This window comes from Oncorhynchus mykiss, chromosome 1 (assembly GCF_013265735.2).
Source record: "Oncorhynchus mykiss isolate Arlee chromosome 1, USDA_OmykA_1.1, whole genome shotgun sequence".
Taxonomy (NCBI): Eukaryota; Metazoa; Chordata; class Actinopteri; order Salmoniformes; family Salmonidae; genus Oncorhynchus; species Oncorhynchus mykiss.
Window position 1 is genome coordinate 86186914 of NC_048565.1, and position 102616 is coordinate 86289529.

At 46.2% G+C, this 102616-nt stretch overlaps 3 protein-coding genes and 1 long non-coding RNA gene across 7 annotated transcripts in view; 2 read left to right on the top strand and 2 right to left on the bottom strand.

Annotated features, from left to right (window-relative positions):
• Positions 1–26727, top strand: part of LOC110531757 (UTP--glucose-1-phosphate uridylyltransferase) — a 59385-nt gene extending 32658 nt beyond the window's left edge. For 3 of the 4 annotated variants that reach the window (XM_036987739.1, XM_036987722.1, XM_036987733.1), the window contains exons 4-11: positions 293–478; positions 5765–5898; positions 11112–11268; positions 13837–13977; positions 14518–14715; positions 20879–21121; positions 22766–22870; positions 26283–26719. In XM_036987739.1, the coding sequence (XP_036843634.1) occupies positions 293–478; positions 5765–5898; positions 11112–11268; positions 13837–13977; positions 14518–14715; positions 20879–21121; positions 22766–22870; positions 26283–26390 (1272 nt within the window). In that variant the 3' untranslated portion in view covers positions 26391–26719. Of the gene's footprint in view, positions 1–292; positions 479–5764; positions 5899–11111; positions 11269–13836; positions 13978–14517; positions 14716–20878; positions 21122–22765; positions 22871–26282 lie in introns of all 4 variants that reach the window. The other variant, XM_036987726.1, reaches the window with a different exon arrangement.
• Positions 26728–28664: 1937 nt separating this feature from the next.
• LOC118966021 lies at positions 28665–29989 on the top strand. Its single transcript, XR_005053220.1, has 2 exons — positions 28665–29108; positions 29183–29989. It is a non-coding gene; the product is annotated as an uncharacterized LOC118966021 (long non-coding RNA).
• A 5293-nt stretch (positions 29990–35282) lies between these two features.
• On the bottom strand, positions 35283–37039 carry LOC110513354 (E3 ubiquitin-protein ligase TRIM47). The gene has a single exon (XM_036987761.1). It carries the CDS (start codon positions 36910–36912, stop codon positions 35617–35619), a length of 1296 nt encoding a protein of 431 aa, XP_036843656.1. The 5' UTR covers positions 36913–37039; the 3' UTR covers positions 35283–35616.
• An 11286-nt stretch (positions 37040–48325) lies between these two features.
• LOC110531234 (E3 ubiquitin-protein ligase pellino homolog 1) lies at positions 48326–100604 on the bottom strand. Its single transcript, XM_036987774.1, has 8 exons — positions 100012–100604; positions 72136–72345; positions 68470–68599; positions 65980–66081; positions 63228–63425; positions 62518–62706; positions 54053–54253; positions 48326–50559 (listed from the first exon to the last, which is right to left on the bottom strand). The coding sequence occupies exons 2-8, from the start codon at positions 72222–72224 to the stop codon at positions 50119–50121; spliced, it is 1350 nt and encodes a 449-aa protein (XP_036843669.1). The 5' UTR covers positions 72225–72345; positions 100012–100604; the 3' UTR covers positions 48326–50118.
• Between the last annotated feature and the right edge of the window lie 2012 nt (positions 100605–102616).

Consider the following 102616-nt stretch of genomic DNA (forward strand, 5'->3'; position numbering starts at 1 on the left):
TCCAGCTATCTGTTTGAGATGCCAGACCTTATTGAGTCAAGCTGAATGCAGGGCCCGGGGTGTGTTACAGTCCTGTCAAAGATTACACTCTTTCCTTTGTCTTCAGAAATGAACACAAAAAAGGTTATGTGGTTTCATTTCTTCCCTAGTCCTTTTTCAGTCCTATTCAGTCCCTGAGTCTCCATAGATTAAATATCAAGATAAGATCCCCCCCCTCCGCCCACATCAGAAGTGTTACCACATACAATACCAAAGGGAACAGATTAAATGTCTCTCCTCTCTCTCTCCACAGATCCAGCCCTATGATAAGATAGCAGCGCTGCCCCTGCCGGACAGCCTGGCAGACAGTCTCAACAAGCTGGTGGTCGTCAAGTTGAATGGAGGCCTGGGGACCAGCATGGGCTGTAAAGGCCCCAAGAGCCTCATCAGCGTCCGCAACGAGAACACTTTCCTGGACCTCACCGTGCAGCAGATAGAGGTACCTGTCGTCAATATGTTGTTAGAATGTCATCAGCAGTCATATACATGTCATCAGCAGTCATAGACATGTCATAAGCAGTCATAAACATGTCATCAGCAGTCATATACATGTCATCAGCAGTCATAGACATGTCATAAGCAGTCATATACATGTCATCAGCAGTCATATACATGTCATAAGCAGTCATATACATGTCATGAGCAGTCATATACATGTCATAAGCAGTCATAGACATGTCATAAGCAGTCATATACATGTCATCAGCAGTCATATACATGTCATAAGCAGTCATAGACATGTCATAAGCAGTCATAGACATGTCATCAGCAGTCATAGACATGTCATAAGCAGTCATAGACATGTCATCAGCAGTCATATACATGTCATCAGCAGTCATATACATGTCATGAGCAGTCATATACATGTCATCAGCAGTCATATACATGTCATCAGCAGTCATATACATGTCATCAGCAGTCATAGACATGTCATCAGCAGTCATATACATGTCATAAGCAGTCATATACATGTCATCAGCAGTCATATACATGTCATCAGCAGTCATATACATGTCATGAGCAGTCATATACATGTCATGAGCAGTCATATACATGTCATAAGCAGTCATAAACATGTCATCAGCAGTCATAAACATGTCATCAGCAGTCATATACATGTCATGAGCAGTCATATACATGTCATCAGCAGTCATATACATGTCATCAGCAGTCATATACATGTCATCAGCAGTCATATACATGTCATGAGCAGTCATAAACATGTCATCAGCAGTCATATACATGTCATCAGCAGTCATATACATGTCATGAGCAGTCATATACATGTCATGAGCAGTCATAGACATGTCATAAGCAGTCATAAACATGTCATCAGCAGTCATATACATGTCATAAGCAGTCATATACATGTCATCAGCAGTCATATACATGTCATCAGCAGTCATATACATGTCATGAGCAGTCATATACATGTCATGAGCAGTCATATACATGTCATAAGCAGTCATAAACATGTCATCAGCAGTCATAAACATGTCATCAGCAGTCATATACATGTCATGAGCAATCATAAACATGTCATCAGCAGTCATATACATGTCATCAGCAGTCATATACATGTCATGAGCAGTCATATACATGTCATGAGCAGTCATATACATGTCATAAGCAGTCATAAACATGTCATCAGCAGTCATATACATGTCATGAGCAGTCATATACATGTCATAAGCAGTCATAGACATGTCATGAGCAGTCATGGGCATATCTGGCTCCTGAGTGGTGCAGCGGACTGAGGCACTGCATCACTGCGGACTAAGGCACTCCATCTCAGCGGTCTGAGGCACTGTATCTCAGCGCACTGCGTCTCAGCGGACTGAGGGACTCCATCTCAGCGGACTGAGGCACTGCATCACAGCGGACTAAGGCACTCCATCTCAGCGGTCTGAGGCACTGTATCTCAGCGCACTGCGTCTCAGCGGACTGAGGGACTCCATCTCAGCGGACTGAGGGACTCCATCTCAGCGGACTAAGGCACTCCATCTCAGCGGACTGAGGGACTCCATCTCAGCGGACTGAGGGACTCCATCTCAGCGGACTGAGGGACTCCATCTCAGCGGTCTGAGGCACTCCATCTCAGCGGTCTGAGGGACTCCATCTCAGCGGACTGAGGGACTCCATCTCAGCGGACTGAGGCACTCCATCTCAGCGGTCTGAGGCACTCCATCTCAGCGGTCTGAGGCACTGCATCACAGCGGTCTGAGGCACTCCATCTCAGCGGTCTGAGGCACTGCATCACAGCGGACTAAGGCACTCCATCTCAGCGGTCTGAGGCACTGCATCACAGCGGTCTGAGGCACTCCATCTCAGCGGTCTGAGGCACTCCATCTCAGCGGTCTGAGGCACTGCATCACAGCGGACTGAGGCACTGCATCACAGCGGTCTGAGGCACTGCAGCTCAGCGGTCTGAGGCACTGCATCACAGCGGTCTGAGGCACTGCATCACAGCGGACTGAGGCACTGCATCACAGCGGACTTAGGCACTCCATCTCAGCGGTCTTAGGCATTGCATCACAGCAAACTGAGGCACTGCATCACAGCGGACTAAGGCACTCCATCTCAGCGGTCTGAGGCACTGTATCTCAGCGCACTGCGTCTCAACGGACTGAGGGACTCCATCTCAGCGGACTGAGGCACTGCATCTTAGTGCTTGAGGCGTCCCTAATGACTCTGGTTCGATTCCAGGCTGCATCACGACCGGCCTTGATTGGGAGTCCCATAGGTCGGTGCACAATTGGCCCAGCGTCGTCCGGGTTTGGCTGGGGTAGGCCGTCATTGTAAAAATAATTTGTTCTTGACTGACTTACCTAGTTAAATAAAGGTTAAAAATGACATAAGAGTTGTCATAACTGTCATTATATCATTATAACTCATAATAACTTGTTATAACAGATACAGTGGGGCAAAAAAGTATTTAGTCAGCCACCAATTGTGCAAGTTCTCCCATTTAAAAATATGAGAGAGGCCTGTAATTTTCATAATACGTACACTTCAACTATGACAGACAAAATGATTTAAAAAATCCAGAAAATCACATTGTAGGATTTTTTATGAATTTATTTGCAAATTATGGTGGAAAATAAGTATTTGGTCACCTACAAACAAGCAAGATTTGTCCCCCTGCTTAAGCCAGTACATGTCCAGGCCCGTCTGAAGTTTGCTAGAAAGCATTTGGATGATCCAGAAGAAGATTGGGAGAATGTCATATGGTCAGATGAAACTAAAATATAACTTTTTGGTAAAAACTCAACTCGTCGTGTTTGCAACTCGTCGTGTTTGGAGGACAAAGAATGCTGAGTTGCATCCAAAGAACACCATACCTACTGTGAAGCATGGGGGTGGAAACATCATGCTTTGGGGCTGTTTTTCTGCAAAGGGACCAGGACGACTGATCCGTGTAAAGGAAAGAATGAGTGGGGCCATGTATCGTGAGATTTTGAGTGAAAACCTCCTTCCATCAGCAACGGCATTGAAGATGAAACGTGGCTGGGTCTTTCAGCATGACAATGATCACACACACACTCACACACACACACACACACACAGAGAGAGAGATGACTGAGAACCTTTACTCAGGGGACAGGGCAGAGGTGGGAGTTGGTGAACATTAATGTGAGTTGGTATCCATTTTCTCCCTAAATGGCCTGATTCACAGTGGAGGTAATATGCCTATATCTGGAGGGTAAAATGATTGTCCCAGAACCACTGGGATGTGAGACAGACACAGGACACAGTGTGTGGAGGTGGGGAGAGTGTTCATGATGTGGATGTTGATGAAGGCAGCCCCCCCCCACACCTCTCTGATTCAGAGCGGGTTGGGATACATGTGGAAGACACACCTCTCTGATTCAGAGCGGGTTGGGATACATGTGGAAGACACACCTCTCTGATTCAGAGCGGGTTGGGATACATGTGGAAGACATATTTCAGTTGAATACTTTCAGTTGTTCCCTTTTCCTTTCCCTTTGCTTGCAGCCGTTACACAACACACACAGATACACACATATACAGACAACCACACACACGTCCGCAAACAAATACCGCCTCTCTCTGGCTCTGACACACACACACCTCTCAGTTCCAGCACACTGCGCTCTCTGTCCCCCCTCTGCCTGGCCAAACCCACAGACCTGCCCCATAGAATAACAGCTCTCCTTTCAGTCAGACTGCCTGAAGACATTAGAGAGCTTCACACAGACCCTCAGCTGATCTTATAATATACTAAATATAATGATCATGCTGTTTAATCTACTTGAGAGATACATAATACAACATTTGTAATGTCTTTATTCTTTTGGAACTTCTGTGAGCGTAATGTTTACTGTTAATTTTACTTTTGTATATTCTCTACTTCACTATGTTAACATATGTTTCCCATACCAATAAAGCCCCTTGGGGGGGGGGGAGAGAGAGAGAGAGAGAGAGAGAGAGAGAGAAAGAGAGAAAGAGAGAAAGAGAGAAAGAGAGAAAGAGAGAAGAGAGAGAGAGAGAGAGAGAGAGAGAGAGAGCATGTGCTTGTAATTTGGAGAGAGGGTGAGGGTGAGAAGGGCTGTTTTCTTAATCCACAGGACCTCTTTATCCCTCCTCTCTAGCCTGCTGACCTTTCAACTCTGTCCTGGGGTCCTCTGAGGAAATGGGAGTTCATAACTTCCCAAAATTCATAAAACGAAACTTAAAATGGTTGCACTAAATCTAAACCAACATCCTACAGTGGAATAGATCATGTTACGCCAGTCAGACAGTGTGTGATTTCCTGATAGTTAGTTGTGTCATATCCTGGTAGTTACATTGGTTGGTAGTGGAGCTGAACTTCACACGACCCCACCTCTCCTAGGACAGTCCCACCCTTAAAGCCGAGACGAACCTCGACCAGCCTGGTTGCTTCATAAACTCCACCACACACCCACACAGTTTTTTTTTAACAGTTTACCGTAACAACCGCTCCCTCGTTAAAGTCTGGACTCTAGAGTCTTCGGGCTTGTTCAGCATTGCAGCCGACTGGGCAGCCAGACTGCCGACTAACTGAGCTACCAATCACCTTACATCATAAATAACTACTCATTATGATTTGTCAATCAGTCAGTCACAATGCATCTCGGATTTGATGCTCTCCAACACTGCCATTGCATTAGCTCCAACCAGCTTGTCGCTTGGTTTGCTGTGGCCAGTATGCCGGCCAAGCACTCCTTTCACCTGTTCTCAATCCAATATGGCTACCAAGCACTCCTTTCACCTGTTCTCAATCCAATATGGCCGCCAAGCACTCCTTTCACCTGTTCTCAATCAAATATGGCCGCCAAGCACTCCTTTCACCTGTTCTCAATCCAATATGGCCGCCAAGCACTCCTTTCACCTGTTCTCAATCAAATATGGCCGCCAAGCACTCCTTTCACCTGTTCTCAATCCAATATGGCCGCCAAGCACTCCTTTCACCTGTTCTCAATCAAATATGGCCGCCAAGCACTCCTTTCACCTGTTCTCAATCCAATATGGCCGCCAAGCACTCCTTTCATCTGTTCTCAATCCAATATGGCCACCAAGCCCTCCTTTCACCTGTTCTCAATCCAATATGGCTACCAAGCACTCCTTTCACCTGTTCTCAATCCAATATGGCCGCCAAGCTCTCCTTTCACCTGTTCTCAATCCAATATGGCCGCCAAGCACTCCTTTCACCTGTTCTTAATCCAATATCTTTTTCCCTCAGCACTTGAACAAGAAGTACAACACAGACGTTCCTCTGGTCCTGATGAACTCCTTCAACACGGATGAAGACACCAAGAAGATCCTTCAGAAATACACACACCACCGTGTCAAGATACACACCTTCAACCAGAGCAGGTAACACACGCACCGCAGTATGTCTCATATCTTGCTTGATCAGAATATATGAGACATACTGGACATAAAACTGGAAATCCTGTCTGTAGCTGTAATGAATGGACTCTAAAGACTTAAAGGAAAAATCCACCCAAAACCACTAATTCCTTTCATTTACAGTGTTAAATCACACTAACATGTGTGAGAAAAGTATCTAAACTTGTGAGTATTTAAATATGTAATTTTGCCGTTATAATAAGGTTGGTAGCAACATGGAAAATCATTGTGGAAATCTGTTGCAGTTCAAATCAACTACAAAGTCCACAATGCAACGCTCTCTCTATGGGCTGGCTGGCTAGCTAGCAAGGAAACTTAGCTACACACAATAATACCAAAGACAATATCAGCATGTAGAGTAGATAGTTAGCTGTAAAATTGCCTAAATAAAACGGCACTATCAATTGTGACCCATCACCTGGAATCAGTCCTATGTAGCAACATTTGAAATTGTTTTTTATTTACATTGGATAAAAGTAGAGACTGGGCTAGAAAATGGTATATCATACCAATACCAATACAGACATTGTCATTGCTGTAGTATGAATCTGCAGGTAGCTAAAGCTAACCAACTAGGTTCAATGTTAGCTAGCTAACATTAGGCTATAACTAGCAATGCAAATGGATTTCTGATTCAAATAATATTACTGCACAGATTATACATGTAACGTTAGATAGCGAGCCAGCATGCTAACGTTCACTAGCTAGCAAACAGTATGCTTTAATTTGCAATGAAAACAACTTTCTGACAAAATTAGAAACTTTGAATATCTGAAATTGTAGCTAAACTCTTAACGGTATACACTAATGAACGCTTCACGGTAGACCGGAACCATGTATCTCAGTTTTGTTTGTAGCTTGTACATCTTGTTTGTCAGCGTTGTGTCAAGTCACTCCGGTTCACACAGACCGTGGTGTATGCAGAAACTGACCTGTCGATAGCGCCTGCTAAAGTCAGGCCATTAAAGAGAAAAGTAGCTCAACTTTTGTAGTTCTCCATGGCTAACATTATATCTTTCAAAAACGCTACAGAAGAAAGGACGATCAACATATACAGTATTGAGCAGCTCACGTTATAGACAGAAGTCTGCTATATGGCAGACCAATCCAAACTCATCTCCCGGCATGTCCAGCCCATTCATTATGTCAGCCAATCATGGCTACCAGTTAGGTTCCTGTCTTTTTCCGTGGCTAAACCAACTAGGCTCATAATTTAACCATTTTATTCATATTTACAGATGGAATACAAGTTTGTTATTAATGCAAATCAAATCAAATCAAATGTATTTATATAGCCCTTCGTACATCAGCTGATATCTCAAAGTGCTGTACAGAAACCCAGCCTAAAACCCCAAACAGCAAGCAAAGCAGGTGCAGAAGCACGGTGGCTAGGAAAAACTCCCTAGAAAGGCCAAAACCTAGGAAGAAACCTAGAGAGGAACCAGGCTATGAGGGGTGGTCAGTCCTCTTCTGGCTGTGCCGGGTGGAGATTATAACAGAACATGGCCAAGATGTTCAAATGTTCATAAATGACCAGCATGGTCAAATAATAATAATCACAGGCAGAACAGTTGAAACTGGAGCAGCAGCATGGCCAGGTGGACTGGGGACAGCAAGGAGTCATCATGTCAGGTAGTCCTGAGGCATGGTTCTAGAGCTCAGGGCCTCCGAGAGAGAGAAAGAAAGTGAGAAAGAGAGAATTAGAGAGGGCATACTTGAATTCACACAGGACACCGGATAAGACAGGAGAAATACTCCAGATATAACAGACTGAACCTAGCCCCCTGACACATAAACTACTGCAGCATAAATACTGGAGGCTGAGACCGGAGGGGTCAGGAGACACTGTGGCCCCATCCGAGGACACCCCCGGACAGGGCCAAACAGGAAGGATATAACCCCAATCACTTTGCCAAAGCACAGCCACTAGAGGGATATCTTCAACCACCAACTTACCATCCTGAGACAAGGCAGAGTATAGCCCACAAAGATCTCCGCTACGGCACAACCCAAGGGGGGGCGCCAACCCAGACGGGAAGATCACATCAGTGACTCAACCCACTCAAGTGACGCACCCCTCCTAGGGACGGTATGAAAGAGCCCCAGTAAGCCAGTGACTCAGCCCCTGTAATAGGGTTAGAGGCAGAGAATCCCAGTGGAAAGAGGGGAACCGGCCAGGCAGAGACAGCAAGGGCGGTTCGTTGCTCCAGAGCCTTTCCGTTCACCTTCCCACTCCTGGGCCAGACTACACTCAATCATATGACCCACTGAAGAGATGAGTCTTCAGTAAAGACTTAAAGGTTGAGACCGAGTTTGCGTCTCTCACATGGGTAGGCAGACCATTCCATAAAAATGGAGCTCTATAGGAGAAAGCCCTGCCTCCAGCTGTTTGCTTAGAAATTCTAGGGACAATTAGGAGGCCTGCGTCTTGTGACCGTAGCGTACGTGTAGGTATGTACGGCAGGACCAAATCAGAGAGATAGTTAGGAGCAAGCCCATGTAATGCTTTGTAGGTTAGCAGTAAAACCTTGAAATCAGCACTAGCCTTAACAGGAAGCCAGTGTAGGGAGGCTAGCACTGGAGTAATATGATCACATTTTTTGGTTCTAGTCAGGATTCTAGCAGTCGTATTTAGCACTAACTGAAGTTTATTTAGTGCTTTATCCGGGTAGCTGGAAAGTAGAGCATTGCAGTAGTCTAACCTAGAAGTGACAAAAGCATGGATACATTTTTCTGCATCATTTTTGGACAGAAAGTTTCTGATTTTTGCAATGTTACGTAGATGGGAAAAAAGCTGTCCTTGAAACAGTCTTGATATGTTCTTCAAAAGAGAGATCAGGGTCCAGAGTAACGCCGAGGTCCTTCACAGTTTTATTTGAGACGACTGTACAACCATTAAGTGCACATGGAAGTTCACATGTTCCAGAAGGCATTTCTGCCATGCTACATCATTGGGCTCCACGGTGCATTCTGGGAAATTCCTGGGCAAGGAGCGCTCTCCTTCAAGGAGTGAATGGGATTCTATTGGGCGCTAGCTCAAAAACCCAACTTTAGCACCAATTTCATCAACCAGAAGTACAACATTACAATACTTTTCAGATATGTGAGATAATTCACTTGCTATCTGTAATATCATATAGCTTTAGAATCGTGACATTATGTACTTTTGAGGGAAATTGGCAAGTTTCTTGATATATACACTGACTTTGAAGCGATTGCGTTACAATTAGCTTAGAAACAGCGTGACGCAGCATGACGACGAGAATGTGATTTGTCACAGTCTGCTGGGTGGGGCGTTATATTTTCCTTCATTCATCTTCTTTCTATAGTATCTCAGGCAACAGCACCATGCAATGCACCCTGGGATAAAGAGGCAGACAAACAGGAAAAATGTGCTACATAGACCCTCTGTTAAATGACACATTTCTCGAGGTAGGAATATCCCAAAAATATAATCATAAGTCTTATTTGAGAGAAGACATTCTCCGGAGTTATGACATTGGCCAGTATTGAAATTTGACGTGTATGAGAGACGTTTTGGTGATCTAAAAGTCATTTTCCTATTAACTTCCAGTGTAGTCAGAGCGACTCACAGTGCTACACAGTATCACAGTGCTACGTCATAGCGGCCGGAGTTCTGCCTGCTTCAACGCCAATAACTCAGATACACGTGAAAACAGGAATTGACCCGGAGAATCCATAGAACATCCCTCAGAGATGCACAAAAACAATATAACTTTCAACATGGGTGAACCTTTCCTTTTAAGCAGTGGACTGTCTGTTGAATTGGACTGTAGACTAAAAGGCTTGTTGTGTTAATATTTTATCAGCCTCCTCAAGGAGGGCTTTACCTCAGAAGCTCCTACGCCTTTGGAATACAATCAAAGACAAAGTGAGGATCAAGCTGGAGTGTGTCAAAAAGCCTGGTCAGATGACAACTTAATCCTCTTTTAATGAGGCCCCTTCCCTCTCCTCTCCTCCCCCTTCCTTCCTTCCTTCTCCTCTCCTTTCTTCCCCTTCTTTCCTCTGCCTTCCCTCTCCTCTTCTCTTCTCTCATCTGTGCCCTCTTATCCATGCCAGAACTGTCTTCCCCCTTCCCTCTCCTCCCCCTTCCCTCTCCTCCCCTTCCCTCTCCTCCCCTTCCCTCTCCTCCCCCTTCCCTCTCCTCCCCTTCCCTCTCCTCTCCTCTCCTCCCCCTTCCCTCTCCTCCCCCTTCCCTCTCATCCCCTTCCCTCTCCTCTCCTCCCCCTTCCCTCTCCTCCCCCTTCCTTCTCCTCTCCTGCCCACTCCTCTCCTCTGCTCTCCTCTCCTCTTCTCCAATGTTCCCCCTAAGCTGCTCCAGTGTGTACAGCTCCCCTCGGACTGCCATGCAGAAGAAATATGAGCCTTCTAGAGTTTTCCCCTTTAGTTAACACTATCAACGTTTCCCTTTACTGTGGGAGTTTAGGTCGAATCACTGCAATATTAGACACTTTCAATGCAACATACCGAAACTAAACTAACTATGCAAGACTTAGTATGCAAAACAAAATATGCAAGAGATGTTGTTATAGGCAGAACGCATCCGAGTAGGATTCTGTTGCATTGACAGGCTGTACTCAGGCTGTACTCTACACAGACCAGTGAGCCATAACCCCTCACCCCCTAGCAAGACCATCCTCCCCTCTCATGGCCAGACAGACAGATCTCAGGTCATCCTGAGAGTCCCTCCTGCCCTCTGTCCCAGGTACCCCCGTGTTAATAAAGAGTCCCTCCTGCCCTCTGTCCCAGGTACCCCTGTATTAATAAAGAGTCCCTCCTGCCCTCTGTCCCAGGTACCCCCCCCGTGTTAATAAAGAGTCCCTCCTGCCCTCTGTCCCAGGTACCCCTGTATTAATAAAGAGTCCCTCCTGCCCTCTGTCCCAGGTACCCCCGTATTAATAAAGAGTCCCTCCTGCCCTCTGTCCCAGGTACCCCCGTGTTAATAAAGAGTCCCTCCTGCCCTCTGTCCCAGGTACCCCCGTATTAATAAAGAGTCCCTCCTGCCCTCTGTCCCAGGTACCCCTGTATTAATAAAGAGTCCCTCCTGCCCTCCTGCTCTCTGTCCCAGGTACCCCTGTATTAATAAAGAGTCCCTCCTGCCCTCTGTCCCAGGTACCCCCGTATTAATAAAGAGTCCCTCCTGCCCTCTGTCCCAGGTACCCCCGTATTAATAAAGAGTCCCTCCTGCCTGTGGCCACAGACATTGGTATGATGGGTGAGAACGCTGACGTGTGGTACCCTCCTGGCCACGGGGACATCTACGCCAGCTTCTACAACTCTGGTCTGCTGGATCAGCTCATCACAGAGGGCAAGGTACACACACACACACACACACACACACACACACACACACACACACACACACACATACACACATACACACATACACACATACACACATACACACATACACACATACACACACACACACACACACACACACACACACACACACACACACACACACACACACACACACACACACACACACACACACACACACACACACACACGCACACACACACACACACAGGAGGAGGCTGGTGGGAGGAGCTATAGGAGGACGAGCTCATTGTAATGGCTGGAATGAAATGAATTGAGCGGTATCAAACATATGGAAACCACATGTTTGATGTATGCACACACACACACACACACGCACAGAGAGAGGCAAGGTTCTTTAAAAGTGCTTTCCTCACCATATAGCCCTTGATTCACTCCAGAACTGACTGGCCTTTACCAGCACTAAAACATCCTGTGGCGTTCTGCACCGCGATATGCAACTTTTCAGGGAAGTCAGGAACCAATATACACAGTCAGTTAGGAAAGCATAGGCTAGCTTTTTCAAACAGAAATTTGCATCCTGTAGCTCTACCTCCAAAACGTTTTGGGACACTAAAGTCCATGGAGAACAAGAGCACCTCCACCCAGCTGCCCACTGCCCTGAGGCTAGGTAACACGGTCACCACCGATAAATCCATGATAATAGAACATTTCAATAAGCATTTCTCAACGGCTGGCCATGCTTTCCTCCTGGCTACCCCAACCCCGGCCAACAGCTCCGCCCCCCCCGCAGCTACTTGCCCAAGCCTCCCCAGCTTCTCCTTCACCCAAATCCAGATAGCAGATGTTCTGAAAGAGCTGCAAAACCTGGACCCGTACAAATCAGCTGGTCTAGACAATCTGGACCCTCTCTTTCTAAAACTATCTGCCGCCATTGTTGCAACCCCTATTTACCAGCCTGTTCAACCTCTCTTTCGTATCGTCTGAGATCCCTAAAGATTGGAAAGCTGCCATGGTCATCCCCCTCTTCAAAAGGGGTGACACTCTAGACCCAAACTGTTATAGACCTATATCCATCCTGCCCTGCCTCTCTAAAGTCTTCGAAAGCCTAGTTAATAAACAGATCACTGACCATTTCGAATCCCACCGTACCTTCTCCACCGTGCAATCCGGTTTCTGAGCTGGTCACGGGTGCACCTCAGCCACGCTCAAGGTCCTAAACAATATCATAACCTCCATCGATAAAAGACAGTACTGTGCAGCCGTCTTCATCGTCCTGGCCAAGGCCTTCAACTCTGTCAATCACCATATTCTTATCGGCAGACTCAATAGCCTTGGTTTCTCAAATGACTGCCTCGCCTGGTTCACCAACTTCTTCCCAGACAGTGTGTTCAGTTCAGTGTGTTCAGTGTGTCCTGTTGTGTCCTGTTGTCCGGACCTCTGGCAGTCTCTATGGGGGTATCACAAGGTTCAATTCTCGGGCCAACTCTTTTCTCTGTATATATCAACAATGTCGCTCTTGCTGCGGGTGATTCCCTGACCCACTTCTACGCAGACGACACCATTCTGTATACATCTGGCCCTTCTTTGGACACTGTGTTAACTAACCTCCAGACGAGCTTCAATGCCATACAACACTCCTTCCATGGCTTCCAACTGCTCTTAAATGCTAGTAAAACCAAATGCATGCTTTTCAACCGTTCACTGCCCGCACCGACCCGCCCGACTAGCATCACTACTCTGGACGGTTCTGACATAGAATATGTGGACAACTACAAATACCTATGTGTCTGGCTAGACTGTAAACTCTCCCTCCAGACGGCTTTCTATTTCTATTTCACAACAAAGCCTCCTTCACTCGGGTAGCCTAGTGGTTAGAGCGTTGGACTAGTAACCGAAAGGTTGCAAGTTCATATCCCCGAGCTGACAAGGTCGTTCTGCCCCTGAACTGTGGTTCTGCCCCTGAACAGGCAGTTAACCCACTGTTCCTAGGCCGTCATTGAAAATAAGAATTTGTTCTTAACTGACTTGCCTGGTTAAATAAAAAAATGTAATTAAAAAAGTTAACCACCCTATCTGCAGTACTGACCACTTTTTAAAGAAAATTATTATTATTATTATTATTATTATCATTATTAAGAAAAAAGTTATTTTATTTATACAATTTGTAAATTATATTAAATCATTCAGCCGTCGCTGCTATTGATACTGTGTTTCTTCTCTTGTGTAAAATGTTCATTCCATAACGTTGTAAAACCACAGCAAAGTCAAACAATCGAGTTCCAAGGCACCAATATACCACAGGAGGTTGGTGGCACATTAATCGGGGAGGAAGGGCTCATGGTAATGGCTGGAGCAGAATCATTGGGACGGTATCAAATGGTTTCCATGGTTTCCAGGTGTTTGGTGCCATTCCATTTGCGCCGTTCCGGTCGTTATTACGAGCCGTTCTCTCCTCAGCAGCATCCTGTGAAATATACACTGAGTATACCAAACCTTAGGAACACTTTCCTAATATTGAATTGCACCCCAGGAAGACTAGCTGCTTTCGCAACAGCTAATGGGGATCCTGATAAAATACCCCCCCCCCCCCTTCAGGAGTACATCTTTGTGTCTAACATTGATAACCTGGGTGCTACGGTGGACCTGAACATTCTGCATCACCTGGTGAGCCAGCCCAACGGGAAACGCTGTGAGTTCATCATGGAGGTCACCGACAAGACCCGCGCTGACGTCAAGGTGGGTGGCAGGAGGAGGGAGGCGGCGGCCATGTTGTGGTCTCTGTTAGTGGTTTATTCTGTCTTCTTTATTCACCTCTCACTATTAACACTTTCTCATCATTTTATTCACACTTTATAAACAGTTCATTCAATTGTTGTTAATTCATTAATGTGGAATTGGTATATCTTTTTTTTTTTTTTTACTTTTAATTAATTATATATAGCCATTTATTTTTAAAGAATATAACGTATAAATAAATATAAATACCCCATCAGAACCCAAAATAACCTCTTTCTCTCTCTCTCTGTCTCTCTCTGTCTCTCTCTGTCTTTCTCTGTCTCTCTCTGGCTCTCTCTGTCTCTCTCTGTCTCTGTCTCTCTGTCTCTCTGTCTCTGTCTCTCTGTCTCTGTCTCTCTGTGTCTCTGTCTCTGCCTCTCTGTGTCTCTGTCTCTGCCTCTCTGTGTCTCTGTCTCTCTGTGTCTGTCTCTCTGTGTCTCTGTCTCTCTGTGTCTCTGTCTCTCTCTGTCTCTGTCTCTGTCTCTGTCTCTGTCTCTCCAGGGCGGTACTCTTATTCAGTATGATAACAAGCTGCGTCTGCTGGAGATAGCCCAGGTCCCCAAGGCCCATGTAGATGAGTTCAAATCAGTCACCAAGTTTAAGATCTTCAACACCAACAACCTGTGGATCTCTCTGGGCGCCATCAAGAGGCTGCAGGAGCAGAACGCCATGGACATGGAGATCATCGTTAACCCCAAGGTGAGAGACCAGACGGGCAGGCACACACACACACACACACACACACACACACACACAGTGCAGGTTGTGCATAGGTCAACACACACACACAAAAACCACTTAGCTCGGTACAGTTTGATGCTGTTTCGGTCAAGGCAGTCCAGCTCAGGTCAGACCAGCTGAATGTATATATTCTGTCTCAGACTAATAGAATCGACTGAGCTCCTTATCCATATGTTGGATCCACCAAATGGTTAATAGTCAAAATCAAATGTTATTTGTCACATACACATGGTTAGCAGATGTTAATGCGAGTGTTGCGAAATGCTTGTGCTTCTAGTTTTGACAATGCAGTAATAACCAACGAGCAATCTAACTAACAATTCCAAAACTACTACCTTATACACACAAGTGTAAAGGGATGAAGAATATGTACATAAAGATATATGAATGAGTGATGGTACAGAACGGCATAGGCAAGATGCAGTAGATGGTATAGAGTACAGTATATAGATATGAGATGAGTAATGTAGGGTATGTAAACATATAAAAGTGGCATTGTTTAAAGTGGCTAGTGATACATGTATTACATAAAGATGGCAAGATGTAGTAGATGGTATAGGGTACAGTATATACATATGATATGAGAAATGTAGGGTATGTAAACATGATATAAAGTGGCATTGTTTAAAGTGGCTAGTGATACATTTATTACATCATTTTTTCCATTATTAAAGTGGCTAGAGTTGAATCAGTATGTTGAAAGCAGCCCCTCAATGTTAGTGGTGGCTGTTTAACAGTCTGATGGCCTTGAGATAGAAGCTGTTTTTCAGTCTCTCGGTCCCAGCTTTGATGCACCTGTACTGACCTCGCCTTCTGGATGATAACGGGGTGAACAGGCAGTGGCTCGGGTGGTTGTCGTCCTTGATGATCTTTTTGGCCTTCCTATGACATCGGGTGGTGTAGGTGTCCTGGAGGGCAGGTAGTTTGCCCCCGGTGATGCGTTGTGCAGACCTCACTACCCTCTGGAGAGCCTTACAGTTGTGGGCGGAGCAGTTGTCGTACCAGGCGGTGATACAGCCCGACAGGATGCTCTCGATTGTGCATCTGTAAAAGTCTCATTTCAACAGCTGACAATATTGAATAAATCAACTGTAAACTTGTCAATGAGGAGGCAGAGAGACGTGGTGCACAATTCCTCTTCAGTTACACTCCGACTCAAAACACCTGCTCTGTTCCCACACCTCTCATCCCGTAAAGTAGGAACAAGTTAAGTATTTGGTCCCATATTCATAACACGCAATGACTACATCAAGCTTTGTGCCCAATAGAAATGAATGGTAAATAATGTATTGTGTCATTTTGGAGTCACTTTTATTGTAAATAAGAACATAATATGTTTCTAAACACTTCTACATTAATGTGGATGCTACCATGATTACAGATAGTCCTGAATTAATCATGAATAATGATGAGTGAGAAAGTTACAGATGCACAAATATCACACCCTCCCAAAAATGTTAACCTCCCCTGTTATTGTAATGGTGAAATGTTAGCATGTCTTGGGGGTATGCTAACCTCCCCTGTTATTGTAATGGTGAGATGTTAGCATGTCTTGGGGGTATGCTAACCTCCCCTGTTATTGTAAGGCTGAGAGGTTAGCATGTCTTGGGGGTATGCTAACCTCCCCTGTTATTGTAAGGCTGAGATGTTAGCATGTCTTGGGGGTATGCTAACCTCCCCTGATATTGTAAGGCTGAGATGTTAGCATGTCTTGGGGGTATGCTAACCTCCCCTGTTATTGTAATGGTGAGGTGTTAGCATGTCTTAGGGGTATGCTAACCTCACCTGATATTGTAAGGCTGAGAGGTTAGCATGTCTTGGGGGTATGCTAACCTCCCCTGTTATTGTAAGGCTGAGATGTTAGCATGTCTTGGAGGTATGCTAACCTCCCCTGATATTGTAAGGCTGAGATGTTAGCACGTCTTGGGGGTATGCTAACCTCCCCTGTTATTGTAATGGTGAGGTGTTAGCATGTCTTAGGGGTATGCTAACCTCACCTGATATTGTAAGGCTGAGAGGTTAGCATGTCTTGGGGGTATGCTAACCTCCCCTGTTATTGTAAGGCTGAGATGTTAGCATGTCTTGGGGGTATGCTAACCTCCCCTGTTATTGTAAGGCTGAGATGTTAGCATGTCTTGGGGTTGTGATATTTATGCGTCCGTAAACTTTCTCACTCATCATTATTTATCAAATACCCTCAAATGAAAGCTGACAGTCGGCACTTTAACCTCGTAGTCACTGTATCATTTCCAATCCAAAGTGCTGGAGTACAGAGACGAAACAGCAAAATATTTGTCACTGTCCCAGAACTATTGGAGCTCCCTGTATATATAGCAAAGTGCTGCCTATAGAGGGACACCACCACGCCGTTCCAGAGGACATCCCTCCTCAATAAATGATGTCCTGCAGTCTCACTAAAGCCCAGAGGACATCCCTCCTCAATAAATGATGTCCTACAGTCTCACTAAAGCCCAGAGGACATCCCTCCTCAATAAATGATGTCCTACAGTCTCACTAAAGCCCAGAGGACAGCCCTCCTCAATAAATGATGTCCTGCAGTCTCACTAAAGCCCAGAGGACATCCCTCCTCAATAAATGATGTCCTGCAGTCTCACTAAAGCCCAGAGGGCAGCCCTCCTCAATAAATGATGTCCTGCAGTCTCACTAAAGCCCAGAGGACAACCCTTCTCCATAAATGATGTCCTGCAGTCTCACTAAAGGCCAGAGGACAGCCCTCCTCAATAAATGATGTCCTGCAGTCTCACTAAAGCCCAGAGGACAACCCTCCTCAATAAATGATGTCCTACAGTCTCACTAAAGCCCAGAGGACAGCCCTCCTCAATAAATGATGTCCTACAGTCTCACTAAAGGCCAGAGGACAGCCCTCCTCAATAAATGATGTCCTGCAGTCTCACTAAAGCCCAGAGGACAGCCCTCCTCAATAAATGATGTCCTGCAGTCTCACTAAAGCTCACATTCTAAAACCTCTTTACTGCAGATAAAGAGTGTTTGTGTGGATGGGTGTGTGAGTCTGCATGTGGACAGGGGTGGGGGGGGGTGGGGTTGTGAGTCTGCATGTGGGCAGGGGTGGGTGGGGGGTGTGTGAGTCTGCATGTGGGCATGGGGGGGTGGGTGAGTCTGCATGTGGGCAGGGGGGGGGGGGGGGGTTGTGAGTCTGCATATGGGGGGGGGGGGGGGGGGGGGTGCATGGCTGTATTATCTAAGATTACACTTCTCATTCAAAGTGAATCGATTGAGTGCTCTACGATAATGATGGCTGGTCGACGAATCACGATCAAATGATTCGTTGAGAGCCACGAGACAAAAGTACAAAGATCTTTTAAAGCCAAGATACACCCCTTTAAACCTACATGACGAACAACAGATATATAGGACGGGTCACAAGGTTAAGATCTGTATGAAAGATATCTATCATTCATAGCAGACAGTATCTGCTGTGTCAACAGTTTTCATTGTATAGACCAGTGTCTGGCCCTCCTACTCCAAACTGGAACCATCGCTTCCTGGTACGGTATAGAACAGAAACATTAACTCATGCTCTGGAATGTTCTTTACAGAGTTACAGAGTGACTCTGCCCTGAGACATTACAGAGTGACTCTGTCCTGAGACATTACAGAGTGGAGCTGCCCTGAGACATTACAGAGTGGAGCTGCCCTGAGACATTACAGAGTAGAGCTGCCCTGAGACATTACAGAGTGGAGCTGCCCTGAGACATTTCAGAGACTGCTACTTCTATTGGATATACAGTGCCTTGGGAAAGTATTCAGACCCCTTCTCTTTTTCCATATTTTGTTACGTTACAGCCTTATTCTAAAATGGATTCAATTATTGTTTTTTCATCATCAATCTACACACTGTACTCCATAATGACAAAGCAAAAACAGGGTTTTAGAAATTTAAATATCATATTTACATAAGTATTTACTTTACTCAGTACTTTGTTGAAGCAGTGATCACAGCCTCCAGTCTTCTTGGGTATGACTCTACAAGCTTGGCACACCTGTATTTGGGGAGTTTCTCCCATTCTTCTCGGCAAATCCTCTCAAGCTCTGTCAGGTTGGATGGGGAGCGTTGCTGCACAGCTATTTTTAGGTCTCTCCAGAGATGTTCAAGTCCGGGCTCTGGCTGGGCCACACACAAGGACATTTAGGACATTCAAGCCACTTCTGCTTTCTCTTAGCTGTGTGCTTAGGGTCATTGTCCCGTTAGAAGGTGAACCTTCGCCACAGTCTGAAGTCATGGGCACTCTGGAGCAGGATCAAGGATCTCTCTGTACTTTGTTCCATTCATCTTTTCCTTGTTCCTGACTAGTCTCCCAGTCTCTGCCGCTGAAAAACATCCCCACGGCATGATGCTGCCACCACCATGCTTCACCATAGGAATGGTGCCAGGTTTTCTCCAGACGTGACGCTTTGCATTCAGGCCAAAGAGTTAAATCTTGGTTTGATCAGACCAGAGAGTCTTGTTTCTCATGATCTGAAAGTCTTTAGGTGCCTTTTGGCAAACTCCAAGCGGGCTGTCATGTGCCCTTTACTGAGGAGTGGCTTCCATCTGGCCACTCTACCATAAAAGGCCTGATTGGGGGAGTGATGCAGAGATGTTGTTAGATGTAGGTAACAGAACACTACTGTATATTATAGAACTACTGCCCTGATGTTGTTAGATGTAGGTAACAGAACACTACTGTATATTATAGAACTACTGACCTGATGTTGTCAGCTAGTAGATGTAGGTAACAGAACACTACTGAATATTATAGAACTACTGACCTGATGTTGTTAGATGTAGGTAACAGAACACTACTGTATATTATAGAACTACTGACCTGATGTTGTTAGATGTAGGTAACATAACACTACTGTATATTATAGAACTACTGATCTGATGTTGTTAGCTAGTAGATGTAGTGAACAGAACACTACTGTATATTATAGAACTACTGCCCTGATGTTGTTAGATGTAGGTAACAGAACACTACTGTATATTCTAGAACTACTGACCTGATGTTGTTAGCTAGTAGATGTAGGTAACAGAACACTACTGTATATTATAGAACTACTGACCTGATGTTGTTAGCTAGTAGATGTAGGTAACAGAACACTACTGTATATTATAGAACTACTGACCTGATGTTGTTAGCTAGTAGATGTAGGTAACAGAACACTACTGTATATTATAGAACTACTGACCTGATGTTGTTAGCTAGTAGATGTAGGTAACAGAACACTACTGTATATTATAGAACTACTGACCTGATGTTGTTAGATGTAGGTAACAGAACACTACTGTATATTATAGAACTACTGCCCTGATGTTGTTAGCTAGTAGATGTAGGTAACAGAACACTACTGTATATTACAGAACTACTGACCTGATTTTGTTAGATGTAGGTAACAGAACACTACTGTATATTCTAGAACTACTGACCTGATGTTGTTAGATGTAGGTAACAGAACACTACTGTATATTATAGAACTACTGACCTGATGTTGTTAGATGTAGGTAACAGAACACTACTGTATATTATAGAACTACTGACCTGATGTTGTTAGATGTAGGTAACAGAACACTACTGTATATTATAGAACTACTGACCTGATGTTGTTAGATGTAGGTAACAGAACACTACTGTATATTATAGAACTACTGACCTGATGTTGTTAGTTAGTAGATGTAGGTAACAGAACACTACTGTATATTATAGAACTACTGACCTGATGTTGTTAGCTAGTAGATGTAGGTAACAGAACACTACTGTATATTATAGAACTACTGCCCTGATGTTGTTAGCTAGTAGATGTAGGTAACAGGACACTACTGTACGCTGCAGGTGGGGATGTGTTATTTCATTACATAACTCACTGTGATATTCTCCCTCTTTCATATTAAGTGGATCATTCAGATCCTAGTGAAGCAGCCTAAAACTTGTCTCGTGACTAGCTCAGAGGTTCTCCATCTGAACCCACTACCTGAGGCCTACAGTACATTCTTCAGTTTGTTTGTGTATGTGTGCGTGTGTGTCTGTATATGAATCCACTACCTACATCCTTGTGTGCGTGCGTGCGTGCGTGCGTCACTAACCACCTGTTCTCCTGCCAGACACTGGACGGCGGTCAGAACGTGATCCAGCTGGAGACGGCGGTGGGCGCGGCCATCAAGAGCTTCGACAACGCCCTGGGCATCAACGTGCCGCGATCCCGCTTCCTGCCCGTCAAGACCGTCTCCGACCTCCTATTGGTCATGTCCAACCTCTACAGCCTGGAGGCGGGCTCTCTCACCATGAGCCAGAAGAGAGAGTTCCCTACCACGCCCCACGTCAAGCTGGGCAGCTCTTTTACTAAGGTAACTAACGTAACCCTAACCTTACTATAACTACTAACTGACCTTAACCACGCCCCACGTCAAGCTGGGCAGCTCCTTTACTAAGGTAACTAACGTAACCCTAGCCTTACTATAACTACTAACTAACCTTAACCACGCCCCACGTCAATCTGGGCAGCTCCTTTACTAAGGTAACTAACGTAACCCTAACCTTACTGTAACTACTAACTAACCTCCTTTACTAAGGTAACTAACGTAACCCTAACCTTACTACTACTATAACTACTAACTAACCTTAACCACTCCCCACGTCAAGCTGGGCAGCTCCTTTACTAAGGTAACTAACGTAACCATAACCTTACTGTAACTACTAACTAACCTTAACCACGCCCCACGTCAAGCTGGGCAGCTCCTTTACTAAGTTAACTAACGTAACCCTAACCTTACTATAACTACTAACTAACCTTAACCACGCCCCACGTCAAGCTGGGCAGCTCCTTTACTAAGGTAACTAACGTAACCCTAACCTTACTGTAACTACTAACTAACCTTAACCACGCCCCACATCAAGCTGGGCAGCTCCTTTACTAAGGTAAGGCTGGATTTCCACTGCTGAGGGCAAGATTTAATCAAAGGTGCTTTGTTGACAAGCGCATTGCATTTGAGCAACCAATAAATATTGGTTTTAATCTTAAATAGAGCCCCACGGTGGAGGTGTCATAATACCCATAAAACCTAGCAGTCAAACAGGGAAATGGTTCCAGTCGTTTTTCCACCATACAGTTTTCCCATAGGGGATTTTAGAAACAGCTTACCCTGGAATGACGTTTTGATGACCTTCTCTTGGACAAGGTAACTTTTAAATATATTTGTCTCTATTTACTGTAAGAATTTTGCTTGGACTGTCTGGGAGTGATCTCTGAAAACGGAAAACTAGCTGTTATTGGCAGAGAGGTTTGGAACTGTTTTTCTCATTGGTCTATTTAACTAAAATACAGACTGGTGATGTCACCAGGCAAGCCAAAACTCCACCCATGCAAGACCTGCTGATTAGAAGGGCCTGTGTAGATTATTCTCTACCAGCAACTATCAGGAAATAATACTCATAAATTGTTCACACTTTTACAGTGTTTGTTTCTACAGCTGTTGTACAATGTAAGCTACCACGTTGTTTTGCTACCATGTTGTTGTCATGTTGCTACCATGCTGTATTGTCGTGTGTTGCTGCCTTGCTATGTTGTTGTCTTTAGGTCTCTCTTTATGTAGTGTTGTCTCTCTTGTCGTGATGTGTGTTTTGTCCTATATTTCAAATTTATTATTATATTTCTAAGTTATTTATTTATATATATTTTAAAAATTGATCCCCCGTCCCTGCAGGAGTTCTTTTGCCTTTTGGTAGGCTGTCATTGTAAATAATAATTTGTTCTTAATTAACTGACTTGCCTGGTTAAATAAAGGTTAAAAACTCTGCATACATGTTCTGTTGGTGTTGAGCTGATGCTCTATTGTTGTACTACCATACATTCACCCTATGTTTATATAGGTCATCCAGTGGGAAAAAACATACCAAGATAGAGCTCTCTCTTTCCCTCCCTCTCCTCAAAGTATGTGTTACTGCTCTAAACTCAGAATGACATACCCGTCTGTCTGTCTGTCTGTGCTAAGGTCCAGGAATACCAGACGCGGTTCGAGAGCATCCCTGATATGCTGGAGCTGGATCACCTGACTGTGTCCGGTGACGTCACGTTTGGAAAACAAGTTTCTCTCAAGGTGAGTTCACAGGCCCCTGAGGTTTTTCTGGCTAGGTCACATGATCAGGGAGATTCTTAGTCCTCTATTATCTCAGAGAAACATCTGTGATGGGCCCAGATGGAATGAAGGAACTTTACAATAACAATGATACAGTTGAAGTTGGAAGTTTACATACACTTAGGTTGGAGTCATTAAAACTCGTTTTTCAACCACTCCACAAATTTCTTGTTAACAAACTATAGTTTTGGCAAGTCGGTTAGGACCTCTACTTTGTGCATGACACAAGTCATTTATCCAACAATTGTTTACAGACAGATTATTTAACTTATAAATCACTGTATCACAATTCCAGTGGGTCAGAAGTTTACATACACTAAATAGACTGTAGGATTGACTTGTTTCCTCCAGTTCACCGCTCATACTGTAGGATTGACTTGTTTCCTCCAGTTCACCACTCATACTGTAGGATTGACTTGTTTCCTCCAGTTCACCGCTCATACTGTAGGATTGACTTGTTTCCTCCAGTTCACCGCTCATACTGTAGGATTGACTTGTTTCCTCCAGTTCACCGCTCATACTGTAGGATTGACTTGTTTCCTCCAGTTCACCGCTCATACTGTAGGATTGACTTGTTTCCTCCAGTTCACCACTCATACTGTAGGATTGACTTGTTTCCTCCAGTTCACCACTCATACTGTAGGATTGACTTTTTCCTGCTGGAAAAAATTCTTCTTTTTGTAACTAATAGCCAATATCACAATATCCTTGTCTCAGACCATAGACCTGTCCTATCTCAGACCATAGACCTGTCCTATCTCAGACCATAGACCTACCTGTCCTATCTCAGACCATAGACCTGTCCTATCTCAGACTATATACCTGTCCTATCTCAGACCATAGACCTGTCCTATCTCAGACCATAGACCTGTCCTATCTCAGACCATAGACCTGTCCTATCTCAGACCGTAGACCTGTCCTATCTCAGACCATAGACCTGTCCAGCTAGATATCCACTCTCCGGACAGTACTGTGTCACTACTCACGAGACGACTTGACCCACTACTACTATCCGGTAGTGCCTTTAAAAAATACATATAAACTCACATTGATGTCTTTTTACAGATCAACGTCACCCCTGACATGTCTCATTCTACTGTGTGTGAGATGTTAAAACCTTATATAAGGGGCTACATTATTTTATACACAGCATATGACAACGAACAGCAAACGCTTAGCGACGCTATAACAACTCATTCTAGATGTGGACAACAGATATGCCTCGTCTCCAATTCCTGAACTCTACAAAAGAGAGACTGCTACACCAATCAGAATTTGACAATCTTTCCACCAAACAAACGGAGCAGCTTCTGTTTAAGTCGAGGTAAAGATTCTCTGAACAAGTTGTTATCTCACCAGCTTCGACAATCTGCTGCTAGCAGCACCATACCTGATATCTGTGTTAACAGCTGATTTAACTTCCACCAATCCCAAAGAAATCAACAATCAATTTAAGCAATTCTGCTCTTCCTGACACATCTTGTGTGCCTGCATTTCTAGACAATGTGGACATCCCCTGTCTCAATTCAGATGAACAAACCAACATGGATGCCTCAGTAAGTGATGATGAAGCTATTCTGGCAATCCAGTCCATGCAGAGCGGTAAAGCCCCTGGGCCTGATGGCTTCCCTGTTGAATTTTATAAAGCCTTCTCCTCTAAATTATCCCCTATCCTCAGCTCAATGTACATTGAAATCCTTTCTAGTCAGAAACTGCCACAGACACCCAGGCGACTATTTAGGTTTTGCTTAAAAAAGACAAGAATCCCCCTGACTGTGGCTCATACCGCCCTGTAAGCCTTTTGTGCTGCGATTATAACATTCTCACTAAGGTCGTCTCGCGCCGTTTAGGGACTAATGCCTAATATAATTAACTGTGACCAAACCGGATTTATCTCAGGTGGACAATCTTTCTGTAGTATGAACCGGCTATGTAATGTTCTCTATGCTGCCCACTCAACTCTACAGCCAGAGGTCGTCAGCTCTCTTGATGCTGAGAAGGCTTTCGACCAGGTTGGGTGGGAATATCTATTTACAGTACTAGAGACTACAGTACAGACTACAGTACAGTATTATCTCTCTATTTACAGTACTAGAAACTACAGTACAGACTACAGTACTATCTCTCTATTTCCAGTACTAGAGACTACAGTACAGACTACAGTACAGACTACAGTACAGTACTATCTCTCTATTTACAGTACTAGAGACTACAGTACAGACTACAGTACAGTACTATCTCTCTATTTACAGTACTAGAGACTACAGTACAGACTACAGTACAGTACTATCTCTATTTACAGTACTAGAGACTACAGTACAGACTACAGTACAGTACTATCTCTCTATTTACAGTACTAGAGACTACAGTACAGACTACAGTACAGTACTATCTCTCTATTTACAGTACTAGAGACTACAGTACAGACTACATACAGTACAGTACTATCTCTCTATTTACAGTACTAGAGACTACAGTACAGACTACATACAGTACAGTACTATCTCTCTATTTACAGTACTAGAGACTGCAGTACAGACTACAGTACAGTACTATCTCTCTATTTACAGTACTAGAGACTACAGTACAGACTACAGTACAGTACTATCTCTCTATTTACAGTACTAGAGACTACAGTACAGACTACAGTACAGTACTATCTCTATTTACAGTACTAGAGACTACAGTACAGACTACAGTACAGACTACAGTACAGTACTATCTCTCTATTTACAGTACTAGAGACTACAGTACAGACTACAGTACAGTACTATCTCTCTATTTACAGTACTAGAGACTACAGTACAGACTACAGTACAGTATTATCTCTCTATTTACAGTACTAGAGACTACAGTACAGACTACAGTACTATCTCTCTATTTACAGTACTAGAGACTACAGTACAGTACTATCTCTCTATTTACAGTACTAGAGAGATTTGGGTTTGGTCCATCATTCTTTTCCTGAATTAAGATTTTGTACTCGTCCCTAGTGGCTTCTGTTCGCACCAACAATGTTACCTCCAGCTAGGAGGAGGGTGGGTGGAGGGGAGGGAGGGGTGGGTTCAGGGGAGGGAGGGGTGGGTGGAGGGTTGGGAGGGGTGGGTGGAGTAGGGGAGGGGGGTGGAGGGAGGGGTAGGTGGAGGGAGGGAGGGGGAGAGGTGGGTGAAGGGAGGGGAGGGAGGGTGGGGAGGGAGGAAGGAGTGGGTGGAGGAAGGAGTGGGTGGAGGGAGGGAGAATGAGGGGTTGTACTGTTTTTGTTGCTATATCTGAAAATCTAAAATAAAGTTGTTGTTTTTTAATTAAAAAGCAAATAAACTGAACCTGAACCTGCCTTTTTAACCCCTTTACGCCCCTCCTCTCCTCCCTGTAGGGAACGGTCATCATCATAGCCAATCACGGAGATCGTATCGACATCCCGGCTGGAACGATACTGGAGAACAAGATTGTGTCGGGCAACCTTCGCATCTTGGACCACTGAAGCCTTTAACTACTCCTCCAGCACCACAGACACATCCACCACCATCATGTGACGAAGCCAGACACATCCACCACCATCATGTGACCAAGCCAAACACATCAACCCCAACCATGTGACCAGACATCCACCACCATCATGTGACCAGACACATTCACCCCAATCATGTGACCGAGCCAGACTTGATCCAGACTCCTTTAAATAAACTCCTTAGAGAGGGGTGTCATACCCAACAGATTGTGATGTGATATCCATACTATACAGCCCCCTGCCCATTAGATTCCCTTACTGGATGAGAATCGTGATAGAAGTCATATGGATGTGATGTCAATGGGAGATTCAATATCTACTGTACATGTCAGTACAGTCAGTCTGGGATTCAATATCTACTGTACATGTTAGTACAGTCTTAGACTGGGATTCAATATCTACTGTACATGTCAATACAGTCTTAGACTGGGATTCAATATCTACTGTACATGTCAGTACAGTCTTAGACTGGGATTCAATATCTACTGTACATGTCAGTACAGTCTTAGACTGGGATTCAATATCTACTGTACATGTCAGTACAGTCTTAGACTGGGATTCAATATCTACTGTACATGTCAGTACAGTCTTAGACTGGGATTCAATATCTACTGTACATGTCAGTACAGTCTTAGACTGATTCAATATGTACTGTACATGTCAGTACAGTCTTAGACTGGATTCAATATCTACTGTACATGTCAGTACAGTCTTAGACTGGGATTCAATATCTACTGTACATGTCAGTACAGTCTTAGACTGGGATTCAATATCTACTGTACATGTCAATACAGTCTTAGACTGGGATTCAATATCTACTGTTCATGTCAGTACAGTCTTAGACTGGGATTCAGTATCTACTGTACATGTCAGTACAGTCTTAGACTGGGATTCATTATCTATATCTACTGTACATGTCAGTACAGTCTTAGACTGGATTCAATATCTACTGTACATGTCAGTACAGTCTTAGACTGGGATTCAATATCTACTGTACATGTCAGTACAGTCTTAGACTGGGATTCAATATCTACTGTACATGTCAGTACAGTCTTAGACTGGGATTCAATATCTACTGTACATGTCAATACAGTCTTAGACTGGGATTCAATATCTACTGTACATGTCAGTACAGTCTTAGACTGGGATTCAATATCTACTGTACATGTCAGTACAGTCTTAGACTGGGATTCAATATCTATATCTACTGTACATGTCAGTACAGTCTTAGACTGGATTCAATATCTACTGTACATGTCAGTACAGTCTTAGACTGGGATTCAATATCTACTGTACATGTCAGTACAGTCTTAGACTGGGATTCAATATCTACTGTACATGTCAGTACAGTCTTAGACTGGGATTCAATATCTACTGTACATGTCAATACAGTCTTAGACTGGGATTCAATATCTACTGTACATGTCAGTACAGTCTTAGACTGGGATTCAATATCTACTGTACATGTCAGTACAGTCTTAGACTGGGATTCAATATCTACTGTACATGTCAGTACAGTCTTAGACTGGGATTCAATATCTACTGTACATGTCAGTACAGTCTTAGACTGGGATTCAATATCTACTGTACATGTCAATACAGTCTTAGACTGGGATTCAATATCTACTGTACATGTCAGTACAGTCTTAGACTGGGATTCAATATCTACTGTACATGTCAGTACAGTCTTAGACTGGGATTCAATATCTACTGTACATGTCAGTACAGTCTTAGACTGGGATTCAATATCTACTGTACATGTCAGTACAGTCTTAGACTGGGATTCAATATCTACTGTACATGTCAGTACAGTCTTAGACTGGATTCAATATCTACTGTACATGTCAGTACAGTCTTAGACTGGGATTCAATATCTACTGTACATGTCAGTACAGTCTTAGACTGGATTCAATATCTACTGTACATGTCAATACAGTCTTAGACTGGGATTCAATATCTACTGTACATGTTAGTACAGTCTTAGACTGGGATTCAATATCTACTGTACATGTCAGTACAGTCTTAGACTGGGATTCAATATCTACTGTACATGTCAGTACAGTCTTAGACTGGGATTCAATATCTACTGTACATGTCAGTACAGTCAGTCTGGGATTCAATATCTACTGTACATGTCAGTACAGTCTTAGACTGGGATTCAATATCTACTGTACATGTCAGTACAGTCTTAGACTGGGATTCAATATCTACTGTACATGTCAGTACAGTCTTAGACTGGGATTCAATATCTACTGTACATGTCAGTACAGTCTTAGACTGGGATTCAATATCTACTGTACATGTTAGTACAGTCTTAGACTGGGATTCAATATCTACTGTACATGTCAGTACAGTCTTAGACTGGGATTCATTATCTACAATGCACCATTTAAAAGTAACTCCTGATTGAGCCGACAGAGACCCATTTAAAGGTAACTCCTGATTGAGCCGACAGAGACCCATTTAAAGGTAACTCCTGATTGAGCCGACAGAGACCCATTTAAAGGTAACTCCTGATTGAGCCGACAGAGACCCATTTAAAGGTAACTCCTGATTGAGCCGACAGAGACCCATTTAAAGGTAACTCCTGATTGAGCCGACAGAGACCCATTTAAAGGTAACTCCTGATTGAGCCGACAGAGACCCATTTAAAGGTAACTCCTGATTGAGCCGACAGATACCCATTTAAAGGTAACTCCTGATTGAGCCGACAGAGACCCATTTAAAGGTAACTCCTGATTGAGCCGACAGAGACCCATTTAAAGGTAACTCCTGATTGAGCCGACAGATACAGTGTTTACCGTGGATTTAGTGGCCATGAACGTGGGTACATTGCCTTTAAAACATGCATTACAGACAAAGCGGGATCGGATTGCATCCTGGCCCTAATTGACAATTCAATATTATATAATGTCCACAACAATATCGAAGGAATACCAGTCAAAATATTATATAACGTCCACAACAATATCGAAGGAATACCAGTCAAAATATTATATAATGTCCACAACAATATCGAAGGAATACCAGTCAACAATATTATATAACGTCCACAACAATATCGAAGGAATACCAGTCAACATTATTATATAACGTCCACAACAATATCGAAGGAATACCAGTCAACAATATTATATAATGTCCACAACAATATCGAAGGAATACCAGTCAAAATATTATATAATGTCCACAACAATATCGAAGGAATACCAGTCAACAATATTATATAACGTCCACAACAATATCGAAGGAATACCAGTCAACATTATTATATAACGTCCACAACAATATCGAAGGAATACCAGTCAACAATATTATATCATGTCCACAACAATATCGAAGGAATACCAGTCAACAATATTATATAATGTCCACAACAATATCGAAGGAATACCAGTCAACATTATTATATAATGTCCACAACAATATCGAAGGAATACCAGTCAACAATATTATATAATGTCCACAACAATATCGAAGGAATACCAGTCAACATTATTATATAATGTCCACAACAATATCGAAGGAATACCAGTCAACAATATTATGAAATAGTTGTCATTGTTATTTTTATCAGAAAATATTTTGAAGGAGTTTGTCTTTTTAAAAAGCTTTTTTTTTTACATCAAAATTATTATTTCACTGTAATCTTATTCCACTTGTACCTTACTGTCTCTCCATCCCTCTCTCCATCCCTCGCTCCATTCCCTCTCTATATCCCTCTCTCTATCCCTCCCTCCATCCCTCTCTCCATCCCTCTCTATATCCCTCTATCTATCCCTCCCTCCATCCCTCCCTCCATCCCTCTCTCCATCCCTCTATATATCCCTCTCTCTATCCCTCTCTCTATCCCTCCATCCCTCCCTCCATCCCTCTCTCCATCCCTCTCTCCATCCCTCTCTCCATCCCTCTCTATATCCCTCTCTATATCCCTCTCTCTATCCCTCTCTCTATCCCTCTCTCTATCCCTCTCTCCATCCCTCTCTCCATCCTAGGAGAGTTGATGACACACAGAGACCTACTGTAGGAGAGTTGATGACACACAGAGACCTACTGTAGGAGAGTTGATGACACACAGAGACCTACTGTAGGAGAGTTGATGACACACAGAGCCCTACTGTAGGAGAGTTGATGACACACAGAGCCCTACTGTAGGAGAGTTGATGACACACAGAGCCCTACTGTAGGAGAGTTGATGACACACAGAGCCCTACTGTAGGAGAGTTGATGACACACAGAGACCTACTGTAGGAGAGTTGATGACACACAGAGCCCTACTGTAGGAGAGTTGATGACACACAGAGACCTACTGTAGGAGAGTTGATGACACACAGAGACCTACTGTAGGAGAGTTGATGACACACAGAGACCTACTGTAGGAGAGTTGATGACACACAGACCTAGGGCTGGATTCATCTCATATCACAGAAGTTCAGCGTTATAGCGCGATTTAAATGAGGAAACGGTGAATGCGGTCTCCGCTAAACCCGCTAACGTTGCCTTTACATTTCTATTGCGCTGTAGCGCAGATCTTCAGCACAACGGATTGAATCAAGTCCCTGCTATCAGACGGTTGAATGACAACTCAACGTCTGAGGGGCCTACTGTCTGCAGAACGGGAGTCTGAAAGCAGTACGAGTGTTGTCCTGAGACTGAAAGGGAGTCCCAGCTGCAGCTGTTCTCGAGCTGAATAAAGTGCAATATGAAATTAGCTCAAGCCTCTTGTCTGTGTTTAACCGTTTTACAGTTACTATGGGAATTTAGACTTTAAGGTAATTTACCCTTGAGCCAACATCCGTAGTGTTTGTGATCTCTGTGAACGTCAGGGAAATTGCCTTTTAAAAGGCACATTTTCAGCGTGCTTGTCGACAACACACCTTTCATTGAACCCAGAGGTTCACTCTTATTACAATAAAGTACAGCATACAGCATCTGTACTGCTCTTTCATTCTCATTCAACTCTTTCCTTCACATTAGTGGTTTTCTGGGACATCTGTTGCTCTTCCATTCTCCAACTCTTTCCTTCACATTAGTGGTTTTCTGGGACATCTGTTGCTCTTTCATTCTCCAACTCTTTCCTTCACATTAGTGGTTTTCTAGGACATCTGTTGGTCTTTCATTCTCCAACTCTTTCCTTCACATTAGTGGTTTTCTGGGACATCTGTTGGTCTTCCCTGGTGGTTACGTATTTTACATTTTTTCTAAAGTGTTTGCTTCGTTACTTGCCGGTTTGTACTCAACAACACCATTATCCTCTACAGTAGAAACCGTTCAACAGTCTTTGAGATGTTTTTATTTGTTTTTATTTAACCTTTATGTAACCAGGCAAGTCAGTTAAGAACAAATTATTATTTACACTGACGGTCTACCTCAGCCAAACCCGGATGACGCTGGGCCAATTGTGCGACTCCAAATCACGGATTCGAACCGGGGACTGTAGCAACGCCTCTTGCGCTGAGATGCAGTACTTTAGAGAGCTGCACACAATTGAGTCCTTCTGAACACAGTCCATGTCCACAGTCAACATTCTGCAGAAATCTATTTCCACTCTGACGACTCAAGGTCTTTGAGAATCTCCGCAGGCTGAAGGCAGTTATACTGCAGTCACAAGGTAATGCAGAGCCAGTGATCCGGTAAACCTACACTGTTAATGGCCTGAGCCGTGGCAGGAACAGGGCAGTGTGTGTGCAGAGTCCTGGGAACATAAAGATAAGCACTGGTCAGTGGAAATAAGGCCTGCCCAAGCAGTTGGTCAGCAAAAACACAACACTATTGGTGGGAAAAGTACCCAATTGTCATATGTGTCACGTTCTGACCTTTATTTCCTTTGTTTTGTCTTTATTTAGTATGGTCAGGGCGTGAGTTGGGGTGGGCAGTCTATGTTTTGTGTTTCTATTTCTGTGTTTGGCCTAGTATGGTTCTCAATCAGAGGCAGGTGTTGTTAGTTGTCTTTGATTGAGAATCATACTTAGGTAGCCTTGGTTTCACTGTTGTTTTGTGGGTGTTTGTTTCCGTACGGTACGGTTTCGGTTTGTTCACGTTTATCGTTTTGAATTCTTAGTGTTCAGTTTATGTTTTTTTAAATAAACGATATGGTCACTTACCACGCTGCGCATTGGTCCTCCGATCCTTCTTGCTACTCCTCCTCAGAAGAGGAGGAGGAAAACCTTTACAGAAACACCCACCAACCAAGGACCAAGCGGCGTGGTAACAGACAGCAGCAGCAGCAGGAGAGGCAGCGATACCTGGAGAGATGGACTTGGGAGGAGATTCTGGACGGCGAAGGACCCTGGACTATCGCCGTCCCAAAGCGGAGCTGGAGGCAGCGAAAGCAGGGAGGCGCCATTATGAGGAGCTAGCACGGCAGAGCGGCTGGAAGCCCGAGAGACAGCCCCAAAAATGTCTTGGGCGGGGGCACACAGGGAGTGTGGTGAAGCCAGGTAGGAGACCTGCGCCAACTTCCTGTGCTTACCGGAGAGAGAGAGGGACCAGGCAGGCACCGTGTTATGCGGTGGAGCGCACAGTTTCCCCAGTGCGTGTGTATAGCCCGGTGCGGTACATTCCAGCTCCTCGTATCGGCCGGGCTAGAATGGGCATCGAGCCAGGTGCCATGAAGCCTTACGCATGGTGTCCCCGGTTCACCATCACAGCCCAGTGTGTGTTACGCACGCCTCTATGAAGAGGGAACGCAACACCCTGCTATAACTCAACTCTCCGTGAAGTAAAAGAGGTATGGACTGTGGGCGTGAGTAAGGATGACAACAGACAGAATGTGGTACCGTTTACAAGGACTTTATTCCTTTACACGGAAATATGGGGGAAAGGGGCTGGACGGAACCAAAGCAAAGAAGGTAAATCTCAAAGCCCCCTCTCCTATCTTACCTGCCTACCCACTACTTACCTAATTTAGCACCACCTGGTGCCCTAACCAAAATACAGGGGGTGGTCCGACCAGGTCTTACCTAGTGTGCCTAGACAATGAATATACTACGGGTATATGTATGCCCGCGGGCCTCTTGTCTAAACACTCCCTAGGTGCCTTCCCCTTCCCCCCCTGGGAACAAATGAAACAGGAGAACAAATAATTGCTCAAACAAACTAAGAAACAAAGGACATCAAATAAGCTCTACCTGAGCAACAAACTCACAGAACATACCAGCTGCTACCAACAACCAACATAGTAAATTATCCACAGCCATCAGCCTTCTCTCTCAGCAATGACCTCTCTCACATTCAATCTCTCTGCAATGACCTCCCAGCAAAAATCTCTCTGCAATGACCTCCCATCAATGATCCTCAGCAATATCAACCTCCAGCAAAATCTCTCTCCTGAACAGAACATTGGCTTTATATATAGCTTCAGAAGGAATGGGTAATTGGAGACAGCTGTGTCTTGACGAGGGGGCGGGGTCAGCTCTCCACTTAGCCATGGAGTCGACCAATCAGCTGCTTGAGGGATTTCAGGAAGCCATTTCCTGAAATAAACACATGCAAATACACAAACTACAACACATAAACTGGGGAACGTAACAGTGCGGGCTATTCCACCTCGTCGCACTGGCATGGCGACCGGGAGCATTCAACTAGGTGAGGTTGGGCAGGCTCGTTGCTCAAGAGCTCCAGTGCGCCTGCACGTGTCACCTCCACGCACCAGCCCTCCAGTGGCAGCCCCCCGCACCAGGCTGTCTCTCCGTCCTTTGCCTACAGCTCATCAGAAGAGGAGGAGGAAAACCTTTACAATATTTGAGTAAAAGTAAAGATCCTTAATAGGAAATGACTGAAGTAAATGTCATCCAGTAAAAGTCTACAAGTATTTGGTTTTAAATATACTGAAGTATCAAAAAAGTATAAATAATTTCAAATTACTTATTTAAAGCAAACCAGACGGCACCATTTTTTATGTTATTTATTTTTATTTACAGATAGCCAGGGTCACACTCCAACACTCAGACATAATTTACAAATGAAGCATTTGTGTTTATTGAGTCCGCCAGATCAGAGGCAGTAGGGATGACCAGGGATGTTCTCTGTTTAGTGAGTCCGCCAGATCAGAGGCAGTAGGGATGACCAGGGATGTTCTCTGTTTAGTGAGTCCGCCAGATCAGAGGCAGTAGGGAAGACCAGGGATGTTCTCTGTTTATTGAGTCCACCAGATCAGAGGCAGTAGGGGTGACCAGGGATGTTCTCTGTTTAGTGAGTCCGCCAGATCAGAGGCAGTAGGGAAGACCAGGGATGTTCTCTGTTTATTGAGTCCACCAGATCAGAGGCAGTAGGGGTGACCAGGGATGTTCTCTGTTTATTGAGTCCATCAGATCAGAGGCAGTAGGGATGACCAGGGATGTACTCTGTTTAGTGAGTCCACCAGATCAGAGGCAGTAGGGAAGACCAGGGATGTTCTCTGTTTATTGAGTCCACCAGATCAGAGGCAGTAGGGGTGACCAGGGATGTTCTCTGTTTAGTGAGTCCACCAGATCAGAGGCAGTAGGGAAGACCAGGGATGTACTCTGTTTAGTGAGTCCACCAGATCAGAGGCAGTAGGGAAGACCAGGGATGTTCTCTGTTTATTGAGTCCACCAGATCAGAGGCAGTAGGGGTGACCAGGGATGTTCTCTGTTTAGTGAGTCCACCAGATCAGAGGCAGTAGGGAAGACCAGGGATGTTCTCTGTTTAGTGAGTCCGCCAGATCAGAGGCAGTAGGGAAGACCAGGGATGTTCTCTGTTTAGTGAGTCTTCCAGATCAGAGGCAGTAGGGAAGACCAGGGATGTTCTCTGTTTAGTGAGTCCATCAGATCAGAGGCAGCAGAGATGACCAGGGATGTTCTCTGTTTATTGAGTCCATCAGATCAGAGGCAGTAGGGATGACCAGGGATGTTCTCTGTTTAGTGAGTCCATCAGATCAGAGGCAGTAGGGATGACCAGGGATGTTCTCTGTTTATTGAGTCCATCAGATCAGAGGCAGTAGGGATGACCAGGGATGTTCTCTTGATAAGGGCGTGAATTGGATAATGTTCCGGTCCTGCTAAGCATTCTAAAACTAGTATTTTTGGGTGTCAGTGGAGTAAACAGTACGTTAACTTATCTAGGAATGTAGTGAAGTAAAAGTAAAAGTTGAACTGTGACACACAACAAACACACACACTCTCTCCTGGCACATAGTTTATCTACAAGATGAGGATAGTATTATCACTCCTTAATTAAACTATAAACATTTACCCATGGGGCCATGACACATTTTTATCTTGCGACAATGAACACATATATCCTTGAAAGAGTATTTTTGATAATACTTCCTGTGATATTGTGCGACAGATGCTGCTGCTTGGGTGCTTGGCTCTGCTGACTGCAGTATGTGGACAGCTTTCACTGCTGCTGATATCTCCACTACTCCCTCCTTACAGCAGAGCATCAGCTTTTCCTGGAGGTCAGAGGTCATCACCGTCTTAAAATCACGACTTTGGTTAAGGATGACGGCAGGCATCTCTTCAGAAACAGGGGGGGCACTGTGGTCTTTAAACCTCTGGAGGAAGTGGATGTTGTCCTCTGTGTGAGAGAACTTCTCCAGCTCAGAATCTCTCCTCCTCAGCTCAGCCACCTCCTGCTCCAGTCGCTCCAGGAGGCCTTCAGACTGACTCACTTCAGCCTTCTCCTGGTCTCTGATCAGCTCCTTCACCTCAGAGCACCTTGTCTCCATGGTGCGGATAAGCTCAGCAAAGATCCTCTCGCTGTCGTCCACGGCTGCCTGTGCAGAGAGCTTCAGAGAGTCCACAGCCTGTCTCAGCTCCTGCATCTCCTTCTCTCTCTCCTGGATTCTCTGCTGGGATTTCTGTTGTTTCTCCCCCACCTGCTTCTGTTTCTCAGTCCTCTCTGCTGCAGCTGAGACTGTATCATGGCCTTTATGTTCATCCATGGTACATAGATAACAGATACACTGCTGATCGGTACGACAGTAAACCTCCAGCAGTTTGTCATGTTGAGAACAGATCTTCTCCTGTAGTTGTGTGGAGGCTTTGACCAGCATGTGCTTCTTTAAGGCAGGGAAATTATAGTGAGGCTGGAGGTGAGTCTCACAGTAAGAGACCAGACACGCCAGACAGGACATGAGGGCTTTGTGTTTTCTCCCAGTGCAGAAATCACACTCCACATCTCCAGGTCCAGCATAACAGTGAGCAGGAGGAGCAGCAGGAGGAGCAGCATGAGGAGCAGCAGGAGGATCAGCATGAGGAGCAGCAGGAGGAGCAGCATGAAGAGCAGTATGTTTCAGTTTCTCCACCACTTTAGCCAGCAACGTGTTTCTGTTCAGAACAGGCCTTTGGACGAAGGTCTGTCGGCACTCTGGGCAGCTGTAAACACCTTTCAGATCGTCCTGATCCCAGCAGCCCTCAATACAGCCCATACAGTAGTTGTGTCCACAGGAAGTAGTCACCGGATCCTTCAGTATATCCAAGCAGATTGAACAGCTAAATGAATCCCGATCTTCAAAAAATGCCTCTGCCATTTTGACACTCACTAACAAACGGCGCAGAGGAGTATCAGAGATAACTTTCGATTTCCTTGTTTGTGCAGAGGAAGAGGAGTGGCCTCCACAAGAGTAATACGAAACTTCCTGGTTCTGTGTGTGTGCCGTGTGCAAATCGTTGCCTGCAGGGGACACATTGAGATATCCTGCATCCCTGTTTCTCAGTCCTTTCTGCTCTGGCTGAGACTGGATCATCATGGTCTTTACGTTGATCTATCAGACAGATATAACAGATACTCTGCTGAACATTATCAGACAGATATAACAGATACTCTGCTGATCCTCTATCAGACAGATATAACAGATACTCTGCTGATCAGACAGATATAACAGATACTCTGCTGATCAGACAGATATAACAGATACTCTGCTGATCATCTATCAGACAGATATAACAGATACTCTGCTGATCCTCTATCAGACAGATATAACAGATACTCTGCTGAACAGACAGATATAACAGATACTCTGCTGATCATCTATCAGACAGATATAACAGATACTCTGCTGATCCTCTATCAGACAGATATAACAGATCCTCTGCTGATCATCTATCAGACAGATATAACAGATACTCTGCTGATCAGACAGATATAACAGATACTCTGCTGAACAGACAGATATAACAGATACTCTGCTGATCATCTATCAGACAGATATAACAGATACTCTGCTGATCCTCTATCAGACAGATATAACAGATACTCTGCTGATCATCTATCAGACAGATATAACAGATCCTCTGCTGATCATCTATCAGACAGATATAACAGATACTCTGCTGATCAGACAGATATAACAGATACTCTGCTGATCAGACAGATATAACAGATACTCTGCTGATCATCTATCAGACAGATATAACAGATACTCTGCTGATCAGACAGATATAACAGATCCTCTGCTGATCAGACAGATATAACAGATACTCTGCTGAACAGACAGATATAACAGATACTCTGCTGATCATCTATCAGACAGATATAACAGATACTCTGCTGATCCTCTATCAGACAGATATAACAGATCCTCTGCTGATCATCTATCAGACAGATATAACAGATACTCTGCTGATCAGACAGATATAACAGATACTCTGCTGAACAGACAGATATAACAGATACTCTGCTGATCATCTATCAGACAGATATAACAGATACTCTGCTGATCCTCTATCAGACAGATATAACAGATACTCTGCTGATCATCTATCAGACAGATATAACAGATCCTCTGCTGATCATCTATCAGACAGATATAACAGATACTCTGCTGATCAGACAGATATAACAGATACTCTGCTGATCAGACAGATATAACAGATACTCTGCTGATCATCTATCAGACAGATATAACAGATACTCTGCTGATCAGACAGATATAACAGATCCTCTGCTGATCAGACAGATATAACAGATACTCTGCTGAACAGACAGATATAACAGATACTCTGCTGATCATCTATCAGACAGATATAACAGATCCTCTGCTGATCAGACAGATATAACAGATACTCTGCTGATCCTCTATCAGACAGATATAACAGATACTCTGCTGATCCTCTATCAGACAGATATAACAGATACTCTGCTGATCCTCTATCAGACAGATATAACAGATACTCTGCTGATCCTCTATCAGACAGATATAACAGATACTCTGCTGATCCTCTATCAGACAGATATAACAGATACTCTGCTGATCCTCTATCAGACAGATATAACAGATACTCTGCTGATCATCTATCAGACAGATATAACAGATACTCTGCTGATCATCTATCAGACAGATATAACAGATACTCTGCTGATCATCTATCAGACAGATATAACAGATACTCTGCTGATCAGACAGATATAACAGATACTCTGCTGAACATCTATCAGACAGATATAACAGATACTCTGCTGAACATCTATCAGACAGATATAACAGATACTCTGCTGATCCTCTATCAGACAGATATAACAGATACTCTGCTGATCCTCTATCAGACAGATATAACAGATACTCTGCTGAACAGACAGATATAACAGATACTCTGCTGATCCTCTATCAGACAGATATAACAGATACTCTGCTGATCCTCTATCAGACAGATATAACAGATACTCTGCTGATCCTCTATCAGACAGATATAACAGATACTCTGCTGATCCTCTATCAGACAGATATAACAGATACTCTGCTGATCAGACAGATATAACAGATACTCTGCTGAACAGACAGATATAACAGATACTCTGCTGATCATCTATCAGACAGATATAACAGATACTCTGCTGATCATCTATCAGACAGATATAACAGATACTCTGCTGATCATCTATCAGACAGATATAACAGATACTCTGCTGATCATCTATCAGACAGATATAACAGATACTCTGCTGATCATCTATCAGACAGATATAACAGATACTCTGCTGATCATCTATCAGACAGATATAACAGATACTCTGCTGATCATCTATCAGACAGATATAACAGATCCTCTGCTGATCATCTATCAGACAGATATAACAGATACTCTGCTGATCCTCTATCAGACAGATATAACAGATACTCTGCTGATCATCTATCAGACAGATATAACAGATCCTCTGCTGATCATCTATCAGACAGATATAACAGATACTCTGCTGATCCTCTATCAGACAGATATAACAGATACTCTGCTGATCATCTATCAGACAGATATAACAGATACTCTGCTGATCCTCTATCAGACAGATATAACAGATACTCTGCTGATCAGACAGATATAACAGATACTCTGCTGATCATCTATCAGACAGATATAACAGATACTCTGCTGATCAGACAGATATAACAGATACTCTGCTGATCATCTATCAGACAGATATAACAGATACTCTGCTGATCATCTGTCAGACAGATATAACAGATCCTCTGCTGATCATCTGTCAGACAGATATAACAGATCCTCTGCTGATCAGACAGATATAACAGATACTCTGCTGATCATCTATCAGACAGATATAACAGATACTCTGCTGATCCTCTATCAGACAGATATAACAGATACTCTGCTGATCCTCTATCAGACAGATATAACAGATACTCTGCTGATCAGACAGATATAACAGATACTCTGCTGATCATCTATCAGACAGATATAACAGATACTCTGCTGATCAGACAGATATAACAGATACTCTGCTGATCATCTATCAGACAGATATAACAGATACTCTGCTGATCATCTGTCAGACAGATATAACAGATCCTCTGCTGATCATCTGTCAGACAGATATAACAGATCCTCTGCTGATCAGACAGATATAACAGATACTCTGCTGATCATCTATCAGACAGATATAACAGATACTCTGCTGATCCTCTATCAGACAGATATAACAGATACTCTGCTGATCCTCTATCAGACAGATATAACAGATACTCTGCTGATCAGACAGATATAACAGATACTCTGCTGAACAGACAGATATAACAGATCCTCTGCTGATCATCTGTCAGACAGATATAACAGATACTCTGCTGATCATCTATCAGACAGATATAACAGATACTCTGCTGATCAGACAGATATAACAGATACTCTGCTGATCATCTATCAGACAGATATAACAGATACTCTGCTGATCATCTGTCAGACAGATATAACAGATCCTCTGCTGATCATCTGTCAGACAGATATAACAGATCCTCTGCTGATCAGACAGATATAACAGATACTCTGCTGATCATCTATCAGACAGATATAACAGATACTCTGCTGATCCTCTATCAGACAGATATAACAGATACTCTGCTGATCCTCTATCAGACAGATATAACAGATACTCTGCTGATCAGACAGATATAACAGATACTCTGCTGAACAGACAGATATAACAGATCCTCTGCTGATCATCTGTCAGACAGATATAACAGATACTCTGCTGATCATCTATCAGACAGATATAACAGATACTCTGCTGATCAGACAGATATAACAGATACTCTGCTGATCATCTATCAGACAGATATAACAGATACTCTGCTGATCATCTGTCAGACAGATATAACAGATCCTCTGCTGATCATCTATCAGACAGATATAACAGATACTCTGCTGAACAGACAGATATAACAGATACTCTGCTGATCATCTATCAGACAGATATAACAGATACTCTGCTGATCCTCTATCAGACAGATATAACAGATCCTCTGCTGATCATCTATCAGACAGATATAACAGATACTCTGCTGATCATCTATCAGACAGATATAACAGATACTCTGCTGATCCTCTATCAGACAGATATAACAGATCCTCTGCTGATCATCTATCAGACAGATATAACAGATACTCTGCTGATCATCTATCAGACAGATATAACAGATACTCTGCTGATCCTCTATCAGACAGATATAACAGATCCTCTGCTGATCATCTATCAGACAGATATAACAGATACTCTGCTGAACAGACAGATATAACAGATACTCTGCTGATCATCTATCAGACAGATATAACAGATACTCTGCTGATCATCTGTCAGACAGATATAACAGATACTCTGCTGATCATCTGTCAGACAGATATAACAGATCCTCTGCTGATCCTCTATCAGACAGATATAACAGATACTCTGCTGATCCTCTATCAGACAGATATAACAGATACTCTGCTGATCATCTATCAGACAGATATAACAGATACTCTGCTGATCATCTATCAGACAGATATAACAGATACTCTGCTGATCCTCTATCAGACAGATATAACAGATCCTCTGCTGATCATCTATCAGACAGATATAACAGATACTCTGCTGAACAGACAGATATAACAGATACTCTGCTGATCATCTATCAGACAGATATAACAGATACTCTGCTGATCATCTGTCAGACAGATATAACAGATACTCTGCTGATCATCTGTCAGACAGATATAACAGATCCTCTGCTGATCCTCTATCAGACAGATATAACAGATCCTCTGCTGATCAGACAGATATAACAGATCCTCTGCTGATCAGACAGATATAACAGATCCTCTGCTGATCCTCTATCAGACAGATATAACAGATCCTCTGCTGATCCTCTATCAGACAGATATAACAGATACTCTGCTGATCATCTATCAGACAGATATAACAGATACTCTGCTGATCCTCTATCAGACAGATATAACAGATACTCTGCTGATCCTCTATCAGACAGATATAACAGATCCTCTGCTGATCATCTATCAGACAGATATAACAGATACTCTGCTGATCCTCTATCAGACAGATATAACAGATCCTCTGCTGATCAGACAGATATAACAGATCCTCTGCTGATCCTCTATCAGACAGATATAACAGATACTCTGCTGATCAGACAGATATAACAGATCCTCTGCTGATCCTCTATCAGACAGATATAACAGATCCTCTGCTGATCAGACAGATATAACAGATCCTCTGCTGATCAGACAGATCCTCTGCTGATCCTCTATCAGACAGATATAACAGATACCCTGCTGATCGATGTGATATTAAACCTCCAGCATTGTCGTGATGAGAGAAGATCTTCTCCAGTAGACATGGTTGCTTTGAGCTAATCACAAATCCAATCAGAGGTCCCCTTCCTCTTCAGAGCGACTGAATCAAAGCAGAGGTCTCATTCCTCTCCAGAGCGACTGAATCAAAGCAGAGGTTTCATTCCTCTTCAGAGCGACTGAATCAAAGCAGAGGTCCCCTTCCTCTCCAGAGCGACTGAATCAAAGCAGAGGTCTCATTCCTCTCCAGAGAGACTGAATCAAAGCAGAGGTCCCATTCCTCTCCAGAGCGACTGAATCAAAGCAGAGGTCTCATTCCTCTCCAGAGAGACTGAATCAAAGCAGAGGTCCCATTCCTCTCCAGTGAGACAGAATCAAAGCAGAGGTCCCATTCCTCTCCAGTGAGACAGAATCAAAGCAGAGGTCCCATTCCTCTCCAGTTAGACAGAATCAAAGCAGCGGTCCCAATCCTCTCCAGAGAGACTGAACATGTGTTCTCCTAATCGCTGATAGATTCCAGACAGACACTACTGACCTGTTGTGTACTACATACAATCATTTTTAAAAAGAGAGAAAATCCCAGCCCCATATCCCACTTAGACATCCCACACAAAAACAAACACCTGTCTGATCTCTCTCTCACACACACACACGCCACCTAACAATGTCACCCACTCCTGAATGCTTATCTTTCACTCCTGACGTGTGTAGAAGACTACCGTAATTTCCGGACTATTAGCCGCTACTTTTTTTCCACGCTTTGAACCTCGCGGTTTATACAATGACGCGGCTAATTTATGGCATCCACTCTGACATCACAAGACACTGACACACACAACTCTGACATCACAAGACACTGGCATCCACTCTGACATCACAAGACACTGACAACTCTGACATCACAAGACACTGACACACACAACTCTGACATCACAAGACACTGGCATCCACTCTGACATCACAAGACACTGGCATCCACTCTGACATCACAAGACACTGACACACACAACTCTGACATCACAAGACACTGGCATCCACTCTGACATCACAAGACACTGGCATCCACTCTGACATCACAAGACACTGGCATCCACTCTGACATCACAAGACACTGGCATCCACTCTGACATCACAAGACACTGACACACACAACTCTGACATCACAAGACACTGACACACACAACTCTGACATCACAAGACACTGACACACACAACTCTGACATCACAAGACACTGGCATCCACTCTGACATCACAAGACACTGGCATCCACTCTGACATCACAAGACACTGACACACACAACTCTGACATCACAAGACACTGGCATCCACTCTGACATCACAAGACACTGACACACACAACTCTGACATCACAAGATACTGACACAAGCAACTCTGACATCACAAGACACTGACACATACAACTCTGACATCACAAGACACTGGCATCCACTCTGACATCACAAGACACTGACACACACAACTGACATCACAAGACACTGACAAACACAACTCTGACATCACAAGATACTGACACAAGCAACTCTGACATCACAAGACACTGACACACACAACTGACATCACAAGACACTGACAAACACAACTCTGACATCACAAGACACTGGCATCCACTCTGACATCACAAGACACTGACACACACAACTCTGACATCACAAGACACTGACACACACAACTCTGACATCACAAGACACTGGCATCCACTCTGACAGGACGGAGGCTTTAGTAGTATCTTTATCGACTCTGGAGCAGCTTATCTTTATTGACTCTCTGGAGCAGCTTATCTTTATTGACTCTCTGGAGCAGCTTATCTTTATTGACTCTGGAGCAGCTTATCTTTATTGACTCTCTGGAGCAGCTTATCTTTATTGACTCTCTGGAGCAGCTTATCTTTATTGACTCTGGAGCAGCTTATCTTTATTGACTCTGGAGCAGCTTATCTTTATTGACTCTCTGGAGCAGCTTATCTTTATTGACTCTCTGGAGCAGCTTATCTTTATTGACTCTGGAGCAGCTTATCTTTATTGACTCTCTGGAGCAGCTTATCTTTATTGACTCTCTGGAGCAGCTTATCTTTATTGACTCTCTGGAGCAGCTTATCTTTATTGACTCTGGAGCAGCTTATCTTTATTGACTCTGGAGCAGCTTATCTTTATTGACTCTCTGGAGCAGCTTATCTTTATTGACTCTCTGGAGCAGCTTATCTTTATTGACTCTGGAGCAGCTTATCTTTATTGACTCTCTGGAGCAGCTTATCTTTATTGACTCTCTGGAGCAGCTTATCTTTATTGACTCTGGAGCAGCTTATCTTTATTGACTCTGGAGCAGCTTATCTTTATTGACTCTCTGGAGCAGCTTATCTTTATTGACTCTCTGGAGCAGCTTATCTTTATTGACTCTGGAGCAGCTTATCTTTATTGACTCTCTGGAGCAGCTTATCTTTATTGACTCTGGAGCAGCTTATCTTTATTGACTCTCTGGAGCAGCTTATCTTTATTGACTCTCTGGAGCAGCTTATCTTTATTGACTCTCTGGAGCAGCTTATCTTTATTGACTCTCTGGAGCAGCTTATCTTTATTGACTCTGGAGCAGCTTATCTTTATTGACTCTGGAGCAGCTTATCTTTATTGACTCTCTGGAGCAGCTTATCTTTATTGACTCTCTGGAGCAGCTTATCTTTATTGACTCTGGAGCAGCTTATCTTTATTGACTCTCTGGAGCAGCTTATCTTTATTGACTCTGGAGCAGCTTATCTTTATTGACTCTCTGGAGCAGCTTATCTTTATTGACTCTCTGGAGCAGCTTATCTTTATTGACTCTGGAGCAGCTTATCTTTATTGACTCTCTGGAGCAGCTTATCTTTATTGACTCTCTGGAGCAGCTTATCTTTATTGACTCTGGAGCAGCTTATCTTTATTGACTCTCTGGAGCAGCTTATCTTTATTGACTCTCTGGAGCAGCTTATCTTTATTGACTCTGGAGCAGCTTATCTTTATTGACTCTAGAGCAGCTTATCTTTATTGACTCTCTGGAGCAGCTTATCTTTATTGACTCTCTGGAGCAGCTTATCTTTATTGACTCTGGAGCAGCTTATCTTTATTGACTCTCTGGAGCAGCTTATCTTTATTGACTCTGGAGCAGCTTATCTTTATTGACTCTCTGGAGCAGCTTATCTTTATTGACTCTCTGGAGCAGCTTATCTTTATTGACTCTGGAGCAGCTTATCTTTATTGACTCTGGAGCAGCTTATCTTTATTGACTCTGGAGCAGCTGATCTTTATTGACTCTCTGGAGCAGCTTATCTTTATTGACTCTCTGGAGCAGCTTATCTTTATTGACTCTCTGGAGCAGCTTATCTTTATTGACTCTCTGGAGCAGCTTATCTTTATTGACTCTCTGGAGCAGCTTATCTTTATTGACTCTCTGGAGCAGCTTATCTTTATTGACTCTCTGGAGCAGCTTATCTTTATTGACTCTCTGGAGCAGCTCATCTTTATTGACTCTCTGGAGCAGCTCATCTTTGACTCTCTGGAGCAGCTCATCTTTGACTCTCTGGAGCAGCTTATCTTTGACTCTCTGGAGCAGCTTATCTTTATTGACTCTCTGGAGCAGCTCTGACAGGCCCGAGGGAAGAAAGGAAAGAGGTAGAAATGAAGGGAGGAAAAGATGTAGATGTCAGAACTCATCCAGGGGGAAGATGTCGTGGTTTTCTTCTCACAGAGAAGTTGAAAGAACTTGTTAATCTCGGAAACCCGGAACTACAACAATTGAGAATAATTGTGTCAGACGTTACTTGAGTCTCTCCACAAGAGATTATGAATTTATTAATGCTGAGAGGGAGACTCTAGTATCATGTGACTATGAAATAACACCGACCATTTCAACCACACGAGGACAGAGTTGAGCTAACGCTATTCACAATACAATGGCAACATTTGAGTAAACAATACAAAGGAAAATTTAAAACGTGTCATGTTTTAAACTTTATTGTTTAAAGTCGGTAGAAAAACTGTTAAAATCAGAAAACATTCTCAGCTTTTGCCTTAAAGCATCAGAAATCCTCCAGACAGAAGAGATACTCTAGCTCTGGTCCAGGGTGTTACTGCTCAGCCTTCCTTCACTGACGCCCAGGACCAGAGCTAGAGAGAGAGATGGAGAAACAGAGACACCATGCAGACAGTATACAGAGACAGACATGGGCCGAGTCCAAAACGGCACCCTATTCCCTCAATAGTAGAGCTGGGTGACGTGGACCAAAATCCATATGGTGAGAAATTGCCTGAATTGATGCGATACTGATAAATAGAACAATCTGTTTATAACATGAATCTGCACCACAGTTTCTATTATTCTCCTTTAAACTACTAGTTAGATGGTTGTAGCAGTCAATTGTCCCATTAACAAATCACCCATATTGGCAAACTTACTTCATTTCAAACTTCACATTTCTCTAGTATAGGTTACTGCCTACGATAAGTGATCGGTAATGCCGGTGTCGATAATGATCGGTTTAATACGATAAGTGATCGGTAATGCCGGTGTCGATAATGATCGGTTTAATACGATAAGTGATCGGTATTGCCGGTGTCGATAATGATCGGTTTAATACGATAAGTGATCGGTAATGCCGGTGTCGATAATGATCGGTTTAATACGATAAGTGATCGGTATTGCCGGTGTCGATAATGATCGGTTTAATACGATAAGTGATCGGTAATGCCGGTGTCGATAATGATCGGTTTAATACGATAAGTGATCGGTATTGCCGGTGTCGATAATGATCGGTTTAATACGATAAGTGATCGGTATTTCCGGTGTCGATAATGATCGGTTTAATACGATAAGTGATCGGTATTTCCGGTGTCGGTAATGATCGGTTTAATACGATAAGTGATCTGTATTTCCGGTGTCGATAATGATCGGTTTAATACGATAAGTGATCGGTATTTCCGGTGTCGATAATGATCGGTTTAACGTCCTGGCTGTACTATACAGTGCACTACTATTGACCAGAGGCCTATGAAGGGAACAGAGTGCCTTTAGGGACGACCAGAGGCCTATGAAGGGAACAAGGTGCCATGAGGGACGACCAGAGGCCTATGAAGGGAACAAGGTGCCATTAGGGACGACCAGAGGCCTATGAAGGGAACAAGGTGCCATGAGGGACGACCAGAGGCCTATGAAGGGAACAAGGTGCCATGAGGGACGACCAGAGGCCTATGAAGGGAACAAGGTGCCATTAGGGACGACCAGAGAGTAAAGCCCTTACACATGTTCCCCAATAAGAGGAACACAGTGCCTCATGTTCCCCAATAAGAGGAACACAGTGCCTCATGTTCCCCAATAAGAGGAACACAGTGCCTTTGACAAGTCCATAGAACAGCTGCCAGACAAGATGTTAAGAGTATTATACACCCAACGCAACAACACAACATGGTGATCCTGCGTATTTACAAATTGCAGGGCTGAACACGTTTGCATATTTTTGCTACACAATAAACCCTAACAGCCATTTGGCTCGGCTTGTGTTGCGTACTTACGTAGAGTATAAACATGAGGCTGTGGACAGTGGGCTGTAGAAGACAAGACCTTTAACTACCGATGAGGTATCCTCTGAAGTCTGTTGCAAGGAGAGAGTGTCTGTTAGGACATCTATGGGCCAGACAGAGGAGTGTCTGTTAGGACGTCTATGGGCCAGACAGAGGAGTGTCTGTTTGAATGTCTATACGGCAGACAGAGGTGTGTGTGTGTGGTGTGTCTATACAGCAGACAGAGGTGTGTGTGTGTATATCTGTGGGACAGACAGGTGTGTGTGTGTGTCTATAGATCAGACAGAGGTGTGTGTGTGTGTGGTGTGTCTATACGGCAGACAGAGGTGTGTGTGTGTGGTGTGTCTATACGGCAGACAGAGGTGTGTGTGTGTGTGTGGTGTGTCTATACAGCAGACAGAGGTGTGTGTGTGTGTGTGTGTGTGTGGTGTGTCTATACGGCAGACAGAGGTATGTGTGTTCTCCCTGAGGTGAGTATCAGTCAGATTCAGAGAGCAGTGGAGAGACCTCTGTATACAACACAACACACACACAAAATACTGTACAGACAGTACAATAAATACACACTCATACAGTGATAACATGATCAAATACCATCCATAGACAAGTTATACTATGTAATGCCCCCCCTCCACCACTGACTTCTGAAGGTTAAAGTTCAGGACTACTTTTTACACTGAGGTATTTTGTCCCTATAAATACTGTTTCATTCAGAATTATCGTGACGTCTAGATGCTTAAGAAGAGAATGACATTCAACATGACCTGTCTTTACTTTACACAGGCAACAGTGTGTGTTCAACACTCAATCAAAACTACAGACAGCAATCACATAGCTGTCAATCTATCTAACCAATCAGAGCAGAGTATCAGAACATACACAGAGGCTCTAACTCATGAATGCGGAAGCACAACAATTTGCTCACACACACACCTCTCCAATGACTACATCACATCAGTTTGGGCTTGTTGGTTTCTACTCCTGTGCTTTGAAGGGAGAAGACCGTCAGAAAAGGCTGTCTGACAAACTCACTCACGGGACTACAAACCCCAGGTTGCTCGAAAAGTAGGAAGTCTGTATCCAAATCTATTGCTTCAAATGTGAAAGGTCATGGCAATGCCTTGTGGGAAAAAATGAACAGTTATAACACAGTGTTGGGTGGAGTTGCCCCTAGATGCTGATCTTAAGTCAGCTTCACATTTTCCCCACTAATGGTTAAGGTTAGGATTGGGGGAGGAGAAGCAGCTCCTAGTTCTGTACTTAGGGGAAACTTCACCCCCTTACACACAGCCAGAACTCCCCATCAGACAGACAACACAGAGGTTTCAATATGACAGAACGTTGTCATGAATACTCAATAGATCCATGATATGGGGGGGGGGGGGGGGGCACGACGCATACCACTATACACAGAACTGAACCCCCAAAACACACCTTGGGTCGTACTCATTACTGCATACCGTAGCAAAACGTTTTGCAACGGAAAACAAACGGTTCTCATTGGACCAATGGAGGTAGGTCCCTTCCTGTTTGCTCCGTTCAGCTTCGAGTGAATACGACCCTTGAACTTGAGATCTGCGATTATTATAGTCTAATAGCACAATACAAATGTTAAAAAGTATTGAAGTGAAGCACATTGACCAAGAAGAGTAAAGGAGGATAACTAATGTAGCTTTATCTTCATTTTCTGGTTGAGTTACTATGAAGTCTGGGCAGAAATAAAGGACTTGAAGTCTTAAAGATGTACGCGGATGAATATCGCAACACTAAAGGAGAATAAACCCATGTGTGGTCATATGTTAGTATAATAGATAAATACAGTTTACAGTTCTTTCAGAAAACTAAATGATATCACCCAGTAGTGTTGCTTTCTTTCTCTTCTTGTTTCACATGAAAATATAGAAATCTTTGTTTTCATTCCCAATAAAAATCAAAAATAGAAAAGGTCACTTAAAAACACAGAGAGACAAACAGAAACGGAGAGAACATTCCAGAAAATCCCCCCCCCCGCCCCAAAATCCCAGGCAGTTGGAGGTTCTAAGCGTCGTTCCTTTGCGACCAAAAAGGAAAGTAGTTCCGACCAAGGACAAATAGTCCCCCTAGTCGAGAGGGCCCTGGAAGATGAGTCTAACGTATCCCTGCTCGCCACTCAGTTGCTGGGCGCAGAAGGGACAGGAGGCGTGGAAGGTGTGTGTTCCGTGCGGCAGCGGGATCTGACTCCAGAACACAGCCGTCTTCTCGGAACACACGTGACCACACGGTGAGAAGGCGTGGGTGGGCGGAGCCGTGTCCAGATAGAAGCTTGCCTCGCAGCCCAACCAGAGGGGAACGTACGGCCCAGTGGCTCGACACATAGGACACTCCCTGCTCCAGCCCTGCTCCCTCTCCTCCTGGTCCCGGTCCAGCCTGTCTCTGTCCCGGGCCAGCCTGTCTCTGTCCCGGTCCAGCCTGTCTCTGTCCCGGTGGCTTCCCCAGTTGTGGTAACCATGGACGTGGCCACACTGGAGATAGACCCATGGCTGCTTCTCATCTGGGGTGTCCTACAGTAGGTGAGATGCATCGTAAGTAATCCCATAAGGGGAGAATGGAGTAGTCACCAGCAACACATACAGCAACAACAAGAACACCTGGATACATCAGAAAATATATAGAACAGAAACCCCCTGCTGCCTTCTCTACAACTGGTATTTCCCTACAGAAACCCCCTGCTGCCTTCTCTACAACTGGTCTTTCCCTACAGAAACCCCCTGCTGCCTTCTCTACAACTGGTCTTTCCCTACAGAAACCCCCTGCTGCCTTCTCTACAACTGGTATTTCCCTACAGAAACCCCCTGCTGCCTTCTCTACAACTAGTCTTTCTCTACTGAAACCCCCTGCTGCCTTCTCTACAACTGGTCTTTCTCTACAGAAACCCCCTGCTGCCTTCTCTACAACTGGTCTTTCTCTACTGAAACCCCCTGCTGCCTTCTCTACAACTGGTCTTTCTCTACAGAAACCCCCTGCTGCCTTCTCTACAACTGGTCTTTCCCTACAGAAACCCCCTGCTGCCTTCTCTACAACTGGTCTTTCTCTACTGAAACCCCCTGCTGCCTTCTCTACAACTGGTCTTTCTCTACTGAAACCCCCTGCTGCCTTCTCTACAACTGGTCTTTCTCTACTGAAACCCCCTGCTGCCTTCTCTACAACTGGTCTTTCTCTACTGAAACCCCCTGCTGCCTTCTCTACAACTGGTCTTTCTCTACAGAAACCTCCTGCTGCCTTCTCTGCAACTGGTCTTTCTCTACTGAAACCCCCTGCTGCCTTCTCTACAACTGGTCTTTCTCTACAGAAACCCCCTGCTGCCTTCTCTGCTCTACAACTGGTCTTTCTCTACAGAAACCCCCTGCTGCCTTCTCTACAACTGGTATTTCTCTACTGAAACCCCCTGCTGCCTTCTCTACAACTGGTCTTTCTCTACTGAAACCCCCTGCTGCCTTCTCTACAACGGGTCTTTCTCTACTGAAACCCCCTGCTGCCTTCTCTACAACTGGTCTTTCTCTACAGAAACCCCCTGCTGCCTTCTCTGCTCTACAACTGGTCTTTCTCTACAGAAACCCCCTGCTGCCTTCTCTACAACTGGTCTTTCTCTACTGAAACCCCCTGCTGCCTTCTCTACAACGGGTCTTTCTCTACTGAAACCCCCTGCTGCCTTCTCTACAACTGGTCTTTCTCTACAGAAACCCCCTGCTGCCTTCTCTACAACTGGTCTTTCTCTACTGAAACCCCCTGCTGCCTTCTCTGCTCTACAACTGGTCTTTCTCTACTGAAACCCCCTGCTGCCTTCTCTGCTCTACAACTGGTCTTTCTCTACTGAAACCCCCTGCTGCCTTCTCTACAACGGGTCTTTCTCTACTGAAACCCCCTGCTGCCTTCTCTACAACTGGTCTTTCTCTACAGAAACCCCCTGCTGCCTTCTCTGCTCTACAACTGGTCTTTCCCTACAGAAACCCCCTGCTGCCTTCTCTACAACTGGTCTTTCTCTACTGAAACCCCCTGCTGCCTTCTCTACAACTGGTCTTTCTCTACTGAAACCCCCTGCTGCCTTCTCTACAACGGGTCTTTCTCTACTGAAACCCCCTGCTGCCTTCTCTACAACTGGTCTTTCTCTACTGAAACCCCCTGCTGCCTTCTCTACAACTGGTCTTTCCCTACAGAAACCCCCTGCTGCCTTCTCTACAACTGGTCTTTCCCTACAGAAACCCCCTGCTGCCTTCTCTGCTCTACAACTGGTCTTTCTCTACTGAAACCCCCTGCTGCCTTCTCTACAACTGGTCTTTCTCTACAGAAACCCCCTGCTGCCTTCTCTACAACTGGTCTTTCTCTACTGAAACCCCCTGCTGCCTTCTCTACAACGGGTCTTTCTCTACTGAAACCCCCTGCTGCCTTCTCTACAACTGGTCTTTCTCTACTGAAACCCCCTGCTGCCTTCTCTACAACTGGTCTTTCTCTACAGAAACCCCCTGCTGCCTTCTCTACAACTGGTCTTTTCCTACAGAAACCCCCTGCTGCCTTCTCTACAACTGGTCTTTCTCTACAGAAACCCCCTGCTGCCTTCTCTACAACTGGTCTTTCTCTACAGAAACCCCCTGCTGCCTTCTCTACAACTGGTCTTTCCCTACAGAAACCCCCTCCTCCCTTCTCTACAACTGGTCTTTCTCTACAGAAACCCCCTGCTGCCTTCTCTACAACTGGTCTTTCCCTACTGAAACCCCCTGCTGGCTTCTCTACAACTGGTCTTTCCCTACAGAAACCCCCTGCTGCCTTCTCTACAACTGGTCTTTCTCTACTGAAACCCCCTGCTGCCTTCTCTACAACTGGTCTTTCTCTACTGAAACCCCCTGCTGCCTTCTCTACAACTGGTCTTTCTCTACTGAAACCCCCTGCTGCCTTCTCTGCTCTACAACTGGTCTTTCTCTACTGAAACCCCCTGCTGCCTTCTCTACAACTGGTCTTTCCCTACAGAAACCCCCTGCTGCCTTCTCTACAACTGGTCTTTCCCTACAGAAACCCCCTGCTGCCTTCTCTACAACTGGTCTTTCTCTACTGAAACCCCCTGCTGCCTTCTCTACAACGGGTCTTCCTCTACTGAAACCCCCTGCTGCCTTCTCTTCTCTACAACTGGTCTTTCCCTACTAGCTCGGACTTTACTGATTGCTACTTTATTAAGGAGAAATGACTATGACTGAGATGTGGTTGTCCCACCTAGCCACTAACTGTAATGACTCTGGATAAGAGAGTCTGCTAAATGACTCACTACTGTAGTGACTCTGGATAAGAGAGTCTGCTAAATCACTCACTACTGTAGTGACTCTGGATAAGAGAGTCTGCTAAATGACTCACTACCGTAGTGACTCTGGATAAGAGAGTCTGCTAAATCACTCACTACCTTAGTGTCTCTGGATAAGAGAGTCTGCTAAATGACTCACTACTGTAGTGACTCTGGATAAGAGAGTCTGCTAAATCACTCACTACCTTAGTGTCTCTGGATAAGAGTCTGCTAAATGACTCACTACTGTAGTGACTCTGGATAAGAGAGTGCTAAATGACTCACTACTGTAGTGACTCTGGATAAGAGAGTCTGCTAAATACTCACTACTGTAGTGACTCTGGATAAGAGAGTCTGCTAAATAACTCCCTACTGTAGTTACTCTGGATAAGAGAGTCTGATAAATGACTCACTACTGTAGTGACTCTGGATAAGAGAGTCTGCTAAATGACTCACTACTGTAGTGACTCTGGATAAGAGAGTCTGCTAAATAACTCCCTACTGTAGTGACTCTGGATAAGAGAGTTTGCTAAATGACTAAATGTCTGGCTCAGTTGATAGAGCATGATCAGCACCAGGATCGTGAGTTTGATTCTCGCTGGGGCAACCAATAGGAAAATGTATGTAATAACTGCTGTAAGTTGCTTTGGATAAGAGCATGTGCTCTTATTGGGGGGGGGGGGGCATATTTTCTATTGTATTGTCATTGTATTAGGGAGGGAACTTGCCTTGCGTCTCATGGAGGGGAAGGCCAGGGTGTTGAAGCCGACGGGACACTGGGGCCGGGCTGCGTTGATTTCCTGACGTAGCGCCTCCAGGTGTTTGATGGTGGGGGTGCGGCTCAGGCCCTCGGCCGTGCGCCACAGGAGCGTGGCTCCACACAGGTCTATCAGAGAGCCATCCACCAGCTCCTGGCTCTCTGCCTCTACCTGAGGGGAGAGGGGACAATCTTCAAAACACGCAACAATATACACAACAATACGCGTCATTTCATCAGAACTGGCGTTAAAGTAACATCACACATTAAAGCTACTTTCAAAATGTTCAGATGATTACACTTTAACAAAAAGTAAACTGAGACTCAGCGATATGACGTTGCCACGAATAGCAGAGCAGATATTGAGATGAGCACAATGCATGACTCCACTCTCTCAGTCACACACACTATCTGTGCATGACTTCACTCTCTCAGTCACACACACTATCTGTGCATGACTTCACTCTCTCAGTCACACACACTATCTGTGCATGACTTCACTCTCTCAGTCACACACACTATCTGTGCATGACTCCACTCTCTCAGTCACACACACACTATCTGTGCATGACTCCACTCTCTCAGTCACACTGAGTATCTGTGCATGACTTCACTCTCTCAGTCACACACACTATCTGTGCATGTACACAGGTGCTCTTCACGCTGCTACAAGGTGTGAGCTACGGGACCAAAACAGCGGAGAAGTTTAGCCGCGCGCTTCAGTTTAGCCGCGCGCTTCAACGCTCTTAGTTGTTGAGGAAATGGACCGGACAATATTGCTGTTTACTTTGTGCATCTCTGAGTACTTTTAAGGAGCACAGTGTTGAAGGGGTGTAGTGTCTCGTATAGCCCTGTAGATGGCAGGCTAGCCCATCTGTTCTCCACATCTCTGTATGGAGGTTGGAGAGCTGGTACACATTACTGACACACACACACACACACACAACTCAGATCCTGTCTCAAACACAGCCAACTCAGATCCTGTCTCAAACACAGCCAACTCAGATCCTGTCTCAAACACAGCCAACTCACATCCTGTCTCAAACACGACACCCAACTCACATCCTGTCTCAAACACGACACCCAACTCACATCCTGTCTCAAACACGACACTACACCCAACTCACATCCTGTCTCAAACACGACACTACACCCAACTCACATCCTGTCTCAAACACGACACCAAACTCACATCCTGTCTCAAACACGACACCCAACTCACATCCTGTCTCTTACACGACACTACACCCAACTCACATCCTGTCTCTTACACGACACTACACCCAACTCACATCCTGTCTCAAACACGACACCAAACTCACATCCTGTCTCAAACACGACACCCAACTCACATCCTGTCTCAAACACACACTAGTACTGGCATCTCCTGCACACACACACATTAATCATGTCACACTCTCATTATAAATTTATCAACAGTACAGTATGTAAGGACTCCAGGCCCTGGGGAGGGTGTGAGGGTGTGAGAGTGTTCTCCTATGGGTCTATCCTTAATTACAATCACTTCAACCCTGAACACTCAGACTGGGGAAGGACAAACAGGCCCACTGGCACTGGGTTCTGGTGGTGTGTGTGTGTGTGTGTGTGTGTGTGAACATGTCTGCATGTGCATATCTGTGTGGATGGTCTGTGCATGTGTGTGAAGGGCATACTGTAGGACACTATGCTGCAGTGTTGACCTCTTCTGTTTTCCCCAGTCACCTGCCTGGTGGACAGAGTCCTCTACTGACCGACCGACGGACACACACACAGAACCAGTCACATCCCATTTAACATAGACACATGCTGTCATATATCCTGTAAATACTACTAACTACAGGCTGGGCCATAGGTTACAGCCTCAAATCAACTACAGGCTGGGTATACTGCCATAGGCTACAGCCTCAAAATCAACTACAGGCTGGGTATACTGCCATAGGCTACAGGCTCAAATCAACTACAGACTGGGTATACTGCCATAGGCTACAGCCTCAAATCAACTACAGGCTGGGCCATAGGCTACAGCCTCAAAATCAACTACAGGCTGGGTATACTGCCATAGGCTACAGGCTCAAATCAACTACAGACTGGGTATACTGCCATAGGCTACAGCCTCAAATCAACTACAGGCTGGGTATACTGCCATAGGCTACAGCCCCAAATCAACTACAGGCTGGGTATACTGCCATAGGCTACAGCCTCAAATCAACTACAGGCTGGGTATACTGCCATAGGCTACAGCCTCAAATCAACTACAGGCTGGGTATACTGCCATAGGCTACAGCCCCAAATCAACTACAGGCTGGGTATACTGCCATAGGCTACAGCCTCAAATCAACTACAGGCTGGGTATACTGCCATAGGCTACAGCCCCAAATCAACTACAGGCTGGGTATACTGCCATAGGCTACAGCCTCAAATCACTGACATTCACACTAAACCTAAGACATGTCAAGGAGAAGACAAAGGCCTAAGCATGTTATTGTCCTAAGTTTGCCTTTTTCCTTAAATAAATGTTTTGACCAGTACAGGGGTCTTGCTAAGGCTTACCAGGCTTCTTCATTTGGAGCTGAAAGTTGCAGATTAAAAAGGAACAATCTGTGATTGAAACTGTACGTACAGTATCATATTTTTGTTTTATATAATACCCATTGAGTCTTGAAGAATATAACTTATAAAGTGCCTAATTAGCTTAGTTCAACTGTCGTACCTCATCAGAATTCCAAATATAAGCTTGTTATCCTTCGCTGTTTGTAAACAACGTAAATGTAAACAAACACTGTATAGCCTCAAAACATGGTTAAAACTATACGTTGGACATCATGGATGGTCAGTCCTCGTATCCATAACTCTGTCTGTGAACATGAGTGGTTCCATTTCTCCAGCCCCTCCCTCGGCTGTTTACCACATCAGTAACGGGTGACACTTGGGTTTTGTTTAAACTGCAGATTGCACCTTTAAATTCAGGATAAATGATGAAGTGTGGTATTGTTCTTCTTCCCCATGACATTACTGCACCCTGCAGCTCTGTGGAGGTTTATTTATTCATGTGACTGCATTACATTATACAGGAGGGAACAGGGAAGGTAGGTGACTGCACTACTTTATACAGGAGGGAACAGGGAAGGTAGGTGACTGCACTACTTTATACAGGAGGGTACAGGGCAGGTAGGTGACTGCACTACTTTATACAGGAGGGAACAGGGAAGGTAGGTGACTGCACTACTTTATACAGGAGGGAACAGGGAAGGTAGGTGACTGCACTACTTTATACAGGAGGGAACAGGGCAGGTAGGTGACTGCACTACTTTATACAGGAGGGTACAGGGAAGGTAGGTGACTGCACTACTTTATACAGGAGGGAACAGGGAAGGTAGGTGACTGCACTACTTTATACAGGAGGGAACAGGGAAGGTAGGTGACTGCACTACTTTATACAGGAGGGAACAGGGAAGGTAGGTGACTGCATTACATTATACAGGAGGGAACAGGGAAGGTAGGTGACTGCACTACTTTATACAGGAGGGAACAGGGAAGGTAGGTGACTGCATTACATTATACAGGAGGGAACAGGGAAGGTAGGTGACTGCACTACTTTATACAGGAGGGAACAGGGAAGGTAGGTGACTGCATTACTTTATACAGGAGGGAACAGGGAAGGTATGTGACTGCACTACTTTATACAGGAGGGAACAGGGAAGGTATGTGACTGCACTACTTTATACAGGAGGGAACAGGGAAGGTAGGTGACTGCACTACTTTATACAGGAGGGAACAGGGAAGGTAGGTGACTGCATTACATTATACAGGAGGGTACAGGGAAGGTAGGTGACTGCACTACTTTATACAGGAGGGAACAGGGAAGGTAGGTGACTGCACTACTTTATACAGGAGGGAACAGGGAAGGTAGGTGACTGCACTACTTTATACAGGAGGGAACAGGGAAGGTAGGTGACTGCACTACTTTATACAGGAGGGAACAGGGAAGGTAGGTGACTGCATTACATTATACAGGAGGGAACAGGGAAGGTAGGTGACTGCACTACTTTATACAGGAGGGAACAGGGAAGGTAGGTGACTGCACTACTTTATACAGGAGGGAACAGGGCAGGTAGGTGACTGCACTACTTTATACAGGAGGGAACAGGGAAGGTAGGTGACTGCACTACTTTATACAGGAGGGAACAGGGAAGGTAGGTGACTGCACTACTTTATACAGGAGGGAACAGGGAAGGTAGGTGACTGCACTACTTTATACAGGAGGGAACAGGGAAGGTAGGTGACTGCACTACTTTATACAGGAGGGAACAGGGAAGGTAGGTGACTGCACTACTTTATACAGGAGGGAACAGGGCAGGTAGGTGACTGCACTACTTTATACAGGAGGGAACAGGGAAGGTAGGTGACTGCACTACTTTATACAGGAGGGAACAGGGAAGGTAGGTGACTGCACTACTTTATACAGGAGGGAACAGGGAAGGTAGGTGACTGCACTACTTTATACAGGAGGGAACAGGGAAGGTAGGTGACTGCACTACTTTATACAGGAGGGAACAGGGAAGGTAGGTGACTGCACTACTTTATACAGGAGGGTACAGGGAAGGTAGGTGACTGCACTACTTTATACAGGAGGGAACAGGGAAGGTAGGTGACTGCACTACTTTATACAGGAGGGTACAGGGAAGGTAGGTGACTGCATTACATTATACAGGAGGGAACAGGGAAGGTAGGTGACTGCATTACATTATACAGGAGGGTACAGGGAAGGTGAGGGAGTACACTACTTTATACAAGAGGTCATTTTCCTGTGGCATTCTGTAGATCCGTGGTTCCCAACCGGTGGGCCGAGGCCTTGAGGAAGTCTACACTGGGAAACTTGATTTTTTAAACACTTATTAACGTGACCAGTGGACTTTTGACTTGGGAGCACTAGTGGCGGTCAGGTAAAACATTAAAAGTCACTTAGTTAGGGGGCGGCAGGGTGGCCTAGTGGTTAGAGTGTAGGGACGGCAGGGTAGCCTAGTGGTTAGAGTGTAGGGACGGCAGGGTGGCCTAGTGGTTAGAGTGTAGGGACGGCAGGGTAGCCTAGTGGTTAGAGTGTAGGGACGGCAGGTAGCCTAGTGGTTAGAGTGTAGGGACGGCAGGTAGCCTAGTGGTTAGAGTGTAGGGACGGCAGGGTAGCCTAGTGGTTAGAGCGTTGGACTAGTAACCGGAAGGTTGCAAGTTCAAATCCCTGAGCTAACAAGGTCTGTCGTTCTGCCCCTGAACAGGCAGTTAATCCACTGTTCCTAGGCCATCATTGAAAATAAGAATTTGTTCTTAACTGACTTGCCTATTTAAATAAAGGTGTAAAAAATATCTGTGTGGCTGTTTTAGGTCCAGTGTTCTCAGGCTGATGTTACATTTGAGAGGTGAGCATCTGGAGCAAAAGTCATTTGTATAATTTGACTTTGTCTGATGTGACTTAGCCAGAGTCATTTATTTCTTAATATATGGTTTTGGGCTTAGCTATACCAGAGCCTCTGGTACTGTATGGCTCTGGGCTTAGCTATACCAGAGCCCCTGGTCCTGTATGGCTCTGGGCTTAGCTATACCAGAGCCCCTGGTCCTGTATGGCTCTGGGCTTAGCAACACCAGAGCCTCTGGAACCGTATGGCTCTGGGCTTAGCTATACCAGAGCCCCTGGTCCTGTATGGCTCTGGGCTTAGCAACACCAGAGCCTCTGGTACCGTATGGATCTGGGCTTAGCTATACCAGAACCTCTGGTACCGTATGGCTCTGGGCTTAGCTATACCAGAGCCCCTGGTCCTGTATGGCTCTGGGCTTAGCTATACCAGAGCCTCTGGTACCGTATGGCTCTGGGCTTAGCTATACCAGAGCCTCTGGTCCTGTATGGCTCTGGGCTTAGCTATACCAGAGCCCCTGGTACCGTATGGCTCTGGGCTTAGCTATACCAGAGCCACTGCCATAGAAACACACAGAGCATGGTTGTGTCTCCGTGGTTGCACCTTTACAATGCAGGAAACCGCTCGTCTCTAGCCCAAACCCGTTCAAAACTACAAGACCGGAGCTACATTTCTCTCTTTCTGCCGCGTTGCTTTGTGTCTACGAACAGCCCTTAGTCGTGGTATATTGGTCATATACCACACTCTCTCAGTTGTTCAAGCTCGGTAGAATCTTATTCAGAAGGATTCACAGCTGTAACGACTGTCAAAGGGTGCTTCCACCAAGTAAGAAGTCTGGGCTGTGAAGACACACAATCAATACATCTTCATTTTTATTCATTTGGAAAAATAGGTTGTGTAGATCGGAAAAGGACACAAATCTAATTTAATGCCTTTTTAGATTTCCTTTTGAGACAGATAAATATGAAGATGTTTCTATTGGTGCCCGCCCAGTATCTAAAACAGCCAATCAGCTGTGAAATAGGAAGTGGGTTCTTTAATGCTGGAGCAGACATGGTTAACTCTTCACGTTTAAAAGCTCCACATAATGTAGTCGTTCATTTGTTGCTGCATCGGGAGACATGAAGAGAGGGATGAGAGAGGGAGAGGGATGAGAGGAAGAGAGGTGAAAGAGGAGAGGTGGGATGATGCTTGATAAAGACCTGTGCTGCCATTTGGAATTGCTAACAAGTAGTGAAAAAAAACGCTTGTGGAATCATATCTCTCTATCCCTCTCTCTTCAGAGTAGAATGTGTTTTCACGTTACCCCTCTCCATCTTGCCCTGTGTGTGTGTGTGTCTCTCACCATCTTGCCCTGTGTGTGTGTGTGTCTCACCATCTTGCCCTGTGTGTGTGTGTCTCTCACCATCTTGCCCTGTGTGTGTGTGTCTCTCACCATCTTGCCCTGTGTGTGTGTGTGTGTGTGTCTCTCACCATCTTGCCCTGTGTGTGTGTGTGTGTGTGTCTCTCACCATCTTGCCCTGTGTGTGTGTGTGTGTGTGTCTCTCACAATCTTGCCCTGTGTGTGTGTGTCTCTCACCATATTGCCCTGTGTGTGTGTGTGTGTGTCTCTAACCATCTTGCCATGTGTGTGTGTGTCTCTCACCATCTTGCCCTGTGTGTGTGTGTGTGTGTCTCTCACCATCTTGCCGTGTGTGTGTGTGTGTGTCTCTCACCATCTTGCCCTGTGTGTGTGTCTCTCACCATCTTGCCCTGTGTGTGTGTGTCTCTCACCATCTTGCCCTGTGTGTGTGTGTCTCTCACCATCTTGCCCTGTGTGTGTGTGTGTCTCTCACCATCTTGCCCTGTGTGTGTGTGTGTGTCTCTCACAATCTTGCCCTGTGTGTGTGTGTGTGTGTGTCTCTCACCATCTTGCCCTGTGTGTGTGTGTGTGTGTCTCTCACCATCTTGCCCTGTGTGTGTGTGTGTCTCTCACCATCTTGCCCTGTGTGTGTGTGTGTCTCTCACAATCTTGCCCTGTGTGTGTGTGTGTCTCTCACAATCTTGCCCTGTGTGTGTGTGTGTGTGTGTCTCTCACAATCTTGCCCTGTGTGTGTGTGTGTGTGTCTCTCACCATCTTGCCCTGTGTGTGTGTGTGTCTCTCACCATCTTGCCCTGTGTGTGTGTGTGTCTCTCACAATCTTGCCCTGTGTGTGTGTGTGTCTCTCACAATCTTGCCCTGTGTGTGTGTGTGTGTCTCTCACAATCTTGCCCTGTGTGTGTGTGTCTCTCACCATCTTGCCCTGTGTGTGTGTGTGTGTGTGTCTCTCACAATCTTGCCCTGTGTGTGTGTGTCTCTCACCATATTGCCCTGTGTGTGTGTGTGTGTGTGTGTGTGTCTCTAACCATCTTGCCATGTGTGTGTGTGTGTGTGTGTCTCTCACCATCTTGCCCTGTGTGTGTGTGTCTCTCACCATCTTGCCCTGTGTGTGTCTCTCACCATCTTGCCCTGTGTGTGTGTGTGTGTGTGCCTCTCACCATCTTGCCCTGTGTGTGTGTGTGTCTCTCACCATCTTGCCCTGTGTGTGTGTCTCTCACCATCTTGCCCTGTGTGTGTGTGTCTCTCACCATCTTGCCCTGTGTGTGTGTGTCTCTCACCATCTTGCCCTGTGTGTGTGTGTCTCTCACCATCTTGCCCTGTGTGTGTGTGTGTCTCTCACCATCTTGCCCTGTGTGTGTGTGTGTGTGTGTCTCTCACCATCTTGCCCTGTGTGTGTGTGTCTCTCACCATCTTGCCCTGTGTGTGTGTGTGTGTCTCTCACAATCTTGCCCTGTGTGTGTGTGTGTGTCTCTCACCATCTTGCCCTGTGTGTGTGTGTGTCTCTCACCATCTTGCCCTGTGTGTGTGTGTGTCTCTCACCATCTTGCCCTGTGTGTGTGTGTGTGTGTGTCTCTCACCATCTTGCCCTGTGTGTGTGTGTCTCTCACCATCTTGCCCTGTGTGTGTGTGTGTGTCTCTCACAATCTTGCCCTGTGTGTGTGTGTCTCTCACCATCTTGCCCCGCTGCTGAGCGGAGCGGGTCTCTCGGAGGGTGAAGACGTTACCGCAGACAGAGATCTCTCTCCAGACGCCCGGTTTGGAGTCCTCCGTGAAGCCGTGGCGAGGGTGCATCACCAGCACACCGTTGGTGGTCAGACCGTCCATCTGACCGTCACACGTCTTCCATTTAGCCGCCTTCTCCTGACGGGGGCGGGGGACAGGGGGGGGGGGGGGGGGGGTTTAGAGGGGGAAATAGAAAGTAAATTGTACTGTACTGTGTGGTATGCATGTACCTTTCTGAACATTCTAACAAATCAAAGAGGGAGGGGAAAATCCCCCCCCATTTTCATTTTAGTGACACACACCTGCCCTCCCTCCGTCCCACACACACCTCCCCTCCCCCCATCCCACACACACCTCCCCCCCCCCCATCCCACACACCTCCCCTCCCCCCACCCCACACACACCTCCCCTCCCACCATCCCACACACACCTCCCCTCCCACCATCCCACACACACCTCCCCTCCCACCATCCCACACACACCTCCCCTCCCACCATCCCACACACACCTCTCCTCCCCCCATCCCACACACACCTCTCCTCCCCCCATTCCACACACACTCCCCTCCCACCATCCCACACACACCTCCCCTCCCACCATCCCACACACACCTACCTCTCCTCCCCCATCCCACACCCCCCTCCCCCCGACCCACTCACCCCTAGGAAGATGTTCTTGGAGCTGTCGAAGCCGGCAGCGTAGATGCGTGCGGTGTAGGGGGGCGTCCTCTGACACATGACACGGCAGGCGAAGCGAGAGATGGTGCTCTGGACTGACTGGGTGTCTGAGTTACTCTGGCTCCCTGCCACCGTGTCGGTTACCACAAAGTCTATAGGGCTCTCTGTGGAACGACCAATCTGACAGGAGGAGGGAGGGAGGAGAACGGTGGGAGAGAAAAGACAGTATGTTACAAGTAGGTTGACTTTATGTGGGAGACAGACAGAGAGAGGGAGAGAAAAGACAGTATGTTACAAGTAGGTTGACTTTATGTGGGAGACAGACAGAGAGAGGGAGAGAAAGACAGAGGACGTAAATGTGTTTAGAGACATTGACTGCACAGGTAGATTTAAATCTAATTCCATTCAAAACAGGTAATATGTTATTTCTGCTCATAACTCATGTCTTATCAAGGGGGTTTACTTATACTTCAGACTGCCTCACAGAAACAGGCTCCTGCCTCATGGGTCATTCTGACTCAGACAATACAGTGCCTTGCGAAAGTATTCGGCCCCCTTGAACTTTGCGACCTTTTGCCACATTTCAGGCTTCAAACATAAAGATATAAAACTGTATTTTTTTGTGAAGAATCAACAACAAGTGGGACACAATCATGAAGTGGAACGACATTTCTTGAATATTTCAAACTTTTTTAACAAAGCAAAAACTGAAAAATTGGGCGTGCAAAATTATTCAGCCCCCTTAAGTTAATACTTTGTAGCGCCACCTTTTGCTGCGATTACAGCTGTAAGTCGCTTGGGGTATGTCTCTATCAGTTTTGCACATCGAGAGACTGAAATGTTTTCCCATTCCTCCTTGCAAAACAGCTCGAGCTCAGTGAGGTTGGATGGAGAGCATTTGTGAACAGCAGTTTTCAGTTCTTTCCACAGATTCTCGATTGGATTCAGGTCTGGACTTTGACTTGGCCATTCTAACACCTGGATATGTTTATTTTTGAACCATTCCATTGTAGATTTTGCTTTATGTTTTGGATCATTGTCTTGTTGGAAGACAAATCTCCGTCCCAGTCTCAGGTCTTTTGCAGACTCCATCAGATTTTCTTCCAGAATGGTCCTGTATTTGGCTCCATCCATCTTCCCATCAATTTTAACCATCTTCCCTGTCCCTGCTGAAGAAAAGCAGGCCCAAACCATGATGCTGCCACCACCATGTTTGACAGTGGGGATGGTGTGTTCAGAGTGATACCCTGATGGTCTGATACTCCTTCCATTTCAATATTATCGCTTGCACAGTGCTCCTTGGGATGTTTAAAGCTTGAGAAATCTTTTTGTATCCAAATCCGGCTTTAAACTTCTTCACAACATTATCTCGGACCTGCCTGGTGTGTTCCTTGTTCTTCATGATGCTCTCTGCGCTTTTAACGGACCTCTGAGACTATCACAGTGCAGATGCATTTATACGGAGACTTGATTACACACAGGTGGATTGTATTTATCATCATTAGTCATTTAGGTCAACAGTGGATCATTCAGAGATCCTCACTGAACTTCTGGAGAGAGTTTGCTGCACTGAAAGTAAAGGGGCTGAATAATTTTGCACGCCCATTTTTTCAGTTTTTGATTTGTTAAAAAAGTTTGAAATATCCAATAAATGTCGTTCCACTTCATGATTGTGTCCCACTTGTTGTTGATTCTTCACAAAAAAATACAGTTTTATATCTTTATGTTTGAAGCCTGAAATGTGGCAAAAGGTCGCAAAGTTCAAGGGGGCCGAATACTTTCGCAAGGCACTGTACTTACTAACTTCATACTGTAACTAGTTAACACACAACACATTTGAAAGTACAAACACAAGCCAATACATTCACATAAATATATAAGAATATGGATAGGTCCCAAATGGCGCCCTATTCCCTAATAGTCCTATGGCCCCTGGTTGAAAGAAGTGCACTACTTAGGGAATAGGGTGCACTACAGAGCCCTATGGGCCCTGGTTAAAAGATGTGCACTACATTAGGGTTGGGTGACTAAGATTTTATCGTCTATCGATGTGTGACAGCTATCGTTGATGGTTTAGCATATTTAAAACTGGACCGCAGCACCAGAGTCTCACAGCACGGCGACATGCCAAAAGCCCCTTTTACCTAACTGCCTAAATGTTCAAAATACATGGTAGTTATTAACATAAAGCAACAGAACAATGTAGAAAGAGTGAAGAGCACCAAAGCAGTGTAAAAATCTCAGATCGGCCCTAACAGGTTCCTCCCCCATCTCCTCTCCAACATGGGATGATCTGGGGTCAGGCTTATTGTTTAAAACAGAAAGGAGCCCAGAAGACAGAACGTTCCAGATGCGCTTTACCCTGATGATCCAGACTAAATAACACCCTACACTTGATACGACTATAATATATATATCTATGCTTTTAAAGGTAGGCTAATTTAACTGATAGAAACACAGAAACACTACTAAGTTGCAAATCTGCTGGTGGGCAAATGAAAGCAACAGTCACCTCCACAAAACGCTGTTAACATTGATATCCATACTGAATGAAGCACTTAAAAAGAGACCTCACAGACAACCAAAACTTTTTCACTTCATTTAAGAGGGAAAATTTGCCTTAAAATGTTTTTTTTTTGTTTAACTGACTTAAAAGTGAAGGAAAGTTTAAGAGAAAATGTCCTTAAGGATGTTTTCTGCAACTGGGCCCACAGAAGGATGAGTTTGTAGTTACCTGGAACATGTCTGTGTTGTTATCATGAGTATATTCCACCACCACCGTCTGACCTCTGGATAACGTGTAGGAGATGCTGTGTTGGTCCTTGTTGCTGATAGCCTGGAGAGGGCAGGGAGGGAGGACGGGAGGGGACGGAGACAGGGAAAGATGGGGGAGGAATGGAGAAAAGAGGAACGTTCAGTATAGAAATGTTGAACAGAGAAGGTTCTGTCATCAGCACTTTGTGTTATATTTCTATCTGCTAAGTAGCGTTCTAAACGTCTCCCCCTCACACACACACACACACACACACACACACACACACACACACACACACCTCAATCACTAATCCAAATGGTCCCCAACAATCCCAGCTTCGTGGTTTAACAGGCCTGGTTAAAGACTTAATTAAGAGGATGGAAACAGACATGTGTTTCCAAGGACACACACTTTGTAGGACATGTCTCTGCCGCCCTTCATTGGACAGTTCACACTTAACTCTGCCGTAAACAGCCAGTGTGTCCCGTGTGTTTGTAAAGGCATGGTTCACATACTTCCACTGTTAACCAAGGCAGCAGTGTTATGGTGTTGTGTGTAGGTTTTTAATTGAATTACAATTTTATTTTTTACCTTTTTTAACTAGTCAAGTCAGTTAAGAAAAAAATCTTATTTACAACAACGGCCTACCAAAAGGACAAAAGGCCTCCTGCAGGGACAGGGTAAAAGGCCTCCTGCAGGGACAGGATAAAAGGCCTCCTGCAGGGACAGGGTAAAAGGCCTCCTGCAGGGACAGGGGAGAAAGGCCTCCTGCAGGGACAGGGGAGAAAGGCCTCCTACAGGGACAGGGGAGAAAGGCCTCCTGCAGGGACAGGGTAAAAAGGCCTCCTGCAGGGACAGGGTAAAAGGCCTCCTGCAGGGACAGGGTAAAAGGCCTCCTGCAAGGACAGGGTAAAAGGCCTCCTGCAGGGACAGGGTAAAAGGCCTCCTGCAAGGACAGGGTAAAAGGCCTCCTGCAGGGACAGGGTAAAAGGCCTCCTGCAGGGACAGGGTAAAAGGCCTCCTGCAGGGACAGGGTAAAAGGCCTCCTGCAGGGACAGGGTAAAAGGCCTCCTGCAGGGACAGGGTAAAAGGCCTCCTGCAGGGACAGGGTAAAAGGCCTCCTGCAAGGACAGGGTAAAAGGCCTCCTGCAGGGACAGGGTAAAAGGCCTCCTGCAGGGACAGGGTAAAAGGCCTCCTGCAGGGACAGGGTAAAAGGCCTCCTGCAGGGACAGGGGAGAAAGGCCTCCTGCAAGGACAGGGTAAAAGGCCTCCTGCAGGGACAGGGGAGAAAGGCCTCCTGCAAGGACAGGGTAAAAGGCCTCCTGCAAGGACAGGGTAAAAGGCCTCCTGCAGGGACAGGGTAAAAAGGCCTCCTGCAGGGACAGGGTAAAAGGCCTCCTGCAGGGACAGGGTAAAAGGCCTCCTGCAAGGACAGGGTAAAAGGCCTCCTGCAGGGACAGGGTAAAAAGGCCTCCTGATGGAACAGGGTAAAAGGCCTCCTGCAGGGACAGGGTAAAAGGCCTCCTGCAAGGACAGGGTAAAAAGGCCTCCTGATGGAACAGGGTAAAAGGCCTCCTGCAGGGACAGGGTAAAAGGCCTCCTGCAAGGACAGGGTAAAAGGCCTCCTGCAGGGACAGGGTAAAAGGCCTCCTGCAGGGACAGGGTAAGAGGCCTCCTGCAAGGACAGGGTAAAAGGCCTCCTGCAAGGACAGGGTAAAGGCCTACTGCAGGGACAGGGTAAAAGGCCTCCTGCAGGGACAGGGTAAAGGCCTCCTGCAGGGACAGGGTAAAAGGCCTCCTGCAGGGACAGGGTAAAAGGCCTCCTGCAGGGACAGGGTAAAAGGCCTCCTGCAGGGACAGGGTAACAGGCCTCCTGCAGGGACAGGGTAACAGGCCTCCTGCAGGGACAGGGTAAAAGGCCTCCTGCAGGGACAGGGTAAAAGGCCTCCTGCAGGGACAGGGTAAAAGGCCTCCTGCAGGGACAGGGTAAAAGGCCTCCTGCAGGGACAGGGTAAAAGGCCTCCTGCAGGGACAGGGTAAAAGGCCTCCTGCAGGGACAGGGTAAAAGGCCTCGTGCAGGGACAGGGTAAAAGGCCTCCTGCAGGGACAGGGTAAAAGGCCTCGTGCAGGGACAGGGTAAAAGGCCTCGTGCAGGGACAGGGTAAAAGGCCTCCTGCAGGGACAGGGTAAAAGGCCTCGTGCAGGGACAGGGTAAAAGGCCTCCTGCAGGGACAGGGTAAAAGGCCTCCTGCAGGGACAGGGTAGAAAGGCCTCCTGCAGGGACAGGGGAGAAAGGCCTCCTGCAGGGACAGGGTGCTGGAATTAAAAATACAAATATAAGACAAAACACAAATCACAACAAGAGATACTGGTAGGGGTGTGTGTGTGTGTGTGTGTGTGTGTGTGTAGGTGTGTGTGTAGGTGTGTGTGGGCGTGTGTGTGGGCGTGTGTGGGTGTGGGTGTCTTACCTTAGCTGCCTGTGCGGTGCAGGCAGCGTGCACTGTGCTGGGTTTGACCCCATTAGCCTTGGGTCTCTTAGACAGACTGAAACGGCTTTTCCTCCTACCTCGATCACCGTTGGGTAGAGAGCCATTGTACCTAAAGAGAGAGACAGAACGAGACAAACAGAGAGAGAGAGATAAACAAGGGGATAGGATGCCATCTTGGAAGCAAGAAGTGTTCCTAGAGCAGGCAGGGGGAGTTGCTGTGAGTTCACAGACATGCCTGTATTGTGTGTGTGTGTGTGTGTGTGTGTGTGTGTGTGTGTGTGTGTGTGTGTGTGTGTGTGTGTGTGTGTGTGTGTGTGTGTGTGTGTTACTATCTTTGTGGGTACTGGAAATCCCCAAAAGTATTTCCCAGGTCCCCATGAGTACAAAGGCTAGATTTAAAGATAGGTTTAAGCTATGAGTGTGTGAGATCCAGCTCTGCTGATATCTCATCACTGTTTTCCATTGGAGACCAGGACCACCACTACTGTTATAATAATCTCCCTGGAGACCAACACTACTGTTATAATCATCTCCCTGGAGACCAACATTACTGTTATAATCATCTACCTGGAGACCAACACTACTGTTATAATCATCTCCCTGGAGACCAACACTACTGTTATAATCATCCACCTGGAGACCAACACTACTGTTATAATCATCTCCCTGACAGCCTGGAGACCAGGACCAACACTACACAACAAACAGTGAGTCAGCACACACAAACATACGCAGGTACACAAACACACACGTGTGTGTATGCCTGCGTGCCTGCATGTGCTTTTACACACAACCCCCCCACAATAACCACCTCGAAGAGAATAGGAAGCAACGTCATCATCAACGTAGAGGAACAGCCATAAGTATCTGAGTTTGTATCATCCAGTTTCTTGCACAGACTGGAATATATACCACCTCAGTCATCGGCTTCATCAATAAGTGCATCGACGACATCGTTTCCACAGTGACCGTACGTACATATCCCAACCAGAAGCCATGGATTACAGGCAATATCTGCATCGAAGCTAAAGGCTAGACCTGCTGCTTTCAAGGAGCAGGACAGTAATCTGGACGCTTCTAAGAAATCCTGCTATGCCCTCAGATGAACCATCACACAAGCGAAGCGTCAATATAGGATTAACCTTTTAGGGTTAGGGGGCAGCATTTTCACTTTGGATGAATTGCGTGCCCATAGTGAACTGCCTCCTACTCTGTCCCAGATGCTAATATATGCATATTATTATTACTATTGGATAGAAAACACTGAAGTTTCTAAAACTGTTTGAATTATGTCTGTCATAGGGCAGGCAAACTTCCAAACAGGAAGTGGAAATTCTGGGGCTGGTTGATTTTCAACTCATCGCCTATTCACATCCAAATAAGATATGGATCTGTTCACACTTCCTACGCCTTCCACTAGATGTCAACAGTCAGTAGAACGTGGAATGAAGCCTATAGTGTGATGTGGGACCGGATAGCAGCTATTTGAGTCACTGGCCTGGCACAATGCCAGTTCGTGGTTACGCGCAGTAGTCATTATAATCGCCTTGCGTTCCATTACTCTGTAGACAAAAACAAATGCTCCGGTTGGAATGTTATTGGATATATATGATAATAACATCTTGAAGATTGATTCTCTACTTAGTTTGACCAGTTTATTCGACATGGAATATAACTTTTTGAAGTTTTCGACCGAGTTTGCCTGGACCAGCGCCAGCTTTTGGACATGTGAACTAAACGTGCTAGCAAAAGTAGCTAATTGGACACTAGTAATGGACATTATGGAACAAAACAACGATTTATTGTGGAACTAGGATTCCTTGCACTGCATTCTGATGAAAGATCATCAAAGGTAAGGGAATATTTATGATGTAATTTCGTATTTCTGTTGACTCCAATATGGCGGAGAAATATATTTACGTCTGAGTGCCGTCTCAGATTATTGCATGGTATGCTTTTTTCGTAACGTTTAAAAAAAAATCTGACACAGCGGTTGCATTAAGAACCAGTGTATCTTTAATTATATGTAAAACATGTATCTTTCGTCAAAGTTTATGATGAGTATTTCTGTTATATGACGTGACTCTCTGTAATTACTCCGGATATTTTGGAGGCATTTCTGAACATGGCGCCAATGTAAACCGAGATTTGTGGATATAAATATGCATATTATTGAACAAAACATAAATTTATTGTGTAACATGATTGTCATATGAGTGTCATCTGATGAAGATTATCAAAGGTTAGTGATTCATTTTATCTCTAATTCTGCTTTTGTGACTATCTTTGGCTGGGAAAAATTGCTGTGTTTTTTTGGATTTGGTGGTGATCTAACATAAATATATGTTGTGTTTTCGCTGTAAAATATTTTAAAATTGGACACGATGGGTAGATTAAACAAGATGTTTATCTTTCATTTGCTGTATTGGACTTGTTAATGTGTGAAAGTTAAATATTTCTAAAAAATATGTTTGAATTTCCCGCGCTGCCTTTTCAGCGGAATGTTGGGGGGGGGGGTTCCGTTAGCGGAGCTGTGTCCTAGACCGGTTAAGATTGAATCCTACTACACCGGCTCTGACGCTCGTCAGATTTGGCAGGGCTTGAAATCTTCTCCTTAACCCCCAACCGCCGTGTCAGAAAGCAAACCATGCAATCATCTGAGTACAGCCTTTAGACAACAAAGCAGCCAAAAAGATACCCGCCATATTGGGTAGTCAACATTACTCAGAAATAGCAGTTTAAATATTAACTTACCTTTGACGATCTTCATCAGAATGCACTCCCAGGAATCCCAGTTCCACCATAAATGTTTGATTTGTTCGATAATGTCCATCAGTTATGTCCAAATATCTTCTTTTGTTAGGGCGTTTGGAAAACAAATCCAAAAGCGCGTTCAGGTCGCGCCGAACGTCGGACGAAAAGTTCAAAAAGTTCCGTTACAGCCCGTAGAAACATGCTAAGCCAAACTAAGTATGGAATCAATCTTTAGGATGTTTTTAACATAAAACGTCATTAATGTTCCAACCGGACAATTCCTTTGTCTGTACAAATGAAGTGGAACGTAGCTACCTTTCACGTGAGCGCGCCAGACCGAGGCTGTGACACTATGCCAGACCACTCACTCAAAGAGCCCTTCCTTTAGAGTAGAATCCTCTTTCTAAATACTGTTGACATCTAGTGGAAGCCTTGGGAAGTGAAACATAACTAATAATCGCCCTGTATCTTCAATGGGGGCTGAGTTGAAAAACTACAAACCTCAGATTTCCCACTTCCTGGTTGGATTTTTTTCTCAGTTTTTTGCCTGCCATATGAGTTCTGTTATACTCACAGACATCATTCAAACAGTTTTAGAAACCTCAGTGTTTTATATCCAAATGTACTAATTATATGCATATTCTAGCTTTTACGGCTGAGTAACAGGCAGCTTAATTTGGGCACGTTTTCATCCAAGCTACTCAATTTGAAGTAAGCATTTCATGGTAAAGTCTACACTTTTTGTATTCCGTGCATGTAACAAATAAAGTTTGATTTGATCTACATAGAGGAACAACCATAAGTATCTGAGTATCATCAACATAGAGGGAACAGCCATAAGCATCTGAGTTAGTTACTAAGTGGTGAAGTGTTATGTGGTTGGCTCCTTACCCCAGCACCATGAGCTCTCCATATTTCACCGGCACTTTGGAGGAGGAGGTGGAGGAGGGGGAGATATTTTCCTGCTCTGGAGAGAACATGGGCCCGGCTGGCTGGATGGGTGAGGGTAGGAGGGAGGTCACACTAAATGGGTGGGGTCAGCTGAGCTTCAGCTCCGCCTCCTCATCCTGCATGTGCCTGTTGGTTGTCGCCGCTGCAACCCTAGATAGAGATAAGAGAGAGAGAGCGCGTGAGGTCAGTCACACGTGGACAACACGGCTCACAACATCAGGAAGTCACCTGATCTCTCAGGTCTCACCTTACACTGAGAACAGGAAGTCACTGACAGTTACACCACCACACACCCTTTAAGACACACACACAAATAGGGCCCTAGAAAAAAAACATCTGTGTTGCGCCAAGCGTGGAATCCAGACATTAAACCCGAATTAAACAATTCTCCAAAAATGTATTGAACTTACTAGAACATTCCTTAAAAATTGCCCCTGTGACTCACAAGACATGAAGAAAATGCATCAGGGTAGCGGGGCGGCAGGGTAGCCTAGTGGTTAGAGCGTTGGACTAGTTGCAAGTTCAAACCCCCGAGTTGACAAGGTACAAATCTGTCGTTCTGCCCCTGAACAGCCACTTAACCCACTGTTCCTAGGCCGTCATTGAAAATAAGAATTTGTTCTTTAACTGACTTGCCTAGTTAAATAAAGGTCAAATAAAATCATTGATTAGTAATTTCTTGCATCTTTCTGAAAGGGCTCGGGAATGCCTGTCTGTGTTGTGGTGCTCTTATGTCTAGTCTACACTTAGTGTAGCCGTTAGCGATGATGCTAATGATAACCATCTGCCGGTAGATGGAAAGGCTTTCCCAAAAACCTTCTCAATTTAATGTTAACTACAAAGCAGCCTGTCTGCTACCTACCTGGCAGAATGATACCATGATTATTTGCATCAACCCAGTGGCCATTTGCTTAGAAAACTCTGCAATCTCATGAGGGCTACAGAAACACCGTTAACCAAACAACGGTCTCTGGCTGGTGCCACCTGCATTGTGTGTGTGGTGTGTTCGCTATGTGGTCTCAGGTTGAAACGGTTGCTGCTGTGTGTCTGTGTATCCCCTTAGGATAGGTTTATACTCCCCCACGCGGTCACCAAACCCCCCCACGCGGTCACCAAACCCCCCCACGCGGTCACCAAACTCCCCCCACGCGGTCACCAAACTCCCCCACGCGGTCACCAAACTCCCCCACGCGGTCACCAAACCCCCCCACGCGGTCAGCAAACTCCCCCACGCGGTCACCAAACTCCCCCACGCGGTCACCAAACTCCCCCACGCGGTCACCAAACTCCCTCACGCGGTCACCAAACTCCCCCACGCGGTCACCAAACCCCCCCACGCGGTCAGCAAACTCCCCCACGCGGTCACCAAACTCCCCCACGCGGTCACCAAACTCCCCCACGCGGTCACCAAACTCCCTCACGCGGTCACCAAACTCCCCCACGCGGTCACCAAACTCCTCCACGCGGTCACCAAACCCCCCCACGCGGTCACCAAACTCCCCCACGCAGTCACCAAACTCCCCCACGCGGTCACCAAATGCGCTCGGCAGAAAAACAAGAGGTGCTTAAAGTTTCAAGTTGCAAAAGGTTTTGCTACCGTTTCCCCTAATGAATACGACCCAGGGCTTTCACAGTGACCTCACTTCCTCAGACAACGGTGCCTTTGTGCAGCCAGGCAGTCCCCCCCCCCCCTAAAAACAACACCAACAATTTGCCTGTGTCCTGTTTGGCACGCAGGTTGAGTCCCGTCCTTCAACAGTTCAAGGAAAGGGAAAGGTGTGCTATTCTTCAACCACACTTTTGAGTGTTCAGAATGCACACTGGACTGGCTGTTGATCGGGACGCTTGTGAGAACTACGATGATGAAGTCACTTCAAATGGGAGTTGAGGTGATTCACAAATGGAATATAAATCAGGCCAGTTTCCTGGAAACAGATTCACACACAACCTATTTCATACCTCTCAGCTGCCAAGGCATTATTTGCAAAAAGCAAAGGCCTCACTCACATCAAGTTAAAATCATGTTACTCCCCACCACACTAACCACAAAAACACTCATGGAGAACTTCCAACTGAGATGGCTAACTGTTAACACCTTCTCACAAAGAAACTGTCTTGATGATGCAGAGGTTGTTGATTCCGCTCACCCAAAGTCTTTAACAACACCCTCCTGATGGAAACAGCCCCCCCCCCCCAAAAAAAATAACACTAGTGCCCACAACATAAACACTGGTGAACCCCTGGTGTGGGGTAGCCTAAGGCTCAGGGGTCAGAGCTACTCAACTCAAAGATCTCACCCAAAATCTGATGACAGGAGTCCAAACACCCTCTTTTAGGAAGTGTCTAAATCTCAATGAACTTTTAGGTTATCAGCTCAGTGGAGAAAAGTAATTTCATGAGAGAGAGAGAAAAGTCCCTTCATATATGAGTGAGAGAGAGAGAGAGAGAGAGAGAGAGAGTGAGAGTGAGTGTGAGAGAGTGAGTGTGTGAGAGAGAGAGAGAGGGTGTGAGAGAGAGAGAGGGTGTGAGAGAGAGAGTGTGAGAGAGAGAGAGAGAGACAGAGACAGAGAGAGAGACAGAGAGAGAGACAGAGAGAGAGACAGAGAGAGAGAGAGAGAGAGAGAGAGACAGAGAGAGAGAGAGAGAGAGAGAGAGAGAGAGAGAGAGACAGAGAGAGAGACAGAGAGAGAGACAGAGAGAGAGACAGAGAGAGAGACAGAGAGAGAGACAGAGAGACAGAGAGAGCGTGTTTCCAGATGAAGGGCTGGTGGTGAGGAAGCAGACATAGACTAGGTGTGGTGTGGTGGAGGACCTCCATGGGGAAGGAGAACCACATCAGTGGCCCCAGCAGACAGCCTGCTTCCTGGGCACACACCAGCTGCCTCCTGGGATATCCAACAGGCCAGCCAGTTAGCCAGCCAGCAAGTCAACCAGACAGCCAACAAACTAGCCAGACAGCCAGCTAACCAGTCAATCACAGTCAACCTGCCAGTTGACCAACAAACCAGACAGCCTTCCAGTCAACCATTTAGTCAGTCCGCGAACCTTTAAGGCACCCAGTCTACCAGCACCACTAAGAGAGAGTACTAAGCTAAGTCAGTATCAGTCATCTTACTTTCACTTAGTGCTGCTGGCTGGCTGGAGGCCTGGCTGGTTAGCTGACTCGCTGTCTAAATGGTTTGTAGACTGGCTAATTTGCTGGCTGGTTAAATGAGTAACAAGGGTCCTCTGCAGCTCAGTTGGTAGAGCCTGGCACTTGTAACGGCAGGATAGTGGGTTCAAATCCCAAAACGTTCTGCTAAGCGGAATATATTATAGTTAAGCCAGTCTCGTTGATGGCTATCAACTCTCTGCACTTCAGCCTCCATTAAGGGAAACTCTCAACCAACTCTCAACCTTCAGCGAGAACACTCCTGTACTTAGGTTGTTTACTCTCAACTGGGGATGGGCACAGTTATTTCAATATTTGAATATCTGAACAGACATTAGTATTTGATTACTTGTGTGAGTATTCATATTTATAAGTAAAAATTACAGGCCTATTTTAAAAATGAAAATATCCATGTTACATTGCTGCATACAAGGATATACCATGACATTTCAAATTCTTAAATTTAATAAAACTACTTTTAAAAGTCATTTTTATGACATGCACCCCATAAAGACAGGCGCCTTCACACATGATTGTTTTTGTTAGCCAATCAAAGCTTCACTAGGCCTACAGTCACAGAGGCTCACTACAATACATTTTAATAGGAAGTTAGCAGAAATAGAGAAGCTCTTGCTGCTGTGGAAAGGAAAATACCTGTCTATTCGTGAAAAACTGATAAACTGGGATATGACTAAAGAGTTAATCTATTTGCAGAAATATTCCATTTGATTTGGAACAGCAAGCCAAACTAAATTAAAACGGGCCTATTTATATAATGAATATGAATTTGGAGGGCAGAAATTATTAAATATTAAAGCATTAGACCTTAAATCCGAACTGGTTCTCTAGCAGATTAGTAAGAATGTCTCACCCCATGTTTAAGAATGGCTTTTCCCCCCCATTTATTCAGATTACAACCTCTCACTTTCGGTTATTAAAAAATATAGTGATACATTTAAAAAAAGTATACCATTTTCATTTAGGGACAAAAAAAAAATTGACAGCTGTGCCATATGACTCCAAAATAGTTGGGAAGAGATTTTCAATGTACTGATTCCATGGCACATGGTTTATATATATATATATATATATATATATATATATATATATATATATATATATATATATATATATATATATATATATATATATATATATATATATATATATATATATATATATATATATATATATATATATATATATATATATATATATATATATATAGGGGGTACAACCATCGCAGTTCTGCATAGTTCGTTTTGGTACGGTCCATGTAGCTTGTTTTTGGTCACAAGTTCAGGAATGGCTGAAGAATTGCAACATTTAACTGGAGCCAACTCTGCAAATAGCACTGCTGGGTGATGTAAAAAGTCATAGTCAATCGATCAATAATATAATAATACTCTTAGCAAAAATGTTTCTTTCATTTACAATCAGTAAAATCTATGAGAATAGAAAGGTTCAGAACATTGGTGAAATATCACACCACAGGCAAATAGAAATCAAAACTGGATGGTGTTCAGAGATAGATGGGAGGGGTTGAGGGGAGGTGTTCAGAGATAGATGGGAGGGGTTGAGGGGAGGTGTTCAGAGATAGATGGGAGGGGTTGAGGGGAGCTGAAGGATGGGACTGGATGGTGTTCAGAGATAGATGGGAGGGGTTGAGGGGAGCTGAAGGATGGGACTGGATGGTGTTCAGAGATAGATGGGAAGGGTTGAGGGTAGCTGAAGGATGGGACTGGATGGTGTTCAGAGATATATGGGAAGGGTTGAGGGTAGCTGAAGGATGGGACTGGATGGTGTTCAGAGATATATGGGAAGGGTTGAGGGTAGTTGAAGGATGGGACTGGATGGTGTTCAGAGATAGATGGGAGGGGTTGAGGGGAGCTGAAGGATGGGACTGGATGGTGTTCAGAGATAGATGGGAGGGGTTGAGGGTAGCTGAAGGATGGGACTGGATGGTGTTCAGAGATATATGGGAAGGGTTGAGGGGAGCTGGAGGATGGGACTGGATGGTGTTCAGAGATATATGGGAAGGGTTGAGGGTAGTTGAAGGATGGGACTGGATGGTGTTCAGAGATAGATGGGAGGGGTTGAGGGGAGCTGAAGGATGGGACTGGATGGTGTTCAGAGATAGATGGGAGGGGTTGAGGGTAGCTGAAGGATGGGACTGGATGGTGTTCAGAGATAGATGGGAGGGGTTGAGGGGAGCTGAAGGATGGGACTGGATGGTGTTCAGAGATAGATGGGAGGGGTTGAGGGGAGCTGAAGGATGGGACTGGATGGTGTTCAGAGATAGATGGGAGGGGTTGAGGGGAGCTGAAGGATGGGACTGGATGGTGTTCAGAGATAGATGGGAAGGGTTGAGGGGAGCTGAAGGATGGGACTGGATGGTGTTCAGAGATAGATGGGAGGGGTTGAGGGGAGCTGAAGGATGGGACTGGATGGTGTTCAGAGATAGATGGGAAGGGTTGAGGGGAGCTGAAGGATGGGACTGGATGGTGTTCAGAGATAGATGGGAGGGGTTGAGGGGAGCTGAAGGATGGGACTGGGTGGTGTTCAGAGATAGATGGGAAGGGTTGAGGGGAGCTGAAGGATGGGACTGGGTGGTGTTCAGAGATATATGGGAAGGGTTGAGGGGAGCTGAAGGATGGGACTGGGTGGTGTTCAGAGATAGATGGGAAGGGTTGAGGGGAGCTGGAGGATGGGACTGGGTGGTGTTCAGAGATAGATGGGAGGGGTTGAGGGGAGCTGGAGGATGGGACTGGATGGTGTTCAGAGATAGATGGGAAGGGTTGAGGGGAGCTGAAGGATGGGACTGGATGGTGTTCAGAGATATATGGGAAGGGTTGAGGGGAGCTGAAGGATGGGACTGGATGGTGTTCAGAGATAGATGGGAAGGGTTGAGGGGAGCTGAAGGATGGGACTGGATGGTGTTCAGAGATAGATGGGAAGGGTTGAGGGGAGCTGAAGGATGGGACTGGATGGTGTTCAGAGATAGATGGGAAGGGTTGAGGGGAGCTGAAGGATGGGACTGGATGGTGTTCAGAGATAGATGGGAAGGGTTGAGGGGAGCTGGAGGATGGGACTGGATGGTGTTCAGAGATAGATGGGAAGGGTTGAGGGGAGCTGGAGGATGGGACTGGATGGTGTTCAGAGATAGATGGGAAGGGTTGAGGGGAGCTGAAGGATGGGACTGGATGGTGTTCAGAGATAGATGGGAAGGGTTGAGGGGAGCTGGAGGATGGGACTGGATGGTGTTCAGAGATATATGGGAGGGGTTGAGGGGAGCTGAAGGATGGGACTGGGTGGTGTTCAGAGATATATGGGAAGGGTTGAGGGTAGTTGAAGGATGGGACTGGGTGGTGTTCAGAGATATATGGGAAGGGTTGAGGGGAGCTGAAGGATGGGACTGGATGGTGTTCAGAGATAGATGGGAAGGGTTGAGGGGAGCTGGAGGATGGGACTGGATGGTGTTCAGAGATATATGGGAAGGGTTGAGGGGAGCTGGAGGATGGGACTGGATGGTGTTCAGAGATAGATGGGAAGGGTTGAGGGGAGCTGGAGGATGGGACTGTGATCCATACTGTGTCTGTAAAATGGATATAGTATGTATAAGCTGGAAGTCTAAGTGTTGTCCATTAGTTTACTCCAATTAGGGAGGGATGGTAGGGTTAGGGGAAAATACATGTTAAAAAAAAAAAAAATATATATATATATATATATATAAATAATTGATATATTTACCAAAAAATAAGAGGGATTTTTTAAATTATTTTTTTTATTTAACTAGGCAAGTCCGTTAAGAACAAATTCTTATTTACAATGACGGCCTACAGGGGAACAGTGGGTTAAACCCCCCAAAAAAGAGACTCCATGCATAGCAAGTGAAATAAGAGTTCACTAATGCAATGCAAGATGAAATTAAAACGACAGAAGACAGCAGCAGTGTGAAACCACAGCTCAGTTCCAACAGTATACAGCCACGAGGCTCTGGATAACATTCTACCCTTGATGGCTTTTACAGAGAAAGTAGGAAAACAACGGCTTTGTACAACTCCCAAGAATTCCTTTCATGGTTTTCCTAAATGGTATCTAGACTGGCGCATGATGCAGAGGTTTTTAAAGTGGTGGGAAGAGGGGTAACTACTTCTATGATACTCAAACAAATATTATACCCCCATTCTAACCTCTCACCATTACCAATAACAGGGGATGTTAGCATTCTATATCATATCCCCCAGAACATTCTAACCTCTCACCATTACCAATAACAGGGGAGGGGAGGTTAGCATTTAGCATGGGGGGGGGGGGGGGGGGGGGGGGTGACATTGATGCCTCTAATTTTCTCACTCATCATTGTTCACTCATCATTCAAAATCATGGTAGCATCCACATCAATAGAAGTGTTCAGAAACATATTTTATTCTTATTTACAAGTAAAGTGACTCCAAAAATGACAATATATTATTTACCATTCACTTCTATTGGGTACAACAGACCCTGAAACAACCAAAAACTGTAAATGCATCCAACAAGTTTGCAGTCACAAGCTTGATGTGATCACTGTGTGCTCGGATTATGGGACCAAACTGTAAACGTTTGACTACTTTTTAAGTCAATTTATGAACCTTCAAATGACAGCTTTGAATAGATATATAAAAGGTGCTTTCATTTCTAATAGATATATAAAGGTGCTTTCACGGTAAAACATATGTATGAAAATAACCTCAAATAAAAGGTGACGTTCTGTTCTGTCGCCTCGTATGAAACATTTGATCTCAAATCCAAAATGCTGGAGTACAGAGACAAAATAAAACGTTTAAGCTTCATTGTCCTAATAAATAGGCGTGCGCTCGGCTGTTGCTTACGCCCTGCGTCCGGTCTGAGTGTGTTGGTTGTTGCTTACGCCCTGCGTCCGGTCCGGACTCCTGAGTGTGTTGGTTGTTGCTGATGCCCTGCGTCCGGTCTGGACTCCTGAGTGTGTTGGTTGTTGCTGACGCCCTGCGTCCGGTCTGGACTCCTGAGTGTTGGTTGTTGCTGATGCCCTGCGTCCGGTCTGAGTGTGTTGGTTGTTGCTGACGCCCTGCGTCCGGTCTGGTCTCCTGAGTGTTGGTTGTTGCTTACGCCCTGCGTCCGGTCTGAGTGTGTTGGTTGTTGCTGATGCCCTGCGTCCGGTCTGGACTCCTGAGTGTGTTGGTTGTTGCTGACGCCCTGCGTCCGGTCTGGACTCCTGAGTGTTGGTTGTTGCTTACGCCCTGCGTCCGGTCTGAGTGTGTTGGTTGTTGCTGATGCCCTGCGTCCGGTCTGGACTCCTGAGTGTGTTGGTTGTTGCTGACGCCCTGCGTCCGGTCTGGACTCCTGAGTGTTGGTTGTTGCTTACGCCCTGCGTCCGGTCTGAGTGTGTTGGTTGTTGCTGATGCCCTGCGTCCGGTCTGGACTCCTGAGTGTGTTGGTTGTTGCTTACGCCCTGCGCCCGGTCTGGTCTCCTGAGTGTGTTGGTTGTTGCTTACGCCCTGCGCCCGGTCTGGTCTCCTGAGTGTGTTGGTTGTTGCTTACGCCCTGCGTCTGGTCCGGTCTCCTGAGTGTGTTGGTTGTTGCTTACGCCCTGCGTCCGGTCTGGACTCCTGAGTGTGTTGGTTGCTGCTTACGCCCTGCGTCCGGTCTGGACTCCTGAGTGTGTTGGTTGTTGCTTACGCCCTGCGTCCGGTCTGGTCTCCTGAGTGTGTTGGTTGTTGCTGACGCCCTGCGTCCGGTCTGAGTGTGTTGGTTGTTGCTTACGCCCTGCGTCCGGTCCGGACTCCTGAGTGTGTTGGTTGTTGCTTACGCCCTGCGTCCGGTCTGGACTCCTGAGTGTGTTGGTTGTTGCTGACGCCCTGCGTCCGGTCTGAGTGTGTTGGTTGTTGCTGACGCCCTGCGTCCGGTCTGGTCTCCTGAGTGTGTTGGTTGTTGCTTACGCCCTGCGTCCGGTCCGGACTCCTGAGTGTGTTGGTTGTTGCTTACGCCCTGCGTCCGGTCTCCTGAGTGTGTTGGTTGTTGCTTACGCCCTGCGTCCGGTCTGGACTCCTGAGTGTGTTGGTTGTTGCTGACGCCCTGCGTCCGGTCTGAGTGTGTTGGTTGTTGCTTACGCCCTGCGTCCGGTCTGGACTCCTGAGTGTGTTGGTTGTTGCTGACGCCCTGCGTCCGGTCTGAGTGTGTTGGTTGTTGCTGACGCCCTGCGTCCGGTCTGGTCTCCTGAGTGTGTTGGTTGTTGCTTACGCCCTGCGTCCGGTCCGGACTCCTGAGTGTGTTGGTTGTTGCTTACGCCCTGCGTCCGGTCTCCTGAGTGTGTTGGTTGTTGCTTACGCCCTGCGTCCGGTCTGGACTCCTGAGTGTGTTGGTTGTTGCTGACGCCCTGCGTCCGGTCTGAGTGTGTTGGTTGTTGCTTACGCCCTGCGTCCGGTCTGAGTGTGTTGGTTGTTGCTTACGCCCTGCGTCCGGTCCGGTCTCCTGAGTGTGTTGGTTGTTGCTGACGCCCTGCGTCCGGTCTGAGTGTGTTGGTTGTTGCTTACACCCTGCGTCCGGTCTGAGTGTGTTGGTTGTTGCTTACGCCCTGCGTCCGGTCTGGACTCCTGAGTGTTGGTTGTTGCTTACGCCCTGCGTCCGGTCTGAGTGTGTTGGTTGTTGCTGATGCCCTGCGTCCGGTCTGGACTCCTGAGTGTGTTGGTTGTTGCTTACGCCCTGCGTCCGGTCTGGACTCCTGAGTGTTGGTTGTTGCTTACGCCCTGCGTCCGGTCTGAGTGTGTTGGTTGTTGCTGATGCCCTGCGTCCGGTCTGGACTCCTGAGTGTGTTGGTTGTTGCTTACGCCCTGCGCCCGGTCTGGTCTCCTGAGTGTGTTGGTTGTTGCTTACGCCCTGCGCCCGGTCTGGTCTCCTGAGTGTGTTGGTTGTTGCTTACGCCCTGCGTCCGGTCCGGTCTCCTGAGTGTGTTGGTTGTTGCTTACGCCCTGCGTCCGGTCCGGTCTCCTGAGTGTGTTGGTTGTTGCTTACGCCCTGCGTCCGGTCTGGACTCCTGAGTGTGTTGGTTGCTGCTTACGCCCTGCGTCCGGTCTGGACTCCTGAGTGTGTTGGTTGTTGCTTACGCCCTGCGTCCGGTCTGGTCTCCTGAGTGTGTTGGTTGTTGCTGACGCCCTGCGTCCGGTCTGAGTGTGTTGGTTGTTGCTTACGCCCTGCATCCGGTCCGGACTCCTGAGTGTGTTGGTTGTTGCTTACGCCCTGCGTCCGGTCTGGACTCCTGAGTGTGTTGGTTGTTGCTGACGCCCTGCGTCCGGTCTGAGTGTGTTGGTTGTTGCTGACGCCCTGCGTCCGGTCTGGTCTCCTGAGTGTGTTGGTTGTTGCTTACGCCCTGCGTCCGGTCCGGACTCCTGAGTGTGTTGGTTGTTGCTTACGCCCTGCGTCCGGTCTCCTGAGTGTGTTGGTTGTTGCTTACGCCCTGCGTCCGGTCTGGACTCCTGAGTGTGTTGGTTGTTGCTGACGCCCTGCGTCCGGTCTGAGTGTGTTGGTTGTTGCTTACGCCCTGCGTCCGGTCCGGACTCCTGAGTGTGTTGGTTGTTGCTTACGCCCTGCGTCCGGTCTGGACTCCTGAGTGTGTTGGTTGTTGCTGACGCCCTGCGTCCGGTCTGAGTGTGTTGGTTGTTGCTTACGCCCTGCGTCCGGTCCGGACTCCTGAGTGTGTTGGTTGTTGCTTACGCCCTGCGTCCGGTCTGGACTCCTGAGTGTGTTGGTTGTTGCTGACGCCCTGCGTCCGGTCTGAGTGTGTTGGTTGTTGCTTACGCCCTGCGTCCGGTCCGGTCTCCTGAGTGTGTTGGTTGTTGCTGACGCCCTGCGTCCGGTCTGAGTGTGTTGGTTGTTGCTTACACCCTGCGTCCGGTCTGAGTGTGTTGGTTGTTGCTTACGCCCTGCGTCCGGTCCGGACTCCTGAGTGTGTTGGTTGTTGCTTACGCCCTGCGTCCGGTCTGGACTCCTGAGTGTGTTGGTTGTTGCTGATGCCCTGCGTCCGGTCTGGACTCCTGAGTGTGTTGGTTGTTGCTTACGCCCTGCGTCCGGTCTGAGTGTGTTGGTTGTTGCTGATGCCCTGCGTCCGGTCTGGTCTCCTGAGTGTGTTGGTTGTTGCTGATGCCCTGCGTCCGGTCTGGTCTCCTGAGTGTGTTGGTTGTTGCAGATGCCCTGCGTCCGGTCCGGACTCCTGAGTGTGTTGGTTGTTGCTGATGCCCTGCGTCCTGTCTGGACTCCTGAGTGTGTTGGTTGTTGCTGATGCCCTGCGTCCGGTCTGGACTCCTGAGTGTGTTGGTTGTTGCTTACGCCCTGCGTCCGGTCTGAGTGTGTTGGTTGTTGCTGATGCCCTGCGTCCGGTCTGGTCTCCTGAGTGTTGGTTGTTGCTGATGCCCTGCGTCCGGTCCGGACTCCTGAGTGTGTTGGTTGTTGCTTACGCCCTGCGTCCGGTCTGAGTGTGTTGGTTGTTGCTTACGCCCTGCGTCCGGTCCGGACTCCTGAGTGTGTTGGTTGTTGCTTACGCCCTGCGTCCGGTCTGAGTGTGTTGGTTGTTGCTTACGCCCTGCGTCCGGTCTGAGTGTGTTGGTTGTTGCTGATGCCCTGCGTCCGGTCTGGACTCCTGAGTGTGTTGGTTGTTGCTGACGCCCTGCGTCCGGTCTGAGTGTGTTGGTTGTTGCTTACGCCCTGCGTCCGGTCTGAGTGTGTTGGTTGTTGCTGATGCCCTGCGTCCGGTCTGGACTCCTGAGTGTGTTGGTTGTTGCTGACGCCCTGCGTCCGGTCTGAGTGTGTTGGTTGTTGCTTACGCCCTGCGTCCGGTCCGGACTCCTGAGTGTGTTGGTTGTTGCTTACGCCCTGCGTCCGGTCTGAGTGTGTTGGTTGTTTCTTACGCCCTGCGTCCGGTCTGAGTGTGTTGGTTGTTGCTGATGCCCTGCGTCCGGTCTGGACTCCTGAGTGTGTTGGTTGTTGCTGACGCCCTGCGTCCGGTCTGAGTGTGTTGGTTGTTGCTTACGCCCTGCGTCCGGTCTGGACTCCTGAGTGTGTTGGTTGTTGCTTACGCCCTGCGTCCGGTCCGGACTCCTGAGTGTGTTGGTTGTTGCTGACGCCCTGCGTCCGGTCTGAGTGTGTTGGTTGTTGCTTACGCCCTGCGTCCGGTCCGGTCTCCTGAGTGTGTTGGTTGTTAGTGACGCCCTGCGTCCGGTCTGAGTGTGTTGGTTGTTGCTTACACCCTGCGTCCGGTCTGAGTGTGTTGGTTGTTGCTTACGCCCTGCGTCCGGTCTGAGTGTGTTGGTTGTTGCTTACGCCCTGCGTCCGGTCTGAGTGTGTTGGTTGTTGCTTACGCCCTGCGTCCGGTCTGAGTGTGTTGGTTGTTGCTGACGCCCTGCGTCCGGTCTGAGTGTGTTGGTTGTTGCTTACACCCTGCGTCCGGTCTGAGTGTGTTGGTTGTTGCTTACGCCCTGCGTCCGGTCTGGTCTCCTGAGTGTGTTGGTTGTTGCTTACGCCCTGCGTCCGGTCCGGTCTCCTGAGTGTGTTGGTTGTTGCTTACGCCCTGCGTCCGGTCCGGACTCCTGAGTGTGTTGGTTGTTGCTGACGCCCTGCGTCCGGTCTGGTCTCCTGAGTGTGTTGGTTGTTGCTTACGCCCTGCGTCCGGTCTGGACTCCTGAGTGTGTTGGTTGTTGCTGACGCCCTGCGTCCGGTCTGAGTGTGTTGGTTGTTGCTTACGCCCTGCGTCCGGTCCGGACTCCTGAGTGTGTTGGTTGTTGCTGACGCCCTGCGTCCGGTCTGAGTGTGTTGGTTGTTGCTTACGCCCTGCGTCCGGTCCGGTCTCCTGAGTGTGTTGGTTGTTAGTGACGCCCTGCGTCCGGTCTGAGTGTGTTGGTTGTTGCTTACACCCTGCGTCCGGTCTGAGTGTGTTGGTTGTTGCTTACGCCCTGCGTCCGGTCTGAGTGTGTTGGTTGTTGCTTACGCCCTGCGTCCGGTCTGAGTGTGTTGGTTGTTGCTTACGCCCTGCGTCCGGTCTGAGTGTGTTGGTTGTTGCTGACGCCCTGCGTCCGGTCTGAGTGTGTTGGTTGTTGCTTACACCCTGCGTCCGGTCTGAGTGTGTTGGTTGTTGCTTACGCCCTGCGTCCGGTCTGGTCTCCTGAGTGTGTTGGTTGTTGCTTACGCCCTGCGTCCGGTCCGGTCTCCTGAGTGTGTTGGTTGTTGCTTACGCCCTGCGTCCGGTCCGGACTCCTGAGTGTGTTGGTTGTTGCTGACGCCCTGCGTCCGGTCTGGTCTCCTGAGTGTGTTGGTTGTTGCTTACGCCCTGCGTCCGGTCTGGACTCCTGAGTGTGTTGGTTGTTGCTGACGCCCTGCGTCCGGTCTGAGTGTGTTGGTTGTTGCTTACGCCCTGCGTCCGGTCCGGACTCCTGAGTGTGTTGGTTGTTGCTTACGCCCTGCGTCCGGTCTGGACTCCTGAGTGTGTTGGTTGTTGCTGACGCCCTGCGTCCGGTCTGAGTGTGTTGGTTGTTGCTTACGCCCTGCGTCCGGTCCGGACTCCTGAGTGTGTTGGTTGTTGCTTACGCCCTGCGTCCGGTCTGGACTCCTGAGTGTGTTGGTTGTTGCTGACGCCCTGCGTCCGGTCTGAGTGTGTTGGTTGTTGCTTACGCCCTGCGTCCGGTCCGGTCTCCTGAGTGTGTTGGTTGTTGCTGACGCCCTGCGTCCGGTCTGAGTGTTTTGGTTGTTGCTTACACCCTGCGTCCGGTCTGAGTGTGTTGGTTGTTGCTTACGCCCTGCGTCCGGTCCGGACTCCTGAGTGTGTTGGTTGTTGCTTACGCCCTGCGTCCGGTCTGGACTCCTGAGTGTGTTGGTTGTTGCTGATGCCCTGCGTCCGGTCTGGACTCCTGAGTGTGTTGGTTGTTGCTTACGCCCTGCGTCCGGTCTGAGTGTGTTGGTTGTTGCTGATGCCCTGCGTCCGGTCTGGTCTCCTGAGTGTGTTGGTTGTTGCTGATGCCCTGCGTCCGGTCTGGTCTCCTGAGTGTGTTGGTTGTTGCAGATGCCCTGCGTCCGGTCCGGACTCCTGAGTGTGTTGGTTGTTGCTGATGCCCTGCGTCCTGTCTGGACTCCTGAGTGTGTTGGTTGTTGCTGATGCCCTGCGTCTGGTCTGGACTCCTGAGTGTGTTGGTTGTTGCTTACGCCCTGCGTCCGGTCTGAGTGTGTTGGTTGTTGCTGATGCCCTGCGTCCGGTCTGGTCTCCTGAGTGTTGGTTGTTGCTGATGCCCTGCGTCCGGTCCGGACTCCTGAGTGTGTTGGTTGTTGCTTACGCCCTGCGTCCGGTCTGAGTGTGTTGGTTGTTGCTTACGCCCTGCGTCTGGTCTGAGTGTGTTGGTTGTTGCTTACGCCCTGCGTCCGGTCTGAGTGTGTTGGTTGTTGCTGATGCCCTGCGTCCGGTCTGGACTCCTGAGTGTGTTGGTTGTTGCTGACGCCCTGCGTCCGGTCTGAGTGTGTTGGTTGTTGCTTACGCCCTGCGTCCGGTCCGGACTCCTGAGTGTGTTGGTTGTTGCTTACGCCCTGCGTCCGGTCTGAGTGTGTTGGTTGTTGCTTACGCCCTGCGTCCGGTCTGAGTGTGTTGGTTGTTGCTGATGCCCTGCGTCCGGTCTGGACTCCTGAGTGTGTTGGTTGTTGCTGACGCCCTGCGTCCGGTCTGAGTGTGTTGGTTGTTGCTGACGCCCTGCGTCCGGTCCGGTCTCCTGAGTGTGTTGGTTGTTGCTGACGCCCTGCGTCCGGTCTGGACTCCTGAGTGTGTTGGTTGTTTCTTACGCCCTGCGTCCGGTCTGAGTGTGTTGGTTGTTGCTTACGCCCTGCGTCCGGTCTGAGTGTGTTGGTTGTTGCTTACGCCCTGCGTCCGGTCTGGACTCCTGAGTGTGTTGGTTGTTGCTTACGCCCTGCGTCCGGTCCGGACTCCTGAGTGTGTTGGTTGTTGCTGACGCCCTGCGTCCGGTCTGAGTGTGTTGGTTGTTGCTTACGCCCTGCGTCCGGTCCGGTCTCCTGAGTGTGTTGGATGTTAGTGACGCCCTGCGTCCGGTCTGAGTGTGTTGGTTGTTGCTTACACCCTGCGTCCGGTCTGAGTGTGTTGGTTGTTGCTTACGCCCTGCGTCCGGTCTGAGTGTGTTGGTTGTTGCTTACGCCCTGCGTCCGGTCTGAGTGTGTTGGTTGTTGCTTACGCCCTGCGTCCGGTCTGAGTGTGTTGGTTGTTGCTGACGCCCTGCGTCCGGTCTGAGTGTGTTGGTTGTTGCTTACACCCTGCGTCCGGTCTGAGTGTGTTGGTTGTTGCTTACGCCCTGCGTCCGGTCTGGTCTCCTGAGTGTGTTGGTTGTTGCTTACGCCCTGCGTCCGGTCCGGTCTCCTGAGTGTGTTGGTTGTTGCTTACGCCCTGCGTCCGGTCCGGACTCCTGAGTGTGTTGGTTGTTGCTTACGCCCTGCGTCCGGTCTGGACTCCTGAGTGTGTTGGTTGTTGCTTACGCCCTGTGTCCGGTCTGGTCTCCTGAGTGTGTTGATTGTTGCTTACGCCCTGCGTCCGGTCTGAGTGTGTTAGTTGTTGCTTACGCTCTGTGTCCGGTCTGGTCTCCTGAGTGTGTTGGTTGTTGCTTACGCCCTGCGTCCGGTCTGGACTCCTGAGTGTGTTGGTTTTATGGAGGGATCAGAGGAGGAGGATTGGTTTGCACACGCTGAAGATTACAAGTCTGATGACCAGGTAATCGATCTGAGGGGACTCTCGGGAAAGGAGATCGACACTAACACACACTAACGATACCTCTCACAGTCTCTCTTTCCCTGCCGCTCACAGACTCCCCGTCTTTGCCTCCCTCCCTCATTCTTCCTGTGTAACCCATCTAATCGATGAGCAGGGATGTGTAAAATATCAAAAGAGAGGGAAGGAGAAGAGAGGAGGAATCATATCTCAGTCACCTGGGATTTGGGAGGGAAATCGTGTTCCAGACAGGGAGAAGGGATGTGTGTAGGCTACCTGGGATTTGGGAGGTTCCAGACAGGGATAAGGGATGTGTGTAGGCTACCTGGGATTTGGGAGATTCCAGACAGTGAGAAGGGATGTGTGTAGGCTACCTGGGATTTGGGAGGGAAATCGTGTTCCAGACAGGGAGAAGGGATGTGTGTAGGCTACCTGGGATTTGGGAGGGAAATCGTGTTCCAGACAGGGAGAAGGGATGTGTGTAGGCTACCTGGGATTTGGGAGGGAAATCGTGTTCCAGACAGGGAGAAGGGATGTGTGTAGGCTACCTGGGATTTGGGAGGTTCCAGACAGTGAGAAGGGATGTGTGTAGGCTACCTGGGATTTGGGAGGGAAATCGTGTTCCAGACAGGGAGAAGGGATGTGTGTAGGCTACCTGGGATTTGGGAGGGAAATCGTGTTCCAGACAGGGAGAAGGGATGTGTGTAGGCTACCTGGGATTTGGGAGGGAAATCGTGTTCCAGACAGGGAGAAGGGATGTGTGTAGGCTACCTGGGATTTGGGAGGTTCCAGACAGTGAGAAGGGATGTGTGTAGGCTACCTGGGATTTGGGAGGGAAATCGTGTTCCAGACAGGGAGAAGGCTACCTGGGATTTGGGAGGGAAATCGTGTTCCAGACAGGGAGAAGGGATGTGTGGATGTGTAGGCTACCTGGGATTTGGGAGGTTCCAGACAGTGAGAGGGGATGTGACTGTGATGTTCCATACGGATGTTTTTACTCTGGACTGGGATGGGGTTCTGGAGCACTGGACTGGGATGGGGTTCTGGAGCACTGGACTGGGATGGGGTTCTGGAGCACTGGACTGGGATGGGGTTCTGGAGCGTTGGGCCAGTAACCGAACGGTTGCTAGATCGAATCCCCGAGCTGACAAGGTTCAAATCTGTCGTTCTGCCCCTGAACAAGGCAGTTAACCCACTGTTCCCCAGAAGACCGTCATTGTAAATAAGAATTGCAAATTTGTTCTTGCCTAATTAAATAAAGGTTAAATAAAATAATGGTTGAGAGCTGAGGCGGAGGGTTGTGTGTGTGTGTGGTCTGGGATTTGGCTGTTTGTGGAACACTTCAACACAACATTCTTACTGTACTGTACACATGCCCCATCCACAGACAGGCCTCGTCTATCCACTGATAACTTTACGATGGGGAAATTCACAAGCAAATGATCCTACCAGTGCTGGGACAGTGCGAGTTATTGGTCATGAAGCATCAAGGTAATCAAGGTAATCAACATCACTATGAAGAGTCTGTTGCCAAAAGTGTCATGTTGTTTAGGTTTAAAACCGACGTTCGGGGCGTTAAACCCTCCTCTACGGCCGAGGTTCGGGACGTTAAACCGTCCTCTACGGGCCGAGGTTCGGGACGTTAAACCGTCCTCTACGGGCCGACGTTCGGGACGTTAAACCCTCCTCTACGGGCCGACGTTCGGGGCGTTAAACCCTCCTCTACTGGCCGACGTTCTGGATGTAAAAGATTAAAAAACTGGCGAGAGGAGGGGGGACTGCCTGTGAGCGTTTGATGTGTTCCTGAGCGTGCGTATTCTGTGTGCGTATGTGGATGCGTGTTGCTGGGGAACGTAGGGAGGGAGCTCAAAGCCTTTTTCTTTCTGCAGGTTAGCTAACCAGGTGAAGCCAACTGAGGGAGTGAATCAACCTGGTGAAAAACGGAGAAACCTGAAAGTACTGCATGTCAGGATTAGAGGTCGACCGATTATGATTTTTCAACGCCGATACCAATTATTGGAGGACCAAAAAAGCCGATACCGATTAAATCGGCCGATTTAAAAAAAAACATTTGTAATAATGACAATTACAACAATACTGAATGAACACTTATTTTAACTTAATATAATACATCAATAAAATCAATTTAGCCTCAGGTAAATAATGAAACATGCTCAATTTGGTTTAAATAATGCAAAAACAAAGTATTGGAGAAAGTAAAAGTGCAATATGTGCCATGTAAAAAAGCTAACATTTAAGTTCCTTGCTCAGAACATGGTGGTTCCTTTTAACATGAGTCTTCAATTTCCCCAGGTAAGAAGTTTTAGGTTGAAGTTATTATAGGAATTATAGGACTATTTCCCTCTATACCATTTGTATTTAATATACCTTTGACTATTGGATGTTCTTATAGGCACTTTAGTATTGCCAGTGTAATAGTATAGCTTCCGTCCCTCTCCTCGCTCCTCCCTGGGCTTGAACCAGCAACACAACGACAACAGCCACCATCGAAGCAGCGTTACCCATGCAGAGCAAGGGAAACAACCACCCCAAGGCTCAGAGCGAGTGACGTTTGAAATGCTATTAGCGCGCCAACTAGCTAGCCATTTCCCTTCGGTTACACCAGCCTCATCTCAAGAGTTGATAGGCTTGAAGTCAAACAGAGCAATGCTTGACGCACAACGAAGAGCTGCTGGCAAAACGCACAAAAGTGCTGTTTGAATGAATGTTTACGCACCTGCTTTTGCCTACCACTGCTCAGTCAGATACTTAGATACTTGTATGCTCAGTCAGATTATATGCAACGCGGGACACGCTAGATAAACTAGTAATATCATCAACCATGTGTAGATAACTAGTGATTATGATTGATTGTTTTTTTATAAAATAAGTGTAATGCTAGCTAGCAACTTAACTTGGCTTACTGCATTTGCGTAACAGGCAGTCTCCTTGGGGAGTGCAACGAGAGAGAGGCAGGTAGTTATTGCGTTGGACTAGTTAACTGTAAGGTTGCAAGATTAGATCCCCCCCGAGCTGACATGGTGAAAATCTGTCGTTCTACCCCTGAACAAGGCAGTTAACCCACCGTTTCTAGGCCGTCATTGAAAGTAAGAATGTGTTCTTAACTGACTTGCCAAGTTAAATAAAGGTATAAAAAAATATATATATAAAAATAAAAAAAATCGGCGCCCAAAAATACCGATTTCCGATTGTTATGAAAACTTGAAATCGTCTCTAATTAATCGGCTATTCCGATTAATCGGTCGACCTCTAGTCAGGATGCCATCAGGGTGATTAGATATCTGTTGACAAAACAAGTACCTGTCCGGTCAATCTCACTTTTAAAAGTTAATATTCTGTTAACTCATACCCAAATAATGTTGTTGACTCATTCTATACTCAGGTGGCCAAAGCATAAATTGGAGAAAACAAACAAACACATAAAAAAAACCACCTCACAAATTGTATCTCAAACAGAACGTTAAAAAATGCTTGCTACTTCCTCATAGAATGCAGTCAGGATGAGGATGAGATGGCCAATCAGCAGTCTACTCGCATGAATATTTTTAATGACCGGTATACACCAACACCAGTGTGTGCTAGGGACCTCAAGATACCATATTATACAAAATATTTTTAAAAATCACCTTTATTTAACCAGGTTGGCAAGTTGAGAACAAGTTCTCATTTACAATTGCGACCTGGCCAAGATAAAGCAAAGCAGTTCGACACAAACAACAACACAGAGTGACACATGGAGTAAAACAAACATACAGTCAATAATACAGTAGAAAAATAAGTCTGTATACAATGTGAGCAAATGAGGTGAGATAAGGGAGGTAAAGGCAAAAAAAAAAGGCCATGGTGGCAAAGTAAATACAATATAGCAAGTAAAACACGGGAATGGTAGATTTGCAGTGGAAGATTGAGCAAAGGAAAAATAATGGGGTGCAAAGGAGCTAAATAAATAAATACAGTAGGGGAAGAGGTAGTTGTTTGAGCTCCTAGAGCCAGTGGGTTTGGCGACGAGTATGAAGCGAGGGCCAGCCAACGAGAGCGTACAGGTCACAGTGGTGGGTAGTATATGGGGCTTTGGTGACAAAACGGATGGCACTGTGATATCATCATAATGAGGCGTCGATACAATTCGAAACTGCGATTTTATTGCAATTTGATGTTGAAACGTATTGCTCACTATATGACTGCTTCAGAGAGACAGAGAGAGCATGAGAAAACACGTGTTGATCAATCAGGGAAATAATAGTGCTGAAAACAATGTTGGCTGACTATTTAAAAAGAGGATGGACAACAGGCTATAGACAACTTTCCAGAACACGACACACTGCCGTTACACACAGATACACGTAAGGAAGCCATCGCACTCTGCACCCATTCAACATAGAAATAATAAAAACATCAATCTTAGGCTAAACAAAATAACTTACGCTTACAATGATGTTTTGATTCTTGCTTGAACAGTCGCTAAGATTATATTCGGTTGTGATCTTTTGCAAAATAACTGTTTTGGGTGCAGAAGTTGTTAGCTAGAATGCTAACGCTCATTGATATAGGCTGTAGCAAAAACTAGCCAAAGAGCCATTTTACTGGTTGAAGTGATTTTTTGTTTTGTTTGGTGAGTATGTGTGTGCCTGTCTGTGTGATGTCCCCCTGAGTATCCGAAACAAGAAGTGAATACAGGCGCCATTTAATGAGACAGGAAGTTAGATAGCCTCTAACACTTGCGCACATAAACCAGCCAAACTGTCAGAAGACTGGAATACTACAAACCAGCCTAACTGTCAGAAGACTGGAATACTACAAACCAGCCTAACTGTCAGAAGACTGGAATACTACAAACCAGCCTAACTGTCAGAAGACTGGAGTACAAACCAGCCTAACTGTCAGAAGACTGGAGTACAAACCAGCCTAACTGTCAGAAGACTGGAGTACAAACCAGCCTAACTGTCAGAAGACTGGAGTACAAACCAGCCTAACTGTCAGAAGACTGGAGTACAAACCAGCCTAACTGTCAGAAGACTGGAGTACAAACCAGCCTAACTGTCAGAAGACTGGAATACTACAAACCAGCCTAACTGTCAGAAGACTGGAATACAAACCAGCCTAACTGTCAGAAGACTGGAGCACAAACCAGCCTAACTGTCAGAAGACTGGAGCACAAACCAGCCTAACTGTCAGAAGACTGGAATACTACAAACCTGCCTAACTGTCAGAAGACTGGAGTACAAACCAGCCTAACTGTCAGAAGACTGGAGTACAAACCAGCCTAACTGTCAGAAGACTGGAGTACAAACCAGCCTAACTGTCAGAAGACTGGAATACTACAAACCAGCCTAACTGTCAGAAGACTGGAATACAAACCAGCCTAACTGTCAGAAGACTGGAGCACAAACCAGCCTAACTGTCAGAAGACTGGAGCACAAACCAGCCTAACTGTCAGAAGACTGGAATACTACAAACCAGCCTAACTGTCAGAAGACTGGAGCACAAACCAGCCTAACTGTCAGAAGACTGGAATACTACAAACCAGCCTAACTGTCAGAAGACTGGAATACAAACCAGCCTAACTGTCAGAAGACTGGAATACTACAAACCAGCCTAACTGTCAGAAGACTGGAGCACAAACCAGCCTAACTGTCAGAAGACTGGAGCACAAACCAGCCTAACTGTCAGAAGACTGGAATACAAACCAGCCTAACTGTCAGAAGACTGGAGCACAAACCAGCCTAACTGTCAGAAGACTGGAGTACTACAAACTTCACAAGAACAACACTCAATACATTTTATGTTCTAATCTTCTTGTTACATAGCCTAGCCTACGTGTAGGCCTACGTAATAGACAGACACTGGTATGGTGCTGAAGACAGCATAGTAAAGATGAGGTGAAAAAGTGGTGAAGTGTCCCTTTTAACCAACACAGACAGTGGAATCTACCAGTGGGCACCCAGTGAGTACAAAGGATGAGATGCATTGTTGTGGGCGAGTCTAGATGGCGTAGTTCGCCTCCAGACATGGGAACATGCAGTTTATTGAATGTATGTCATTTTCCTCTGGCTGATGTCATGTGGTGGTTTGTCTGATACTGCTGTGCTGATGCTGCTATCCTGGTCTCTCTGGAAACAGAGATGTTAATCTCAACAAAACTAACCTAATTAAAAAGGTTCAACATCAGTAGACGTGGCCAACTCAACTCAGAACATTCTCCCACACAGCCACCAACTTGTCTAAGGGAAATGTATCAGAACAGGTCCATTGTAACCATTGCTAAGCACCTGACCTAAAAAAAAATGTTTCCTGAATGTTGGTGAATGTATGAAAATTGAATGACGCTTTTCACAATTTAAAACATTTCTCAGGCTTTCAATCAATCTCTGTGTCTGTCTGTGTGTGTGATTGCCAGAATCTTCCTCATCCTCGGATCTATGATCTACCAATGTAGTGCTGGTTGTTGTTGTTGTGTTTGAGATAACCCCCATCTATCTGTCATCTTTCTGAGCAGGTTGAAATACTTCTCCTCAGTATTAAATTAGCTTGGTTAAATAAACCATTCTCCAGCTGGACCCGCTTGCCAAGAGAATCTGGAACCAATCGGTGCCATTCCCACGACAACTGGGTCATCCGTGGCAGCTGAGGTCCTGGATGACTGGACGTTTGCCCATTGGGGGAAATGGACTGACTGACCACAGTAAGTAAGTAGCCTTGCATGAGCCTTGGCTTGTACGATCCGGAGCCCATTTCCTGTTCCTGTAGTGAGGCAGCTTGATGTTCAAGTACACCCCCTGGACAGGACACTAGTCTATCACCTCAGTACACCCCCTGGACAGGACACTAGTCTATCACCTCAGTACACCCCCTGGACAGGACACTAGTCTATCACCTCAGTACACCCCCTGGACAGGACACTAGTCTATCACCTCAGTACACCCCCTGGACAGGACACTAGTCTATCACCTCAGTACACCCCGTGGACAGGAAACTAGTCTATCACAGGGCCTTCACCCCTTAATGCTGAGTGCCAAGCAGTAACAGACTGACCACAGAGGAGGGAGTCAAATGACCTAGACATTATCACAAGGTCTAATTCACTGAACAGGGGGTGAACTTCACTAGTGGTTGGTTCCCAAATGCCTTTCAGACATTTATAAAACACACTCCAGATATCTGAAACTAGGGTTGCAAAATTCATGGTACTTTCAATAAATTCCCTGGTTTTCCAGAAATCCTTGTTGGAAGATTCACGGAATCGGAAGGGAATAAGAGGGAAATCCGGAAACGGGATTTCTGGAAAACCAGGGAATTTATTGAACATTCCCAGAATCCTCTTCAATAGCCTATAAGAGTAACAGGAGAAATACTTCCAATAGCAGACATGTTTCTTTGGACAACTCAAAGGCAGAGGTTGACTAAATCTTAGACACTGTATTCCATAGAATGGAAACGTGGGCTGTAGCCTACCTGAACTCGTATTCAGAGCAATGTTTCTATCCACTCAGCCAAGTCACATGCTGTAATGGACCTGAAACGCATGAAAACTACACAACGCAGTGTAGGTCAATGTAATTAGGTACAGAGACCCCCACCTTCCATCTTCAAAGGCCATCTGGCACCGATTATACAGCCCCACCCTACCACCACCCTGTGTGTGTGTGTGTGTGTGTGTGTGTGTGTGTGTGTGTGTGTGTGTGGCCGCATTAACAGTAAATGATTGTCACTAGGTAGGTAATCCCCATCAAACACACCCAGGGGAAGGGAGAGAGGGGCCTAGAGAGAGAGAGAGAGAGAGAGAGGGGGGTGTACTGACTCCAGTAGGCAGTACTGGGATGTAGGCTACTGGTGACAGATGGAGAGACTGGGAGATGGAGAGGAGGGGAGGCGTTCAAGTTACAGGCTCATCAATAATTCACTGAGGTGAACACAGTCCGACAGCGGACAGACGACAAACAACACACACACACACACACACACACACACACACACACACATCGCATGCACTCAAAACCACATGGACACACTCACACCCTGCCTAGGTACTACTTCCTGCCAGTAGAAAACACACTGTGTGACCTTCCCAGAAACCAACCAACCGTTCCAGTGACCAGCAGCTTGGGGAAAGTGTGGCTCACTTGACTCACTTTGCACAGGAAGACAGCAGGGAGGGGGGCTGACCTGATGGGGGCAGACTGATCATAAATCTGTGCCTAAAGCACAGCCTGTACTGGCAGCAGCAGCCCCTGAGAGAGATGGAGGAGAGACTGGGGGATATGGGAAGGAGAGAACTACGACCAGCCCTCCTCTCTAACCCTAACTACTTCTACCAGCCCTCCTCTCTAACCCCAACTACTACTCCCAGTCATCCTCTCTAACCCCAACTACTACTCCCAGTCATCCTCTCTAACCCCAACTACTACTACTCCCAGCCCTCCTCTCTAACCCTAACTACTACTACTCCCAGCCCTCCTCTCTAACCCTAACTACTACTCCCAGCCCTCCTCTCTAACCCCAACTACTACTCCCAGCCCTCCTCTCTAACCCTAACTACTACTCCCAGCCCTCCTCTCTAACCCTAACTACTACTACCAGCCCTCCTCTCTAACCCTAACTACTACTACCAGCCCTCCTCTCTAACCCTAACTACTACTACCAGCCCTCCTCTCTAACCCTAACTACTACTCCCAGCCCTCCTCTCTAACCCTAACTACTACTCCCACCACCCAGCTCTTTGTTTTTCACTTTCCAAATCTGAGGGGTCAAAGACAACATCATAAATGTTGTGTTCACAATACAAACTACTTAATTTCAGTAAGGCTAACCTTATTGGAGTTGAGTGAAGTTGTTCCTAAATGCTGATTTTGGGACAGTTTAGCATCCCCCCTAATGGTTTTAGTTAGCATTGGGGGAGGGAAAGCTGATCCTAGATCTGTACCTTGGGCGCCCGAGTGGCGCAGCGGCTAAGACACTGCATCTCAGTGTTAGAGGCATCACTAGGGACACCCTGGTTCGAATCCAGGCTGTATCACAACCGGCCGTGGTTGGGAGTCCCATAGGGCAGCGCACAACTTGCCCAGCGCCGTTCGGATTTGGTCGGTGTAGGCCGTCACTGTAAATAAGTATATGTTCTTAACTGACTTGCCTAGTTAAATAAAAGGTTAAATAATATATATAAAACCCAGGGGAAACTTCACAGGAGCAGCATTTGTAATGTTGTGAACTGCTAGACTAAAAGGTAGAGCTTCAGAACACAAACAGACTTAGTTGTTTTTTTCCCTGTTAAATGTTTCTCCAGTCAGGTGCAGAAGCAAACTGCCCCCGTGTCCAGATTTGACATTTTCTTTCAGCTTAGGTGTTGGCAGGTATGTCCTTTCATGTATGAATGACCTCATGTGCGTAATTAAGACCGAGAGAGATGGAGAAGAAGGGAAAGAGGGAAGCAGAGAGGGTGAGGGACTGTTTGGAATATACCTAAAGAATTAGAAGGGAAGAAGTAGAGAGAGACAGAGACTGATATAGACTCGAGGTGTAGAGACTAAGAAAGAGAGACCAACAGTCAATCTGCGCCCAGCAATTTGGAAAAAGGTCTGATGATGTTTTACCAGGCCTTTGTCTTTCTATCCCCACTAACAGAAACGACAGTAAAAACATACCCACTGTCTGACCCACTTTCCATGACAAACCCTGGTAATCCTCCATCTCACATGCACAAACCCAGCACACTGAATGGAGCGAATAAGCTGAACTGAAGAGTAGTGTGCCAAGCTTCACATACACACTGCAGAGTGTAGCCTACAGCCTAGCCTAAGCTGCTCAGATGTCCCTAGCCTCATACACGCACAGTTACGACCCGGGGAACTTACCCAGGCCTGTCATTCAGAGTACAGACTCATAAGCTTACAGTATGCACAAACGTAAGCAAAAAAACACACACGTACACACCCACAGTTATGACCTGGGGAACTACCCAGGCATTCCATTCAGAGTCCAGGCACATACAGAGTGCACACACACAGGCCAAAACACACAGGCCTACAGTGTGTTAACACAAACACACAGTACCAAGCCTCATGACGCAACAGCTCCAGAGAACAGCACACATCACGTACACACAGACACAGAAGACCTGCTGGATAGGTGGGGGTTCCTACAGACACTCTGGATAGGTGGGCGTTCCTACAGACACTCTGGATAGGTGGGGGTTCCTACAGACACTCTGGATAGGTGGGGGTTCCTACAGACACTCTGGATAGGTGGGGGTTCCTACAGACACTCTGGATAGGTGGGGGTTCCTACAGACACTCTGGATAGGTGGGCGTTCCTACAGACACTCTGGATAGGTGGGCGTTCCTACAGACACTCTGGATAGGTGGGGGTTCCTACAGACACTCTGGATAGGTGGGGGTTCCTACAGACACTCTGGATAGGTGGGGGTTCCTACAGACACTCTGGATAGGTGGGGGTTCCTACAGACACTCTGGATAGGTGGGGGTTCCTACAGACACTCTGGATAGGTGGGGGTTCCTACAGACACTCTGGATAGGTGGGGGTTCCTACAGACACTCTGGATAGGTGGGGGTTCCTACAGACACTCTGGATAGGTGGGCGTTCCTACAGACACTCTGGATAGGTGGGCGTTCCTACAGACACTCTGGATAGGTGGGGGTTCCTACAGACACTCTGGATAGGTGGGGGTTCCTACAGACCTACAGATTCAATAGAAGACAGACCCCCCCCAGACCCTCTGGAGTGGGACAGACCCCCCCCCTTCAGACCCTCTGGAGTGGGACAGACCCCCCCCAGACCCTCTGGAGTGGGACAGACCCCCCCCCAGACCCTCTGGAGTGGGAAGGGGTGTGTGTATTACTATCCTTGAGGGTAATGGAAATGCCCAAAAGTCCCCACTGGGATAGTAAAACAAGTCCCCACTGGGATAGTAAAACAAGTCCCCACTAGGATAGTAAAACAAGGCACATTATCCCTAGTGGGGACATTTCCCACATCCCCAGAAGGACAAACGCTATTTTAAGTTTAGGGGTTAGGTTTTGTGTTTTGGTTACAACTAGGGCTAAGTTCAGGAGTCAGGTTAAGGCTAGGTACCCACAAGGATAGTAAAACATATGGTGGTGGTGGTGGTGTGTGTGTGTGTACATCCACAAGGTTAAAAACAAAACATATTCTGACCAAAAATCTGTTTGTAAACAACATGTTTACCCGTGGCAATGCAATGACGACAACGTTTGTAACTAAACAATAGCTGAGTGGCAAGTCAAATCACCATTCGAGCTATTGATCAGCTAAGAGATAAGATAATTGGAAAGGGGGAACCGAATGATTGATACGACAACGGGACATGGATGTCAAAAAGGCGGATCCAAGTCATCGCCAGACCGGACCAACAAAGGCAGAAGCAGGGCTAGCCAACAGATCAGATGCTTGAACGAGGGAATGATATCCCACTCCAACTTGACATGCAAAACCTAGTTTGTTAGTTAGCTCAGTTGGTAGACAAAGCCGGAATAGTGCGTTCGATTCCCGGGACCACCATGCGTAAAAACGTAAGGATTTATGACTAAATAGCTTTGGATACATTACAATGACCCAAAAATAAATAGTTATGATTAACGTTAAGAGAAGATTTGGTTATAGCCTAAATTATGACCATTATTAGTTAGCTAGGTTTTTGAGAGGAATAACCAGCTACTGTAACGTTAACGTTACCTGGCACATCTCTCCACCAGCAAGCAATCATATTAGCTAGCTAGCCTACTGTCCCTTATGTTAGCTAGCCAGCGGGTTCACAAAGGAAAACAGGAGATTGTCAACTGATTGGCAAGCTAATATGGTTAGTTATCTTGTGTAAATGAGAGGAAGGTTATTGTTAGGTAGTTTTACTTACAGCGGAGTCGATGCGCTCCTCCTGCCGAGACACACCGCTCAGTGAGCGGGTGACAACCATCTACCACCCGCCGCTTCAGACCAAGTTCGTTGAGTTAGCTTGTTTACCAGCTAACAAAGGCAATTTGTCAACAAATATCAATGTTTGATACAAAAAAAGTCATAATGGCCAATCATACGACGCTTTCGTGTTAGCTTTCTTCCTGTATAAAGTTACATTCCCCCAAATGTTGTTTTTTAATGCTTCGCTCCGTGCGGACAGCAGAATAATATGTTGGAGGTGTGTTGAACATAAACAGAGACGTCTCGTTTTGAATTGTAGCTTACTCCGATCCGAGAAAAACCTGCCGCGTATGATGCGAAAGGGATTGTGGATATCGTAGTTGAGCTCTCGACCTAACAAGGCACCGCAGAGTATCTAAACCTGTCATTGAAGCCACCATGCAAGTACTTGTTTTGAAATGTGACGTGCAAGTTGTTTATATATTATGCATTCATGTGGTAGTCTACAGCGAATGTAATGAAACTGAGTAAAACCACGCAGTCCGTCAAAGAAGACGACAAAGCATGTACCCTCTTAGGCCTAACTCCCACCTATCTGAGATACCTACTGCAGCCCTCTGGTCCCCAAAGCACACACATCCCTGCGTTGCTCCTCTTTTCAGCTCTCTGCAGCTAGCGACTGGAACGAGCTGCCAAAAACACTGAACAGTTGTATCTCTTCATTCAAAGACTCAATCATGGACACTCTTAGTGACAGTTGGACTGCTCCACCGGATGCATTGTTGTCTCTACCTTCTTGCCCTTTGTGCTGTTGTCTGTGCCCAATCATGTTTGTACCATGTTTTGTGGTGCTACCATGTTGTTGTCATGTTGCTACCATGCTGTGTTGTCATGTTGTGTTGCTACCATGCTGTGTTGTCATGTTGTGTTGCTACCATGTTGTTGTCATGTTGTGTTGCTATCATGCTGTGTTGTCATGTTGTGTTGCTACCATGCTGTGTTGTCATGTTGTGTTGCTACCATGCTGTGTTGTCATGTTGTGTTGCTACCATTTTGTTTTCATGTTGTGTTGCTACCATGCTGTGTTGTCATGTTGTGTTGTCATGTTGTGTTGCTACCATGTTGTCATATTGTGTTGCTACCATGTTGTCATGTTGTGTTGCTATCATGCTGTGTTGTCATGTTGTGTTGCTACCATGCTGTGTTGTCATGTTGTGTTGCTACCATGCTGTGGTGTCATGTTGTGTTGCTACCATGTTGGTGTCATGTTGTGTTGCTACCATGTTGTTGTCATGTTGTGTTGCTACCATGCTGTGTTGTCATGTTGTGTTGCTACCATGCTGTGTTGTTGTGTTGCTACCATGCTGTGTTGTCATGTTGTGTTGTCATGTTGTGTTCCTACCATGCTGTGTTGTCATGTTGTGTTGCTACCATGCTGTGTTGTCATGTTGTGTTGCTACCATGCTGTGTTGTCATGTTGTGTTGCTACCATGCTGTGTTGTCATGTTGTGTTGCTACCATGCTGTGTTGTCATGTTGTGTTGCTACCATGCTGTGTTGTCATGTTGTGTTGCTACCATGCTGTGTTGTCATGTTGTGTTGCTACCATGCTGTGTTGTCATGTTGTGTTCCTACCATGCTGTGTTGTCATGTTGTGTTGCTACCATGCTGTGTTGTCATGTTGTCATGTTGTGTTCCTACCATGCTGTGTTGTCATGTTGTGTTGCCATGTTGTCATGTTGTGTTCCTACCATGCTGTGTTGTCATGTTGTGTTGCTACCATGCTGTGTTGTCATGTTGTGTTCCTACCATGCTGTGTTGTCATGTTGTGTTGTCACCATGCTGTGTTGTCATGTTGTGTTGTCATGTTGTGTTGCTACCATGCTGTGTTGTCATGTGTTGTTATCATGCTATGTTGTTGTCTAAGGTCTCTCTTTATGCAGTGTTGTCTCTCTTGTCGTGATGTGTATTTTGTCCTATATTTTTATTTTTAACACCAACCACAGGAGGTATTTTGGTAGGCCGTCATTGTAAATAAGGATTTGTTCTTAACTGACTTGCCTAGTTAAGTAAAGGTTTAAAAAAAAGCAGAAAAGGGCAATATAATATTGCTCATTCAGGTGAACCTAGTAATTTACTGGTCTTATGTCAATCAAACCGTATGTAACAAGGCAGGAACCAAAGTGTTGGTCAGTGTTTCCCAGGGGGCGCTACTTACTGGGGAGCATTTAAAATGGTATTAAACCACACCCCATGAACTTGTGCAGATGAACGTTTTTGTGATGTGTCGTCCATGCTGAATGGTTGCTATGTACATTTATGTTGTGGGGTGTGGTCCTGTGTTCTGAGATGGTATGTTTCTTTGTCAGTGCTTGTTCGTAGTGAGCCGTAGGCGCTTGAACATTAGGTCATGTTTCTGTGGATAGATCCTAGCTCTCAAACCCTAGGCAGAAAGAATTCTGCCTTCTCCCTACAGTTTTCAGCAGTTAACTTCGCTCGCGAACTACAATCCCGATGCTGTTGAGAAATGTCAATAATCATTGCTTGCGATACTGCTTTTCGAAACATATGGCCCTTTCATCAGCGATAAATAATCTTTTAAAT

Bases quoted from the DNA above. Each gene is read 5' to 3' on its own strand.
- LOC110513354 (XM_036987761.1), bottom strand. From the start codon at position 36,912: ATGGCAGAGGCATTTTTTGAAGATCGGGATTCATTTAGCTGTTCAATC.
- LOC110531234 (XM_036987774.1), bottom strand. From the start codon at position 72,224: ATGTTCTCTCCAGAGCAGGAAAATATCTCCCCCTCCTCCACCTCCTCC. The intron at 66,082-68,469 runs GTAAGACACCCA...TGCCCTCTCCAG, and splicing joins GCACCGCACAGGCAGCTAAG to GCTATCAGCAACAAGGACCA. The intron at 50,560-54,052 runs GCAAGTTCCCTC...CACCTACTGTAG, and splicing joins TCCCCTCCATGAGACGCAAG to GACACCCCAGATGAGAAGCA.